At 35.0% G+C, this 136,339-nt stretch overlaps 5 protein-coding genes across 12 annotated transcripts; 3 read left to right on the forward strand and 2 right to left on the reverse strand.

Moving 5' to 3' along the window:
• Window positions 1-9,403: 9,403 nt before the first annotated feature.
• LOC123526159 (uncharacterized) lies at window positions 9,404-83,755 on the reverse strand. 8 transcript variants are annotated; one of them, XM_053522838.1, is made up of 7 exons: window positions 83,593-83,755; window positions 52,285-52,376; window positions 51,681-51,726; window positions 49,601-49,674; window positions 46,579-46,690; window positions 33,342-33,557; window positions 9,404-18,110 (listed from the first exon to the last, which is right to left on the reverse strand). In XM_053522838.1, exon 7 carries the CDS (start codon window positions 17,820-17,822, stop codon window positions 14,937-14,939), a length of 2,886 nt encoding a protein of 961 aa, XP_053378813.1. In that variant the 5' UTR covers window positions 17,823-18,110; window positions 33,342-33,557; window positions 46,579-46,690; window positions 49,601-49,674; window positions 51,681-51,726; window positions 52,285-52,376; window positions 83,593-83,755; the 3' UTR covers window positions 9,404-14,936. The 8 variants fall into 8 exon arrangements, with proteins under 8 accessions (XP_053378813.1, XP_053378811.1, XP_053378812.1 ...); XM_053522836.1 differs by lacking the exon at window positions 83,593-83,755 and adding an exon at window positions 70,647-70,721; XM_053522837.1 differs by lacking the exons at window positions 46,579-46,690; window positions 83,593-83,755 and adding an exon at window positions 70,647-70,721.
• Window positions 83,756-98,631: 14,876 nt separating this feature from the next.
• LOC128548619 (solute carrier family 49 member A3-like) lies at window positions 98,632-100,709 on the forward strand. The gene is made up of 5 exons (XM_053523984.1): window positions 98,632-98,961; window positions 99,116-99,274; window positions 99,591-99,807; window positions 100,147-100,274; window positions 100,602-100,709. Exons 1-5 carry the CDS (start codon window positions 98,632-98,634, stop codon window positions 100,707-100,709), a joined length of 942 nt encoding a protein of 313 aa, XP_053379959.1.
• A 1,905-nt stretch (window positions 100,710-102,614) lies between these two features.
• Window positions 102,615-106,959, forward strand: LOC123528116 (uncharacterized protein B0416.5-like). The gene is made up of 5 exons (XM_053523985.1): window positions 102,615-102,668; window positions 103,534-103,686; window positions 104,250-104,407; window positions 105,359-105,483; window positions 106,618-106,959. Exons 1-5 carry the CDS (start codon window positions 102,615-102,617, stop codon window positions 106,794-106,796), a joined length of 669 nt encoding a protein of 222 aa, XP_053379960.1. The 3' UTR covers window positions 106,797-106,959.
• A 7,081-nt stretch (window positions 106,960-114,040) lies between these two features.
• On the forward strand, window positions 114,041-119,483 carry LOC123528126 (uncharacterized). The gene is made up of 5 exons (XM_045307875.2): window positions 114,041-114,221; window positions 116,905-117,341; window positions 118,357-118,436; window positions 118,708-118,899; window positions 119,174-119,483. The coding sequence occupies exons 1-5, from the start codon at window positions 114,091-114,093 to the stop codon at window positions 119,306-119,308; spliced, it is 975 nt and encodes a 324-aa protein (XP_045163810.2). The 5' UTR covers window positions 114,041-114,090; the 3' UTR covers window positions 119,309-119,483.
• A 2,954-nt stretch (window positions 119,484-122,437) lies between these two features.
• LOC123533598 (uncharacterized) lies at window positions 122,438-132,743 on the reverse strand. The gene is made up of 2 exons (XM_053523986.1): window positions 132,570-132,743; window positions 122,438-124,582 (listed from the first exon to the last, which is right to left on the reverse strand). The coding sequence occupies exon 2, from the start codon at window positions 124,571-124,573 to the stop codon at window positions 122,438-122,440; it is 2,136 nt and encodes a 711-aa protein (XP_053379961.1). The 5' UTR covers window positions 124,574-124,582; window positions 132,570-132,743.
• Window positions 132,744-136,339: the final 3,596 nt, after the last annotated feature.

The following is a 136,339-nucleotide window of genomic DNA, read 5'->3' on the forward strand; positions in this document are numbered from 1 at the left end:
AATAGAAATTTAACCACCTAAGAGCACTCACAAATGAATTTGATAAGTTGTTACTGTACGACTCTCTACATCCATTTTGTTTCATTTATTTAAATTTTTATAGTAAAAAAAATGACTATAAATAAATAATGAAGAATAAATAATAAAAAAAAAATCAAATAAATTATTTTTCTGCTTGTGCTTTTCATCCTTATCACAGGCAACACTTGCTAACAGTAATTGAAAAACTGTACGAAAACGGGCACGGAATAGGGAGGCTAAGGAAAGACTTTACAATGAAAAAACAAACTTCAAAGGAAAAGCATAAAAAATACAATATTATGAAAATATATATGTCAATAAAAACATTTAGGATACCGACTAAATAGGGTAGTGCAGATACACACTGAAAATTTTTAAGTCTAAGGTGCCCGTCTATAAATGTGGCATTCAGTGTATGAACTATGATTCCTGGTTCCGTTAATTACTAATGAAAGGTTATGTAATAGATTGTGGCATTCAACATGTTTTGAACGTTTAATGCTTAACAAAATGATCTATTTAAACATGGTTGATACATTACGATTTTTTTGTCGTTCACCGTAATATGTGTTCCATCCAAACATGAACCATGCAGCAATGTAAGCGAACACATTTAAAAAGGTTTTCTTATGATAAACGCATCAAATTGTATAAATATGTCAAATTTTTCACTCAATCTTGTAAAAAAATTCACCAATTGAATGGTAATCAATGTGTTTCTATAAGGATGATTTATAGAACTGTGATCGCAAAAGCTTCTTCATGTCCGCTTCATATTAAATATGAAGTGGAATGAAATTGTATTAAATATTACATAATACAAACTCTAAACATTAATGACTATCGGGTATCTTGTTTTATTTAAATATCCGTCGTTGAAATGCATGACTTTAATTGTTATGATTGATTAAAAATCCTTTACATATTTTGACTTACAGCCCCATATTCTAATACGTAATTACTGCTTGACTCACTGTCGGTGTTTTGCTTTTTGTTGCAGAAGTTTTAATTTGCTTAAGGCAATCACTCCTGATTATGTGGACAGTTGTGGAATTGCTTTGCGACTCTCCTGTGCCATCCCATTCTCGCTGTTACATCATTCCCTAATTAAATGTAAAGGTTATGTAAAAATAAATAATGAAACTGAATAATGCATTTCATGTACATGTAAATATAAAAAAACAGATCAACTAAATCATGGTTTCTTGCTCTGTCTTTTCTACGTTATCCTATGTTTGCAAATTCTGTGCATTAGTAATTAAATAAATAAAGTACAAAATACTGGATACTGAGTAAAGGAGATAAGTAGATTGTTGTTCAATCAAGAATAAGAGAACAGAGACAAAACTATTAAAAATAACGAAATTTTGGGAAAATAGATCATGGACATTGACTTGGATTGCAAGACAAATTTATACCAGATACCAGGAAAAAAACCAATTTTTTTCAGTCTATTGTCCTGGTCCAGTAAAATTGGCTATTTTCATTGTTGTTTCATTATTTACTTTTTTGTCTCTTTTATATATTGAAAATTTCATGTACTGATGTGTGCCGAGCCAATTGTAGATTGTTAATCTATGGTAATACCAATTAAAACAAACAGCTGTCAATTATATAACAAGTGTTTTTGTACATTTCTCAAAATTTTTTTTGTTTTGTTGTAACAAAATTGGACTTTCCCTATTTCCTAATATGAAATTAAAGAACACAACTATCGGAAGATGGGTTGTATCTTTTTGAATAAAATGACATAGTTTTAATGTATTAATTAAGATAAATATGTTTCTTCTAAATCTAAAATAAATTCAAAATTAAATGATACTAGTAGTAGTATTCCCAATCAAGGGTTTGTCTGTTTGGAATTAACAAAAGGCATTGTACTGGTTGCCTGATATTTTGTCGAATTACGTGAAGTTTCACTAATAGTCATTTGACAAATTAAAGGTCACTACATGTTTTCCATCTCAATACATTATTAGGGTACATGTAAGTTCATTTCAAGTATCTGAAAACTTCTGTGTGGTTGAGTTAATTCCATAACTGCATTAAAAACTTCATGCAGCCTAGATCAGGATGGTAATTGTTAACATTAGTCTTAATGCAAGTAAGTTTAATGTAATTATCTGTCCCTTGGCATCGAGGTGATTGGTTTCTGTTTTCATATGCCTTAACATAGATACTTGGTTATCGTGTTGCTCAACTTCCTGATTCACAGTATTTGCAATATGTTAATGTCATTATCTTGCTTGAATACAATACTTCGCTGTTACAATGTATCTTTAATGTTATGTGAGGAAGGGTTACACTGACCAAATTGCATGTGAGAGATATTGGAACACTGGATGGATTAATGGCCATTTCTCATGTACATGTAAATTTACACAAAACAGAACTTAACAGGTTTTTGTCATTTTATAATTGGCTATGTACCTAATTTTCGCAAACTTCGTGGGTGCATAGCTATAAATAGAAATAAATGTAAAAATACTTTGATACTGATGTTTATGATGATGATAATATGTAGTTGCTTGGATGTCATCAGAGAATTAAACAGAGAACAGAGACAACCTTTTAAAATTCCACAAACTTGTTGTGGAACAGCATGAGGATCTTGGACATTGACCTTGGCATTTGCAAGGAAAATATCACCAAACCTGAGAAAAAAATTGACCCAATTTATCCGTTTCAGACCATTCCTGGTTAAACCCAGCTAATAATTCATTTATTTTTTTCCATCATAGTCTCGTTTCCAATTCAACTTATTTTTTTTTTGTTTGTTTGCATATATTTGAAAATTCTCATTAGCTGTAAGCTGTAGTGCCGGAGCCTTGTAGATTTTGGTGTATATGTGAAATGGCCGTAACTGACCACAGAATATAAAAAAAAACAGCCTGAGCATTAATACTCCACACCAAAGTGTCTTTTGACTTACTCAGTTGGACGGCCCTCAATAATTTTTATACTGATTTTTAAGTTGTTAACTATCATAAATTACTTTGCCACTTACTAATTCTCTAATATAACATTTAATCCACATATTTTACTATCAGCCAGAAGATAGCTTGGTATCTATGTTTGAGATAAAATGTACATTAGGTTTTTAATGTATTTAATTTTAAAGAGATTTAATGTTGAATTAAATCTTCATTATATATGCCTATATGAATTTCAATGGAACTTTAAATGATACGTAGATAGTACAACCATGGGGTTGTCTTGTTTTGGAATTAAGGCCAAAAGCATTGTACTGTTTGTTGTCCTGATCATTTTGTGAAATTTCCCACGTGCCAGTTTCCTTAATAGTTCTTTGACAAATTCAAAAGGGTCACTACAATGTTTTCCAGTCTCAATACACGTAGGTTAGGGTACCAGTACATTTCATTCTCAGGTATAGTGAAAATCTTTCTGTGGTGAGTTATTCCATAGGGATCTGCATACAAACTTTCAATGCAGACCTTGATCAGGATGTGTAAAACTGTGTAGACATTCAGTCTTAATGACAAAGTACACGTGTGTGTGTTTGAAATTATTCTGTTTTTGCTTCAGGTGATCTGGTTTCTGGTCTTCCATATGACCTTTAAACATATGATACCTTTGTGTATATGTGGCTCAAAACTTGCCAATCAGCAGTCTTTAGCAATTGTTAAATTTGTCATTATCTTGCTTGAAAATACAAATATACATTTCAGGTTAGGTTACAATATGTATCATTTAATGATACGGTATGTATTATGGGAGGGGGAGGGGTGGAGAGAGAGATAGAGAGAGAGAGAGAGAGAGAGAGAGAGAGAGAGAGAGAGAATTTTAACCATATTTCCTTCTCAAATTCAGAATTTTGCGCTATTTTCCGAGAACACCAAATATTCAGTTAGCCCGTAATATTAAGATGAAGCTCTTGATTTTTTTCATTATTTTTTTTAATCCCCCGCCACAAGTGGCGGAGGGATATAGGAATGCTCTCCATCCGTCCTTCCGTAACATTTTGTGTCCACTCTGTATCTCCTAAACCCGTTAAAGAATAATTGCGAAACTTGGGTCAAATGATCACCTCATCAAGACGATGTGCAGAACTAATGAGTCAGCCATGTCGGCTCAAGGTCAAGGTCACAACTCAACGTCAAAGTTTGAGCCTTCCATTTTGTGTCCGCACTGTATCTCTTGATAATCATGAAACTTTGATCAAATGATCACTGCATCAAGACGATGTGCAGAACCCATGAGTCAGCCATGGTAGCTCAAGGTCAATGTCACAACTCAAGGTCAAAGGTTTGAGTTACTAACCGTAAAACGGCGGGGGATATGGCTGTCTTTTAGACTGCCTTGTTAATATTAAGTCTGAAATAAGTTTTGGTTGAACTGGAGGAAACAAATTTGCTTTTTGGATATCCTAATGGAGCTGGCACTTAAAGTTAAATAGTAACGGTATGACATAGGCAAAATACTTTGTGACTAATATTTTTATGGTACAAGTGTTATCAACAATCTTGAGCTTTGTAGAGTTCATGTTGTTAATATCAATTTATTACTTTTTTACCTTATTTAATATTTTTACTACATAATTAGTATGTGATATAAATTGTTGTGTTTTTTGTGTGTTTCACAGAGATTTGCCAGATTCAAAGCCAGTACACATTGAAGATGTATTAAATGTTTTAATGTTTTAGTGGTTTTATTGAAACACTACAATTTCCATTATTTTAAGATTTCCCGGAATTTCATAATTTCTCTGATGCGAAATTACGTTAAGTCTTGTACTTTAGAAGAATATGAATTCAAATCAACTGAGTGGATTGAAATAAAATTTAGTTCTCGAAAAACTTCACGCCCGCTTAGCTCAATACGGAGAGCACAGACATGCGAATCGCGGAGTTGTGAGATCGATCCTCGGGTGGGACGTATGTTCTCCATGATGATATGATTAAAGACATTGTGTCTGAAATCATTCGTCCTCCACCTTTGAATAATGTGGGGAAGTTTGCAGTTACTTCCGGAGAATGGAATCCATGAACACTGTGTAAGTTAACTGCCTCCCATCATGTTTGAATGTCTTTGATAGTAGATGATGGCAACGAACCTACGCATAAATGTTATCCAAAATGTAATGTCTTTTGACTACATCGTTATTAGTGAACTTGCCAAAAAAAAAATGATATGACAGAAATTTGTTTACCGCCAAAGCATTTTCTCATTATTTAAAGGAGAAAATGTTTTAGCCAGGAGGGCTTTGACAATACAGAAAAAATCTACTGAGGCGATAATAATGTTAAATAGTACATTGGTCCAAATCTTACCAACTTTTTCAGATTATAGGAATGATAAACTTGCTTGATGACTGGTAACATCCTATCCCCAGGCTGCCAAATTATGATCTACTTGAGAAGTTTCAATACGAAACAAGATACATGTTTTGTATGTTACTTGTAGTCCATTTAAGCAGTGCCAATCGGGTGTAAAATCAATTTATCTTGTGAAAAATACCTTGAATTTCACAACTAGGCATATAGACATCATTTTAATGGATGAGAAATATGTCGCCAAAGCTTTATGTTGGAATTTTAGTTTCAATAATGCATTAAGAGTAGATCAATACATAGAAAAGTAAGATCAAAATGCTTTATTCTTTTTGACAACCCTGTGAAAAAGAAGTTTACTAGATTTAATGGGCTTACTCTTTTCTGTGAGGCTTGTTGTGTCTAGAATGGTATTACAGAGGCATGTCTTCAGAATTATGTTTTTTTTTTGGTTCTGATTTTTCGAAATAGAGAAAGTACTTGTATTTGTAAGTAACTGTAAATTAAAATCAAATACAAGTGACTCTGTTGAAACATTAGAGTGAAATGTGTCTGGTGTTTTCTTAGTGAAAAAGTTTATCAAATATATTTTTCACTGTTAAAAAACTATAAAATGGGTTAATTTAGTCAAAATATGAAGAAAAGACGAAAATTAGTTTGTTTTACAATCTTTCACTCATGAACACCACATTCGACAGTTGCGCTCATGGCTATGCCACTCATGAAAATATTGCATATGGTGTTCACTTGTGAAAGATATTTCAATCTTACACTGAAACAAACAAATATGTTATTTCATTAACATTTGTATTACTGTAGCAAGTGCCATGCCCATGCAGGTTTGCAACCTTTCGGTGAAGGCCTATCATCTAACAGTGACAGCAATCCTGTTTTGTTTTATGTTTGGAAGTTGACATTTACTTATGCTGAAATAACAAAAGGTGTGGTGTGTTACACATAAACATTCCCTGGTTGTGTATGGAATCACTGTTAAAAATACAGCCAAATTACAAGGGATTCAGAAACAAATAAATGAGTGTTAAACTGGTCTACCAGTTTGTTTTACTTTTTACCATAATTATATATATATTAAGTAAAACGTGTACTGCATGTCCAAGTAAAAAACTCTTATTTCTTGCTGACTCATGAAGATCTGTGGCCTTGGGCTGAAATTTCTCCTGATATTGTTAAACTAAAATGTCAAGACACCTAGCATAAATTTATCTATGTATAAGCCCAGGGACATAAGTTAGTCACTGAGAGGTCAGTTGAGGGCGAAATGTTTTGTCTTTTCCAGTTAGCTTGACAAGGGAGTGCCCACTGTGCTCGCTTGGGTGGAAGAGGTTAGGACTACCTGTCCACTGTGTTAGCTTGGGTGGAAGATGTGAAGGCTACCTATCCACTGTGTTAGCTTGGGTGGAAGATGTGAAGGCTACCTATCACTGTTACTTGGTGAAGGTAAGGGTACTATCACTGGTTAGCTGGTGGAAGATGTGAAGGCTACCTATCCTGGTACTGTGGAATTAGCCCTTCCACGTGTTAGCCTCGGAAGATGTGAAGGCTACCTATCCACTGTGTTAGCTTGGGTGGAAGATGTGAAGGCTACCTATCCACTGTTAGCTTGGGTGGAAGATGTGAAGGCTACCTATCCAGAGGTTCATAGTTTGATCCTTGGATGATCTCCGTTATTAAATTATTGAAGAACAGCTTAAATCTGCACACTCTGATTGATTATGAACACACATTTGAAATTGACCAATGGTAGGGCACCATTCTAAGACTGGTCTCATACTCAAGTTTTATAACTTCTGAAACTGACTTGCGTAATGAAAATACATAAGAATGCTTTCATTCTTCACCAATGCCTCATACTTGGTGATCACTAGCTAGTGTAGGGCCTGTATAGTCAATGCATCTTATAAATAGCTGAGTAAAGTCATAGCTGAAAGGTAGTCAAGTCCATGTTCCAGATTTTTAACTTTGGTGAATTAAAGGGCCCAGGCCAAAATGGTACTTAGTTTGAAAATTTTACTAAAATCTTCATGAAAAATGGAATTTAAATTAGATAAAAAAATCAACTGGACCAGGTGCCAGGACTGGAGTGCTATGTTAGCTATCTTTGGCCTAGTGGTTCAGTGGTCAGTGGAAAGGACAATTAAACAAGACCATAAAATTATTATGTTTTATTATACAAAAGTTGCAAGTTTAAACAAAGGCCCTGTGAACTGTGATTTATAAAAAATGCATTGGACCAACCATCCAAGCCATTCATCAAAATCATTCATGGTTTGAGGAGATGTGGTCTAGTGGATAAGTGTCGCCGCTAATCCAGGTTGTAAAGTTGAGCCCCACTGGTCACGACATGCTATCTCAATGAAAAACTACTAATTTTTCCAGAAGCGACTCAGAATGGTTCCAATCACTTGAAGCTATCACAATCAGACTTTAAACTAATTATATAAACTAAACAACTGTTTAGATGACGGACAACACTTATGAACGACAGATACACAATGTGAATCATAACTTACAGACAACTTCTCTCGGTAACAATAAAAAGTACTGCCCAAACTGAAGATGACCATCCAGTTTTAATGTTAATACTTTGAAGCTAACTACATGGATTTAAGAAGAAAATACCTCTATTTTCCCAACTTGTTTAACTATATATTAACTGAAATTACTGAAGTCTTATCCACAGGAAATATTATAAAGTTTGTCTATATGATAGAGGCAAAAGGATTTTCACATTTTAAGGCCTACACTTAATTCAGTTTTAATGGCCCAGACCTTTATCGAATCTGAACCAGCACTGACATACTGCTACATCAGAGAAGATTAAGGATAAACTCTTATAGATCAATAACATATTTATGCTCAGAGACCAATTTTTTCAAATACAACAAACTGAAATGTATGTAAAACTGATGTGCACATGTGAACCATTGGCATATGATAAGACATGCAAGCTGTTGTAACTGCTAACCAACCAGAAATACAATTGTTATGGCATCTAGTACTGTACAAGAATAATTTATTTTCACCAGAAACTAGATTTAATGCAAACAAATAGAATGTCTTTCTATTTGAAAAACAGCATCAGAGTAACTTCAGTCCCCATCGTCCTAAAATGGCAACTTTAAGATTCCAACTAAAACCATTTTTTCCATAAAAGAAGATCTGAAATGTCAAAATCACCTTACTATATCAATAGTATCTCTGACAGATGTTTATGATGTTAAAAAATTGCATTTTAAGATCTGAGAGTTCTGCAAAGAAATTCTATTTTACTATTTGATCCAAACAATCTGTAACATATATATTTCGAGTAAATTTTAGTATTACTTTGCAAGATATGATTATGAATTATACACTCATGAGTGGTAGTAGGAACACAGAGACAAATATATCTCTAATTATGTCAGTTACGATATGTTGACTAAGAGGACTTTTCCTTGTTTAAAATTCAGGCACATCAAAAGTTCAGAAAAAATATGAGCCGTGCCATGAGAAAACCAACATAGTGGGTTTGCGACCAGCATGGATCCAGAAACAGCAGGCATCCGCACAGTCTGGTCAGGATCCATGCTGTTCGCTAACGGTTTCTCTAATTGCAGTAGGCTCTGAAAGCGAACAAAAAAATGATACTAGTATTACATGAGGTGTGCTTGTGACCCCAGTGGCTCAAACCCACAACCCCTAGTTTACCAAGAAGCCTTACCGCTAGACATCTGCCTTATAGAAAAGCAAGAAAAAAATCTTGTACTGAAATTAGATCACAGTAGTGAAGATCTCAATGGTTGTAAAAATTGTTTTTACTCTGCATTCTATCTAGCAAAACAATGTAACATACACTTTCAAAACATGATATTGTAAAGACAAAGTGCACGTTTACAACAGAAGAAGAAAAAGGCCATTTCTATAATTTATCTCAGCAATAGATTATGACCAAAAATATACATAGCACTTAATTGTCATATTATATACATATCACACATGGCTTGGCGCTAGGATTATTTTGGTGACTTATCTATCAAAAAAAAAAAGGGAACAAAATCCGGTTTAAAAACAATAGTCGGACTATCTGAAGAGAGACGAGTTTTAATTTTTTTCTATTGGTATATAATCTCACTTCAATTGTCATTTAGAATAAAACCAATGGAAGACGAGGTGACAACACATAACATACTGGGTAGTTTGAATGATTTATTTAATTAAACGACTGGTTTCGGTCTTATAAAGACCTTCTTTAGGTTTATTTAGAATGTGAAATGTTACAATAAATAAGGGACAAGAAAGGGACCTTTAAGTTAAAAAAATCATAAGCCATTTTTGATCATAAAAATCTATTTAAAATATAATCGCTATACAGATTTTAGCTGAAGAAATTTGCCATTCTGCCACTGTAGCTTCTTGCCAATTCTGGTTGTTTACAGACATGTTTATTTAGCCAATAAGAAGTTGCTAAAAAGCTTAAACCTTTATACACATAGTACTTCATTTTGCTACTCAAATAATTAATAATGATAAAATGGCAGCATTGTAACAAAACTATATTTGAATAATTTCATAATAATTTAACCTACACGAAGAAATATTAGCCAACCCTGAACCTGCATGAAGAAAATTTTGCCAAACTTTTAACGTACATGAAGAAAAATTAGCCAAACTTTAACCTGCAGAAAGACAGATTAGCCAAACTGCATGAAAAAAACAAAACAAAAAAATTTGAACTACATGAGGCCTTCATTTCAGCAATACGAAAGTTGGAAAATAGTAAAGTTTAAAATATCTATATAGTGTATTTTTTCTCATGAACAAATGAAAAATAAATAACAATGACAAACACGTATTTAAATGAACATAATTTCTATAAAGCATCGTTTTTATGTACAACTACGGTATAAAGTACAACTGAATAACAACAAAATCAACAATCATCTTTTAAGATCAAAAACTATTTGAGCCGCACCATGAGAAAACCAACATAATGGGTTTGCGACCAGCATGGATCCAGACCAGCCTGTGCATCCGCGCAGTCTGGTCAGGATCCATGCTGTTCGCTTTAAAAGCCAATAGCAATTAGAGAAACTGTTAGCGAACAGCATTGATCCTGACCAGACTATGTGGATGCACAGGCTGGTCTGGATCCATGCTGGTCGCAAACCCACTATGTTGGTTTTCTCATGGCACGGCTCATTTTTAAAAGCTAAATGCCATAACTTTTGCTAGAAACTATCAAAAACAACTAGAAACTGACCAGATATAAATAGAATTCATTTAAATGCATTTTCAAAACTATACAGGTGTATATATAATGTATATATACTAAAACTATTTTCTATTTGGTATTCTTGCTATTCAATTTAATTCAACATAAAAGTAATGTTTTCAGATAAAAGTTGTAGCGGTGAGAGGGATTATGTATATTTAATTTCACGAAATAATGTGAACTTTTCAATAAACTTATGCCTTTGAAAACCTACTGCTAACTTTTTGGCAAATGACTCATTTATGAAATTTGCAAAACTGTTTTAAACTGACCACTTAAACGAAGTGTGAATACAGCAAATTAGTCTGAAATGCGAAAATGCGTGACTTTGCATACCAACCAACTGAAATGCTATTTGTAAAATGAGAAAAATGTGACAATAGATGAAAACGTCCACTTTTCTTCACAATACAATAAACCAAAGGACTCGAAAACAAAAGTTGGTCTAAATACATTTTGTTCTTAAACAATAGTTATAATTATTCTCATAATAAGGTAGAAAAATGCGAGAGAAAAAAGTGAAAACAAGCGCTGATTCATAGTCTTTGTACTTGTCTTTTTTATTCCTACAATGTTGACGATTAACGGCAACGTGCTCATTCACAATAGCACAAGTGACAGGTTGAATAATTAGTCCAATTAAATCATCGCTTGCTTGGCAATTACTCATCATAAGAAAACAAGTGACTATTTGTCTCTAATTCGGTTTATCGTCTTGTGTACTGACAATATATTGACAAGATATTGGCAGGCTGTATGCCGGTAGGTCCTAGTTTTTGTTGATGCAGCGTTTGTGATATGTTGCAAGAATATGGCAAAAAATTTAACTTTCATCAACAAATCAAAGTTGTAACACAAGTGAGTATAATAGGTGGAAAAAGTTACATAACAATATTAATGCTATTCAAAACTTTACACAAAACAGCTTAACATTTTTTTTTTTTGTCATCCGAGCTGAAAATGGCAGGTTAAATGATTTAGAAACAATTTATATTTCTAAAAGAATTCCATTAGCATTGTTCTTATAATCTTATTCTGTTTGCTTTCAATCTTTAAGCATTTTCATTAATTCCTGTGAAAGCCTACAATCGTGTTACTTGTTACTTTTTTTTCTAATTAAGGCGGTGAACCAGTAAAGACACCCAGCAATTGCCATGTGATCTCTGTATGCTATTTCCGCATCCTTTGGCCAATTTTTTTTCTTTCCCTTTCTAAACGGAAAAATGCCGAAATCACATACAGAATATACACAACAGAACGAAATGTCAATTGTCAGTGCCACTACACTACCTTAACGACAGAAAAAAATAACTCGCATAAATAAGTTTTGATTCCTTTTGCCTATGCTTTTTACCAACGTACATTTCACCTAAGTTAGATCTATTATCAAGATTTATTTCTGTGACATATGTGTAAAATGCTTGTAACAAATGTAAGCATTTTCCATGAAAATAGACAGCATCCATTCTTCTTTTGAAACTAAATAAAAGAAGAAGTGAAATAGTCTAAAATCATTCTTTCACACCCAAGAAATGATAAAGATTTTAAATTTAAGCATTAGAAAATGAGCAAAAAATATAACAAAGTTTTAAATTTCTCTTTAACTAGTTGAATATGAAACAGTTAGATTTTTAGGTATCATTAAATGGATGTCAAGATCCCAGACCAACTTCAAATGTTCCCAAAAAATAAGACTGATTTTCCATGTGACATATGTTATTTATGATAGCTTGAATGAAACATCGCCAGTTTGAGTGTGGTCTTAAATAGCACTTTTCTTTTCCTGATGAAGTACAGTATGGTATATATATATATACATAAATGTATATACACAGTACATACAATGTATATAATGATCATTCATATACGATGATGAATTACAAAGTTTTACAGCCTGGTGTAAAAATAGATGAAGATAAATGACATGTTTAAATTCCTGAGGTCAAAATGCTAAATAAATACGTCAAAAAATGTGCATGTATATGTTAAAAAAAAAAAAATGAATAAAATGGCAATAGCTTGGGAAAAAGAAGAAATAAAGTGTGTAATTTTTAGCTATACTAATTTACAGCTCACTAAAAACCTGTGTGTCACACTTAATTTAACATAAGGAAAGCTTCTTCTCAGTATTGCTGTAGAATCATGTATTTTTGTGCAACCAAAATTTTTTTGTATTGAAAGATTTTTCACCTTGAGAAATGTCAGCAAATCTTAATGTTGCTAGATAACAGAAAAGATATTTTTGTACAAAATTAGATGACAATGTATCGGTATTTCTGCAGGAGAACTTTGTAAACGAAAACTACGAAAATGTATTTTTCACAAAAATTACTTTATTCACGGTAGAATTTTTGTTTTTACTTCATTGAAAGCATTTTTTCTCATTGTTTGATTAATATAATGTAAATAGAATTTTGATAAAACATTTAATTGTTTAATTTGCCGCAGGAAACTAGGGTTAGTCATATAAAAATACATTAGAAATTTTTACACTCCTTTGATGTTTATAACGAAAGAATATTACAGAAAATTGACTACAATTTAATATCACGTTATTTGCATTGATCATTTAAAAAAAAAAAGAACTAAAAAATTATTTTTTTAGAATATTAATCAATGGTGAATGTTCTTCCATTTTATAAGTATAACTTACCTCCACCCACCCCCCACACCAAAAAAGTTAATAATTCTTTTAGAATTAAATTAGCAAATTACTAAAGTTCGTAAAATTTTGAGATTTATGGAAGTGTGTGCATCTTTTCTAAAACTTTAAATAACTGAAAAAGTTCTATCATATTGCACTTCATTTTTCCAAAATATGATGAGAGGTAATGCATGTATTTCTTTAAAAATTAGCCTACTGGCAGCAAGTGATTCCGCCTTTGCAGGCTTATCAATTTGGTCTGCACTGTTTGCTATTCTGCCAGTATTTTTCTGCTTCCTCTGAAAACAAACAGCGCTGCCCAAACTGAATCACTGAACAGTCCATTTTTGAAATTTAGCAGGATAAAGGTTATTAAGTATTGATAGTTAGGTAATAAACTCTAGTTTTCTTCTTGATTCCATGTTTACGTATAATAAAAATGTTAAATAAATCACAATATGGCAGAAACTGAATAGCCAAAATAAAATTTAAACACCTGTGACTCAAAAAAACATCGAACTGAATGAGGAAAAATACTAGCAAGATTGGTATATTTAAATATATAGCTTTTACATAAATCTTATTTTGTGACTTTAATTTTAGGTAATAAAAGTTTATACAAAACCTTGACATATCCCGTTGAAAAAAAAAGTAGAGCTTAATTTGGTATGAGCAAGAAATTGCAGAGCAATTTATTAACTTTTTAAAGAGACATTATGCAATTACTGTTTCCTTCATATATTATATTACTTTTCTCTTACAAAAAAAGTGATTGAAAGGCTGATTCAGGTCGAATAGTGGTGGAAAAATTGATCCAATTATTTTACAAATATAAATTTATACTATATTTCTTACTTAGGTATTGCTCAAGCATGTAATTTTCATGACTTTGCTAACATCAGACAGTGCCTGTAAAATCTGTATATAACAAAAAAAATCCATTTTTCTCTTTGAAATTTACAAATATTTACCACCACATACATACAATGTGACTTGCATGGTCTTGTGTCTGTACTATTGAACAGCTAGTTGCATATTTTAGCAGTGTTACATACATTCAGTAAGAATTTCACTAATATATTTCTTTTATTCAATTTTCTTGAATTTACAGAGTTAATTAGTTCATATAAAAAAAAATACCCAAATAACTCCATAAATTGTGTAGGCCATACTGTTGTTTTAATAAAGGTGACGCAAAAGATGTCCAAAAATGCTAACCGAAACAAAATCACCGATATATCAGACAGTAAATAAAATCTGAAAACCAGGTCCCTTTTCATGGAAAGTTTAGCACTAGTATAAAATTAAATACCAGAGAAGAATGTGTGCAGACCTATTTCATGCTTAAGACCTAAAAAAAAAAGACTTACTTATTCCATAAAAAGTTCTAACAAGCTTTAGTGGTGTGGTATCTTTATACAAATCAAATAACCTGTAAATAATAACTATTCCACAACTATAATAAATATAAAATAAATATTAAAGTTTAGACAAGTACCCTGGGCAAACTAACCTGCTTTAAAATTGTGTTATAAGGTGATGCTGACAAATCTGTAAGACGTAATCAAACTAAATGGACTGATATTTATTTAATTGTTCTGAAAATTGCGAAAGTTTCTAAGAAAAAAAAAACAACAACAGAAAATGATGGAGAAAAAAGACAGAACTTCTCAATCAAGTATGTTATAACAAAATATTATGTAAGTTTTTAAACTAGGGTTGATAATTTTGAATCTCCACCACTACTCCCACTATCAAGTCTAGTTCTAGAGCCACTTTGTCTTTGATTCGATGAATTCGAATGAAATGAAAGGTTGCCATCTGAGTTTGTTTCATTCTTTGGCACATTCCTTGCCTGATTCATCACAGCTGCATTTTTACGCGATACGATGGCCATTCGGTTTTCAACAGAGTTTCTGAATTGTTGATTACGCATGGTTGCACTAGTTGATTGAGCGCGTGGGCGCATGTCATCAGGGCTGGATGGGTTCGTATTCACCTGATGACGATAGGACAGCGGCATTGCATGAAAACTATGCCTCTGCGTTCCAGGACTATTAATTGAATCAAATGATTGATCCTGTGTCGAGAAAAGCTTTTTAATATCCCGCGAACTTGCAAATACTGGCCTTTTTCTTAAGCTCTCCATTGACACATATTGTCCTTTCCTTAACTTTTCTTCATACTCAACCTGTGCTAAGCAATACTGAGGCAAATCACCCATATTTATGTACTCTGCCTCTTGTTCATATTCAAAGGAACTACTTTTTTCGTCATTTACAGGAGATTTTTCAACAGTCACTGGTAATAATTTCTTCTGCTTATTCTTATTGTTTTTGGAATCCTTTACATCATCAGCATGCTTCTTACCTGAAGGTTTAAACATGTTAGGTAAAATCTGAAAGAATTTACTTTTAGATCCACTTGATTCTTTTTCCTTTTCTTTTCCTGATTTCTGACTCTTTAGAGTGGAGGATTTGGTGGTATTGCCATTTTTGTCTTTTGAATCTCTCAAAATTCCCTGAATGTTTGATCCCTGACTTGAATTTGGATCCTGACCCTGTGCTAGGGCAGGTTCAGATCCATAGTTTTGAGGTCTATAGTAATTGTCTTGACCATACATGGTGTTTATTTTCTTTTCCTGAAAGTAGTTCACTTTAGAATCAGTTCTACTATATTTTTCAACTTGTTCATCAAACCCGTAATAATTGCGATAATTTAAGTCCATATCGCTCCATTTTTCCAAGAAACCATCACTTAACACTTCTAATGGTGATCTTGGAGCATTCTCCAACTCTGGCACATTTTCAGTCACTTCACTAACTTCATTCACTGGTTGAAAGCTTGATACACTAGTGCTTCTGCTGCTCCTGTTTAATGAATAAAAACCTTCATCCCCACTAGGACTAACATAGATTTTACCACTACCGCTTACTGTGCGGTACTTCTGTTCCGCGCCACCACGGAGAAGAAATGGTCCACTATTTAAACTATCCGAAGCACTAATTTCACTTTCTTCATCCCAGTTATTTACACCTCTTTGATCAGGAAAACTGTCCCGATTTCCAGTTTGAGACACAAAAACATCATCCGAGTTACTGGTAAAGCCAGATAGATGATGTTTTGAATTGTGATGAGGTGGCACGCGGGCAGCTGTTGTATTAATCTCATTTGGTGTTTGTGGTAACACTCTTTCTCGCCTCCGTTCTGAGTTTACATGACCATTTTTATCACTGTCCATCACATACAACTGCCTATTAATCCTTCGGAGGTCATTTGGAGAAACATTGACAAACGGAGGTTCCGAGTCAGATTCGTGCCTAACATACGAGTCATGAGAAGTTTGTAAGTTTCCATTCTTAAGCACTGATTTTTCACTTGGTTTTGAATTTCTCCTCCCCACAACGTTCATCCCATAACTATTTTTATCCTTATCTGTAACACACCTCTGTGAATTTGCTGACCCTTCCTCTTCAATAATTGTTAATTCTCTTAACTGATCCTGAACAGTGTTGTCGGATGCTTCAATCATTCTTTGTTTTCTTTTCACTGCCCAGCTTTCTCGAACTGAGTTCGGTTTTATTGCACCATTTGGTAAAATCACTTTCTTACAATTCCCATTGTAAGAATTTTCAAAATCAGTTGACCCGAAACTTGACGAAAATGGCGAGGACACGGTGCCAGAACTTGAATTTGTTCCGTAACCATCATCTGGGCTGTCATTGGGACTGCCATGGTTACTGTTTGTTTTACTATCAGCACTTTCTGGCGATGAACCTGTATTATTGTGATCAGTCCGAATATGTAGAGGAACAACTTTACTATAGATAACTTCATCTTTTTCACCTATAGGACCATTTGTTACCTCATTTTCTAAACCTTTAGTATCGGCAAAATGTATGTGAAGATTTTTCTTTGTTTGAATACTTGCTTTAGATCTGTTTGTGTCCAGACATTCATTTTTAGTTTTTAGCGAAGTGTATTTTTTCAGACTGTGATCTATTCGTTCTTTGTTTTTTAACTCCTCTTCAGTTGTCATCATAATCATTGTGTCTGCTGATGAATCGCTATGTTCACTTGTTGAATCAATACAATCTAAAGGATCAAAGTTTCTTAACATTTCTTCTGTCGTTTGTGGAGTTATGTATTTAAGCGGTGGAGACAAAACTCCTTTAGGACCTGTGTGTTCATTATCCGTTTCTTTTTGCCAAAGTTTGTCATGACTAGTAACATTTATTCGAGTTAAAGGTTTTGGTTCTGGGGTGGTAAATTCATGAGGTGTTTGTGGCAAATGACGCTTCTTGTCTCTGTGCATTAAACCGTTTTCCAACTGTTTATGAGGCAGTATACCATTTTCCATTCGCAACTGAGGCGGAGCACCATTTTCCTTTTGTTTTGGTGCTCTGCTAGGTCGTGGAGGGGGTGGTCGGGGTGGTGGAGACGTATTGTCTATGTCAGCAAAACGTGTTTGCTTTTGTCTTACGGAACTTCTCTGACCAGTATCATTGGTGGAAGTTTTCCGAAATCTGTCTTGTTCATTTCCAAAGTAAACTGGCCTGGCGTAAAATGTATTAGGATTAGCTGAAGCCATCATTACCGTTATATTTCCAGCTGTATATTAAATATCATACTTTTCTATCCGGCACTAAATGATATTTTTTTTGGAAATGATATATCTAATCCTATTTCGAAAATTCACTACTTCTGAACTTAGATTTTCCCAAACTGGGACACAAATTACTATTTAGATAATTATTTTCAACTTCAATATTTATTCATTTAATCCACGGAATATGTAAATTTCTGGTATCCAGGCTTCTTGACTGCCTACACTGCCAGAGTAACGCATCTGTTGTCATGGTGAATAGTTCTGCTCATAGACCTGAAAATAAATGAAAACAGTCAAAATATTTTTTCCATAATTATGACAAAAAACTCAACATATATTTCTGAACTTCACTGTAGAACAGCAAAAGGATAATTATGATGCCCCTGAAGTTGCTATCAACTTTTGGAAGGAGGTGACACAACCTACTCTTAAGCTTAATCTAAAACTAAAATTTCTTGCATTATGTAATTCATATGTTCTGAAACCAGCTAACTAAATAAAAACAGCTTACTTTTACCTACTACTGGCAGTTTAATACTTAAAATCTCTGTTTGAAGTGTGCTAAAATATTTGCTAGTTGCAAAATCAATAAGGTGAGTGATATTTTGCTTATGCCAATCAAATCATCAGGGCCTTCAAAATATATTCTTTACATAATTTTTAAAGGACCTGAACTGCTTACATCTTTTGGATAAATAGGGCCTTAATTACCTATCCTTTACATATTAACAGTCTTAATTACTTATTCTTTACATATTTACAGTGTCTTAATTACTTATGTTTTACTTATTCACAGTGCCTTAATTACTTATGTTTTACATATTTACAGGGCCTTAATTACTTACGTTTTACATATTTACAGTGCCTTAATTACTTATGTTTTACATATTTACAGGGCCTTAATTGCCAAGTGGATGGTTAGAATGTGTTGTTCAGCCACCACAAGGAATTTAAAATTCCTCATGAAATTAGCCCTGTCTAATTAAGCCCACATTTCATTCTTTATTCATTTAAAGTATGAAATGCTTGACATGTATTCCGGCATTATAATAATGTTCTTTGATTAAATATTTATCATCAAAATTCTTTTCGCTACTTTGAAGTAATTTAATAATAATATGTATGATTGTACCTAGGGGCCTAAATTAGATGAATCAGTCAAACTATAAAGGGAAATTAACAATAAAAAAGGTAAATAATTTTAGCAAAAATGTTCCTAGATGACTAAACAGAAGTAATGCAGGCAAAATCCACTTTTCTGTCTACCTGTATACCTTTTCTGGCGAGTTTTCATGTTAAAATGGACCATTTTGCAATGATATTTAGATTGATGTTTGCAATTTAGTAGCATTGTTATTTTGTGTAAACATTTGATAATGTTGCTTTCATATTTGTAAATTCACAGATCATACTTAGTAATAATTATATATGCATTTTCTATGTGAAACGGGAGAAATTTTTTTCATGAAACAATACATAAAAAGAGCATATTTTCAAGACATTCAACCACAAGGTCATTTTTAACAGAATATCCCATATTTATAAAAAAAAAATACATCAATACATATCATCACATGGTAACTATCCAGTTTTCAAACAAGCACTGAGAAAAAAGTGCACTGCCATAGAAACAGTAAATCTTCTCCAAAGTTGTATACATCTGCAGACCAATTAATGCAACATGCAACAAAATCATAATTAATTTTAGAAAAGTATTCCTTTGAAAAGTGTCCGATAGAGAAAAAATTGAAAGTATCGAGTAGAATCAATACCCTCTGCACAGTGAAATTTGCATCACTCTTTCAAGATTTTCCTCTTTTAATCATTGTAGTCTAACCGTGGTAATATAACAAACATTTTGGTATACAATTTAGAATCAGAAAATCACACCAATTTTCCCTTCCTTGCATAAAACACAGCCTTGGTGAATCACAAAAACGCATTCTCACAAATTGTATAATGAGACCGTTTAATTCATCACATAAACTGGTTATATTGCATTTTTGTCAAAACAGCCTTAAAAACTACAGATCAGCCAACAAAAAAATAACTGTGAAGATCAATGGTTTAATAATCGGCCAGTTTTTCAACTCATTATTCATGTAAATTTTTTATATCACAATTTGATCTTAAATTAAAATTTGGCAAGATTGTATGTACTTGGTGACGCCAGGTTTTTATACTCAAAAACTGTCATTACAAAGGGTAATGAGAGAATAATTTTCATATTTGCGACTGAAATGGGAATGGTCTGAAAAGTGTAAAAAGTTCAATTTTAAAACTGTTTGATAAATGAATATTACATCTGAAGGAATTCACAGAAAGTCATTTTGGTGGCAGTATAGATATGGTAATATTGAAAGCTTGGGTCTATTTGTAAGGATTTGAGGTTGTCCGTTAAATATATGAATTCCATTGTAAAGAGAAATAAGGCCTAGATTTCACAGTGAGGTAAAGCATTCAATGATTGTATGGTAAAGTGACTGACCAAAGATAAAATTCTAATCAGCAAAATACATTTGTTCAATTCTAAACAACAAATGCGTGGAAAGAATATTGCTTACTTCTTTAACCTTTATCCTGCTAAATTTCTGAAATGGACTGGTCCATCATTCAATTTGGGCAATACAATTTATTATTCAAAGGGGCGTTCACTGAAAATTTACTGACTGTATAACAAACAGTGCAGACCAGACGATCAGACTGCAAAGGCAGAATCACTTGCCGCCAGCAGGCTAATGGTTAAGAAAGAAAACAAATAACAAACAGAAATTATAGTTTTTGTTATATCTTTGTAAATCAGTTTGGAGACTAATTTATTATTCTAATAAAGCTTGATTACTTTGTCTCTTAAAACAAAGAAGGAAGGCTGGCAGTGTACATTCCAGATTAACGATGGGTCTGAAAAGGCAGACTGATGAGACGTCCAGTTTTTTCCACAAGATGTCAGGCTGACCAATGTTTTAAATGTAAATCTGTGGATTTTTGTTATTTTTTTATCAGCATTTAGTGTGAAAATCATCAAGGCAGTCTTGTAGTTTATCTGCTATACCACAGACCATTATTCAGACGCTCCTTGTAGTTAAATTCCTGTATGAGTTATTCTTATGCGACAGGTACTTCAACAATAACACATACGTAAGTTTTGTGAAAAGTACTTTAAATATTGCATCAACATTTCTGCTAACACCTTCATCAGGATAATTCGCATAAAAATATAAACAATGGACGTTTTTTTGTTTTTGTTTTTTCTTTGGGTTATTCTAATTAATATCCAGACATTTTTGACTCCGCGAGTTGAACATTTCAAGAAAACAAAGCCATCATCATGGTTACTATACAATTTACAGTAATATGCCATGTTGACCAGTGATTCTTACAAAAACATCACATTTACATAATACACAATTTAACTAAACAAATCACAGTCACTGCTTTAACATTAACTTTCTGATAAATTCATTAAAACTGCATATTATAATTTTTGTTTTTAAAAATGTAAAAAAAAATCATTTGTCGAGACCATTATGTTAATTATATCTTGTTCTTTTCTATTTAAAAAAAGAGAAAATATTATAACAATATTTACATTCTATTTAATACAGTCCAGTGCTCTTATTATTTCTTGATGTCATAATTTCATATGTTTCTTACATATCAAACTCTATTTACATAAAAAATTTCAAAATTTGTGAACATGTTGCGTTAACAGTCTGAACATGTTACGTTAACAGAGCATGCTTGAAAAACAAACTTAAATGATTCAAAGTGTAACATTTACTATGCATTTAAAGACTACTTTGTCATTTTGGTGAAAACAGGTAGTTATTTAAGGTCTATCAAACTACATTAGAAATGTTGTACTATGATATCAGGTTGTTTGGCGCAAGTTTGTTAAAGTTTCTCGTAATTTTCCCACACATTAACTCAAACTGTTACCGCCACTTCACACCTGGTTTTTCCTCCTATCTCACAAGATTTACATTTATAAATGTTTTGTATAGTAAACAGGACGAGGGTAACATATTGCAGATATAATAAGATTTATGACAGCTTGTAGATATATCGTGTATCTTATTATCTATTTCCCACATCTTTAGTGAAATGAAAGAACATACAGTGAAAGTGTGAGTGACATATATTTTAATGTACGTACAGTAAAAACAAAAAAAAACAATGTTTTGACCATAGCAAATTGCATGTTCGAACTGGAAACGACCTACATTTTTACTGAATGACCTAGTTTTGATATTTGCGAGTAATGCAATGAATAACAAATTTGTTCAGTTTGTCAAAGCCTTCAAAAGGATGACACTGCCTCAAACCCAGAAGCTGTGGGCTCTACCTAGATACCAATTGGAACAAAATTCTGCACTGTTCAATCTACCAAAGGTGGACGAAATCCTCCACCCCTTTCATTGGAAATTTGTTGAATAAAAAATTAAAATGAAAGAAAACGATTAACAGAAATTAAGAAATAAAAATTTTCAAAATGATAATCATCAGTTTTTAGGCAGAATAAAGTGAACATTTCAATATAATTGAAAATCAAAAAGGGGATAATGTTCACCTTGGTCAAACTGAGCAATGGTGATTTTGTCCTGAGAGGGTACCGTATTCTGTTTGAATAATATGTCTAAACTGATGTAATATTTATGAAAACGTTCAGCTTTCAACCCCTGAATTGGGTGCCCTAGATCTAGCTCGGCAAAGAATTAAAGAGGAGCTTTATTGTAATCGGACAACAATGTAGTCTATAAAGTTTTCTGTACCAATTGTAGATACTGGCATGTTAACAGAGAAAGCAGAGGATTGTTAGAAAAAAAGATGTATGAATTTTTAATTAAAACTGAAAGCGCAAAAATGGAGTTGCTCTTTCTAAATGAGAATTATTGATCCTGTTGAGCATAATATAGTTAGTGTAATTAGGACAGACTTGGGGACTCTAGAGGAATTGTCAAAGCAGAGTAAATTCCTATAGAAATAACAGATTTAACTTCTCTCTGGCACATAATATAGCATACCACATTGTAGTACATTTTAGTCATTTTCACAAATTTAACTCAGAAATGGCTTGAAAGCATTTTTTTACTTTCTAAATCGAGATAGGAGTTCATTTTACTTTTGACCACTTTTAAATACAACTTTTTTGTAAATAACAGTACAGAAAATGCCAAAGCAAAAAAGTATAACATTTCTTTGATATATACATGTAAAATACTCCTAACAAAAACGCTACACACAGTAAACTTAAAACTAAATCCAGCTTATATGAAGTATAAATTGTGATAAATGTAAGACCGGATTTTGTACGAGCAAATTCCACCATAAAAACTCTGGGTGTCAATGATCGCACATATTTCACGGGTATTATATCACAACATATAAACATTATTAAGCAAACACTTATATAAGACACACAGACCAAAATAACATTTTCACCTTATGACTGAAGACGTGCTAATAGCCTATTCAACCAAATAAGAAAATATTTTACCTATAAATATTGTGTAATATTAAAGAAATAAATCCTAAAATATGTCCATACTACACTCCTACCCATCCTAAGATAAACAAATTAGCACTCAGTATTTTCACGACATAAATCCGATTATGAAAAATCCTGGTGTAATCAATCAATAGACGACATGGAAATACACAATTCCGGCATTAAATATCGGTAATATTCAATTAACGTCCAATAAACATCAATACCTTCTATTCAGAATGTCCACATGTTATTCATTCAAACTGAAACATAAAACTTTACCAATGTTACATCTTCACATTCCTCAAATAGTTTAAAACGCAGTAGCCGAGTTTCGAATTTTTCAGTTTATCGTACAATATACGTGTAGCTGATAGATACAAACAATGAAAGTACCTGATAACCAATGATAATTTTCCCAATCAGGATGCTGTTAAATTATGTAACAATACTTGTAACAGTATAATCAATAGTTTGTAAGCCATCATGTCTAAATAAGGATCTGTTAGAAATTTGTCTCTTCGCAGGTTTTGAGAAAATATGCTAATTTTAAAAATGCATTAAATAATAACAGTTCCACTACAACAACTTTATTGACTGTTAAAGATTTTACTGAATTATTGAATAAGAGAAACGAAATAGGCTTTCAAGTGAAAGTTAACTCAAGTGATAAATCTGAAATAAAAATAGTTCCTATAAAAAGATCCCAATCATTTTAAGCTAAGAGTTTACTACAGATCAGATATTTTTCCATTGCGATTTAAAAAAAAAGGCCATATCTATGACTTGTAACAATTTTTTGCAGTATGTATCTATAGTCGAACCTTTGCAAAGCAGCCATCCAATGGAGCACCATCCTCTGCTTTTTAAGGCAGGTGGCTACTTAAGACAAAATTTTAATTGTTCTTTTAAAGATAGTGCAGTCAAAAAGACTTTTTTATGTTTGTTTGTTTGTTTCAACTTCAATACCATTTTTCAACGGTATTTCAGTTATGTAACCATGAGCAGTTATCCTAACCAGTGTTCCTGGATTCAGTACCAGTACAAACCTGTTTCTCACACGTAGCTGCCAACTTCCACATACTTGATTCTGAGGTGGAGGATGAATGATTTCAGACACAATGTCCTTTATCAAATCAGCACAGAGAACATACACCTTGCCAGGGGACTGAACTCACGACCCAGTGATACATAGATCTGTGCTTTCACTATTGAATTAAGAGGGCATTTTTTAAATCTGAATGTTGCTCTGTTCACAAATGATAACAAGAAAACAAATTATCAACCCTTACCTTGCTAAATTTCTATAATGAACATGTCCATCTTTCATACTGGACAGTACCATTAACTGTTAAAAGGGGTGTTTACCAAAAAGATACTGACTGAATGGCGAACAGTGCAGAACCATGATCAGACTGCTTGGATGTGCAGGCTGATCTTGGTCTGCACTGGTCGCAAAGGAAGAATCACTTGCCGCCAGTAGGCTGAAGGTTAAACAACAACAAATATTACCTCAACTGCTGTAGCTATTACCATTCTTCTTTATCAAAAAAAAATATACACATATATTATGCATTTTCTATGGGAAATACTTGCATCTTGGATCATATACTACTGGCTTTGTTTTTTTTGTTTCAACATTTTGTTGACTATGCAATACTATGTATGTAAGAACCAGCCATTTAAGGTTACCTCCTTTAAACATTACGTAACCGCCATTTCATATGTTTTTCGTTGAAAAAGGCATATAGCACTGAAACATCAATAAAATAAATAGTAAAACTATCACTAATATCCTTCTGTTGTTGATCTTTCGAGTATCATACCTCGTTACAGTATATTTAAAAAGATGAAAAATGGGATTTTTATGTTGCAGATACAAATGATAGCATAATCTAGATTTTTTCTTTGATTATCATACGTGTTTGTAATCCATATAGATCATAATCTTAAATATCTATATAAATCATGCCTTAAGTATATTGATAAATTGTATCAGTGTATCTATATAAATTATTTAAATTGATAACCATAGATTATGGGATTTCTACTGAGAAACATGCACACGTTTTGCACAGTCAGAGATAATTGCGTGACTTCAGGAGCACAATGTTACTCCATCATGCATGTATGAGAACATATTTCTGGATGCAAAGCTAATTATCTCCTCATACCATAAGTATTTACACTTACAAATGTTAATATAAATTTCATTCCATAGCCAATGCAAAAAAACATTAGAAAAACAATTGGTGTAAATATATTTTTACAAATGAAATTTACATATCAATATGGAAAATTATTATGTGAAAACACTTTTAGTATATATCTCTGAAGCCCATTAATCAAATCTACCTTATATTTATTCTCATAAACTTTACCTCATTATCATCATATTAAAAACACCACTACCACTTTTTCATCATCTTAAAACACCTTTTTCATTTTTTACCATCATCTTATGTTCAACTAGAGGCGCTTTTGAGAAAAGCACATGTCTCCCACAACTGCCTAATCATCTGAATAGTTTACTCAGTTTTGGAGTAAGTGTTGGAGTAAACGGCCTACTGGATAAGTGTTGGAGTAAGCGAAGCGGTCTATCGATAACTGAAGTGTCATAATTCTGAAGTACTAGGCCGATCTGGTTAGTTATAGAACTTGGTCGAGGACTTATTGGCAAACACTTTTTGTTCAAGTTTAATGAAGATCGGATAAGAAATGTTCGACCTAGAGTGCGGACAAGATTTGTTAAAGACGGACAGACAGACAAACAGGAGTAAATCAATATATCTCCCTCCACATGGTGGTGTAGGAGACATAATTCTTATCATCATCTTCTTTAACAACATGACCCTATTTTATCATTAAGTTCTTAAAAACAACGTGATCCCGTTTTATCATTTTTTTCTTAAAAACCACATGTTTTCTTTTTATCATTAACTGCTTAAAACAACAATGTTCTCTTTTTATCATTAACTTCTAGAAAACATTATGTTCCCTTTTTTAATCATTAACTTCTTAAAAACTACAAGTTTAATTTTCATAATTATTTTCTTTAAAACATGTTTCCTTTTTTATCATTAACTTCTTAAAAACAGTCTTAAGCACAAAACACTTCCTTTTAATCAACACTCAAAGGCATTAATTTACATAATCATGTTTTCATTTTCAAGTTTCCTTCTACAATATGACTGTATTTAACTTCAACAGAAAAAAAAAGATTTACATGAGTATATACCTTAAAGTATTTTCAGCAGCAATAAAAATCTATCTGATTTGCAGCCTTTAATTTCACATAACTTTAATTAATACATGTATCATAATCAGGAAGAACATATAAACACTGTAATTGTTATGCTATCTAGAAAAATTTTATATTTGTATAATGTGGCGAGGACAGCTGTAATTTCACTCACCGTAATTTATTACCTTAACGTGTCTTTTTTTATATCGAGATGTGCTTGATGTTCGGAATAAATTAGGGCAGATAAAGATCGTTTAAGATATGAATAAAATTTAGGTCAGTTTGAACAAAAACTTCCAAATATACTAGAAAGATTTATTCGTTTTACTTCTGACTAATACTTTTCTAATGAAATGTTTAAGTTGTTAAACATGTGTTTGACTTTGCTAGGTTTTATGCCGTTTTTCAACAGTTATGTCAGTAAATATATTGGCCAGTTTGTGATTCACCACAAGCACAGTTCCTTAGATTGTGTACTATTAAAGTTTTCGACAACTTCCCCACACCAAGCTGAGGTGGGGTAAGACTGAATTCAGATTTTTTGTTGTCTGTCATTTGATAACAGAAATTATTTTTAACATTAAACATGATCGTTACACTGGCTTACTAACTAACAGCATCACAAACCAATCATGTCTAGGCGGTCCACGATGTTATCATCAATGTAACACTTGATTCTTTATCAATTTTGTGCTTCTTAAACAGCTATAATAAGCTAAATCTAGAATTATATAACTGTCTGACTGAAAAATGCACAAGTACAATATTTCACAAAGAACGAAATACTTGAGTTTATAAATCATTAACAAAAATTATAAAAATTATATGCTTGGAATTTTGCTACAAGAGATATCTCTGAGTCTATAAACAACTGATATAAGCTGCAATCAGGTTATTATGTGCGGATTAATCAACTTGGACATTTTGTTTGATTCCCATAAAGGAAGCTTCCCATCACCAGTAGTTATCCAAAATAAGAAGCTGAAAATATTTATGTGGTATGACAAAAATCTTGTATAGCTCCTGTATACTATACTTTATCCTGAACACTGCCGCTTGTAATTTGTAATCTAAACCTTGCGAAAAATTTCAAATATGGACCAAGTCAACCCCCCTGCTCTTGACCCTATTCAAATTACACGTTTATCCCCTTTTATTCAAGTTTTTATCCCTTTTATCAGACTCACAAAACCCGTAATAATCCTGTTTTTTAAACACCTTTCTTACAAACCGCCAGGCAACACTTACTTTTTTAGTTGCTAATAGAATAAAAAGTCTTACGTTGAACGATTCAGGAAAAGAATTCTTTGATGTTTTAATTCTTTTGTGGTTCACAATGGACTTGATGGTTTGGACAATTTCGTACTACTAATGGTAGACTACTTAAGCTAATGAAAGTGTCATTTATTCGCCCCTCTGAACCATGGTACTTTTAAATACAAGACACTTGTCCTACATGAACAAATTTTAAATATTTAGATCGGAATCTGAATCATTCAGGTATTTCTCATAACCAGTCCTTCAGAATAAATTGAGGTATTTTTGTTTTCACACACAAATACTGCATTTGTTATGCAAGAACAATGTGTTTGAATTCCCAAGTTTTCACACACACAAATTTATTTTAACCCTACTGCAGCTATTTTTTTTTTGAAAATAATTTAAATGTGCAGAAGTACACATTATATAACCTCTAATGCTAGCAGAAGAGTAAATTTGAGCTATAATGTTAAAATGGCCCCATCTTCTTACAAAAGATCCATGTATACAATGCATAAGAATACTAAATAACATTCCAGATCCTAAGAAAGCTCTTACTTACACATAACAGTTTAGATCCTTAAACAGGATATGTTATATTTTCAAAAAAACAGCAGACAGTAAAATTTTGTGGGGTTCATTTTAACATAACGACTCAAACATAATTTCATCACATTGTTTTAAAGGTCCATTCCAGCAGTACATTAACATCCATTCTAGCAGAGTGTGCATAATTATCACAAAAAAAAAGCTATCAGCACAACCAAACAAAATTTCATTAATATTAACAATCCGCAGGTTATTTCACTTTTCGTGTTACATAATCATAATAACAACTAACAATAACAACACCAGCACACCTTATTCCAATAAAATCCTTATAAATCTGTGAACCACATCGCCATTTTCAGATATTGCCGAAAAAACGCAACACAATATTGAGGCGAAACGAAAAAATAACAATATGGCATTCCCATATGGCACAATTTCGCACCCACAATATCTAGTTTTGCTCAATGCAGGCTTGACAGATTAATCCTCCAGATAATCCTTTTAAATTTGGCATTCCAACCTGGCTTAATCCTAATATCTACAAATACATATACAATACATTTATACTGTTTTCCGATAAATTAGGCTGCATTAAAATCTTCTCTGTGCTGCTACTATTAATGTATATAAATGAAGGTTAAGGTATGAAAATAACTTGAAAATTCCTTTCTCTTGGCATTTTTTCACTGCAAAACTATATCCTGTTATGGTTTTTGAATTTATAAACATACTCGCGTTAAAATTTGCAAATCTCTTTCTTGAATTATGGGTAATTTGCTATAATTATTATAATAATTGTCAATTTTCAAAGGCTATTACACAGTCGTACTGCCTATTTTTTTGTTGGTTTTTATGTTGCACCGACACAATAATAGGTTATATGGTGGAGAGATTATTTCATCAAGAGTGGGCTCCTTGGTAGAACCACCGACCTTCCGTAAGCCAGCTGGATGGCTTCCTCACTTAAAGAATTCAACTTGGGGGGAAAAGAAATGGCCTTGAATATAAAGATTGATTTCAACTGAAACCCTACTGATTATAGTAAAGGACAAAGCAATAATCAAAAGAAGCCCTTTTTGGGGAAATGAGGCACCCTAACACAAGGAATTGAGAAAAAAAATGTGATAACTGTTCTAAAATGAATGAAATAACTCTTATACATTTATTTGTTTTAATCATCAATTACTGTGAAATCACTGATATTTGTGGAGGACTTATTTTTGTACATTTCATGGTCGAGTCAATCCAGGAAATTAATTCCCAGCAAACAAATAAAAATTCCCATTCATCTTATCCCTTATCATGCTGCAACCAGTGTAGATCTTGACCAGCCTGCACATCTGTGCAGTCTGATCAAGGTCTGCATCTTTGCACTATTCTGGAACAGTTATCTGGAATAACATACCTAAATATATACGTTCTTCAGACACCCTGGAGAAATTTAAAAGATCGTACCTTCAGTGGCAATACTCTGACAGTACAATAAGTCATAACTGCAATTAAATGTCAGGAAATACTGTCTCTACCATCTCTCTCCATTTTCATTGTAAATAGTTACTTCAGTTATTAAATACAGTGTCCTGTATTGTATATAATCTTTCATTCTCATATTATTTTTCTGATAACATATAACTTTGTGTGTTTTATTTTGTCATAATTTTCTCCATGTTTGTATATAGTCATGTATATGTGGACCATATTGTAAATTGGCTTAGCCAAATATGTTATCCACTATAAATAAAGTCGTTATTATTATTATTATTATTATTATTATTATACTGTTCGCCATTCAGTCAGTATCTTTTTGGTAAGCACCACTTTTAACAGTTAATGGTACAGCCCAAATTGAAAGATGGACAAGTTCATTATAGAAATTTAGTAGGGTAAGGGTTAACTTCTAATGCTGAAATCAACAAATTGATATCCATATAAAGTAGAGACTATGGGAGAAACCACAAAATTTTGTGCTCACGAAATTAAATGGCTTCACGGTACCTTTTATTTACTTAAACAGTACAGTATTTACCTAGAGAATTTGATAGACTCCTTCAATATTGTGCCCAGTGTATAATCCAATAGTAGAATTCCTTATCCCAACTATAAACACTTAATGACTATAGACAAAATTTTATCGATAAATTATTACGAATATCAAAAATAAGCTACAAATTCAATGATCTGAGTTTGTATGTTTAAAATTGGCTATTATGATCAATTGAATGGCAGATGACCTTTTGAAGGATTTAAAGTTATATCAAAGTTCTATAATGCCTGCACGGCAATTAAATAAAAAAAATATCTTATTCAAAAGTACATTAAAGAAATTATGTTCAACTTTTTAAGGTACTGTTAATTACATTTTAGCACTTTTTCTGATCATATGATAAGGCGATACGATTTTTCAAGTCTTTAAAAGTAAAATTCTGCTCTAAAATGGTTAGAAAAAACGTGGCTTCTGATAAATATACTGTTGTCAATGCGAAGCAATATCCAGTGCAAAACGTTAAGCGCGATTAAATGAATATGAACTTCTATGTAAGATTTGTGTACAAAAGAGGAAAATTTGAAATTATTTAACACAGGGATTGTCTGATGTGTAATGCCACTGTTAATTCACAATTCTTTTAAAATTAGAAAATAAAGGTAAACTTTAAGGTGCTTTAAGAATGTACAATACAATAAATATCAGACTATAGATATGGTAACTCAGTAACTCTCTCTTGAAAATCATAATTATTTCATGTTTTTCTCTCTTTCTAAGAGGACCGTACCTGAAATTTTTATGGGTGAAAAAATGTCAAGCTCTTATATTCAATTATACCCTATTTCTGCCCCTGCAGTGTGACAGCAGCAAATTAAAAACATATTCTATGTAACTTAGCAATTAAGTCTTTGTTTAAAATAAGTCTATTAATATTCTTTTTTTAACCCAACTTTATTTACATGATAACAAAATATATTTAGCATTACTTGTATAATATTGATATATGTTAAAAATTGCTGTATACATTAATGGATCTGTGTCATATCAAAACGATCTTAAATTCACATGTAAAACATTTGGTTCCATATCTGAGAGGTGTCACATTAAAACGTACCATCTTGCACTTTAGTGATGATTTTTTTAACAAAATGTCATCATCCGTTTATAGTTCCATAACAACTATTTTTTTTTTATTGTTTTAATGTACTTCAATTTTACTGCCATTGACAATAACATAGAATATAGGTATATGTCTTCTTAAAAAACTTTATACTCTATATTTATTTTACTAAGATCCCATATGTAAAAGGTGTTTATAATATTAACTAATAACAGATATCTAGTACAGTAACTGTATTCCATCTAAATATACCATATCTACAAAATACCCCTGATCAATGTACTAAAACATTTGACTGAAAAATCACTAAAAAAAGTTTCCATTAAAAAGGCTGTATAAGGCAAAAATATATAAATCAAGCATTTCCAAACTGAAAAATTTACAATGATTTTACAACTTGATTTACAGATACAAATTCAAAATTATCTGCCTGAACTTTTCTTTTCTATCATTAAAATTTTCAAGACATTAATTAACAATGACATAAACGTGTAAGATCTATCAAAAATATAGATATACCAAAACTGCTTGTCGGTAAAATCCATCTGCTATATAAAATTAAACGTCAAAAATTCCACTTTGTGAATTCAATTCCTTCAAAATTACAAGATCACAGGTAACACAAACTCAGTTTAACTTCTAAATCCACACTGAATATATTACACCATTCTAACAAAACAATATTGTTTTGTATTTCATAAACATTTAGATGTAACTTTTAACTCAACAAACTGGGTTAATTTCCTTTTTTTCTGTGACCACGAAAAACATATCCTGGTTGAAGGACAATCCTTCGAAAAAAAATTTCACAAACAAATCTTATGCGACACGTTAAAGTCGTCAGTTCATCCTATACGAAAAAACTATTACAAAAGAATACGCTACTGCCTACGATAATACATACCTATAGGGCCATTATAATACCTGGCCGCAAAACTATCGGAGAGGTAAAATATGTTATCACTACTGTTTGTTTGATTAATGTTGTAACCCACAATTCTTCTATAGCCGTAAATGGTCGCTAAATTTTTGGGATAACTGGGGCAATGCAAAGTAAACATATTTGAGCCGCGCCATGAGAAAACCAACATAGTGGCTTTGCGACCAGCATGGATCCAGACCAGCCTGCGCATCCGCGCAGTCTGGTCAGGATCCATGCTGTTCGCTAACAGTTTCTCCAATTCCAATAGGCTTTAAAAGCGAACAGCATGGAGCCTGACCAGACTGCGCTGATGCGCAGGCTGGTCTGGATCCATGCTGGTCGCACACCCACTATGCTGGTTTTCCCATGGCACGGCTCATTTTACTGATTTCAGTCATTGTAATTTTGCTCAACTATGTTGAATAAGCTCATAGTATTTGACTAATTTATGTCCTGAATCTGAATATCCTAAAGAGGTTAAAAACAAAATTAAATATTATTTAAACTACAAATGTATGTTTTAAATATTTATAGAGGAGGACTGGTATAGTCAATATAGTGATATTCACCTTACACTGGACTTTAGTATCATAAAAAAATGTGTAAAAATCATACAGTAATGCAATATAGATTATTGTGACACCAAGTCACTTGATATGGGAAATTGCCAGTTCCAAAAATTTAAAATTAATCTTTTCTTGTGTTTTCATATCTGTTTTAAATACACAAACAGAAAAGTGCAACTTAATGCTAAAAGAATTACATGGTCACTGGCTGGCTATATTAAGTAAAAAGGTTCATGACAAAAGATTAGCAGGTTTGCTAAAGCTTACCCTATAATTTGTTCTATCATTTGCCCACCAACTCAATACAGACAGACATCAACCATGTATTATCTATTCCTTATATTTTGGATATTTTGTTTCAAGAATACCTTTTAAACTTATCACCCAAAGAGCCTGTTCTTTTACTTGGAACACAACAGCTTTATTTCTTTGCCTGACTATCCACTTCAATTACTGTCAACGACCCACTGTACACCACTGTTGTCATTCAATGAACCACTATATCACTGCTGTCCATATACTGGTCTTTCCTTACTTGATATTGTTTTGGTCATCACAAACTCTTTCCACTGCTTATTGCCTCTCTGTAATCAAGAAAAAAGGATAAGTATACAAATTTCATATCTGTTGCTGCTAAAATGGTAATAAAAACGACAAATTGATAAAACTAATGTAGGTATGATCAACAATGATCTTCAAAGTTCATTTGAGCCGCGCCATGAGAAAGCCAACATAGTGGCTTTGCGACCAGCATGGATCCAGACCAGCCTGCGCATCCGCGCAGTCTGGTCAGGATCCATGCTGTTCCCTTTTAAAGCCTATTGGAACTGGAGAAACTGTTAGCGAATAGCATAGATCCTGACCAGACTGCGTGGATGCGCAGGTTGGTCTGGATCCATGCTGGTTGCAAAACCATTATGTTGATTTTCCCATGGCATGGCTCATTTTGTATCAATCAACAGTTTAATAGCAATTCAAACAAGGCAGTCTGAAAGACAGCTATGTACCCCACCACTGTTATGGATAGTGAAAGGGTTGATGGTATTGCCATTAAACATTCGAGTTGTGACCTTGACCTTAAGCTGGCAGGGGTGAATTTTGAATTCTGTATATTGTCTTGATAAGGGGAATATTACAGCCAAGTCATATCAAAATCCTTCAAGGGGTTTAGGAGATACAGAGAAGACATAAAATGGAAGGCTCAAACATTTGACCTTGAGTGTGACCTGACCTTGAGCCAACATGACTGAGTTCTGAATATTGTCTTGATGAGGTGATCAACTGACCAAAGTTTCATGAAAATCGTTCAAGGGGTTTAGGAGATACAGAGTGGACACAAAATGGAAGGCTTAAACATAAGACCCAGAGTTTTGACCTTGACCTTAAGCCAACATGGCTTCCTCACATTGTCTTAATGAGGTGATCATTTGTCCCAAGTTTCATGAAAATCCTTCAAGGGGTTTAGGAGATACAGAGCAGAAATAAAATTGAAGGCTCAAACCTTTGACCTAAAGTTGTGCCCTTGACCTTGAGCCAACATGGCTGACTCTGCACATTGTCCTGATAAGGTTATCATTTAACCCAAGCTTCATGATTATCCTTCAAGGAGTTTAGGAGATAGAGCGGACACAAAATGGAAGGCTCAAAAGTTCAAGGTCACCTCTAGTTGTGATGCTGACCTTGAGCCAACATCACTTACTTATAGGTTCTGCATATCGTCTTGATGAGGTGATCATTTGATCTAAGTTTCATGAAAATCCTTCAAGGGATTTTGGAGATATAAAATGGACACAAAATGGAAGGCTCAAACCTTTGACCTCAAGCTGTGACATTGACCTTGAGCTGACATGGCTGACTCATGGGTTCTGCACATTGTCTTGATTAGGTTGACCAAAGTTTAATGAAAATCCTTCAAGGGTTTAAGAGATACAGAGCAGACACTAAATAGAAGGCTCAAACCTTTGACCTTGATTTGTGACCTTGAGCTAACATTGCTGACTCATGGGTTCTGCACATCGTCATTTGTCCCAAGTTTCATGATTATCCTTCAAGGGGTTTAGGAGATACAGAGCAGACACAAAATGTTACAGATGGATGGACAGATGGAGACCATTCATATAACACCCCCACCACTCATGGCTGGGATTAATAAACTGCTTGAAGCTTTCCTAAGTTTGCTGGTATTTGTCCCAAAGGTTGTTAATCTCAGTCTGGATACAGGCTGCAGTATCTGACAAACTGGAAATTGACCCATAAGAAAAATATATAAGATAAGAAAGTAATGAACAAGTCATATTCCATGCCTGTGGATGTCTTTTAGAATCACAATCAAAAAAGTACAAAATTCATTTTCCTTATGCCTTCATTAAGCAATGACTAGGACAACTCTGACACCCTCAACTACATTTATAAAACACAAACCAGAAATTGTCAATGTAAACTTTAAAAATATAATAAATGGTCTTAATGGAGACTTACTAATCTTTAAGGTTTGGTCAAAACATTTCCCTGTGAAGTATGTATTATATAACTTAAGCCTATTTAAGCTAATATTACTCTCATTTATTTACTTTAAGTATTTACTTTATCTATCTAACAATTCAGAGTACTAAAATCAAACTGCAAATAAACACTGGTCAGTTTGGGAAATTTCATTCAAGTTTTCTTTTATATACACTAGTCAACATGTTTTTACTTTTATCATTTGAAAGATTTTTATCATTTTAACGTTTTATACTAATTACTGCGATATAAATTTATTTTACAATAAATTACCATTACTTTATTTTGCCATCAAGTACCATTACTGCAACATAACTTTATTTTGCAGTAAATTACTATAATCACCATTACTACAACAATTCTTCATTTTGCAATCAAGTACCATTAATGCAACGTTACTTTTTCTTGCAATTAATGTACCATTACTGCATTATCAGCTTTTGCAAAAAAAAGGTGCCAAACTACAATATTTAGTTATAATTTTGCAATACATTACCATTACTGTAGTACCACATAGAAATGAAAAGAAAAAAACTTTTAATTCTATTCAATACAATGTTTATAGTAGAAAAGGCCACTGGCCCATACCCCTGCATACATATCAAGCTATGATAATTCATGCTAACACAAAACTGACTTAATTATATGCATTTCATTTCTACCAATTCCTCAGTCAATTAACACTATGTGATGAAAATATTGTTTTAAGCACTGCCCTTCAATTTTTCAAAGCCTAATTATGACTTAAAGTAGACTGTAGTGGTGCATGCAGTCTGCAGTTTTGCAGTCCCATTTCAATTCTCAGTCTGGGATGAAGCATCGACTGACTTGTGACTTGTGCTGGGTTTTTTACTAAACTAATACTGTTTCTAGCTGTGATGGCCAAGTCAGGATGCTGAGGGGGTATTAGTATGACATATCTGAAAATAAGTTGTTCCATCCATTTTGGGTGGGGACTTTCGTCAACTACCGATACTAAATAAGAAACCTTTACAAATATATGACACAATTTCAAGTAAGATATGGCACTTCTATATAAGACATGAGTTATACTGGGAAGCGTCTGATACTTTCTGGCTTTGTGCTTTCAACAGAATACTTTCAGTAGTGTTATAATGACCAGTTAAACTAACTGGTATTCTTTGAGTCCCTACCAGCACTTGTCCTCTAGAAGTAACTGACAACTTCCACCGTGCAGGAAGACCCACTTTAGCCATACCGTTTTGTGTCAAATGTCCATGACACACCGGGTTTCAGACTCTGTAAAATCACAGTATCATGCACTATCCACTGAGTTAATTGTTCACAGGGTATATTTCAGATAGAAAAATCTTTTTTTTGAATGATTAAGGGTGTTTCATTTCCTCTGACTTCATATTTCCCCCCTCCCTCCTGTTCCCACCAACCCCTAAAAAATATTCTTTTATGAAACAGCCTCTTTAATTAAAGAACGCACTTTACACTTTAAAGTCATTAAGCTTAATGACTTAAAAGGCAACATTTTAGATGACTCTTTGAGACAAAGGATAAAACAGATAAAACAATGTAACTGGCTCTCTCACTTTCCCATACCAAAAAATTGAGTTTAATCAAGCGAAAGATTATTTTTTTTCAATTTCTCCTACACTGTTAAAGAAGAAATTTGGAATCCTTAGACTAGCCTTCTTGATTTTATTTAATTGTTATAAAATCTCAAATGTTACATTGCTCCAGTTTAAGATTATCAGTATTATTTGAGAAGGTCTGATTTATCACACAGTTTATGAATAGAATAGTTATACAATAACATCTAGCGTACCTACTATACCTTTCTATTATATTTATGTGAATCGTAAAGCCTTCAGCATTCAAAACAAAGAGGGGCATTGTGGGATTTTTGCATATCTCACAGTCAGTCATCTGTTACGAAAGTCACGTCTATACCATGTATCGCAACTTTCTACCTCCTAAGCATTGCGAGGCGACCCAATTCTTGAAATTAGAGAGCCTGTAATACGGCGTGTATCGTATTTCCAAACATTGTCGCTGAAGTAACTTGAGAAAACTTAATTACTCAATAATTGTTGATAATAATCACATACAATAAATACAGTTATTTTGTACAACACTGTGGTTTATTTCACCTCTGCGGTCCCTCATCAAATTAGGTTATCTCTCGTCAAATCCATAATTTATATTCGTATAAAATCACCTAAGGCATATGACAGTGGCATGCAGATCTTCTTCTTTCGTGAAAATTGATCGAAAATTATGTACGACATCGAGACATTGAGAGAAATCACCACGACAGGTCGCCGAGATGAATACGAAATCTACCGAAAGGTTACCAACGTTAACATATTCAGAAACTTGTAAATTCGAAATGTAAATTGGCCCACTTGACAAGTTTTTCATTGATGGCATAGGGAGATAACAAAATTATTCAACACTTATTTAACAATTTAAGAATTTGTACAAATAAACTTTCCACCAGGACAATTACACCAATACAAAGTCAAACTGTACTAAAACCTTCACTTTCAACCTTAAAAGAATATAATAAAAAATTCAAAGCTGAAAATTTTTAAAAAATTAAACATTTTTGCTTTACTGAGTAACAAAATCCATATTTTCAACTCTTATATAAGCAATTTATGCTGTGAAAAAGAGAAAATGGTATCATAAAAAAATACCTTTAAAATGCTGTTTAAGGTGTTTCAATAAACTTCAGATAAAAAACGTTTAAATTTCTAAAATTTGAAAATTCTAATGGGAAATTTGATTTGTAAAAATGGATCATAGCAGGAACTGAATGAATTTAGGTATTTACATAAAAAAGCAGAGAGTTTAAATCAACAGGATACAGTTTAATTGCATCTCTAGCTGATTTTGAATTTGAGTTCAGTCACTGACTGGTACATATAGTAACTAGAGTGAAATAGTGTGTTGCATTTCCTGCCTTTGATTTTTGTCCCCAGACATTTTCTTTATGTTTTCTATTTTTAGATCCCTCCAAACCCAGGATAACACGACCATTTTGCTCATCCCCTTCAAACTTGAGCAAACGGCATTTACTACACCATTAAAGATAGCATAGTTTATTAGTAAACTTTTGGAAATGGTTTTAACAGGTGATATAAACCTTTGTTGTAATTGCACAACTATCCAAAAAACTCAACAGTTGCAAGTGACAGTACAAAAAAAAAACACCAAAAAACAAATTTAGATGAAAAATACAGCAAAGTTTTCGTTACTACCACCCAAAAAGTTATCAGTAACTATATTTTACTTTTATCTTCACAAAAAAACAACCTTAAACATCTATGAGTAATTTTACTCTGTTACCATAAGTAATTTTTGGTGTAAATTTCGAAAGGACACAATCAACAAAAAAATGCCTACAACGTAAATTCTTTCACAAACAGTAGACCGTAAGCGGAGACATTTATTAATCAAAATGACGATAACAACGAAATGAACAAATTCTAGTTTTGTGGTTCATTAATTCAAACATGAACCTTTTTATATGTACTGTGACTCATATTGTTTGATGTACAAATACAGAAAAAGCAAAATCAACAAATAAATGTAAAGAATTTAGTGAAGCCGAACAATGAAAAGGAGTGTTTAAACTTTTTATCTTTTTTTAACCCGTATGTAATGGCTCTATCAAACTATTTTTTTGAGATTAAAATCAAATGAAATTAAATCTTTGTGAATAGTGATCAAACTTCGGCAATTTTAAATATGTTGTTTTTTCATTGGTTTTTTTTAGCAAATATAATAACAAGAGCTGTCAGTGGACAGCGCGTTCGACTATTCTCAGTGCTTGATAGTATAATATAAGCAATGAGTAAAACTTTAACATTACAATAAGCATATTCTAAGTCAAAAAGGGGCCATAATTCAGTCAAAATGCTTGATAGTTGCCTCCGCCATTTTACAGACTGGGGTCATGATGGTAAACCATAATTCAGTCAAAATGCTTGACAGAGTTGCCTCCTCCTTTTTACAGACTGGGGTCATGATGGTAAACAAGTATGCAAAATATGAAAGCAATATCTCAATGGACTTTGAAAATATTTGGGGTGGTACGCAAACTTTAACATTTATTCTAAGTCGAAAAGGGGCCATAATTCAGTCAAAATACTTGATAGAGTTGCCTCCTCTTTTTTACAGACTGGGGTCATGATGGTAAACAAGTATGCAAAATATGAAAGCAATATCTCAGTGGACTTTGAAAATATTTGGGGTGGTACGCAAACTTTAACATTTGTTCTATGTTGAAAAGGGGCCATAATTCAGTCAAAATGCTTGACAGAGTTGCCTCCTCCTTTTTACAGACTGGGGTCATGATGGTAAACAAGTATGCAAAATATGAAAGCAATATCTCAATGGACTTTGAAAATATTTGGGGTGGTACGCAAACTTTAACATTTGTGTGACGCTCACGCTAACTCTCACGCTCACGCCGACGCCTGGGCGAGTAGGATAGCTCCCCTATTCTTCGAATAGTCAAGTTAAAAACGTCAGAAACTTTATAACTGCAAAGGTTTGAAATCACACCAACAATGAAGGCAATAGGTTGATTTTCAGCCTGTTACCTAAGACCAGGCAGAAGTTTGAGTCGTTTGTAAAGAACCCCTTGTATTCTACTAGATGGCAATGTTTACCTAAATAACACCAAAGTGTTTCAACCACAATATACTGCTAAGGGACAAAATAAGCTTCCCTGAAAAGACAGAGGAACATTTCTTTTTTTTATTTTTCATTTCAGGCAATTATCACCTTTTCCACCATAGTATTCAGACATAGCCTTTGCTCAAACACACTGGTATCATCACTGTTAAAAGAGAGACAGAAGAGCGACTGGCTTGAGCAGAAATTACAAAATCAATATTGCACTGATTTCAACATCAGAAAATCCAGTTTTTCTGCTTATATTACCCACTAATTTATATCTTGTTCCACCCACTGACATGTGCTATAGCACGTCTCACAAACCTTTTAAAACTGTTTAGGGCGGAACTGTGACTATTTTCCATAACTGGCTCGTAATTTCTAAGCTCCAGGGATCATTTTTGATAAAATGTTTGAATTACAGGATTTTCAAACTCGAGCAAAATTTAAAATATGTTAAACCAGAGTATCAATTTTCCGTCAACAAAAGTTTTAAATGCTGAAGAATTTCGGAATGTGAAAGATGCTTAATAAAATCCGCGATGTTTAGAGAAGTATACAATGTATCGGAATGCACGTTAGTTCAAATGTTGACACAAACAAGTCAAACAGTCATTCATAATCTTCAAGTGATTAACTACCACCCTTAAGATGGCTACAGTAAACACTGGCCTTCATCTATACAGGGATTATAGACGTCCTAAAGGACACTACATGATTATATGTGTCCTAAAGGGCACTAGACATGGACTTGTTGACCATATAAAATGCTTGAATTATAATAAAGTGTGGGGATTTTTCTAAAACATATGTAAGATTTGAATTAATTCAGTTATTCAGATATGGAGATTTACTGACCATGTTTTAATAAGCCTCCACTGACACTGATGTCAAGCAAGGCCCCTTGAAAATACTGCCCTGGTGACTAAACAATGTTTTTAAATGATGTTAGGGTATACTAACGATTTAACTTTGCTGAATGCTGTGAGCTCTAAAAACACAAAAAGCTTAAATGAACCTATAAATGAACCTATAAATCTGGTATAATAATAATAATAACTTGCCTAAGCAGCAAACTGTATTAAACAACAATTTGCCTTAAGTAACAAGTCATCTAATTTCCTAAACTGGCTTCCATTTCTAATTACTTGTCTTAAGCAGCCAGGTTGCTAAATACAGGTTTGACAGTGTCCGGTAGATACACTGATGACAAAGTCATGCACAATTGAAATATTTTGTGTTATCAAAAATAAAGTTCTGCCTCATACAAATATTAACAAGCAAATTCGATGAATTGGTATCCCCTGCCGAAAGGGCTTGAGGTGAGGAATGGCAAAAAAATATTTCTGGCAAAAAGTTTAGTTTAATGTTACTAAGAAGCAAATAACTACATTAGTCAAAAAAAATCATTTTAACAGAAAATTAATGTTTTTTGGGTTTTTTTTGTGGGGCAGTGGCGAGAGGGGTAGTGGTGGTGACCGGGTGAGGGTACAAAATTTCACCTGTTGATTATAAATATTGATGGAAAATTAAAAATGAAAAAAAAAAAAAAAAAAAAAAAACTGGGTGGGGGATGGGGACGCATGATCGGGGTGGTGGGCAAGATGGAGTGGACAGTGAGGGCGGGGTGGTGAGAGGGGGGGATGGGACCAAGGCAAGGTGGTGACCAGGTGTGAGTACAAAACTTCACATGTTTATACTAAATGATCATGGAAAATATGAGAAGAAGTTTAATGAAATTCTACCAATGGGTTGGTTTGTCATGTACAAATCTGTAGATTTTTAAACAATTAAAGGGCAATAACTCTAAGGAAAATTGACCAATTGAAAAATAAAATGACCGGCATCATCGAAGTATGTTGGATCATATTTATTTCAAGTTTCATGAAATTCTACCTGCTTGTTACTGAGAAATGGCTGCAGATATAGATTTTTCATTAAATCAAGGGCAATAACTCTAAGGGAAATTGATCAATCCTACAAAAAATTTGATGGGCATCATCGCAGTACGATGGTGCATGTTTATGTCAAGTTTTATAAAATTCTACCTGATAGTTACTGAGAAATGGCTGCAGACAGACATTTTTCATTAAATCAAGGGCAATAACTCTAAGGGAAATTGACCAATCAAAAAAAAACTTGACGGGCATCATCGCAGTATGTTGGTTCATGTTTATTTCAAGTTTCATGAAATTCTACCTGCTAGTTACCGAGAAATGGCTGCCGACGGATGGACACACGGACGGACTGACAGACGGACAACGCCATCTCAATACCCCACTCCCGATTTCATCGGCGGGGGATAATAATAATGAACATGGACTCAAGAAAAGGCTATGAAATATTATTCTAGTTAAGTATCCAGTTACATTTACACCTATTCAGATAATTATCAGAGAACTAATGCCTTACAAGGTATTCAAACCAATCATCTCCAGTCGGTTAGTCTTGTGCTCTATCTTATTGACCTTACTGAGAGGGCAAAGCAAATGCTGCAGTGGCCATGCAGAAAGGTGCACTGGTCATGAAGGTGCAATGGCCCATTAAGGTGCATTTAGCATGAAGGTGCAGTGGTCAGGAAAGCACTGTTACAATTGATTCAGAAAGTGCACTGACCAGTACAGTGCAGTGGTCAGTAACTTCTTAGGAGCAGTGGCCTGGCTAGGGTATTATGGTCAGGATGGTACAATGGCAAGAAGCCTTAAATAGGAAGGTCGGAACAAAAAGTAACGACAAATTTTTAAACTTGAAAAGTTACTTTAAAAATATGTCTATAATGCTCCATTATCCAGAGGTGGTCAATTTAACTCTTGCAGGAGAGCAAAAAAAAACAAAAAACTCAGCTATTTCACATATTTTCTTTTGAAATACTATTTTGAAATTTATATTTTGTGCTTTAATGCTACTTAAAGTCAGATAAAATGAAATGACAGTATTTATAACAGTAATTATTCTATTCTTAACATCTTTAATGCATAATTATGTCACAATATTATAGTATCACAATGTATGATAAAACTGCATTAAGGTAACATAAAAATGCAGAAGCCATAATAAAAAATTCTCAAATGATTGTAAGATATAGGTTTATAACTCTTTCGATGATGATGACTCAACATGTTAAACACTGCAAGCGGTGCATACTGGTTTTGGTTCACTCACCTGGGTATTAAATGTTAGTCCTGACAGTTTAACAGTTATGCACCTATGAAGATCTGCCAGATGTAACTGGGCATGTAATAGTAGAGTGTAGTACAAGACCACTCCCAGATAAATACCCTCCCACTGATTTTTGAACCCCTCCTATGAGCTTTTAAAGGACAATCATGAAATTAAGAAAATATTTGTTGATGCTAAAATATATGTTCTATAACAAATACAACCTTTACAAAAATTCTTTAAAAAATTGTGGTTATTCTAATAAATGTATGGGGGGAAGGTGTTTTGTATACCTTGTGAAATATCAGCAGGGTATTGTTTAGAAGCAGACTTGTGTGGGAGGGGTTTTGTCCATGTCCTATAATTATCAGTCTCAGGTATGCTATAACCTTGAGGTGTTATGTACTGACCATTATGATATTCATGCTACAAAGCTTAATAATCAATGGCCAAGTGGTCTTCAGCTATATATCTGCAAATTATTGTGACCTTCACTGAACACCTCCTGACCCAAAGAACCATACTGACCAAACAACATAATGCTAAAAATTTGATGGTCTTAGACCCGAATTTCCAGGAAAGAAAGCTTTAGCTGTATTGGTGCTATACATCTGGCAAGTTAAAAGAACCAGACTGTCTGGGGTGTTTCTCTAAAAAACTGCCATAATGACCTTCATTGGAAAGGGATAAGCGAGGTGTCTAAACTCTAACCCTAAGGTCAGGGGTTCATATTCAGAGGCAACAGTAAAATATCAGCCTGGTCTCCACAACCCTCTGTTGACCTCTCTTCATCACTGTATATCATACACAGGTGAGCCAAACTTTACTCCAAATACTATGATAATGAAATTCAATATGCAGATGTTTTGAAATATTTTCATTTGCAATTGAAAATGCAAACAAAGAATATGGTTCTAGTTGTTAACTTCTTCTAGAAAAAGCTTTGTAGTACGATAAGGTTATTAAGTCCATATTGATGTGGCACGTAACATTACAATCCGGATGTGAATTTATCAGTCCCCCACACTAAATTTCAATATACGAATAAGAATTAAAATGACAGCAAAGTACACATATTTTGCCATAACATTATTGTGTGTACAGGTTACAGTAAACTTTCTTATTCCAGAAGCAAGATACAGCAGACAATCTAATTCCAGAAGTAAGATACAGCTAGCAGACACTCTAATTCCAGAAGTAAGATATAGCAGACACCCTAATTCCAGAAGTAAGATATAGCAGACCCTCTTATTCCAGAAGTAAGATATAGCAGACACCCTAATTCCAGAAGTAATGATACAGCAGACCCTCTTATTCCAGAAGTAAGATACAGTAGACCCTCTTATTTCAGAAGTAAGATACAGTAGACCCTCTTATTCCAGAAGTAAGATACAGCTAGCAGACAATCTAATTCCAGAAGTAAGATACAGTAGATCTTCTTATTCCTGAAGTAAGATACAGTAGACCCTCTTATTTCAGAAGTAAGATACAGTAGACCCTCTTATTCCAGAAGTAAGATACAGCTAGCAGACACTCTAATTCCAGAAGTAAGATACAGCAGACCCTCTTATTCCAGAAGTAAGATACAGCAGACACCCTAATTCCAGAAGTAAGAAACAGCAGACCCTCTTATTCCAGAAGTAAGATACAGCAGACCCTATTATTCCAGAAGTAAGAAACAGCAGACACTCTTATTCCAGAAGTAAGATACAGCAGACCCTCTTATTCCAGAAGTAAGATACAGCAGACCCTCTTATTTCAGAACTTAGATACAGTAGACCCTCTTATTCCAGAAGTAAGATACAGCGGACCCTCTTATTCCAGAAGTAAGAAACAGCAGACACTCTTATTCCAGAAGTAAGATACAGCAGACCCTCTTATTCCAGAAGTAAGATACAGCAGACCCTCTTATTCCAGAAGTAAGATACAGTAGACCCTCTTATTCCAGAAGTAAGATACAGTAGACCCTCTTATTCCAGAAGTTAGATACAGCTAGCAGACACTCTAATTCCAGAAGTAAGATACAGCAGACCCTCTTATTCCAGAAGTAAGATACAGCAGACACTCTAATTCCAGAAGTAAGATACAGCAGACCCTCTTATTCCAGAAGTAAGATACAGCAGACACTTTTATTCCAGAAGTAAGATACAGCAGACCCTCTTATTTCAGAAGTAAGATACAGTAGACCCTCTTATTCCAGAAGTAAGATACAGCAGACCCTCTTATTCCAGAACTTAGATACAGTAGACCCTCTTATTCCAGAAGATACAGCAGACCCTATTATTCCAGAAGTAAGATACAGCAGACCCTCTTATTCCAGAAGATACAGCAGACCCTATTATTCCAGAAGTAAGAAACAGCAGACCCTCTTATTTCAGAAGTAAGATACAGCAGACACTCTTATTCCAGAACTTAGATACAGTAGACCCTCTTATTCCAGAAGATACAGCAGACCCTATTATTCCAGAAGTAAGATACAGCAGACCCTCTTATTCCAGAAGATACAGCAGACCCTATTATTCCAGAAGTAAGAAACAGCAGACACTCTTATTCCAGAAGTAAGATACAGCAGACCCTCTTATTCCAGAAGTAAGATACAGCAGACCCTCTTATTTCAGAAGTAAGATACAGTAGACCCTCTTATTCCAGAAGTAAGATACAGCGGACCCTCTTATTCCAGAAGTAAGAAACAGTAGACCCTCTTATTCCAGAAGTAAGATACAGCAGACACTCTAATTCCAGAAGTAAGATACAGCAGACACTCTTATTCCAGAAGTAAGATACAGCAGACCCTCTTATGCCAGAAGTAAGATACAGTAGACCCTCTAATTCCAGAAGTAAGATACAGCAGACCCTCTTATTCCAGAAGTAAGATACAGCAGACACTCTTATTCCAGAAGTAAGATACAGCAGACCCTCTTATTCCAGAAATAAGATACAGCAGACCCTCTTATTCCAGAAGTAGGATACAGCAGACCCTCTTATTCCAGAAGTAAGATTCAGCAGACACTCTTATTCCAGAAGTAAGATTCAGCAGACACTCTTATTCCAGGAGTAAGATACAGCAGACCCTCTTATTCCAGAAGTAAGATACAGCAGACCCTCTTATTCCAGAAGTAAGATTCAGCAGACACTCTTATTCCAGGAGTATTGGTAAAGCTATTGGAACTATGCACATGTTTTATACTGATGATGTTGAAATGTAGACATTGGTAAAGCTATTGGAACTATGCACATGTTTATATTGATGATGCAGTCTATTTGAGGACAAGATGACAAACAAACCTTAACACATAGTTATCCCTCACTTTAAATTCTGCTAACTAAATTCCATAAATGCTGCTGACTTAATATCTGTCATTTTCAGTTCAGGCTGACTTCTTTAACAGCTTTAGTTCTGAAAAAAATATTTTCTTCCTTACAACCTGGAGCAACGATCTTCTTCCCAGTTACAACTGATAAAAATCCTGCAAAGACTTTGGGTATGTAAATTCCAACAAACTATAATTTCACATAATATGCCAACTATTCTACAAAATGCACAAACATGTACAATAATATGTCCAAACTACAGCAATGCAATAAAGAGGCTATATCAATCTGGTCAGTAGGACACAATTTGACAGGCGGTGTGACATATGGCAAGGACCTCCAGGGGGCCTGCGTGCTTACTACTGTAGGTAACACTTCAGTCTAGCCAATTACCTGTAGGGTACTTGTACCGTGTAACACAAGTATGTAATTATGCAATTATGTCATTTCCCCTTTATGATTGCGCAATCTACAGATAATACTAATTGATCCTGCATGTTCAAACGAGGTCACCTGCTCATATGATATATATACATGTACCATAAAATCATACAAGGGGCATAATGTATTGTTAAATTCAAATTAAATTGTAGGATCATGTTTGTTGATCAAATATGAGATACTGTCAAATCACAAATTTTCATTGAACACTTATTCTCATGACAATTGTATATCATGTCATAATATCAACAAATTCTATTTCCAATGTTTTTTTTCATTTTGACTTTTAAAAATTCAAACTGTCCCAACATAGCCATTTTGGTAAAGTCAGCGAAGGTGTCTTTTGTGGTCGTTTGAAAGTGGCACCCTTCCATTTTTTCAATATTTATAAAATATGTTCATTTCACAGCAATTGTGAGTAAAATGTTTTTATCATTTCAAACATCTTAAGGATAACATGGTGTAATAGCCATTTTTCATATCTTTTAACTGGATGGTAATATTTAAAAGAAATCTGGTCACTTTAAAGACATTCAAAATTAAAAACTTTTCACCGAGAAACTTTTCAAATTTTATCATTTCTGGGGAATATAATCGCTATTGAAGTGAACATTGCCTATGGGAAATATATAATTTCTTTGATTATGAGAATCTGAACTTAAGATTTGAGAAAATTTTGCGGTAGATAGCTGCATTATATGATTCTGATACAAATATCAACAAGAGGGCCATGATGGCCCTATATCGCTCACCTGTTATCATTGCACTTGAGGACAAGAAGGTCCTCAGAAAAAATATCTAAGTCCAAATGACAGTAACAACAAAGGGAAGAAATTTAACCAAAAAGAAAAAAAAATTCTTACAAGGTACAGATATGTCAAAATACACCTACAAATTGGAGGTACCATCCATGTTGTACCACACAAAAGTGGTCTCGGTTTTTCCCTACGGCCAATAATAAGAAAGTTACTAAAAATAAGCTATTTATAGTAACGTAAAAGGGAAGTAATTAAAAAGAAAATAAAAAAAATTTATTGTAAGTGAAGAAAAGAAGGATCTGCCAAATAAATCTGTTGACATAAATGAAATTTCAGATCAGTATCTTCATTTAGTTAAGGAGATATACCCATTTTAATTTGAAATAAAGGGAGGTAATTTGACATAAAATCAGTCCATAGTTATCTACCCTGATTGGCTCAGTCCAACTAATGACAATAATGAAATTTCAAATAAATACTGTAAGTACTTACTGATATAAATCCATTTTGATTACAATCAGGGGAGGTAATCAGATATAACTCTGAACCTACGCTTGGATCTGATTTGTCATGGAATCCAAGAATTATTATTGTTGAAGTGTTTTTGGAAGTTTGTATCAAATAAAACCATAAATGAAGTCTCTATATGGCTGCAAAAGCCAAAATAGCCAATTTTGGACAATTAAGGGGCCATAACTCTGGAACCCATGAAGAAATCTGGCCAGTTCAAGAAAGGAACCAAGATCTTGTGGTGATACAAGTTGTGTGCAAGTTTGGTTAAAATCGATTCATAAATGAAGCTGCTATTGTGCAGACAAGGTCAAAATAGCTAATTTTGGCCCTTTCAGGGGCCATAACTCTGGAACCCATAATGGGATCTGGCCAGTTCCAGAAAGGAACCAAGATCTTATGGTGATACAAGTTGTGTGCCAGTTTGGTAAAAATCAAATCATAAATAAAGCTGCTACTGTGCAGACAAGGTCAAAATAGCTAATTCTGGCCCTTTCAGGGGCCATAACTCTGGAACCCATAATGGAATCTCGCCAGTTCAAGAAAGGAACCAAGATCTTATGATGATACAAGTTGTATGCCAGTTTGGTTAAAATCAAATCATAAATGAAGCTGCTACTGTGCAGACAAGGTCAAAATAGCTAATTCTGGCCCTTTCAGGGGCCATAACACTGGAACCCATAATGGGATCTGGCCAATTCAAGAAAGAAACTGAGATCTTATGGTGATACAAGTTGTGTGCAAGTTTGGTTAAAATAAAATCATAAATGAAACCTCTATCGTGCAGACAAGAAATTGTGGACGGACAACGGACGGACGAAGGGCGATCACAAAAGCTCACCCTGTCACTACGTCACAGGTGAGCTAAAAAGAAATCTAAAATTCCCCATTGGGGGAAAGGAGAAAATTATTTTTTCTAGTTTTCAGGGGAGATAACTCACCAAAATTATCAGGGGAGGTAATTAAATCTAAAGAAAATTTTTGATAACTTTTGTCACTATTATAACTTGTCAATATGCACCTTATTTCTATCGTTTGACATTTTTAAAGCTAAAATTATTAAGTTGTATGTAAGCTTTTGGTGAAATTGATGCCTTTTACACCATGTTATCCTTAAGAATGAACTGTGACATATATAAAGAAGCATACCCTTTAAAATCTGGTACATACTGAACTAAATACCTTGGTTTCAAAGGTCAGTCAATAGTATTTTTATCTGGATATTTGAGTGCTAATCACATGTTCATAAAACATTTGAAGGTATTTATTTTACCATACATACACACCTTGAGCTTTTACATCTATTTCCTACACTCAACAAATGAATAAAATTTCTGGTACAAGCACTGCGTGTCCCATTCTGAAACAATACATATATACATTGTCATTCTGGATTTTTCAAATTCTGTTTGAAACAGAATTAATACAATGAAGTATGACCAAGTATTATTTTGATCTTTATTTTGATTGTGGCCAACCGAAAATATGTATCAATAGCTTGTGTAGGAGGGAAACCACAATAAAACATTAAACTGATCCAAGGCAATTTAATGTAAAATGGAATTAATAACATGTATTGACAAAATATTGCCTGTTTGGCAAGTCACCCATATTTTATCACATAATTTACACCTTCCGATATGGTACTTAATGAAGAAAATACTACAAATGTTTTTAAAGTTACAGAAATGACCTGCAATACACATGATACATTTACTCTAACACTGTAATGTTAACAATGAAAAAAAATTGATAATGCTATCAAATTATCTAATTACTAGTTTTAAAAATTTATCGATGACTAAAAATATACATATATTCCGCGTCATATCATTAAAATGATGACAATTTATTATGATTCATACATTTATCACCTGATTTTATATTTATTTTATTGATTTGCAATATTCCAAAAATGATAAACAACACTTATTATCATAAAACCATGCATATATATCAATGGCCGAGTGTCTGATGTTTGTATCATCTAATAAATCTCATACAAGATAGGACTGTTTCGAACTTAGCCCTTGATACATTATTCTTTGCCGCAAAATTTCTATTACTCATTCAGAATTTTACCACAAAGTATCAGTTTATGCCAAATTTTCAGAATATGTATGACTCCCGACCAAAAACAGCTCTACAGTTACGTAATGATACCCACTTGATGTGACTGTTATCAAAAGGTGTTCTGATTACATTACAAAAACTTTGGTGTCAAAAGATTATTCAAGTATAGTATCGCACTAAAATTTGTACAATACTATATTTAGCTCAGCATTTCCTGTTCTTCAAAAGAGACTGGAGGGTCAAGAGTCATGTGTTTATCTTCTCTGAACCTGACTGACTTCCAGTCCCGTTTACAGACATATAGCTTTGTTAAAAAATGTTTGTGACAGTTGAAAATTTTGTGTGTTGCTCAGTTTGCAATATCAGCAAAAGTGAAATACTAGTAATCACAAATATAACCAAATCTATACCTCTGCAAGCCATGGTGTACAAAGGGTGTGCCCGTGTGGCGGATACGATCCTGGTAAGCCCTGTACTTAGGAACACTTAATGTTTCAAATTTGTACTAAAAGACTATAACCCTTACCCTGCTAAATATCTATAATGAACTAATATTCGTCTTTTAATTTGGACAATACCATTAACTGTTAAAAGGGGTGTTTACCAAAAACATAACAAATGAATAGCAAACACTGTGCAGATCTTGATCAAACTGCATGGATGTGCAGGCTGAACATGATCTACATTGGTCGCAAAGGCAGACTCAGTCGTGTCCAGCATGCTAAGGGTTAAAATGCTTTATATTTAATTGGCTCTATTTTAATTTAATGAATATGATGTTTCATAAAGATTTTCTTGAAGATAGTTGCTGTCATTACAAACTCAAAAATAAAATTTTATCAGTGGTGTTGAAAGTTTAAAGATAGTTTTTGCAATTTGAATTCTAAGTTTAAACATGTTTTATTTCAGCAATTCATGAAACATTCTAAACTGAGCTATTGAATTTCCAGAGATTTTACCCTAAATATCAGATTTAACAATTAGAATGTATATGACCTAGGTTACAACAGTTTCAGGTGTGGTTCAAACCTCACAGCAGTACAGGTTACAAAATTTACAAGTGCTGTAAAGGCAGCCTAAAACTGATCCACTGTGCCAATTAGGTGTAACGCTGTTATATAATTTTGAGTATGAAATGTCTTTTATATAGAACAGTAGATCAACTATCGTAGCATTCTTTCCCAATGCCTGTATGGTATTAAATAATATTGCATTGTGACATCAGTACTGTCATGTTTTAATGAAAATTAGCAGTCAAATTATCCATATACTTGCCTGCAAATTTAGACTTACCAGTATACCATCACCATCTTTTGCCAAACACTGCAATCTCTGTTACCTAAAATGTACAAACAAAACACTCACTGTCAGTACTGAACACATGGATAAAAACATTACATAAATTTTCCAGCAATGTAATGTTTTTCACCCTTTAATCTCCAGAAAATGGAAAATATAAAATCTCAGTAAAAATGTCCACTAATTTTCACAGTTACAGTAGTCTAGACCACTGACTGCCAAAGGTGACAAAATGCTAGAATCATCCAAGGTTTTGAGGGAAACCATTGGTGACAACAAGGACTGCTTAAGCAAGCCCATACACTACAGTAGTTGATGCTCAATGCGGGCAGTTTTTTACTGAATGCAAACAGGAAATGAAGTGATCCATCTATCCGTTTTGATTATTTTCTGAGTCAGTGGTTCTGTCAAGGTGCCCGCATGTTCCTCTAATAACGTCACTAGGGGTACCTCAGTTCTTCACCATCAAAAGCTTGAAATTTATCATACCCCGGTACTCTCACTCAAATACACCAAATATACAAACATTTCATGTTATAATTATGGTCTTCATTATTTCAGTTGTAACATGTGAACAAGATTTGAACAAATAACCTACGTAATCCTACAGCCTGTTTCTATTTTCATCCAGAGATACTGCAACACATTAGGTAGCTTCAGATCAGAGGCACTTTACATCAAACCATCACACTGGAAATAAACGTAATTATTATAATTAAATAATTAGTATCAGTTTGGAAATAGAAGCTATAATTGTAAAACAAGTCCTACTGCCCCCTATGACAGCAAGCCTGAGGAAACTTGGTACGTAATGTTGTATGCTGTGCCATAACTCTGGAACCCATAATGGGATCTGGCCAGTTCCAGAAAGGAACCAAGATCTTATGGAGACACGTCAAGTTTTGTGCAAGTCTGATTAAATTCAAATCAAATCTGTTATTGTGCAGACAAGATCAAAATAGCTAATTCTGGCCCTTTCAGGGGCCATCACTCTGGAACCCATTATGGAATCTGGCCAGTTCAAGAAAGGAACCAAAATTTCATGGTGATACAAGTTGTGTGCAAGTTTGGTAAAAATCAAATCATAAATAAAGCTGCTATTGTACAGACAAGGCTAATTTTCAAAAAAGGAACAGAGATCTTATGATGATACAAGTTTTGTGCAAGTTTTGTTAAAATAAAATCATAAATGAAACCTCTATTGTGCAGACAAGAAATTGTAAACGAACGCACAGACGCACAAACTGACTGCGACGGATGAAGGATGATCACAAAAGCTCATCTTGTCACTATGTGACAGGTGAGCTTAAAGCCAGAGCTCGGCCAAGTAGGGCAATATATGCCCGAAGGGTTATATCAGAGGATGGCAGCAAAATTTAAAGAACTTGACTGTTGAAGCCCAAAGGACAGGAACAACAAAGGGAAGAAATTCCAAAAAAAGTCCACAAAAGAAAATCTGAAGTCCACAAAAAAAATCCTTACCAGGTACAGATATGTCAAAATACAACTAAAAATTGGAGGTACCATCCATGTTGTACCACAGAAAAGTGGTTTCAGTTTTTCCCTTCGGCCAATAATAAAAAAGTTACAAAATAGGCTATTTATAGTAACATAAAAAGAAAGTAATTAAACAAAATTTATTGAAGTGAACAAAAAAAAGGGATCTGCCAAATAAAAACAAGAACATCATAATGCAGAGCAATATACACACAAAACAAAGTCATATGACCTTTGACCCTTAAGACCTTTTTTGACCTTGATGCAAGCCATCCGAACATGCGCTATGCACATCGTCTTGATGTGTTGTTCATTTGTGACAAGTTTCTTTGAAATCCTATAAGCAGTTCAACAGTAAGTGAGCGGACACGAAAAAAAATTCATATGACCTTTAACCCACCCCCCAAGTGTGACCTTGACTTTGAAGCAAGCCATCCAAGACATGAGCTCTGCACATTCTCTTGATGTGGTAAACATTTGCATGAAGTTTCTTCGAAATCTTTCAAGGAATTCAAGAGTTACAGAGCAGACGGACAGATGGACACCGGGGGTTTAACATAATACGTCCCTTTGGGCGTATAAAAATCAAGCCATGCTCCATAAATAAAACAATGCTGACACCAAAAATCAAACCATCATCCTGAAACCAATTCATCACCTGGAAACTAAACTATTATCTGTAAATCAAACTCAAAACATAAAATCAGATGTAGACAGAAGCTCCAGCCACAGATGAAATCTGGAAAGCATTATTCTGAAACGATTTTCCAGCTTACACCAAATGTACTATTTACAAAAGTTAAAAAATTAGACAATCTAAATAGCCTTGGTAATTTTTATGCAATACTATAATAACACATATTCAATGAAAAACTGGTATCATCATGGACATGCTCAGATTTGTTGGTGATCTTAGGTTGATAACATATTGAATACATTTTAATAATTTCAAAATGAAATACACAAACTTTAACTGCCCATCCATTATTGTACAGTAAATCATAAGGTCAAAGTTACTGATGTATTGAGTGAGATATGAGATAATATGATGTAATATTGGACCAGACAATGACTATTGATGTATGCATACACCTGTGTAGATTATCTCTATCTTATCTCACATTCCTATCTAATTTTCAAAGTATTTTGTCCAAAAATTTGTCGAAAAATGAAAACCAAACAATGGTCTGCAAAAATTAACAATTCGGCAAAATCATAGAATATGATAATAAAATATTATCCAATTTAACAGCTGTAAGACTGCATGGGGCAAGAAAAAAATACAATATTATACTGAAGTATAATCAATTAAAATAATAAGTGAGAATTTTTTTTGCATTCAAACCTTTTAAAAGAACAAGAGGGTCATGATGACCCTATATCGCTCACCTGTTAAACTTGGAATCATCAAGATTCTGATTAAGTTTCTTGAAGATAAGGTCATAAACATGGCCTCTAGAGTGATAACAAGCTTTTATTTAGATTTTAGTGGGTGACCTAGTTCTTAACCCCGCATGACCTAGTTTCAAAACTGGCCTTGGAATCATCAAGATAAACATTCTGACCAAGTTTCATGATGATAGGATCATAAATATGGCCTATAGAGTGTTAACAAGCTTTCCCTTTGATTTTAGTGGGTGACCCAGTTTCGAACTTGGCCTAGGAATCATCAAGAAAAACATTCTTATCAAGTTTCATGAAGATAGGGTCATAAATGTGGCCTCAAGAGTATTAACAAGCTTTTCCTTTGATTTGACCTGGTGACCTAGATTTTGACCCTATATGACCCAGTTGTTATCTTGGCCTAGAGATCATCAAGATAATCATTCTGTGCAAGTTTGTATCCAATCAATGAAACCTCTATATGGCTAAAAGTGCCAAAAATAGAAAAATTTGCCACTTTCAGGGGCAATAACTCTAGAAAACATGATGGAATCTAGCCGGTTTTCGAAAAAGAACTAAGATATAATTTTGACTTAAGTTGTACGTAAGTGTGGTTAAAATCAAATGTAAAATATCACTTCTATCATGTTCACAAGGTAAAAATTAACATGGCTCTTTCAGGGGTCAATTAGGGGCCATAACTCCGGAACCTATGATTGGATCTGAAGGATTCATCATGGGATCCAAGATCTATTGTTAAAAATATCCTGCAAGTTTGTAGCAAATACAACCATAAATGAAGTCTCTACATGGCTGTAGAAGCCAAAATAGCAAATTTTGGCCCTTTAAGGGGCAATGACTCTGCAACCCATGAAGGGATCTGGCCAGTTTTCGAAAGGAATTGAGATATTATGCCAATACAAGTTGTGTGCAAGTTTGATTAAAATCAATTGCAAAATGTGGTCTCTATCTTGTTCACAAGCCAAAAATAGCAAAAGTTTGCCCTTTAAGGGGCTATAATTCTGGAACCCATGATGGGATCAGGCCAGTGTTCGAACTGAACCGAGATATTACGCCAATACAAGTTGTGTGCAAGTTTGATTAAAATCGGTTGCAAAATGTGGTCTCTATTGTGTACACAAGAAATTGTGAACGGACAGATGACGGACGGACAGACGAAGGGCGATCACAAAAGCTCATCCTGTCACTATGTGGCAGGTGAGCTTAAAATAAAATATATCAAACTTTAAAAGGAAGTCATTATTGATCTTTTAAACTTTTACTCACATGAACAAAAGTCACCAAGTATTATTAATTAATAGCTGTAAGACATTAAAACATAATATCTCCCATTTTTATGGTAATAGCGACTAATATACAATTCAATTTAATGTAGATCATAATAAATTACATTAATTTGTGTTTGTAATTTACATAGCATGGCATTAAAAAATGAACTATTATTACACGATGAAATATTTTAAGTTGTAATTTTCATTGACAGTTATTTCTCACATTTGAGTTAAAATATATATATAGGTCTCCCGAAATGCAGATTTTCAAAAGAATGGCAAATAAAAAATTTGGTGACAGCATTCATCATATTCTTTAATAACATGCCTAATACACAATTATAGAAACCCGTGAAAACCAACCTTTATATAGAGTACCGAAGCAATTACTTCTATCATATAATTATATCAGTGGGTAGCTGTATTTAAAACTTCGTACGCGGTAACTGTCCTCGCTTATAGACAGAGATCACTATGTCACACTGGAATTTGTTTGATATTTTTCAATCCTGAAAAATTACGATATACTACGACAAAAGAAATGGCCTGAAACACTGGCCTTGTAGCACTAAATGCCCCTCTGTGGGTTTTGTGGTTCAAACCCCCTTTTGATGTAAAACTGTAAATAAAGTGAAAGCTACAAGTCAGGTAGCATGTGAAGAATTAACTGTCTCAGATAAATGCCATGAGGGTCAGGGTCTTTCTTTACTTTCGTGACTGTTATAATTTGATTTCTTTAAAGACATCATTATTATAATAATTTGACAAGAGGAAACATTTTAGTGTACTTGGTAACAAGGATACAAAGGATCCTCCCATCCTAGTACTGCAGCTATTTGTTTAAAGTCATTCAGTTGTTGATGATCACTAAGGTCCATGTTTTGAAACACCAAATCATGGAAAGAAAGTTGTTTTATATGAAAACTGAGCAGCATATTACTATATAAAAAGATTGTAAATTTACTGATACATGCAGCCAGTTCCAGAAAAGGACTGCATAAAGGGGCCACCCTTTCCGACAGTTAAAATTTCAATCTTTTAAAACTAACCATTTTCAACTGTTCTATATCATTGTTTTGATGCATTTGAAATAATGTCTTGATCAGTTTACTATGTTAATTTAAACATATTTTTCATCAACTACTTATTTTCATTTTTTTACAAACAGCATTTTATTAAAGGGGGACAACTTTTGGAGAATATCTTAAGTATCCAGTCATACAACATGTAGAACATACATTGTTGGTAAAGACCTTGTCTGTTTATCAAATATTCTGTGGCTTGATCATATATTGCTAAACCCCTTTAAATCCTTTATCATTTGGCAAAAGAAATACATTTACTTATACAGTGGAACCTCTCCAAACAGAACACCATATTATTATGGACCAAGGTAAATCCTCTGACAGTTCAAAGGTTTTTTTTGTCAGCTAGTGTATTAAAGAAATATGCAATTTTTTTTTTCCTGTAAATAAATTTCATTCATTTAGCGTTCAAGCATGGCCACTTCCCATGGAATGATTTTGGGATGGGTCAGACTTTAATTCATGCCTAATCATTGATTGGGAATGTGCCAATTAAGGGTAACATTGTTCTGTTGTATGATTTTGATTCTAAAATGTTTTTATCAAATATGGTAGCACTAGCTAGCTCTTTCCTGGTGCCTGTAGGATGGAGCCACATTAAGTGTGAAGTAACATGAATATCACCATGTTTTAATGAAAATAAACATCAGACTTTTTCATGTAAGAATAATTCTTAAACAGCAGATCTTTTTTAATTTGTAGACATTTTTTATCAATTTTTGTTTTTGTTAACTTATGTATCAAATTTTCCTTCTTTTCTACAGTTCCCTTAAGGGAACTGTCATTGATCTGTTTTTAAAATTCAGATCCTTGAGTCACACTGGTCAAGTTAACTGATGGCCATTGCATCACTAGAATACTAGTTATCAAAACAAAATAAATAACTGAGGACAAAAAAAAGCCGCATACCCTTATGGGCTTGTTTGATTATAAATTCCACTCCCATGGATGTTTCAGATACTTTGTATATCAATCACTGAACAGTATTGGTGATTGATTATTGATTGCTAGAAAACTGATCATTATAGGTGACACATCAAACCTTACAGCCATAATGTTACTGCGTTGTTACAGTTTACTGTGGGTGCGGAAATGGTTTATGTATTTTGTAATGTCTTGTGGTCAGTAGTCATTTATTGTCCACTTGTAGTGAGATTTGTGATCTCTTGTTTACCCCTTGCATCATTTTTATTGTACTTTCCTCATGGAATATGGACAAAATCCACCCCTCCATGCTTCAAAGCCCCACCCACTGCTCAATATGAGACCAAGGGAGACAAAATCACGCCTTTGATTTTTTTCAATTATATCTAAATTTTCATTCCATTTAAAGATTGATTATCATCATATCAAAAATTGTATTTAATATATCTAATTCTTTAGTTTTGATTCAAAATCAAGGGGAGATTTTTCCGCCTTGGTCAAATTGAGTGTGGGGGATTTTTGTCTGTGGGAGATTATATCCTGCATTCTTTCCTCACACATTTTAAAATCTGCTGAACATCAAATTACTTTTTTTATAAAAATCTAAAAAGTTCTTTCTTCTTATTGACATTCAGTACTTTACTTCCCTTCATGTTATGTTGATAGTGCACAAAGTTTGTATTCCACAACAGGCACCGTTTTATTACCTATATCTAAAACCTGTCACAACTCATGAGTTTTTGATCAGGGAGGGCTTGTGTCAGAACATTTCAGTCATTAAAAAGATTATCTTAAAACTGGAAGCTCCCGAATGCCTAGGGCGCATGGTAGCCTAGTAATGACAGCTATGCAATATCATATATATCATAATTTTATCTCCACAATATAAATGGTGAACAAATGGGAAAATTGTTGTTCTGTCAATAAAGAAACAGTGACTGACACTGAATATGTATATAACACCTACATAATCTTAATGTGTATGCTTAAAAATGATGATTTAATTCATCGATGCTATCACATAAGATAAATAGTAAACCTTGGTACTAGAATAGCAAACAACAAATCTTGAGATACTTGCCAGTAATCGTAGTCTAAGGTTGAAGACTGCCGGAGAATTTATCATAGATCTTGTTATATTAAAGTTATCTTATGTCTATCTTTCATTAAAGAAATAATGTATAGAAAAATAGTGTTTTAACTTTAGCATACATGGAAACAAGGTTACATGTCCGCAGAATTATTTCATGAGGGCATATAGCCTTGGTCACCACAAAAACATTGACATCATCGCCTGTTAATGTGACATCATTTTTAGCTTGAGCATGTTTTAACAGAAACACCATATTAAAATAAATATTTCATTTCTAAATATTAACTTTAAATGTATAAAATCCTCATCAAATGTATTCAACTTTATTAAAAAGGTAAACTATGTTATGTGCAGCTACATTTATAATTAAATGGTAAGTTGTAACATTCATTTTTGAACCCTAACCCTGCTAAATTTCTATATTAAATTTACCTACCCATCTTTCATTTTGCACTGTACCATATAATATAAACTGTTGCATACCAAAAAGATACTGACTGAATGGCGAACAGTGAAGATCATTATCAGACTGCATGGATGTGCAGTCTGATAATGATCTACACTGGCCGCAATGTTAGTATCAGTCGTGCCCAGTATGCTTCTAGATTTTTAAGTGTAGTACAAATTTATGCTTTTTTAGCTTATATACACATAAACTTGTTAATGTAATGTTTACAAATACTGTATGTAGTAACTGTCCTTATAATTCTCAAAATATGAAATTTGGGTCTAGTACACCTTTGAAGGAGACTGGTTATGTATGTACATGTATTTGAGTATGGTGAGCTGAACCTTTACCCCACTTTGTTGAGTTGAAGCTTTACCCCGCTTTGGTGAGCTGAACCTTTACCCCACTTTGTTGAGTTGAAGCTTTACCCCGCTTTGGTGAGCTGAACCTTTACCCCACTTTGTTGAGTTGAAGCTTTACCCCGCTTTGGTAAGCTGAACCTTTACCCCGCTATATTTCTAAAATCGACTGGTCCGTCATTCAATTTGGGCAGTACCACTTATTAATCAAAGGGGTGTTCACTGAAAATTTACTCACTGAATAGCAGGCTGATCTAGGTCTGCACTGGCTGCAAAGGTAAAATCACTTGCCCCCAGCAGGTAAAAGATTTAAGATTAACAATGAAAGATTATTAAGCAACAAAAAATTCACCTAACTTTTTTCATGGCTCAATGAAATGAAGACAACCTTTTTTATGGCTCAATGAAATGAAGACAACCTTTTTTATGGCTCAATGAAATGAAGACAACCTTTTTTATGGCTCAATGAAATGAAGACAACCTTTTTCATGGCTAATTGAATTGAAGACAATCTTAGTATAGACAGTATTATTTCGGAAAGCCTACACTAGTATATGGTAGGACGAAACATTTTTCATCATAAAGCACTTATGTATGTATGAACTTTCATTATCAAGAATGACAAAACTTACAGCAGTTACCATTTATCAAGTAATTGACAGGTGATGACAAGGTTTTTCTTAATGTCAACCACCTGTCATACGAGGTGACAATTTCACTATCTTATTACATACTTCATACTCTCGCCATCATCTGACCCTAATGCAATTCGACCAGGTGAAATAAACGTATACAGGTGTGGGTCACAATATCCCTGCCATTCGCCCCCCTCATAAATTCAACGCTGAAAATAAAAGTGGGACATCCATATAATTATCTTTAAACTTTCCTGAAAAAAATGTGGCACAACTGCGTTCATGTAATATAATTATCTGTTACCCTTTAAAATTAAATGCATCAATGCATGCATTTATTTAAAAGTTTTTGAAAGAAAGGGCATATCATATTTTGAATGAAATAACTCTGCATATTTTTCTAGGCTTCAGGAGTTCCTGACAATAAACAGTTACCTCCCTTGAATTAATAAATAAGTGGCCATCATGTTTTGCTTCAGTATTTGTACAAAAAAATGTAAAAGTAAGGGTCCATTGGGTTTATTAGATCAATATAAGAAATGAGATTTCTATTGTAAGTATTAACAATGTAAACAACAGCAATTCTGGCAAATTAAAGGGACTTAACTGTTGTGTTATCAAAGTTATCATGCCCAATGTCACACTTTGGCCTCTTAAACAAATATAACACATCAACTTCAAAACTTCAAAAAGCAAAACTTCAAATTCATTACTGCCCTCTAATGCATTGATTCTGATGAAACTTTAAAGAGAAAATATAAGTATTATCTGATTCATATTTCTACAAATGGCATACATGATATCTACACAAACTTAGACTGATCATGCTATGAAAAATCTTCAAAACTGCGTGAATGGAAAAACAAGAGAGCCAAGATGGCCCTAGGTCGCTCACCTGTGTAACACACCATATCAGTGTAAACATTTCTTACCTAGTGATTACATGGAAACAAATATTCTGACCAAAACATTGGACCAAAAAATGTGGCATCTTGAGTGTAAACAAGCATTTTCTTTGATTTGACGTAGTGACCTAGTTTTTTATCCCCACATGACCCAGATACAAACTTGTCCAAGACTTCATGATAACAAACATTCTGACGAAAGTTTATGAAGTTAGAACCAAAAATGTGCACCCTAGGGTGTAAACAAGCTTATTCTTTGCTTTGTCCTGGTGACCTAGTTTTTGACCCCACATGACCCAGACAAAAACTCATACGACATTTCATGCAGACAAACATTCTGACCCACTTTCATGCACATCAAATGAACAAGAGTGTTAACACACTTTTCCTTTGATTGGACCAGGGGTGACCTAGTTTCTGAACGCATATGACCCAGTTTTAAACCTGGCCTAGGAACCATCAAGATAAACATTCTGACCAAGTTTCATGAAGATAGGGTCATAAATGGGGCCTCTAGGTTGTTTACAAGCTGTTCCTTTTATTTCACCTGATGACCTAGTTTTTGACCCGACATGGCCTAGTATCGATCCAGGCCTAGAGATCAAATAGAAAATACAGTCGAGACTGCCTTAACGACCCCCTGAATTTAGCGACTCCCTGTCATATGCGACCCTATTTTATGCTCCGGACGCAATTTACTATTAAAAGAGTCTGAATTAAGCAACCCCCTGCCTTACGCGACAAGCGACTGTGAAATCAGGCTCCCGAATCGATATTTAGACCGTTTTCAGCGACTTTGAGACGCTCCCTCGCAAGATTTTACACGATAGAGTTACCGTTCTTCATCTCGCGTGAAGTTGTTTGAGACGAGAACTTATTTGTTTACAAAAAATGGCTGATGAAAAACATAAAAAAGAACTGTTTTGACATTAGAACAGCGTGTTAAGGCACTTGAATTGCTCGATTAGGGAAAACCAGCGTATGAAGTCACTGAAGAATTCGGAGTCGGTGCATAAATTAACTTTATTCCTGGTGAAACAAAAATATGGCGGTATTTAACAGGAAACGACGAAGTAAACACAGATTAAAGATGCAGTCAATAATCGAATAAATGTCAATGAACAATTAGTACACAAAAATATAAATATCATAAACCTCAGTGTGTAAATAGTTCAAATGGAACATTTATATTTTACTGCTCCCCTTTATTTTCTTGCCAGATCATGAGCTTAAATTTGTTTTATCAACATCATACGAATGATGCAAATTATTTGAAATTTATATTTTATCAATATGTAAATAAAGAAACAGTATTTAATCATTTTCCACTCCTACCTTAAAAGAGGCCAATATATAAGTATCCGATATTCATGTACTTTAATTGGAAAAATATATGAAACCAGCGTCATCCTGTTAAGTGAGACTGTTTTAAGAGACTCCCTGTCATATGTGACCTTTTTCGCTGCTTCCCAAAGTCGGTCTCTTAAAACAGTCTCGACTGTATAAAGTTTTGCCCCTTTCAGGGGCAGTAACTCTAAAACCCATGATGGAATCTAGCCGGTTTTCGAAAGGAACCAAGATCTTATTGTGACTTCTGTTGTGTGCAAGTGTGGTTAAAATCAAATATAAAATGTCACTTCAATCGTGTTCACAAGGTAAAAATTACCAAATTTTGGCTCTTTCAGGGGTCAATCAGAGGCTGTAATTCCGGAACTTATAATTGGATCTGACAGATTCATCATGGAATTCAAGATTTATTGTTGTTGAAGATATTTTGCAAGCTTGTATCAAATCAAACCATGAATGAACTCTGGAACCCATGATGGTATCTGGCCAGTTTTCGAATGGAACCTTGTGTGCAAGTTTGATTAAAGTTGATTGCAAAATGTTGTCTCTATCGTGTTCACAGCCAAAAATAGCAAATTTTGACCCTTTAAGGGGCCATAACTCTGGAACCCATGATGGGATCTAGCCAGTTTTCGACGAATGGAACCAAGATATTATGCCAATACAGGTTGTGTGCAAGTTTTATTAAAACTGATTGCAAAATGTGGTCTCTATCACGTTCACAAGCCAAAAATGGCAAATTTTGGCCTTTTAAGGGACCATAACTCTGGAACCCATGATGGGATCTGGCCAGCTTTTGAAAGGAAGTGAGATATTATGCCCATACAAGTTGTGTGCAAGTTTGATTAAAATCAAATACAAAATGTAGTCTTTATCACTGTTCACAAGGAAATTGTGAACGGATGGACGGACGACAAGATACAAGAAACTTTATTTAACGTTGGATACTATATATAACAAAAACATTAGCTTAAAGCTATTTCCCGACAAACATAAGTAAAAAAAATAACAATTAAAAATGGCTGTAAAAGAAAATCACATGGTTAAAGCACAGCATAAAAAAGATAAGCATATTATATTGTTACATGCAAGTAAAGATACAAGTCTATGGACATAAATAAGAAAGTAGTAGTTGACAGTCGGGTAATGTGACAAGACTAAGTGTGAGACAAAAAACCTAATTCCCCAAGTAAAGTACTTATATCCCAACCTACCGAAAGAAAGATGTAGAGAGGGAAAAAGGGCTTGAGAGGGTCATACACAGTGCCACACGGACGAATGGAAGGGCGATCACAAAAGCTCACCCTCTCACTACATGACAGGTGAGCTAACAATGTAAGGGTTACATGATATTTCTGCAAAGTTTGAGAGTATATGTGGTATCTGTCAGTACACAAACTCCAGGACTCCGGCAAAAACATTTAGTCTTCAAAACTGCACAAATAAAAATGTCTTTCCTTCAAAATATAAAGACAGACATGCTGTGTATTTTGCACAGATATTGCAAAGAATTTCAAGTGTATATAACTGTTGAGCACTGATAAGTTTTCAAATAAAGATAAATTTCAAGAGCTGTTGTTGAGTCAGCTGCCAAGAATTTGAATTTATTACCAATTGAAAATAGCTACAATGACTTGAACACTTAAGTTTTTATTTAGGTGGTAATAAATTACGATAAAACACAACAACATTAATGCCCTATTTAATATTATAATGCTGTATAAATGTGTGTACATGTATTCCTGTAATAAACATAAACGTGGTTCCAATGGAAAAAAAATCTTAATGCCCTACATTCTGTATGTAAACAGGTTTTTAAAATTTAATGCCTTTTTTATCTGGAAGAATATGTACTGTTTGAAGAAGAGAATTTATTATCTTTTTACTAAACTAACTCCATAAAACCTAAATTAATGAAGTTTGTCCAAGACAGACAGACAGACAGTGATCTCAATGTTCTTTACATTTTCTACCCAAGTTAGTTGAATCTCTTGTAACTATAATTCGGGGGTTCTAGCCAGGTTTTTTATATAGCTGGGCTCTGCATAATTATAGCCAGGTACATGATCTTTTAGCAGTTTATAGCAATAAGCATATTATTCTTTTAAGTAAATTGAGATGATAAATTATAAGAATGGTGTGAAACAGCTTGTGAAAATCTAAAAAAATATATATTTATCTAAGGTAGCTTAAGTAAATACATCAGTAAGAAATCAATCATTTCTTAATTTTTTTCTACTACTACATTTGTTTTTGAAGTTGGGTATAAAAGAAAGCATGTATTTTGAATTTTTCTTGCATTAATAATATATTAGCCATTTTGCGAGGAAACCGAATATCAGTCAATTTGATCCTTACAGTGTCCTTACACAATCTACCTTTCAAACCTATCAATAATTTTGTGTTTCATGTTTTAGTTGAATCTACAGGACATGTCATGGAAGAATACTTAGGTAAAAGTTATTTAATGGACAGTTGCAGCTTTCTACCTACTCAATGACACTGTGTATTGACTTATCCGAATGTATGTCTTCCGAAATACCCTACAGTTTTGGATACTTTTTTTTGCCGAATTTTGCCAATAGCGGCTGTAATTTTGTAAGTTTTGCAAGTATTATAATCGAAATAGCCCACCATTACATGCTGGATATGGAAAAGACAGAAACCAAATAACAATCCGACAGTAACGGCAGTAAAATGAGCAGTTTGCTTATGTAACACTGTCCGTGACAACGTTCCACGACTTTAATATTATGGATTTTGCCTCCGGGCATGACAAAAACAGGTAATTATCAGCTATGATATTTAAGCCGGGCACAGTGACTGGCTGAAAGCGCCTATGGGATAACCCGGCCTGGTAACTGATTAAAAATGAACTGTCCTATAACAAAACAAGTTTTCTTTTGACCTTCAGTTCAGACTCTGACCTTGGGCTAGGACAACTGAAACATAAAACTCTGCATGACATCTTGACAAGTGAAAGATTCAACCAATATTCTAAAATTATACTGAGTTATAGACTGGATACAAAATCTAAGGCTCAAGCCTTTGACCTTCAGTATTGACCTTGACCTTAGACTGTCAAGACTGGAACATGTGCTTTGCATATCTGTATGAGAGGAACAGAATCTGACTTTAGTTTCATAAATATCCTTCAAGGGGTTAAGAAGATAAGGGTTGAACACAAAACAGTTGTCTATGAGCGAAGACAGATGTGGTGAACATTTGTGCCAAGTTTCTTCAAATCCTTCAAGCAGTTCAAGAGTTACAGAGTGGACATGAAACAAAGTCATATGACCTTTGACCCCTAAATGTGACCTTGACCTTGAAGAGAGCCATCCAGAACATGCACTCTAAATGTTGTCTCGATGTGGCGAACATTTGTGTCAAGCTTCTTCAAAATCATTCGAGGGGTTCAGGTGTGACCTTTGACCCCTAAGTGTGACCTTGACCTTAAAGTGAGCCATCTGAAACATGCAAACTGCATGTCGTCTTGATGTGGTGAACATTTGTGCTAAGTTTTTTTTAAAATCCTTCAAGCAGTTCAAGAGTAACAGAGCGGACACGAAACAATGTCATAGTGTATTTGACCCCGAAGTGTGACCTTGACCTTGAAGCGAGCCATCCAGAACATGCTCTTTGCACATAGTCTCGGTGTCAAGGGTTCAAGAGTTATAAACCGGACACGAAATTGCTAATGGAAGGAGGGACGAGCCAACATTTAGGGATTAGGAGCTATCTAACGGTACAGAGAACAAAAGAAAACATTCTTTCATTCCTTAACAAAAGGTTTAGGGGCTAGTAGCCCATAAGTAAACAAAAGAAATAACAAATGAAATATCCCATAAACCTAAAATGTTGGAATGGATAGACGAATGGACGGACACCGGCATCTTACATAATATGTCCCTTTGGGCATATAAAAAGTGGTCTTAGAGTGTTAACTAAGTTTTTCTATCATTTTACCTAATGACCTAGTTTCTTACCTCAGATGACCCAGTTTCAAAAGCATTCAAGATTTTACAGAGGGAAACACTGAAGTTTCAATAACAATGGGCCAAAATTTTATCCTATAAAATCATTGATGATGGGTGGTCTGCACTGGGGTGAGCTTCAAATAAGGTTATATAGCAGTAATTCTATCAAAAACGTGCTTCAGTCGAAAACATTCCCTAATAAAGAGATCCTAATTTTTCCATTTTTAGCCTATCTGCGGATAAATCAGGGGCCAAATGGGCATTAATACACCCCTGGAATGATTTTTACATAAAATAAGACACTTTTCATGCTTATATTCACATGTTTTCTAGTTGTTACCTTGAAAACGAAATTAGGGGGTTTATTCTGGGGACCGCTTTCTGAAATGCGGCAATATGTAGGTACCTGACTTCAGCTGACTTGCATTTCACTGCATACTTTTCAACACCTCTTTTTCTTTTTGATATATGGATATCTTGCAGGAAATAGGTCTTTCTAAAATCCAGAAACTGTATTAAAACTGATCTGAAGTAGCTGAATTTAATATAAAACAAAGAACAATTTCCTTTATTATAATAGAAGGATCTGCCATTTTAATGCAGGAAGCAATTATTACAAGTGATTTGTGTTTAATGACTTACACAGTTACAAGCAACTACCAATTACTGAATTGCATGGAGAAAACACTGATATAATAGGCTGATAACAATAATTATTACAGCTTGCAAAATTTGTAAGAAATCAATTACATTTATAAATATTTAATTCTTTAATCTAACTGATGATTGAACAAGATAATCACCCTGCATGCATACAGGAAATTGATCAATACAGTATACCCTGTATCAACGGTACCTCCAGAAAGGCATCTCCTTCCCATTTAAACCTTTTCCTGCTAAATTTCTATAATGAACTTTTCCATCTTTTAATCTGGACAGTACCATTAACTGTTTAAAGAGGTGAATTCCAAAAAAATATACTGACTGAACGGCAAACAGCAAAGATCATGATCAGACTGCATGGATGTGCAGGCTGATCATGATCTACACTGGTCGCAAGGCAGAATGAATCGTGTCCAGCATGATTAGGGTTAAAACAAGAGATCACAGAGTGATCTTGGCGCCCACCAATGTGCCATTTTTGAGTGTTCCAAATTTCAAGACTTACTGACTAGCTCAAGGTCAAATTTCATTTCCGTACACAACACAAATCTATGCAAGTAGTCTGAATTTGAAGGCTGTAGCTTGAGAAATGTAAAAGTAGGTCACTAGGTCAAAATCAAGGTCAAATTTTACTTCGGAATACAAAACTATGCATGTGGTCCAAATTTGAAGCCTGTACCTTCAAAAATGTGAAAGTAGGTCACTAGGTCAATGTAAAGGTCAAAGTTTGTTTCGGTACACAAAACTATGCATGTGGTCCAAATCTGAAGGCTGTAGCTTGAGAAATGTAAAAGTAGGTCACTAGGTCAAAATCAAGGTCAAATTTTATTTCGGAATACAAAACTATGCATGTGGTCCAAATTTGAAGCCTGTACCTTAAAAATGTGAAAGTAGGTCACTAGGTCAATGTAAAGGTCAAAGGTCATTTCAGTACACAAAACTATGCAAGTGGTCCAAATTTGAAGGCTGTAGCTTGAGAAATGTAAAAGTAGGTCACTAGGTCAAAATCAAGGTCAAATTTTATTTCAGAATACAAAACTATGCATGTGGTCCAAATTTGAAGCCTGTACCTTCAAAAATGTGAAAGTGGGTCACTAGGTCAATGTCAAGGTCAAAGTTTTTTTCGGTACCACAAAACTATGCATGGAGTCCAAATTTGAAGGCTGTAGCTTGAGAAATGTGAAAGTAGGTCACTAGGTCAAAATCAATGTCAAATTTCATTTTGAAACAGGAAACTATGCATATGGTCCAAATTTGATGCCTGTACCTTCAAAAATGTGAAAGTAGGTCACTAGGTCAAAATAAAGGTCAAAGTTTTTTCCAGTGCACAAAATTATGCATGTGGTCCAAATTTGAAGGCTGTAGCTACAGAAATGTGAAAGTAGGTCACTAGGTCAAAATCAAGGTCAACTCATGTCAAGGTTCATCTTGCCACTCAAAAATATACATGTGGTCCAAGTTTGAATGTTGTAGTTACTGACAAGAACATTTTAAAAGCTTTTCCCTATATAAGTCTATATGAACCATGTGACCCCCGGGGCGGGGCCATATTTAACCCTAGGAGGATAATTTGAACAAACTTGGTAGAGAACCACTAGATGATGCTACATTACAAGTATCAAAGCCCTAGGCTTTGTGGTTTGGAAAAGAAGATTTTCAAAGTTTTTCCCTATATAAGTCTATGTAAACCATATGACCCCCAGGGCGGGACCATATTTGACCCTAGGGGTATAATTTGAACAATCTTAGTTGAAGACCACTAGATGATGTCACATACAAAATATCAAAGCCCTAGGCCCTGTGGTTTTGGACAAGAGGTTATTCAAAGTTTTTCCCTATATAAGTCTATATAAACCATGTGACCCCCAGGGCGGGGCCATATTTGACCCCAGAGAAATAATTTGAATCATCTTGGTAGAGGACCACTAGATGATGCTTCATACCAAATATCAAAGCCCTAGGCTCTGTGGTTTTGGACAAGAAGGTTTTCAAAGTTTTTCCCTATATAAATCTATATAAATTATAGAAATAAACAAAGGGCCATAACTCACTCATAAATTGTTTAACCAGTCTGATTTTCAGGGGGACACAACTAGGGTACCAATACATCATTCTGACAAAGTTTGGTCAAAATCCCCCCAGTAGTTTCTGAGGAGATGCGATAACGAGAAATTGTTAACGGACGGACGGACGGACGGACGGACGGACGGAATGACGGACGGACGGACCACGGACGCAGAGTGATTTTAATAGCCCACCATCATCATGATGGTGGGCTAAAAAGTCTTTCAAAAAATTGTAAATTACCCTCAATAAAACAAACACATTCTAAGAGAGGTTCAGTGTATATCTTTATCTCAATGCCCCAGAATGATTCAAATATGATAAGATTGTTGTTCAAGAGTTTTCATTTTATATATAATTAAATTGTTATAGAACTTTTTTTTAAACAAGAAAGCCCTGAAGGCCCTGTATCACTCACTGGGTATCTAATCTGACCTAGGTTTTGTTAAAAAAATTAAATGGTTTGACCATGTTTATGTAAATCAGGTAGATCATTAACTTTGTGTTGAGGTTTCCTTGGAAATGCCAATATAGGTGTTTCTTTAGGTGCATAGTGATGACCCCAATAACTTGTGGCTGAGCTATTACCTGGGACCCTCTTAGCAACTGTAACACCTTCATTTTCATTATGTAGGTTTAGACATCATCTTATAGTAGACTATGATGCCCATGAGCATAAAATTAAGGTTTAGAATTACGCCTTGAGAAACAAAAATCAAACAACACCAAATCATAGAAAGAAAGAGTTGTTTGACATGAAAATTGAACTGCAGACATTGTATATTACTTTATGAAACAAGTGTCAGTATACTGATATAAACATTGAATTCCGGAAAAGGACTGCCTAAAGGGGCCCCACTTCCCAACAGTAAAACACCTTCAAAAACTCACCATTTTCAAAGAACTGTTACACATGTTCCTTTTGATGCATTTGCAAAAGCGTGCGAATGGTGAAATTTCACATAACAAGGTGGAACACAGTTTTCAGCAATTGTTTAATATCTTTATTTCTTTACAAATGGTATTCATTTTCAAAGGGAGACAACTTTTTCTGAATATTTTGAGTACAAATGGCATTCATTTTCAAAGGGAGACAACTTTTTTCAAATATTTTAAGTATTCATCGAGAATAAGTTGTCTCCCTTTGAAAATGAATGCCATTTGTTTTACATGCTGTTCAATTTTCGTGTTAAACAACTGTTTCTTTCTACGATTTGGTGTTGTTTGATTTTTGCTTCTCAAAGCATATTTCTAAGTCTTAAGCACAATGTAAAACAAACATAGACACCTGCAACAACTGCCCAGGAGTAATTCAGTTCAAGTTTCAGTTCAGATTTACTTCCCTTTACTTTTTACTTGAGGACTCCTGCAAAAAATAAAATTACAAAAACACCTGCTTGATGCAGAAAGGGGCATTTTTGAAGCTATAATCTTTACATGTATTATAAATTATGCACAAACTTATACATCAAAGCAATAAACTAGCCCCTAATTGGACCATTTACAGTGCTAAAAATTTCACTTCCCCACCCTGTTACATTATAGTGTGACTCCTGCAAAAATATGAATAAAATTATACAACAAAAGGAGCTATATGTAAATCTATAAAGAACGCATTTGATTCCTTTTTGCATAATTTCTTTTGAAGCATCACACAATAGTCATGTTCCCTTTTGAAAAATGTGGTTATTTATTGTACAGTGAAGCTATATATTAGTCTCTAAATTGGCTCATTACACAACTGAAAATTACACTATAATCTAAAAACACAGAACTAATCTAGTCAATTTTGATGATTTATCACAAACTTTACACCATAAATTATTGAACAATGGTCTGAATATTAAAGGTAGTTAAATCAGATTTTGCAATTGAAACTAAAAGAAACAGTCCCTTTTTAAAAAAATTACTTTCATATTACCTACATTACAACAACAAAAACACATTCCTTGTATGAAACTTACTAAATTACAGGCATTTTTTTGAAAATGTCATCCGAAAACATAAAAATTTGCACAAAAATCTGAAAAAAAAAAGAACCCGAAAATTTTATTTTCTATGTCAAATTCATGTTATCATTTTCATTTTCATAAATTTAATATAAAAAAAAATATTTTTTTAAATATGGAAACTTTCTCTTACCTTTTATCTTAAAGTGTTTCCAATTTTATTGGCACCAACCGATTTTTATCCCAATAACACAAATGAATTTTAATTACAGGAAACCAATTTGTTATGTCCTTAGGCATCAACAAATGAACAATTTATTTTATTTGCTTCAAGAGTTTATAAAGCAAATACAAAATTTATTACAAGTACTCCTCCTCCAACATATAATGAACTTTTAATTACCACAGACCTATATTCTGTAAAGCAATGATAGATATGAATCTATTTCATTAATAATTCCTTCCTAGAACCCTGACACTATTATAATGGCATTTATTCCAGGCAGAGATCCTGATTTTGGCAAATTATACTCTCAGAGCTAAGGCCAATAGAAAAAAATAATAAGTTTCTCTGATGTGCCTTTCTAATATTGGGCCAGTTAAGCCAGTTCTATATAACAGTACTATTAAAATATATCAAATATTGATGCCTGTTGAATTTTAGAGTTATCTGAAAGTCTATTGTCTTAACTGAAAAAAGAAAAATATATAATATACATGACAAAAATATGTTTTAGAAAATATTTTTCTTTACTTTATAGTTTTCAATGATCTTCAACAGAAACCCAGTTTTAACAGTGTAAGATTTATCATTTCGCAGTCAAAAACATGACTGAAATGATTCTTGCATATTATTTATGGTATGTCAATCTTATTTACTAATTATTGTAGCAAACACACCTCTTTCAAATGATACCGAAAAAACATGGGAGAATTTACTTATTTGTGGATCTGAGTATTTAAGATGATGTTAGAATTTGTCTTCAATCATGACAATCAAGTCCTGTCCAGAATCATTAGTATTTGCTTACAAATTAGACTAGCTCCTAGACTATGATATATTATTTATTTCAATTTTTGTTTATAAAATAGTGAATGTGGCCAGTCTATATCCTATGTCCAATATCATTTGATATAAAAATCAGTTCTCTTAGAAAATCTCTAAAATAGAGTGGCAATTGTCACTTTTTTGTAAAAAAAAGAAAGTTACAAAAGTTGAAATTTTGTAACAAGGACTTTATAATCAGTCTAGTGGCTAGTCTCTACAAATAAATCAACTTTCTCCTGGAGGTCAGTTGGTAGAGCACAATACTATTGAGTCTAGAGGTCATGGGCTCAATACCCAGGGGCCATGGAGTCCAATATTCTTGGTGACGGGTAGTTATTGTTTCATGTTTGGAAGTTGTCAGTTTTTTTGTAAAGAAATGATTAACTGGGAATCTGTAAAAGCAGGAAAATGTGACCTTTATTTGATAAAAAGTATTTCTGGTGTGAAGCATAAATCAAATATAAACTCAGTTTATTAACTGTTACAAAATTTCTAATTTTAAACTATAACTAAAAGTCCTTACTCTCTGCAACTTAATGACAACTTCTCCACAAAAATAAGAGGTAGAGGATGTGGAAGAGAACTGTACCGGAAAAGTCATTTCCCTTTACCATGGATAAATATCTTCCTCTTCTAACTACAATCAAGTTGATAACAGATGGCAAAATTATATGATTTACCCTGGACAGGAGGCCATAAACTTCATGCAAAAAACAGCACTGGAAACATGTTTTTCCTATCATTTTCTGACCATCTGAAAATTTGGCGTTAACAAACAATAAGTTTTTTTTTCTCTCCAACAACTTACTGTCAAACATTCTGTAACCTAAGAAACCAACATTCTGAAAGCATACCCAGAATGCACCACACAGGAGACTGCAAAATTCTCTGAGACAATACAGCTGTTAATGGCACTGTTATTGGAGAAAAATGCAAGTGCATGCCTGATGCATTTTCTTACAGTGCCCTCTAACTGACCAGATCATAAATAGCATGCTCAATCAATACTGCTTGAACAGCAGGAATTTCAGAGACAAAGGAATGAAATACTCATCTTATAAAGTTAATTCTGGTGAATGGTGCAGCTACTGGTGAACTCTGACATTTCTATAGTTGCTTAATTAAAGCAGTCTAATGAGGGAAAAGTTACTTCGGCTTTCATTGGCAAGACACTTTTACCATTATGTTTCACCAATATACAGATAAAAAATTACTTCCTTTAACTAATATATTGAGACTTTAAGTTTTATTAAGTTAAATTTAGTGGCAAATACATATACTTGCTGTTATAATAATGTGAATTAATTTTATGAATTAACTAAGGAATGTTTGTAGGCCAGTTGGCAATGCCACAAAATAAAGTAAAATATTTCAAATTTTCTTTACCTACTGAGATTTCAAGCATTTGTGTTGGAAATCCACGTATGTCTAAAATATAAACAGAACCAAGATCTAGTATAACAAGAGCTGTCCAAAAGACAGCATGCTCTATTTTTCTCAGTGCTTGACTCTAAATTAGAGCTGTGCCAGTAAAAACTTTATAAAACTTAAAAACTGAACAATTCTAAGTTAAAAAGGGACATAACTCTGTAAAATTCAAACAGAGTTATGGGGGGTGTTTCTTCTGGTGTAGACTTTGATAGTAAATAACTATTTTAAGTTTCAAGTCAAAAGGAGATATCTGACTTTATCAAAACTTTAACCAAAATATTGTAAGTTAAAAAGGAACAAAACTCTGTCAAAATTCAAGATTGTTTCTCCTGGTGCAGACTTTGATAGTAAAATTTAATAACTATTTTAAGTTTCAAGTCAATAGGTTTGACAGTAACATAGATATAATAATTAACTTAATTTATTCATTTATTTGGGTTTTACGGCCCACCAACACAGTATATGTTATATGGCGCCAAACAGGATTACAAATTTTGGTTCCACACTCCAATTACATCAAAATAAAAACATGAGGTATGTAATCAAAATTTGCATACCAGCTGGAATCACAGTTACTGCAAAACAAAGTGTTAAGACCCTAATAGTCCCCTCTTATTGATCATGCAAGGGTAAGGCAGTGGTTTCAATTCTTTTCATACACAGATCGTCCCAGAACCACATGGAGCGACTTTATCAAAAACTTTAACCAAAAAAAAAAAAAAAAAAAAAAAAATCTAAGTTAAAAAGGGGCATAACTCTGTCAATATTCAAACCAGAGTTATGTGGATTGTTTCTCAGGATGTAGACTTTGACAGTTAATAACTGTGTTAAGTTTCAGGTCAAAAGCTTTGATACTAGAGATATCTGACTTATCAAAAACTTCAACCAAGGGCGATGACGAAGCCAGGGCAAGTGCAATAGCTATAGTCTTCTTCTCCAAAAAGTTGAGCTAAAAATAAAGATAAGGAGATCATTCAAAAACTATTGAAGCTAGAGGTATGGTACTTCTGTTTTGCCTGTCACCTATCACTGTATCAAATTTCCATGAATTCAGTTCTGTCGAATATCTTAATGTTTCAGAACAAGATGACAGTCAGACGGGGGCAGGGTAGGGGGTTGGGTTGTGGTGGGGGGATAAGACAAAGTGATATCCCACATATTTTTAACAAGATGTAATATTCCAGTCCTCAGCAACTTGCTTTCATAATAAAGCTGTAACATCTTAACATCAAAACCCATTAACATTAATATCAGACCAATATATCTGTAATCGTTTACCCTAAAATATTCTTTGAACTGTTTAACCATCATGCGTACTGTACCCATCTTCACAGCAGGTAAGCTATAACATAATATGTTCTTGGAAATTAGTATCTACAAACATCAAAACATTATTTCATTTGAGTTTGAAGTGTATTTTTAAAACTTGTAGTGTAGTGACTGGACAGACAAATTTCTTAAAGACAATTAATCGCGATGAATAATAAGACTTTACAGTACTTCAATCATTTTGTGCAGCACAATTTTGAAATCGGCATCCAGAGGAGTCTTAAAAATTCCTACAAAAAAAAAAAAAAAACATATGGTAATCTTTAACATCAATAACTGTGGCTCAGTCATCAATCAATGAGATAATTTTCCAGTAAGATAATGATAAAAGTTCTTCACAGGTGTATTCAGTTTCTTATACTGGTCTCTAAAATTTACCTTTTTCTCTATAATATTATTATTACTCATAGATTACCTATATAGATATCTTTTTGTGTTTGTTTAAACATCTGGCATTTGAACATTATTCTCCTGTTTTCAGAAATGTTTTACCTACACAGGCCTAGATTCTGTCTTCTCTTTTGGGTGGACTATTTGTTACTAACATCAATATAAGAACTTCAAACTATGTTACAGCACTAATACTTGTGATGAGAAAAATGATTATTTCTTGAATTACATGTAGATAAAAAACCTGGCCTTATAACTCTTAGTGCCAAGGAACAGTACGAAAATATTAATAAAAGATCCTTTGGAAGCATAGAATGCAACCTAACAGAAAAATAGCAGACTTGGCTTGATTGAGTCTGTTCATGAGATGTAATGAAATGTGCAACACCTCTCACATACCCTAGCACCGGCGGAACTACTGAATGGACCCCATGATCCCAAAGGTAAACTGGAATCTGATGGCCTAAGGAATTTGATCCTCCTTCAAGACAAATCAGATGAGATTTTTGCGACTTCAGACATATTTTCTGGTACTGAATCCAGAAACACTTGTTTTGTTAGCTGACCATCATTACATCACCACAATACTTGGAAAAATGTTGGATGCAAAAAAATATTTTCAGTCAAACAATTACACAGCATAATTAGCTAAAAAGCGATACCCGAAATAATGTATTAGTGGTGTATGACCTAAATTTTGATGACTCAATTTCTATACTGCAATATTTGCATCATGTAAGGGGCTACCACACTATCAGGCATAGACCTATGACCTTATGACCATGTGACATTTTTGTTATAATTTAATTATACAGCATTAATTTTTTAACCCTTAACCTGCTATATTTCTATAATGGGCTGGTCCATCTTTCAATTTGGACAGTACCACTTATTACTCAAAGGGGTTTTCACTGAAAATTTACTGACTGAATAGCGAACAGTGCAGACCATGATCAGACTGCACGGATGTGCAGGCTGATCTTGGTCTGCACTGGTCGCAAAGGCAGAATCATCTGCCGCCAGCAGGCTAAGAGATAAGAGAAATGTCACTCTAAAGAGCAAAAAAATCCTGAGAACTCTTTGAATCTGACATTATGCAATTTTACATGATTTTTCTCTGTACCATTACTTTATTCTATAAACAGTAAGATTGATACTGAGAGAATACTAATCAAATAATATCAAACAGCCTCGATAGCCTAGTGGTAGAGTGTCCGACTCAAGTGTGGGAGGTCGTGGGTTCGATCCCCAGCCACTTAATACCAAAAACGCGAAAGATGGTACCAATAGCTCCCTTGCTTCGCTATCAGTATTAAAAGGAAAACTGTCTTCTCTTCTCTCATACTCTCATGCAATGGATTCCATCAAGAATGAGGTGTCGAGAGTGATTACTGGTACTGATGATAAACCCGAACAGAAAATGAGTTTTTTTACCTGTAACTTTTTTATTTCTGCAATTTGTAATCAATGGTTGGTATCAAAATAAAGCTTAACATTTGCTGAAAACTTTACATAATTCAAATTTATATTTAGTTAGCAAACTCACACGAAGTGAGGCCCTGAAAGGGGTTAGTAAAATGGGGACTGTAAGCAGGTTGACTGATGATAAATTCGAACACTTTGTCATTTACAAAATTTTCTTGGTAGTATTATATTGAAACTTTCCCCAAAAAGCTGCAACAGTCATTCCTGATCAAGTAATGAAAAGTGACCCAATGTCAGGCCTTCATGTGGCGACAGTGAGCATGCGCAAAAAAACACCCTCTTCCCCAGTAATTTTGGATAAATATTTTTTATACAGATAAATGTAAGTCATTTATTTATACAGAATATTTACCAATTTTGTTTTTATTTACACCAGTTGGTGTTGTAAATGGAAACTATTAGATGGTGTATTCAATTTTATAAATAACTGATTGCAATAAAATATTTCCAAGGTGGTCGACTTTATCATCTGTCCGGGTTTATCATCAGTACCAGTAATATAAGTTTTAGAACTTGCTTAAATAATCAACCTAAAATAAATTAGTATAAACTAAATCATATTCTTCAAATTCATTTATTTACTCTATTTTTTAAATTCTGTTTAGATTTTAAAGGTTTAAATGAAACATTATAATGTTCAAATTTGTCAAGAACTACTGTGAAATCATTAATATTCGTGGGGGACTAATTTTCGTGGATTTCGTGGTTAAGTCATTCCAGGAAATTTAATCCCAACAATCAAGTAAAATTCCCATTCATTTTTAATAATAATGTTCAAGTAATAATAATGTTGACATCCACGAATTCATATCCGCACGAAATTGCGAATTTGACCAAAACCACAAAATTTAATGCTCACAAAATTAAATCATTTTACAGAATACAGTTTTGTAAGAACTCTGAACAGATGAATCATGAAACAGGCGAAGTTCAAGACGGTAAAAGTAAACAATATGCAGGAAATGCATCATACGCCTAATTATACAAAAATGTAAAATTTCAAATACAAATTAAAATTAGACGATCAAGCTCGCATTATAGCATGGCTGAATTTTTTTAACTTCCTCAAAAAAGATCTGAAATGTGTCAGCTGTATAGTCTAATGGCTGTAAAAGTTCACTGAAAATACACTGACAATAACATGGGTCATAAAACATAGATTTTAAGTGACAAAACATGAAAACCTACCCCTCTCAGTTTCAAAGATAAAACACAACTTTGTAAGATGATGTTACACCCTGTATTGTTCCAAGTATGTAACAATTGTTACAAGTGTTTCTTCTTTGAAGCCACTGACACATGTCAACTACCAGCAAACTTTTTCAACAAAATTTTTGAGCACAACTACAACCATGATAAACATTCTGACCATGTTTTATTTTGTTAAGATAGAAAATTGTTGCCTCTAGAATGTTTAAACCCGGCTGTCAAATTCCAGAAGTTTCCATGGAATGTCTTTGAATTTCCATGGAAGTCCGGACTCTGGAGTATTCGGACAAACTTTCCGGAGCTTGATATGGAATACTGCGGAAAACTGCGGAAAAATGTCCAGGGATTTCTGGAGAACTTTCCATGGACAATTTTCCGGAGTGAATCCATGGACGTCTGTGAACAGTTTTCCGGAGTTATTCCGCAGTCGTCCAGGAAGTTCTGCTGACAGTATTATTCAATAGCAATAAATGTGATTTATAGACTTTTTTGCAGTACATGTATAGTGAGCAATAACACTTCAGTACAAGCAATATGATTTTATTGCATGTGATCACTTTTGCAGTTTCAAACACTATATGATATATTATATGAACAAGGAAAATGAATCTTTGCAAGTTTAAAGTAACTGATTAGAATAGTTTTTAAGCATATACATAGTTTCGAACAAAGATTAGTTACACTTAAATAATGATGAAATCATTCAAAGAAAGTACCTAAAGATATCTGTTTTCATATATGCATATTATTTATAAAATCTTTGTGAAGCCTTTGGTTATACTTTAGCATTCATTGTTTTATGCTATAGAATGACTGATGTACAAATCATATTTGTGTTAATTAGCATAATTACAAGCATATGTATCGTTTCATTGGTCAATTATGTAAACAAACTTACTTGAGCAATTTCTAGAATCCTCAATATTAACTTAGAACTGAATTACCTCACATAATAAAGTTTCACTAATTTTTACACAACTTGTTAACATCAGACTTCCAGTTACACATTTTGAAAATTCCTCTGTAAGATCAGTTCATCTAATTGGCTGAGCTTGATCACATGGTATTCCCAGTCTGATGCTAATTGTTTTCTGATGTGTTTAAAATCCCTTAGAAAATGACAGAGTTATTTTCCAGAGTTAAATGACCAGAATTTTTTCAAAGTGCTACATTTCCGCAGTGTCGGTGAATATATCATGAACATTTTGATAGATGTCCAGAGTAATTTCCAGAGATGTCCATGGAAAACATTAAATTTTGCAATCACTCTGGACATGTTATATAACAGGTGACTTTTCTGGACTATTCCATGGAAAGTACCTACTTTCCATGGAAGTTTTGCATTTGTCTGCAATTTTTCCACAGTTACTCTGGAATATGTACAGCTGGGTACGGTAATAAGGTGTTTCTTAAATCTGACCTTTTGACCCAGTTGCTGACTCTTTCCTAATTTCTAACTGGACCTATAAATTTTCTTAAAGGCAAACATTCTAACCAAGTTTCATGAAGATCAAGTAGAAACAAGGGTTTTCTACTATTTGACACAATGGACCTACTTTTTATCTCTGATTATCCAGTTTTGACCTTGACCTAAATATTTTTAGTATACCGATCAAATAGCAAATGCTGCCTATGGAGTGTTAACAATGTTGTCCCTTATCTGACCTGGTGACCCTTGTTTTTGATAATCCTAGACTAAGAACTAGTTCTAAACTTGAAGTATACTTTACTGAGCCTCACCTTCTGACCAAGTTTCATTTCTTCTTTTGACCCAGTTTTTAATCTCATTTGACCCAGTTTTGATTATGACTTAAATTTTAAGACAAACATTCTAACAGAATTTCATAAAGATCTGGTAGAAAATGTGGCATCTAGAGCCATAACAAGGATTTTCTATTATTTGTTCTACCAACCTGGATTTTACAGACTGAAATACACTGACCAGATTTCATAAAGGGTGGGCCAAAATTGTGACTCAAAATTGTGACTCTAGCTTGTGTAAATAAGAACTGTCAGACATTCTACTGTTGCTACGAGACACAGCGTCACAGAACTTGACAGAGATGAAAGTGATGTCAGGAATAACAACTTTTCGAAAGAGATTGGATTGGAAGTTTATCAAATTTTGAATGGTCCATTGTGAAATCCTGCATCAAACAGAATTAACAAGGCAGACTACCTTTAAATTTGCTGCATTCCATTTAGATTTTTCACCCTAATTTTGTTATGATTAAATAAAGATGTCTCACCAGCATAAATGGGTTTCTAATATGAAAAACATAAAACCTCATCCACCTTTTGATCCTGCCCTAAACTCCATTTTAAACTCTAATAAAATCATATTTATTTGAAACGAATTCAATAGGGCAAAACTTAGTAACTGATTAACAACAAAAGGCATTTTTTGTGAAGAATGATAATTAGCCAGCCCATTAAAGCAAATTTATAGATCAACAACAATTTTTATTAATATTTATTGGACCACAAAACCTTTTGTGAAGAAAGAAATACATCACAATGACTTAGCTCAATGCGGCTTTTCTTCTTGGCTTTATATAGTTAAAATTCATCAGTGAAAAGTGATAAATCTCGTATGAATTATTTGATTCTTTTATTGGTTTAATATTTTAGTTACACAAGAAAACAGTATTATATTCCCTAACAATACAAACATGTAATATTATGGCATTTTCGTTTTCAAAGCCATTTTTTTTGTATATACAAACAATCGTTAGCTTCCTACTTTAAAACAAAATATACAAGAAGTTTGATCAGTACCTATACAGCTTGTCGGCTCAGCGGGATGAGTAGAAGGAAATGGGATCATCCCTATGATGCTTATAAGGATCATGTATCCCTGGAAAAAAGTCTTCAACATTTTATTTGTGTCTTTTTTGCATTACACTTACTTTTCTCTAGTTCAGATTATTCTTTAATTCATTTTTCACAATGTACTTTTTTAAATTTAATATAAAAACTTAGCATTTATCTTTACTGGCAATGCTTTTTATTCCCCACAGAATACCAAGGCATACAGATTTAGTTGTCTTTCTGTCCGTCCATTTGTCCGTCCGTCCATTAGAACATCTATCCGTTAGAAATTGAAAATGCTTATAACAGAGAAAGTAAAATCATCAAGCCTAAAATAATTACTAACTAGCTCATGACATTTGTTCACATATAGTACTATCCCCCTTGATCCAGTCAAAACAAATTTATCCCATTGATTTGGTAAAAAAAAAAAAAGACTGTTTTTAAGTTACCTGATGCTGGATCTTAGTGAAATTTTTACACAAATGTAGACCAACATGTGCTAGTTAGTAATTATGATTATAAGGATCTTACATACTTGCCTAAGCAAGACCCGCGGGACAGTGTGGAATGGAAAACCCAAGCAATAGCATTTTTTTTATCCAAGCTGTCCAGAGGGTTGGGAAAACAAAAATGGTAACAATTGGACAAAGATTATCACACTGGACGAAGGAAGACCACACCAGTATGATCACAATAGTAAGTAAATAATGATCAGACTGGTCAACTTGATCAAACTGAATTATGTAGAATCTCACTGTTGTGGTCACAACAGTTGGTCTAATTAACAAACCTTGATCTCCCTAGATTAATGAAGACACAGGGTCAGAAATGATAAAAAATACTGTTAAAAAAGGATTGTATTTAATCTTCATCATAAGGGTTTGTTGGGTAGGTCTGGTATGTAATATATGAGGGCCATTACCAGACTATTTTACCCAGATAATGGGTTTTCAAGTGCTATCCAATATCAGGGTATAAGGGTAGATCAATGGAAAACAAACCACAGATGTTGACATATCTAACCACAGAGCTGTAAATCAACAACACAGTCAAAAGATATAATAAATAGTCTTCTTGTTTTATATATCAAAATTAAATCCGAGTACAGTCAAACCTACATAATAAGACCACACAGGGTAGGGCCATGAAATGGTCAGTATTTACAGGTATTCCTTATCCACAGGTTGAAATACACAGCAGATACTTCAACTGAAAATCAAGCTAGTGACTTTTTACTTTTATTTTATTGTTGTATTTAACCCTTTAATATCATGCTTGACATGATTGATTGTACCTTGAAAGCTTTGCAACCAGTGGAGATCATGATCTGCCTAAACATCCATGCAGTCTGATCAAGATCTGCACTGTTCGCCATTCAGTCACTGTATCTTTTTTATGCACCCCTTTTAACAACTGATGGTACTGTCCCAATTGAAATATGGACAAGTTCATTACAGAAATTATACATCATACGGCAACTTACAGTTTTCGTTGTGGAGCAAGGCCCCAGGTGCCACTCTAAAACATTGATTCAGGTGAGATAGGCACATTGGTATAACCATCAACCTTCAACAAGTCAACTAGATGGCTTCCTCACAAGAAAGAAGTCGGCACCAAAAGAAAAGGTTTCAAACTCTCAGCAGTAAGAGGTAAGTGGTTCAAAGACAGCGACCTACCATTCAGCTAAGAAGGCCCCCTTAGAAGTGGGTTATTTAAGCCAGTCTGGAGGCATCTGTTCATAGGTAGAGTTTAGCACTGGTTTCACTGTAAGTTTTCCTATTTGAAAGTCATTAACCATTCTAGGATAGCATTTTCTTGTCCAGATATCATTACTGTTTTATCCTTTACACACATGCAATGACTGTGTGACTGTGTTTCTTAATTTTAAAATTGTATAACTGGGTTTATACTAATTCATTTTAGCTCTAATGTGATAAAAGCTTAAAGTTTATTTGAACCATTCCCAAGTCCACTTCCTTGAAAAACCAGTACTTGTGTCATATGAGAAGGTGTGGATGTGACATCAAGTGGGCTCGAACCAATGACCCCCCTGGTTGATCTGCCAACATAACCACTAGAACATCACTCATCTTTAAATTTTGTAACTTACATAATAACTGCTTGTAACTGTGTACATGCTTACATTCATGATATCACATTATAATACCATTGTAAGCCAATAAAGACATCATACATAATAAAGGTAACATTAACTGGTAAGCTCAGTGACTGCCCATGAAGAGTTTACCTGATTAATACCTCCCCTCACCACATCCCCTGCATCCATCACACAAAACACATCTTAATGCATTTGTACTCCCTCCCACTCTTTTGAATAATGAGGGGAAGTTGTCAAATTCCTTCCTTCACAGTTTATATATTTATATATTTAAAACACAACAAGAATAACTTACCCCAGTCTTAGAATAAATAAACCACTGTCCCTTTGAACTCTGAAACATTTAGAGTAACTTTCAGCTTACAACAAATGTAAACTGCAATATACATCATTTATAAACTCCTTACTTTCTAGACATTTATAGCTATAATGTATGAAATGAAATATTACCAATACATACTTAAGAATTAGCAACAAGATCCTTCAATTTTCTGAATGCAAACAGGGTATATCCAGTGAAATTCTAAAAGTACAGCTATCACCTTCTCTATTAAATCACCTGGCAAACTACTTTCTGTTTTCCATGTCAAATGTTTTTTTTTTCTACCCTACTACTCCACTTCACCAGTGTTATGTTTTGTAAAGAAATAAATGAAAATTCCAGGTAATATTTGCAGCCAGTACTCCAGCTGATAACTATCTAACAATTCTCCAATTCTAGCTACACCCAGCTTTATGCATTTTCATTACCTTGTATTACATGTGAAGGTAAAAGTAGATTTCCTGCAGGTTTTTGAATCCTGCTTCAAAAGTACTGTCTGCAAGGCCAAACAAATGTATGATAATGTATCAGACAATGCTTTCATTTACCAAGAGGGTCAACAGGAAGCCCAGGGCTGTAAGGGCATGGTGTTAGAGCCCTGTCCTGAAAGCCAGAGGTCTGAGTCCTTTTTGGTGCATTAGCATTGGTCCAGACAGAAGTGATCAAGAGTAAGAACCTGGAAAATAATCTAAATTAATTTAACACTCTAAGAGATTCTAGAATCCAGATCAGAATCATCAGATATTCTGTCTAGTTTATGTTTTTCCTCTCATTTTTACGAGGAGAGGGATAGAAAACAAAGAATGAACTTGTCTGGCTTAGTTACTTACCATGTTTAACCGCCTGACCCTTTAAATCCATATAAATGCCAAAAGTGTCCATTATTCTAATCTGTGTGGTCATCCTAGAAGTACAAAAAGATGAATCTTAAACTTTACACATTGTCTACATCAAACAAAAGTCACATAATTAATGAAACTTTCCAATATACTCGCATATGACATAAATTGCATTACCTTTAAAGTATAACGAAAGATGTGAAAAATATCATGTATAATATACATGCATAATATAATATCAATACCCAATGTAGCAATATGACTCTGCAGTCTTTTACAGCACTGAGATAGATATTTTTAAGATAGCTGGCATTTTCATCTTTACAGCTGTGAACTTTGTGCTGCTTTAAGTTTTTACAATATCTGAATCTTTACATAGAATCATCAAGTTTCACTCTCATTCATCAGTTACCAGGAATTGAAATGGAATTTTTAATTTGGCCTAAAATCTGAAAACCTAATATACTCGTTTTTTTGGCCTTAAACATTGATTTTACTTGATAATTCCAAACAGGAAATGAGAAATTTGAATCTGCACACCATTATCAACAGACTTAATTAATTATTATGCAATTACAAGCAACTACATTAATGAATTCTGTATTAACTGCTAGATGACTCATTTACATATTTCTCTCCAAAGATCATGAAAAAAATAATCTGCAAATATTGATATTAAGAAGTTGAGATATATCTTTATATGGTGTGTAAGAGAAATAAAGTGTAATGCTTTTTTTCAGCATACACATTTTTACATGATTTCCGCTGAAAACAATATTTAGCCATTTTAGTTTGACAAACATTTCTAACAATAGTTTTGTAAATAAATGGATGGAACCCGAGTCAGCTTTAAAGAAATTAAATCATAACTGTTTTATTCAAATGAATTTGTACAAATTACAGAAATATCAATAAGAGAGGTGCTGGACTATTTCCATGCTGGATAATGAAACAGACTGGCATCACTCGTTAGAGTCCTTTAAAATAAACATCTCTGCCATAAAGTCCTCTTTTCTAAAAAATATTTACAATGATCCTAACATCTGTTGAGATAAGCCACAGTAAAGGTGGGGGTGGGGGTCAAAGAAAGAGGAAAAGAGGACTTCTAATGAGCCCATTGACTGACATAATTGTTCTTAAATAGAATGGGACTTTGTAAGTCTAAATGAAACTGGGCATACCTGAGGAAGCTGGAGCTGTCTCTGGAGTGTTTAATGACTTCAAAGTGGATGAAAATATTGGACAATAGCTTTAATCTGTGTCAAATGTATCAAAACATTAAATAAGCATAAAAGAGATGTTATTCATGAATTATTTCTGCAAGAGTAATGCATTATGGCTAATAAATCTGGAATGATTATGTTAAGCTTGAATCAAAGCTATTTACCTAGTAATAACTGAGATAGAGCAAAAGTGCATCACAACTAGAAACTGGAATTCTAAGTATAAAGGGGCATAACATATTGGTGCCAGCATTATGGACCTTGTGACATATGATGTTGTCTTGAACAATCATTTTAAGTTTGAATCAAATCCATATAGTAACAAATAGACTAGCTCCTAGACTATGATATATCTTTTTACATTTTTACGATTAAATGTAGTGAACTGAGCCAGTCTTTATCCTATGTCCAATATCATGATAATTTCAACATCATTCCTCTGTGAAAATCTCTAAAATAGACTGGCTTTTGTCTCTATGAAATTGAATTCATCAAAAAAAGGGAAAATGTAGAAATATATTTATTATCAGTCTAGTGGCTAGTCTAAGTAACAAGTTGAACAGAGATATGGTGAAAAAGCATCCAAACTGAACTGATATTCTAAGTAAAAGGGGGCTTAGTTCAAGAAATATTGGTGCAAGAGTTATGGCTCTTGTGGGATATTATGTGGGCGATGATGTGAAACAACTATTTTAACTTTGCATCAAATCCATTTGGAAATAACAGAGACATAGTGAAAGTGTATCAAAATTTTAACCTGAAATTTTAAGTAAGAAGGGGAATAATGCATAAAATAACAATCATGACAGTTATTATTATTATTATTATAATACCAGATTTATATAGCGCCCTTTTCATGATCAATTTCACGTGCAAAGGCGCTTTACATGTTATGTCCCTTGTGTCAAATGATATGGGTGATAATGTGGAACAACAATAATTATTATTTTAAGTCAAAACCCTTCTGTAGTAACAGAGATATAGTGAAAATTCATCAAAATCAACCTAAATTTTTTAAGTAAAAATAGGGCATAATTCAAGAAGTATTGGTGCTAGTTCGAACAGGGTTCAACGCTTGTGCAATATGAAATGGGTGATGATGATGAATTAATATTTTAAGTTTGGAGTAAATCTGTCCAGTAATTACAAAGACAAGTGCATCAAAACTTTATCCATTGTGCAGAGGTGGAAGGACACCGACGCCAGGCCGAGTAGGATAGCTCTCCATTTAGTTCGTATAGTCAAGCTAAACATCAGCCTCTTGCATATATTCACCATCATACAGCTAACCAAATATACTGGTTTTACAATGTGCACATCTTTTTATATAAGAAAATTAACTCCTAATTTTGCTGAACATTCAGCAAAGGAAGAGTGATTTCCCTTGCCATATTTGTAAAACTAATGCAGTTTCTGAAAATATTTCCAATTTCAATTCACATTTTTTTGTTTTTCAAATTATCAACATGATGGAAAAGTCTACTAGCATTAGGATAGTCTGGCTACCAACTAGATAATCTTTTCTATTTTTTAACAATATTTTTCTAAACTTCTACTCTCTTGCTATATCAACAAATTCACTCCTATATCTGATTATCTAGTCTGGTAAAGAGGTGGCGGATATTACTTTTGAGCTGTCCTGACAAAATTGTGCCGGAATGAGAATGTGCATCAGTTGTTATCATGTCAATGACCCAATAACAAAAATTGGCCCAGCCCATATCAACAGACTAGTTTTCACATCAGTGCCACACTATTTTTCTACAATTTTTGAAAAATCACACTTACTTTCCCAAAAGTCACAGGCACAGTTTTCCAGTTTCTGTTAAAAAAAGCTCTGATATAAACTCCATGAAGTAAACCGTTATCATTATTATTTATATATCAAGGGAAAGTTCTTAGCATTTCAGTCAGTTAAGTTTAATTCTAAGGAAATTTTCTCACTATCATCCATACTTTTCTTAAACTATTATAGTTGAATAGATAAAAAGTGCCAACATTTCCTTTAATGACTGGAGTAAAGACAATCATTTCCACTGATGACAGAGGTAAGAAAACAACTTGAGATAGATTTTGATAATGATTTCACTTTGCCATACCAGAGTTATGGTCCTTGACTTACTTAGTCTTAGTTCCATGGAGTCCATTAAACATAATGTGTAATAGAGTTCCACTTAAGCTGGTGCTTAGGGGGCATGAGAGGTGTTGCACAATTCATTACCTCTCATGAACAGACTCAATCAAACCGAGTCTGCTAATATTCTTCTTGGTTGCATTCTTTGCTTTCAAATGATCTATGACATCCCCTGTGAAATATTTAGTCATTCTTCATGAAGTATTCATGAAGTACTCATGAACCATTCATAAAGGTACTTCATGAGGAAAAACGTGAATAGAAAATGAGACTTATTGATAAAAAGTGCACTGAACACAGTTCATGAAGTATTCATGAAATGGTATATGCATGAATTATTCATGATATCATGCACAGTTCATGTTCATGAAGAGTTCATGATGTCTGAAACAGGCAACTTATGAATTTTTCATGAAGTGATAATATCCAGTATTTATTCATGAAAGAAATTGTTCACAGTTCTTGTTCATGAAGAGTTCATGACCAAAATTCATGATTTTTTGTTCATTATTTTAATGTCTCATTTTCTGTTCATGAATATTTCATTCATGAATAATGCATAAAGAAAAATGCTTGTAAGTTAATGGCCAAAGTTATGAGCATTTTTTTAATATTTCATGAAGAATAATTTGACCCAAGAACTGCCTGATATTCACATTCATCTGAGATTTCGCAGCCATGGCAAAAATGATGGTCAGAGTCCAAGCTTCAATTTGCTTGTAGATACAGGTATTGATTAGAGAAGTGATGACTGTCACAAAAGTGAGGAAATACTAGCTTTGTGAGTTACAATACCTATCTATTTGTAATGTAACATGATACCAAGATCGTAAAAACTGATGACAATTGTGTCATCATAAAACTATTGCCATTAATTAATATCGAAATAGGAGAGATCGCCGTGACATCACACATTAACACCTGTTTATCTAGTGGTGGGCAAAAAAATTGTTTTTACATTGTTTGTGTATGGGATCGGAATTTTTAATTCTTAATAACTTTTTTGCTCATTTGTAAATTTTAATAATTCAAAAAGTTTTGAAATGCTTACGATTTTCATATTTTCTCATTTAAATATCTTTTTAAAATGAATAACTGTTTTAAATGACATATGATTTTAATAGAGGCGTAGCATTGCTCCAAACTTTTAGAAAAAACACTGTAACTTAAGCGTTCATAAGTAATCCATTTTATTTCAAAATAACAATTAAAGTAATCAATAAATTGCTTGTTTTATATCCTTTCCATTGATCAAAACATTATTGATATCATTTGTGTTTTAAGAAAGTTTAAGCCATTAGAAAAACTGTACATCACTGTTTACAAAAAAAACATGACGCTCAGCATCTGCCCACCCGATCTTTGTCTTATCAGTTCTAAAAATAGAAAATACAATGGATTTGTATACAAACATGATCTCTCCTATATAGATAAAAAAAGCAACTTGGCACTACACTATATTATTCGTTTCTATAGCATTTCAATGAGAAGAAATACACATTGCATCTACAAATAATTATGAACAACAAAAAATAAAGACTTTTTGCTGCCAACATTAAATTGCCCCTGTTGGATGTACTCACATATGGAGTGTAATTATATACTGACTAACGTTTCGGTTAGGTTAAACATAGGTTTAATAGTGTACATTCAATGTGTGCATACACTCAATGTGGGAGATTTAATGCCAACCCACTTGTTGTGCCCAAACTAGATCTAGTGCATTGTGAAAAAAAAAAAACACATTGTGAAAATTACTGACTTCACTTTCTTCATGAATAGTTCATGAGTATTTTAAGAACATTACATCAAAAAAATATTCGTGTTTTATTCTTTGAACATTTCATAAATATTTCAAGATTATTTTTAATCCTTCAATAATTCTTCATATCTTCATGAAGTGGGATACACCTAACTTCATGAATAAAACTTCATAAAGTGAGCTCTAAGAATTTATCAAGAACAGTTCATGAACAATTTTTGAAAGTATGAAAAATGCATGACTTTCATTTTGCAGGGTTTTTTTTACAGATTTTATTAGTAAAAAATACATATAAAACATTTAAAGTTTGTACTGCTCTCAGAAAAAAAATGCTCATAGAATTATGAATATGTTTATCAAATGACAATTAAATGATAATAATTAAATAAATTTACATCATTTACAGCCTCTGAACAACTCAATTAAACAACTCAGAAAGGAAAAATGATTTAATTTCTTTTACGGTCTCATATTCTACCAAAAAAATCCTAAAAATGCTGGTTGTTAAAATCGTTTTTATGCACACACTTGCAGTGTGGAAAATCTGCACCCCCCCCCCCACCCATCTACACCCAAAATGTCCGTGTAACACTAACCAGGCTGGTAACATTGCCCGATCGGGCTTTCGAAGTAAAAACAAATATTTCTTTAAAAATAATGAAGCTATTTCCGTCAAACTTGGTCCATTTATTAAGGATAACACATGATGCTTATTAAGATAGAAATAACTTTGTTGCCTTCTGTTTTGTTAGAATTACTTCCCTTTTTCAGATTTTAAGATGCATAATTTTTGAAGTCCAAAAAAATATGTTTTAAGGGTTCAATGGCTTTCTATTGCTCCAAACTTGTGCGCCAATACCTTTATTCTATATATTTAGGGTAAATACTTTGTTTCTAGTGCAGATGTATGAACAGTGTTTTTAAAACTAACATTTTTCTATAATGTTCATTGTTGTAAGTGAAAGCACAGTAAAATGTATACATTCATGTACAAGCGCAATGATTTAGAGCACTAGAAAGCCATTGAATCCTCTTTTGTTTTAAACTTAGCATTAGAACATATTGTTTTGGACTTCAAAAATTATGCGTCATAAAAATCTGAAAAGGGGAAATAACTCTACCAAAACTGAAGGCAACCAAGTTATTTTTATTCTAATTTGTATCATTTGTTATGCTTAATAAATGGACCAAGTTCGAAAGAAATATCTCCATTATTTTTCAAGAAATATTAGTTTTTATGTCGTAAGCCCCATTGGGCAATGTTAGTTGTTACCAGCCTGCTAACAGTGTGTTATCAAATCTTCTGGGTTTGTAACTGAGAATGAAACTTGGCATGTCAGCGCTTTTTTTAAATTTATGTTAATTTTGCGTACAATACAAGTTAAGTCATATTTCAGTTCAATTAAAAGAATAGTTACTTTTGATTCAAGAAACTGTGGGCAGCATCGGCATACAAATGGCGTATCATTAACAAAGGGGAGTAACTCAGACTATTGTGTAACTTATTCGTGATGCATGCTTGTTTCCGTAGTTATAATTATATATTGCTCGTTTTATTCCAAATCTGAAACGATTATGCTAATCTGTTCTCCTCAAACCTTGTTTTAAGGGATACGCGTTTTTAGCACTTTGTTAGTCTGTAGACACATTTAGGTCCGTTTTTCTCTTTCAGTTTCTTAACCTTATATGCTTTATATTGTGTGCTTTTTCTTGCAGCTCTTTTATTTGTTCATTGAATATATGTTATAGCAGTCTGTTATAAAGCTCTTCTCGAGCTTATGTTTCATGTTATGATGTCTTGCCAACTTTAAATAAAATGATTTGTATTGTATTGTATTGTATTGTATTGTATTGTGAGTTCAACGTAAACACTGTGTGTATACCTAAATGGATGACTGGCGGTTTGGGGATATTTTTACATATTTTACAGACTTACACATATGACTGAATCACTTTATTATACTCTTTCCTTTCCAGCATTGGAGTGAAACGTGATTAGTACCAAGCAGAAGACAAGTTTACTGATTCGAAAATTACAGGAAACAAAAGACTTTATGTCAAAGATAAGAAGTGCACAGTCTGGGTGGCGACGCTGCTAGATATGTCTCAAACGTGAGTTTTATTAAAACATAATTATGCTTGTAAAAATCATAAGTCAAATACTATCCATATATGAAAGCTGCTCTGTAAAGTAATTGATACTGTAGGGATAACGCATGTTTTTTCGTGTTATAACGTCTGCAGAATCCCGAGGGATTGGTTGGTGCCCGAGCCCGTAGGGCGAGGGTACCAACGTATCCCGAGGGATTCGAAATGAACATGCGCTAACGCTATTCTAGCATAAAACGCGGAAAAATACTAATAAATGAATACATCCTACCTCAACGTCATTAAATTTCCATGAAATGCGCGGGAATGTCTGAGTTGTTTTCCAGCTGGGGCCATACGAGTGTTTTTATGCTTGTGATTTTAACTTTTCTGCGTGCACTTCGATGTTACGTCTTAGAAAACCCAATGTTCGATTTGTTTTTTGGTGATGTTGTCAATGTGGCCATTCCATGTAAGGTTGTGTGATATAGTTATGCCAAGGTATTTTGCAGATGGTACTGTTTGTAAGATGGTATTGTGTAAAAGGCACTGTGTTGGTATAGGTGTTTTACGCATAGTGATCTGTAATACTTGGCATTTAGATGGATTGAACTTCATGTCCTATTTTGTTTCCCAGAGTTCCAGTTGCTGTAAGTCTTGTTGTAGTAGGCTTGAATGGGAAGAGACAGTCAGAGAACGGTAGATTGCCGTGTCATCGGCAAAGAGTCGAACTTTAGAGTGTTTAACAAAGCCAGGTAGATCGTTAATATAGATAAGAAACAAGAGGCCCGAGGACCGAACCCTGGGGAACACCTGAGGAGACTGGTATGGTGCCTGATGTGGACCCATTAACTTCCACTGACAGTAATCTGTTATCAAGGAAAGCTTTAATCCATTTAAGAGTTTGACCTCTTACATCATAGAAATGCAGCTTTAGTTTTTCATGGTTGAGCATATCGAACGCCTTTGAAAAGTCAAGGAGTATGAGCCTCAGGTCAACTTGACTTTTCAGGTTCAAGAATTGAAGGATATCTTCTACTAACATTAGTTACTGAGTTTGACAAGACCTCTTTTCTAGGAAACCATGCTGCAATACATAGAACATATCGTTCTTTGTGAAGTGTTTTGTTATGCCAGAGGATACAATGTGTTCCAGGGTTTTACACAAGATACAGATAAGAGAGATTGAGCGATAGTTGGCTGGGTCTGACCTAGAGCCTTTCTTACAGATGGGAGCGACATTCGCCATTTTCCACATGTCTGGCAGAAAACTGGACTGCAGGTGTTTTTGGAAGAGTTTTGTAAGGATAGGGGATATCTCTTGGCAAATATTCTTAAGTACGACCGGTCTTATTTGGTCGGACCCTGCAGCTTTACGGAGATTAAGGTTGCTAAGAAGTTATTTCTTTGTTTCTTTTTTCTAAGAACCATTTTTTCTTCACCACTCTCTATATAGAAGCTATTGCTTTGAAAATAGATAGGCCTACACACTTCTTTATCGCCATCAGTAAGTTAGTATTGCCTATTCTAGCATAAAACTGCTGTTCTTGTCACATTTCGGGGGTGTTTTAACAGGAAAGAAAATGTGTGTTAACAGAGAGATTCTCGCGCTCGCGTGCTGTTATAACACCTTTTTATATATGCGAGTTCCGTGGCAAAGCGTAAACGTCATTCGACCCCAAAACGGATAACTCAAAACAAAATGACGTCTGATGTGGTTTTTAAACCTCTATAATATACCGTAATTAGATTATGCTTCTTTATTCCGTATAACTTTTTGAACAATATATATTTTCTAGAAGAAAAATTGACAGGTATAGCTACAAAATAAATATTAGAGAGTTTGAGATTTCAAACTTCGCCTTCCCCTTCAACGTCTCTCATATATATTTTGGGTAAAACGTCACCGACATGCGTGTATTTTATTTATATCACACGTTGCTACTAAAGTTTTCCATAAGCCTAAGACTTCTCTTTATTACTATGCGAAATAAAAAGCTTAGTTTCAGAATTTCTGCTTATTAAGTTATTTGATTATCCATATATATAATTAGACTAAATTTGATGCGAAACACTATCAATAGGTATAAGAATAATGAAGTTTTGTATGGTTAATGATTTTAACTAAATACATTGAATTTAACTGGAAGTATGAAGTTATCAACTGATTTTGAGAAACTTTGAGATTTTGTTCAAACTTTAACTTCTACGGCATATTTGTGTCCCCAGGCGGTATCGATTATACGAGATGGGCCTTTTTGTCGTATGAAGTGAAGTTTTGAACGTCCGAAGATGTGATATCACGAAAGTCGAAACTTCATTCTTTTTACATCTGCTCTGTCCGCATACTTGGCATCAAAGACTGAAATCTGGATGGAGGCACATGGCATGACAGTCATTTTACTTGAAAAATAAATAATTACGCGCGATTATCATTTGGTGGAACATTTTTATTTTCACATCCAAATAAAATCAATCTGTTTCTGTCGGACACTTAATACGACAATTGCGTTTTAATTATAAACATAAAATGGTATTAGTAAGACGGAAAATTCTTTCGAAGTATCAGACAATTTCAGATCTATGATATCATGATGAGAGACATTTCCTGTTAGCCGTATGGGATAACTTCATTCTTTAAATGCACGGAACCAGAGCCTGGCAGAGGGACATTGCGGGTTAATTACCCCTTTGATTCTTACATTTTACAAAGAAAGTCGGTCTTGAAACTCGGTGTGACCCTACCCTACCCCCCCCCCCCCCCCCCCCCCCCCCCCCACCCCGAAATGTGTGACTCCCTCTTTAATGTTGGTGTCCCTCTAACCAAAAGTCCTGGATCCGCAGATGCTTTACTTATAAAATAGTATATTAAAATCATATTGTGCTGTCTGAGAGTTTGGCATTATACAGAGTCATACAGAGTGTCATTATCACTTTGATATGATCATTATAGGTTATTAACTTTGTATGTGGATATATGCACGAGTTCTGCAGCGGTAATATTGCTCGACTTTAGGAGCGCAATATTGTCCGCGAAAGAACGAGTGCATGTATCCACATACAAAGTTGATAACCTTTTTATTACATATCCACTATCAAATGATTAATCTATATCTAAATTATCGTTCTGTCACGAAAGACAGGAAAAAATACGGAAAAAATTATCCGAAAACGCAATAAACAAATCAAACTGACGCGCATTAATATTTTCCGCGAAAATGACGTCAGCTTGTTGTCGCAACGTGCGCGTGGACGCCATGGACGTCACGCGATTCTTTCCATTACAACGTTAAGAAAACATTCCACGTCCTATATCAGTCCAACTCATGACGTAATTATAACTTCCATTTCATTTCAGTCTGATAAATTACTACGTGCCAGTATCTAATAGGTCAGATTAATAGAAGTGTAAAAGTAAACAAAATGTTGCATATATTACAAATTAAACAAACACGCAATAGCAACAAAAATCTAAAGAAACGAGATTCGCAATGGACGGACCGTCAGGGGAGGTAACTAGAGTCACGGATTGGGACTAGTCCGATATGAAAGCGTTCAACGTCATGATATGGAAAAATATTGCACGATCGCGGTCCATTGAAACCCCATGGAAAATAATTTTTGGTATGTTATAATCATTTTTATTTCCTCTCGTGTATGATTTACAATCGTGCATTGTATACTGACTATACTGACATAATTTTATATAAAACCTAAATTTTTTGAGCAACACTAACGAGTTTTTACATTGTTCACATTGTTTTATCGTTTTTTTTTTTGTTTTTTTTTTTGTTTTTTTTTTTGTTGTTTTTTTTTGTAGGTAATCGCTCTAATATCCATGCGATGATTATATTAATTGAAATGTTTTCATTTTTTTCATTTTTAAAACCTCTTGTAAAATTCCTGCCCTTTCGGACAATTGGTATCAAAATGCACGAAAAAAAAAAAAACGATCATAATTACGGATAAATTGAATGGGCGGATTAAATGAAGTAAGGTTCATTCTAATGTGTGAAATCTCAAGGAATTTTAATCGAACTTCAACTTCATACGTTAACTTCGCAAGAGACGTTGAAGGGGAAGGCGAAGGTTGAAATCTCAAACTCTCTATTAACTTTATCAAACCTTACGATATTTGTAAACAACCTATTAAAGCATATGTAATTTTAGGGATATACTGTGGTATACTGCTTTGGGACAACCGTATTCGAAGACAGCATTGACATGGTCGGCAAAGCCATTTACCAAGCATATGAATTGCAAACAGCTCAATATTTAGTAAAAACAAACATAGATCTGGTTGAAGGAAGTGGTACCATGTATCATTCTGATTTTTTAAAAAAAGGCAAAAGGTTGCATTTTAGTGTTGAGTTTATAGAATAAAGTTATTGGTATGATTTTGTAAATACGAAACAAAAATATATATTTGAATCACAAGATTTCAAAAAATAGATCGTGATGGAATATTGTGCACCTCCCTCTGTAATTTTGATTTTTGATCTGCCAACTACCCGCCGCTCCCCTGTTCAACTTCTGCTCCCTATCTTTGCTCCTTACTTACTACTTAATCCTCTTCACTCCAGTCGGAGCATAGGGCCTTCACCACAGCTCTCCACCCAGTTCGGTCCATAGCCCGGGCTTTGGCCTCTCCCCATGATAACTTCGTTTTTCGGAGCTCAATATCCAGCGTTCTGCGCCAAGAATTTGTGGGCATTCCTCTTCTCCTTGTGCCTTGAGGATTCCAGTCCAGGGCTTGTCTTGCTATGTTGGGCTGGGCCCTACGCAGCGTATGTCCGATCCACCGCAATTTCTTCTGCAGTATGGAGTCAGTGACCGGTTGCTGTTGTGTTCTTGCCCAAAGTTCCTGGTTGGAGATCTTCTCAGGCCACCGTATCTGCAAGATTTGTCTCAAGCAGTTGTTGATGAATACTTGCAGACTCTGGTCCAGGCGTTTCGTCCTTCTCCAGGTTTCAGCGCCGTAAGGAGGACTGTCTTCACGTTGGTGTTGAAGAGTCTGATCTTGGTTTTCAGGTGGATGTTGTGATTTTACCGCACTGGTCTCAGTGTTGCAAACGCATGGCGGGCTTTTCCTATTCTGGCCTTGATGTCTTCCTCTGTACCCCCTGTCTTGCTGACAATGCTGCCCAGATATGTGAAGGTGTCAACATCTTCAATGGCTTCTATGTGGATGCCTTGCATGCTGCCTGGGTTGATCCTGAGGCATTTAGTTTTGTTGACGTTGACCTCTAGCCCTGTTGATCTGGCTACTTCTTGCAGTTTCTCGGTTTTCTGCTGTATGTGGGCACAAGTATGGGACAGTAGACCAATGTCATCAGCATAATCGAGGTCTTCCAGCTGTCTTTGTAGGGTCCACTGTATCCCTCTTGGTCTATCCAGTGTCTTCTTCATTACCCAGTCAATAACTATCGAGAAGATCATTGGAGAGAGAAGGCAGCCTTGTCTGACAACGGTGCGCACTTGGAAGGGTTCGGAGAGGTCCATGTCGTGGATGACCTGGCAGAGGTTGTTGCTGTATAGGCTCCGAATTATGTTTACAATCTTGCCTGGGATGCCGTAGTGCATCAGTATCTTCCATATTGTGTCTCTGTCCACTGTGTCAAACGCCTTTTCGAAGTCAATGAAGTTGACATATAGTGGACAGTTCCATTCAATGGATTGCTCGATGATAATTCGAAGCGTTGCTATCTGGTCTGCGCACATCTCATGATCTTCCTGCTCTGAATCCCGCTTGCTCTTCTCTGAGGAGTCTGTTGACTTCGGTTCTCATTCTCTCCAATATAATTCTTGCTAGCACCTTGCTGGGCATGGACAGAAGCTGAATGCCTCGCCAGTTGTTGCAGTCACTCAGGTCGCCTTTCTCCGGTAGTTTGACAAGGTACCCTGTCTGCCACTCTACAGGAACTTCTTCTGTGTCCCAAATGTGTTGGATGAGGTCAAGCATGATGTCTGCACTGACGTCTGCTTCTGCTTTCATCGCTTCTGGTGGGATTCTGTCAGGTCTTGGAGCTTTCCCATTCTTGATCTTATTGATGGCCTGTGTAATTTCCTGTTCGGTTATTGGTCCTGTGTTAATTGCCAAGTCTGGTCCCTCTTCTATGATAGAGGGGTGGAAGACTGATGTGCCATTCAGGAGTTCACCAAAATGTTCCTGCCACCTTTTCAGCTGGTCTTCTGGCTTGGACAGGATCATTCCATCGCGGTCTTTCACAGGCTTGTTGGGATTGCTTCGACGCCCTGCTAGTTGACGGGTGATCTGATACAGGGTGCTCATATCATTCTGTTGTGCTGCTGTTTCTGCTTTTGCTGCCAGGTGGTTGATAATGGTCCGTTTGTCTTGCCTGCAGCTCTTTTTCACCTCCTTTTGAAGGGCGCTGCGCTGTTCTCTGGTCTTTGCTTGGAGAAGTCTTTGTCGAACTGTTCTTTTGGTCTCTATCTTCTGAATGGTGTTGTCTGAGATCCAGGTCTTGTAGGTTCGAGTCCGGAAGCCAAGCCTTTCTTCGCAGACTGATGTGAAGGTATTACGTGATCCCATTTCTTCTACAATGAGTCATCATCTGTGTCTGTCAGCGCTTCGAATCATCTTTGCTCCTACCTACTCTGAAAGGTTTGGTATATATAAAGGGACATAATCAAACGTTCACGTCAATAGAGGTTATCAAATGTGAATGAGCGTAACGCACTGAGATGATCTACATTGATGTAACATAGCAAAATGTTTGGTTGCCCAAAGTTTGAATAAAGTGTGACCAAAATCATGAAAATCATACTAAAACACAAATTAGGCAATATTAAGTAGTCGTAAAAAGGTACATTACCGTGACCATGGTAACAATATTGTGAATTTTAACATTAAATATAATCGAGATCATATCGTTTCTTGCATGGTCGCGCTCGTCTCACTCGTATACTTAACACTATTATTACTTAAATACTATTGATCTATCATAAAAGTGTTGATTCAAAGCTGTATCTAAATTATACGGACCGCAAAATACTGTGGAGCATATATTGGACTTGGAAATAATTGATCCTGATTTCGTAACGTTCATCTAAATGAACCACTTGCTGGAACAGAATATGGATTCCAGACAAACATTAAGTCAAAGATAGATGGTTACGGATAATGGAACAAGTGCACTGAAACATCACAGCATTAACGACAGAAAGAAGAGAGTTTCGTCAGAAAAGACAGATCCTAGACTTGAACACGACGTCGAAAAGAATGGAAATCCTACACGGAAACTGATAAAAACTGAAAACAAACAGGAGGTGTTCTTGTCAGAAAACATACATTACAGACTTGAAAACGACGTTATAGAAAACGGACATCCTACAATGGCGCACATTACTACTGAAGAAAAGAAAGGAACATACAAGGTGTACCCCTCCAGATGGATTATGCTGTTCATTGCTAGTAGCCTGAACCTATCAACTTCAATGGTGGGTATCCTTCAAGCGTTAATTAAATATCTAATTTTCATCTATTCAAAGCTTTCAATAGTCTTGAACTGGGTATAATGCGGGTATTTTGTCATCACAAGAAGGGTTTTTGTTGAATTATTTACATTATTAACGTTTTTCTTATATTATTTAGAACTGGATCACGTTTGCTGCGGCAGCCGATACTTCTGTAGAATTTTATAATATTTCCACTCTTCAACTGAATATACTGTCTATGTGCTTCGTACTTGTAACTATACCTGTTGGTCTGACGGCTGCCTGGGTAACGGACACATTCGGACTCCGAGCAACTGTAAGTCATTTCGTATGTTCTAGATATATACAGGCTAACTGTAACAAGCTTGTAGATTTTTTTTCTATGGTATTTGTGATCATTTCACTTTTTTTTTCGTATGTGTATCAGTTTTGTATCAGCACTTATGGTAATACAATGTACACATAGAAGCCCTGGTTGCAGTTCGAACACAAAATAATCTGATGCTATTTTTAATGAAATATCTAAGCTTTTACCGATATGCATTTGAAAAAGAGTGTATCAATAAAAATGTTAAAGATGTCAAAACCCGTTTGAAAAAAAAAAATCAAAATTAATATTTTGCCATCAACAGTTTATGATTGCGGCGTGGTCAAATGGTGTCGGGTCTCTCCTAAGGAATGTCAGCGCAATGGACATAGTTCCACTCAGTTCTAAATATAGCGTGGTTCTGATTGGTCAGATTTTAATTGCATGCGGCGAGAAGTTTGTTATGATGATTCCAACAAAACTTGCGGCGCTCTGGTTTCCAGAAAACAGAAGAGCCCTTGCAAATATGATCGGAGGAATTAGTAAGACTTGCTTTTAAAATATCATGTATGCAGATTCATTACTTTCAACTAGACTTGTATCAAAAAAGATAAATACTAGGGGTGACTTATTTGCATCACTCTGCACATTCGCAGATTGTTGGAGATTTAGGACAGAAATAACGAATTTCGAGATAAAAGTGCAAAAGGGCAGATATACTCCTAGAAAGCTTACAAATCACACCAGCTTAGAAATCAATTAACTTTACCTACAATAACATTATTATATTGTACTGATAGAAATTGTTTCAGTCTGGTTTGTGCACAATAATTATTATGATTACTTAGTATTAGAACTAAAGAAGAACTGATCATTTATAGTCATGCTTGGTCTACTATTGCTTGGTTTTCACATGATCTCTCTCCTTGCAGCTGATGCTGTTGGTAATATGGTTGCCTTTATCGTTGTCCCTGTGATGGTAGATGTCAAATCAGATATTCCATCAATGGTAAGTTCTTATCTCGTCCATTGTCAAAATCAACTGCTCGTCACCTTCATTGTGACAGTCTCCGACATCATTTTGTGGAATTTCTGTATATATTAACTCAAAATGAGTAGATGTAAAACTGTTTAAGTCATGTAATACATTTCTTCCCATGAATTGCGGTTTTATTTTGCAAGATCCAGATCTTACCTCTACAGTATTCTAAAGGTCTCCAAGAGTGGTAGTAAGATCTTTCTGATTTTCAGAATTATCCTTTATAACTAAACTGTATTTTTCAATTAATAAACTTTACGTTGGTAATGACATAACATCTGGTTCTGATTCTTTCAGTTGTGGGTAATGTCAGTTACTGGAATGGGTAACTTGACACCACCAGCGAAACATTCAGTCCCATTTTCAGATGGGTATTGTCACTACTTGCGTGACGTTTCAAACTAAGGAAATGTTAGCACCTTGCTTATTACATTTTACACTAAGATAATGTGTGACTTTTTAAATTTTTAGTTACCTGTATAGAAAATATTGTACCTATGTTGCTTCTTATATTTTGTGTAAAAGTAATGTCAGCATCTGCGTGACTTCTAAATGTTCAATTACCAGCATTGAAAATTTCACCCCCTGCTTAGCTCCTTACATTTTCTATAAAGTAATATCAACGCCTGAGCAACTTTCTTAAATTTCAGTAACCAGTATAGTCAATGTTGTCATGTGCATAACCATTTTTTATTTCCAGTTATGGGTTATGTCTGCACCTGCGTTATTTCTTATTTTGGCAACAACGTTCTGTGTTCGAAGATCGGTGCCACCCACTCCACCCTCTGGAAGTGCTGCTAAAATAAATAAATCGTTTTTCCCAGGATTAAAGACGGTAAGACGAGCAAAACGTTTTTAAATATTTGTCACGTTTTAAATATTTTGGTGTTTCAACATCGATTTCTTTACTCTAGCTTTACGACAAAATTTCATTTTGCCTTTGATTGACATAAAATGGCATTGCCTGTAAAGCCGTGTAATGGTTTTCTAACTCATAGATCTATTGCAGTTCAGCACAAAATGAAATAGCTTACACTATGTATTTGTCTTTCTGTTACATGTTCTGTGCTGTAAGCTACCCTCTCTCACCCTCATCGCCCAACCAAATGCTCCCATAAGAATTGGAAAAAAACTCAGTCAAAAGTATAAAATGTTGTTATAATACCGTTTAACCTACTTTGGACACACCTTGATAGTGTTAAACATGATATACACTTGATGAATGGCTCGCCGGTCAAAAGTCGAAACTATTGTCCAATGTCCATAGGACCGAGGACCAATAGAATCAACTAATGAGTCATTCAGTATGTGTTTTATTACATGATATCAGAAATATATTGCATTTTTGCCACCCTCCCTCACATTTCTTAGAGCGAGGTGGGGCGGGGAGGGGCTCAGAGTTGCCATTGTCTGCCCGTCTGTCCGTTCGTGCGTGCGTCTGTCCGAATTTGTGTCTTGTATATCTCAAAACATTTACCTTGAGGTATCAAACCTTTCAGGATTTTTATTCAACATGTGAAGTTGTGCAAGTGGTGTTCACTTTGGGATTTCACTCCGCCAGACCAGATTTGTGGTGCTTGGCTTACTGAAAAAAGCACTTGAACTGTTTCGTCTAGAGACATGAAATTGGGAACAGTGACAGGAAGTTGGAACACCGGTGTCCTGTGGACACACATCTGGTTACTTTAAGTTTTAATTTAAAGCCGACAAAATTTAGTGTTGAACTATATACCGGTTAATAACACAAACTGTGGACCTGTAATTTATTTATACACATTAATTTTTATATTTTCAGTTATTTAAAAATAAGAACTACCTAATTTTGAATTTGACATTCGGTGCCGGGTTTGGAGTTTATGTTTCACATCTCGTTATGCTTGAGCAATCTCTTTGTCCTCGAGGATATTCCGATGTAAGTATACCATTTCCTATCATTCCTTTCAAGGTTCAAATGTGTCATCATGAGTAATGATTTGATATAATAAAGATTTAACTTCTAAACAGTAACTCCATGGTATGAAAGATGGTTAATGTATGATTAAAAAAATCAGAAACAAGACGGTAAATAGTAAAATTAAAAAGTTCTTTAAAGCATAAGTACCAATACGAGGAAAATAAAAAATATATGTAGGTCTGTATGGTGAATGTATTGCACTTAAAAGAACGCTAAAACATTTTAGTCTGTCTGACACTTCAGTGTAATATTTGATGAAAACGAGTTAAGTATAGGTTTAAGGACATTAAACCGTGATACAAAAATGACCTAGATAACCCACATATTGAAACTCGCCCCGTATTGATTGCAACTGGATGGGCAACCGAAGTGAGAAAAGTATTTCAGTTCCGGCTTTCTCTATGAAGCCGGTATATTAGATTCTTATGCACAAAAATGCTCATCCACCGGAAAACCTTATACACTAACTGAGCAACTATGGACGCCTTTCAGATAGCTTTTTTCTGTCATTTTACTCAGCAGTGAGCAAGGGCGTACTGTCTACATACAAGGCGTAGATGTGCTGAAGGTGTATACTCCGCACAAATTTATAAACATTTTTTTTTTCAGAACATACGTGAAAGATCGTCACCGATGTAAAGTGTCGATCAATAGTAAAGCCCACTCATAACAAAGGGTTTACTAGCTATTATTACTGTATTTGGCTGTTATGACAGTACGCATGTTGTTAACTGGCTATTACTCCAGTCTGCATGCTGGCTATTAGTATAGTATGCATGTTGTAAACTGGCTATTACTCCAGTCTGCATGCTGGCTATTAGTACAGTATGCATGTTGTAAACTGGCTATTACTCCAGTCTGCATGCTGGCTATTAGTACAGTATGCATGTTGTAAACTGGCTATTACTCCAGTCTGCATGCTGGCTATTAGTACAGTATGCATGTTGTTAAATGGCTATTATTAGAATATGGATGTTGTGTTGACTAGCTATTATTACAGTAACCATGTTATTTACCATCTGTTATTACAGAATACATGTTGTCTACTGGCTATTATGACAGTGTACATGTTGTCAAGTGGCTATTATTACAGTATGCATGTTGTTTACTGGTTATTATTTAGAATGCATGTTGCGAACTCCATGTGTTTTGAAGATATAATGACTTTATAGATAGATAAAACAGTAACTTCACCTTTGCTAGTTGCAAGATATGTATCTTAAATTTAGTTTACCTGTTTAAATTTATACAGTGAAAATATCGTGCTCATTGCAGGAGTTTGCGGGACTATGCGGGGCTTTGATGATTGTTACGGGGACCGTGTTTGCGGCGCTGGGTTCTGTCTATGTTGACAGGACAAAGAAATTTGACGAAGTTCTTAAAATGTCTTTCGGCCTTGCTTGTCTGGCATTAATTGCTTTTACACAGGTACATAAACTGATCTGAAATCATAGTAGGCAACTAGAATTTATATCATGTATTTGCTTGCTCTTGCGCAAAAATAATCCCTTTCTGTACCTTGCTACTAACAAATATTACCGTAATACCGAAGATACCCTGAGAAAAAGAGAAATTTGAGGAGCACAATAAGCAATTATTGATTTAGTTTGGCAGGTCGAAGGATAAAATTCTAATGAAATTTTCCGACATGGCCGGTTGGTAAGCCGTTATCACTGATGCGTGGCATTAAAGAATGTAGTTCGGATAGAGCAAAGGTGTCTCGTAAGTTAAAATGATGAGTCCTTTCTAAGAACATGTATTCAATATAATATTTTAAACATATTTTGAGCCGATTTCGACCAATTAAATGGTAACTTTTGTATTATATTTACAGATACATAATGCTAAAGCGACCATTCCTTCAGTTCGTTTATATTTTTGGTTGTCAGGCATTCAAAAACGTAGGCAGTGATATAGATACTGCAAATACAACAATTTAGTAGAGACATTTGCATCATGCAATGTTAAAGGTCAATTATTATATTTTCTAGGTTACACGAATTAGGGACCAGCATGTATGGGTTGCTGTAACTTCTGCGATGTTTGGAGGTTTTTCGCTTGTTATATATCCGGTCAGTCTAGAGTTAGCTGTTGAGATAACGTTTCCTGTGGCTGCGGCAACCAGTTCAGGACTCTGCATCATAAGTGGGTTAGTTTGTATCGAAATATTTAAAAAGTATTTCAATCCTTTTTTGCCCAAAGCTGATAACACTGAGTTAGCTTGGCTGGTTTAGTGTTAGGTTTGAATACCTTTCCTATGTCAATGCCAGTTAAAAATCCATAAACATCCTTGAATGAATAATTAACAAATTTTATTTTTTATTTCAAAAGACAGTTATGAACAGACTACTACAAAAAAATTTCGCGCAGGATTTACTCAGCGATTTCATGGACAGAAGCATATTCACCATCATCACAAAGAATTCGCGAAAAAGATATGCTGCATTTGTTTGGTATTATTCGCGAGAGGTACCATTCGCGAGAGGTGTTATTCGCGAGTGGTATTATTCGCGAGGGGTATCATTCGCGAATATTAGCGAAGCTAATACCATCGCAAATACTATTCAGTCTGCGTTATTGCAAAATCTTAATCTTGATTCACAAAATTTAACACATTCTACCAGCACAAAATATTTGATTATTCAAGCAGGATACTAATATACTTGTATAATCAAAATTCCTCATATCTTGGCATACATCAAATTTTGTCTATGAGAAATTCAATATCACACAAACCAATAAGTATGTGTTATGATAGGAGTCTGTGCGAAATCAAAATATTTGATGTAATGATAGTAATGTAAAGAAACTATTCTACATGAAACTTTTCACAGTTGTTCATTTTCTAACATGTGTCGTATTGTCTTTTGTAGTTTATATATATTGCTTATGTTGAGATATTCGCCCATGATTGAAGAAAATCAAAAATGTCAATCGTTTAAGGCATTATTTCAAACAATTAACATGTACACCTTTTTCATATAATTTTTTCTTCAGGTGGAAACTTCGCGGTGGGCAGTTTTCAAAGCCCATTGCCACTGATCTTCTTTGTCACTTGTCTACTGGTATGTTACATTAATTATCTTTTCTACTGTTTCAGATCTACTCAAGGAATCGCCATAATGTTTGCAATGCAGTTTTTGGCACGGCCTTTGCCTGAATGGGAGCGCAGTTTGGAATCTGGCTGTCTACAGGATGGCACTTTTAACCCGCAAGATTTTACATGTGACTAAGTTTTGTTATCTTTTCTTTAGAGTTATTTCTTAAACGTATATAAATTAAATATTTGTTCTATTTCCGGAAAAATATAAAACGCCAAGTTAACTCAAAAAATTACACCATTTAAAACGGCCTCCTTGGAATGTATATTTTTCCTTTTCCCATAAGGTCATTCTGATTTTGTCTTTTATCTTTCATAATAGAATAGTATTTGATAGTGTATGATACAATAAAAGTATATCATAATCCTCAGCGGAATCAACTGACCTTAGAAATTAATTTATACAACGACTAAGTGCTAGAGTGACAGATGAATCAAGTATGCAACGCAACCAAAACAAAAACAATCTTGAAACAAAAGCTGTCGGACGGTAGCAACGCCCGACTATTCAACAGCCTGGTCAGTTTGAAGAAATATAAGTCGAAAAAAGGGCAAAATTTTGTAAAAATGCAAAACCAGAGTTATGGATCCTGTACAATGCATGTCAGATTATCACAATGGACAGATGCCATTCCCATCAGTGGGAACTGAGATACCAGCTTACATACAAAAACTTTACAAAAAAATTGCTATGTCAAAAAAAAGGGCATAATTTTGTGAAATAGCAAAACAGGGTAATGGAACCTGCGCATTGTACATGTGAGTCAGTCCTTCACAGTTAATAAGTGAGTCAAGTTTCAATCCATTTACACTGGTGGTAACTGAGATACCAGCTTACATACCTAAAACTTAACTTAATCGGGACGCTAGCACCGACGCCGACGAATGGGTGAGTCCTATAGCTCTCTATTCTTCAAATAGTCAAGTAAGAACTAATTAATCATGCGTCTGTGTTAACACCTATAGACATGTGTCGGGACGCCGGTGCAGACGCCGACGAACGTTTGAGTCCTACAGCTCTATATTCTTCAAATAGTCAAGTAAGAACTAAATAACCATGCGTCTGTGTTTACACCTATGGACATGTATGGAAGGAATTTTGAACAGAGTTAATAATGAACATAGTTATAGATATAAAGACTTCAAATAGAATACATTTATTTACTATTAAATTCAATACATAAAAGAATCAATTGATTTTGCAAAGGTTTTTTTTATTTATTTTTTTTATTATTATTTTTATTTATTTATTTTTGCAGATTCGTACCTGTGGATGTCTAATTGTGTGGTAGTTGCAGCATTTGTGGTACTTGTACTGTTTTTCAGACCAAAATATAAACGTTTGATGGAGGAGAGAAAGGTGAAGTCACAAACTAGTGTATACGTTATAAACAATGAGAATACTGAGAAAAATCACATCCAGATTACAAAACTGTGATCTCAAAATCTGAAATTTTACAACGAATAATACCAACATGAAGCATAATTCATTGTATATATAAATGTCAGTAGGCCATAAAATTTGTCCAGCTTCCTCATTTAACATTTGTATTCAAGCTGATGATTACATTTTAGTATCGGCGTGAAGTTGGCAGTACAGTAGTAGCAGCAGTAGGAGCAGTTAACTAGCAGCAGTTAACTGATGTAACTGCTGGCAGTAGGAGCAGTTAACTAAATCAATTATTCACTAATTTCATGTTCCTAACTACAAAAACAACAAACACAAATATAGGATACAGGTCTTAGTATTTGACAGCATTCCAATCGGATACAGGTATTAGTATTTGACAGCATTCCAATGTACAAAAAATACGAATATATTTGTCTTGCAAATGTCAGACGGTACGATGTTGTGCGATGTGTTGATGGTCGACCAGTAGAAGTGGGGTAAATGTGGTTATCTTTATCTTTGTACACCACTCAGCCTGAAAACATACTATCAAACTTTAAGGCAAACATACAATCAGATGTACATGAAAATCTAAACTGTAAAAATGTGCTTTCTATTAGGCCCCGAATGAACCAAATGTAATAACTTGAACCCATCTTATCTACAATAATTAAACAGCATATAAGATGGAAATTCTGGTCTCTCTCAGCTTCGTTTAATAACCACAAAATTAGAAAAATGTGCAGTGTGTAAAACATAACATTCTTTCAAGGTAAAATCAAAAATAAAATGAAAACTAGCTCAGAAGAAGATAACGGCAATTTCCATTTGATAACGAAAGAATAACATTGCATGGGAAAAAACAGCATAAAATATATAGATACAGAATTAAATGCGTATTGGCGAATGTTACTTTTCTAAATGTAGATATAAATGTAGATACCGAGTCTGGCGGCATGAAGAATTCAAATGTTCTCATATAATGTTAAATGTATATCTGCCTTTAAAGTTCTAGTAATACATGAGTACTCAACAGTAATAATTATCAAGGAACTGTTCATGTCTAAAGACCCTTGAAATATAAGGTGCGTAACTGTGAACCTTATTTTCTATCAGAACATAAAGGAGACGTAATGTCTGACCTGAGGAATCTCTCTAGAACTAAATGAATCACAGTCAAAAAGTCAAATCTGCCTTTGATATTCGAATTAGTTACAAGCCATCAGCAATAACTATTAAGAAGTTTTGAAATGTCTGTTAGCGTGGGTGGGAGGGAATAAACAAATAATCAAAATACTTGTTATGCTGTCAAATATTCAACCTCGAGTGAAGAATACCAATTAACAATCACTTATATAGTGCACTGAAAACATGAGAAAATCGTGAATTGCAAGCAGAAAACACGGTAAAATAACAACCGGGAACTGGAGACAAAATAGTTAGCAGACGATGAAAAACGTGAATAATTTTATTTACTCACTCTGTGTCGTGAGTAAATCAATTATTCACTAATTTCATGTTCCTAACTACAAAAACAACAAACACAAATATAGGATACAGGTCTTAGTATTTGACAGCATTCCAATCGAGCTAAACAAAGAAGGTAATTGTAGTGTAATAAATTCAAAAGATTTATTTAGAAATATCCAAAGTTTTCAGAACGCTAGCCAAAGTAAACGCAGCACGGCCTAATATTTATGTATCATAGACAAAGCATTCAAAGGACAGTCAACGCAATAATGCACGACTAAAATTTACAGCCCATGCTTTCTCAGCACAGCCAAAGCAAAATATCACTTTTTACAGCAAACGCTTTCACAACACGACCAAACGGTCACATTTTCGATACAGCGTACGCTTCAACAGCACTACCAAAGTAAAACGGTCATTTTTTTTTTCCAAACACCCACCGCTTTCACAGAACAGCTGAAGTAAAATAGACACATAGCTTGATACTCAAAAAGTATACTTATCTTTCATTGCAGTTCTCACCAAGTTTTATATGAATTACATATCCATCTTACTATCTACATTAAGCTACAACTTGCACACCATCTGAAAATATTAATTCACATATTAAATATTTCATTTTGAAAGAACTCGGCAAAAAATAAATTACAGACAACATTTCAAAGTTTAGCAGAAATGAAACAGCTAATGTTTTCGCATCACGGACTCGAAATATAAAAAAAACAACATTATGTCTTGTTATCAAAGTTTCGCTAAAACGATATACGTTAAACTATTCACAACATCTAAAAGTAACACTTACTGCAGAGTTTGATATGAACACTTGTTTGGCTAGTCAGCTCTTTTGCGTTATAACCAGTCAAAACAGTAAAACCTTTTACAGTACAGTTAAAGCAAAACGGACATAACTTCCTTAGCAAATTGAGCTTGAACAGGTAACACTTAGCCGTACAAGCACAATGTAAAAAATCGGTGCTTTCGCGTATCCTTTTAAATTAAGTTTGAAGCGACTTCCTATATTACAAATGTATACTTATCTATTCATTGTTGTTCTTAGCTCAACAGAAATAAATATCCACCAAACAAGGTAACACTGATCACTACATCTGAAAAGAACATAATAAGATTAACGATTGATCTAGATAAAATAAATAAATAAATAAATAAATATATATATATATATATATATATATATATCACAGCACAATTAACGTAATTGAATATGTCAAAAATGAAAAGACAAAATCACTGTCGTTTTTAAAACAACTTCATTTATCAAAATACAATAATCATTCATTAATGCAGTACCCAATGCTGTAGCTAATGACTTCACAACACAGAAATTAAACGGTCAACAAAATGATACACGACAAAAATAAAACAGCCAACACTTCCATAGCACAGCCGACGTAAATTACAATACCTAACGTTTTCACAACACTAATAATAAGAAAATCAACGCAATTATGCACGACTAGAAACAAAGCATCCCACACTTTCAAAATTTGGCAAAAGTAAAAGTGTCATAGCTAATGTTTTCACAACACTGACTATAAGGCAGTCAACGTAATAATGTACGGTTAAAATAAACAGCCAACGCTTTCTCAGCACGGCCACAGTAAAATGTTCCTTTTTCACCAAGAAACGCAAATGCTTTCCCAGCACGACCAAAGTAAAACGGTCACTATTTCCGCATTATAGCCAAATACTTATCTTCCGTCGCAGTTTTCACATATTTTTAATTAAAATATCTAAACAGTATATCAATCAAACAATCTCTTCGTTAAGCTAATAACTACAGTTTGAAAACGTCTGAAATTTATGTCAGCCAAACAATGTTACGGTTATCACATCTAAAATAATTAATGGATTAATGATTATATTTTGGTGTAAAAGCCAAGGTAAAACGGACAGTAGCCTCATATTCGAAAAATTACAAGAACAAACACCATCACAGCACGGTCGTAAAACAACTGAATATATCAAAACATAATAATCCGTCATTGAAAAGAACATTATATATTAGATATTTCATATTTTCATAGCAGTTTTTCGTACATCGTAAATTTTTGTTAGCCTTACAACTTCTAAAATAAATATCATCTACCAAGCAACGTTTTCCTAATCATGACATCTGAAACAACAATCAACAGATTGAAGATTGATCTGCATGTTAAACTCTCATAGTATAACAAAAATAAAACGGTCAGTGGTCTCAAAGTACGGAAAAAATGTAAAAAACAAATGCATCATAGCACGGTCGTTCTTTAAAACAGCTCAATATACCAAAACAATATCTTTCACAGATGTACTTATTTTTGAAGTTGAATTTATCACACAACTGCAGTAAGACAGTCAACACAATAATGCATGACTTAATGGCAGAAAACGTACTAATGCACGAAAGGCTAAAAGCAACATAGCTAACTCAGTAATAAATTGTCTCAACAATCCATAAAAGTACTCTGAAATGACTAGTGGTACAAACTTATAGGCATAAGAGTTTTGCAAGATACTTTTGTAAATAACCAAATATATTGTGCAGAAAGTATAAAACAGTTGGAACGCTTTTGAAATAATGCACACATTTTACATTATTCTTGCATTTTTCCCAATATCTAACTTTTATTTTCACCCACTTCATTTTTCAGTGTCATATGCAAAACATGGCAGAAATGAACATATTGAAAATTTTCACCTACACTATGACCGAGTAGTCTTAAAAACCAAATTTATCTAAAACATATACTTATCTTTTCACTGCAATTTTATTCTTGAAAACATATTCACCACGTGGTCTACAATTAACCAAATCAAAGCTTCTGTGCTAAACACAACATCACACAATTCAAAATCAATCAGCAACTTTCTATTGTTGTTTTCTCTGATTATGCTAAAAGCCAATAGCAACATCTGAAGAAAGAATAATTAACATATCTTATATTAAATCGAATTGTAAACGCTTTAAATACGACGAGATGTAACTACTGAATCATTTACGCCCGTTAAATTAAAGTACGAATACGTATGTTTCGCTTCGCTTCTACTTACTGATACAATATGCACACCTTTTATGTACTATTTCATAAATCTCGTCCCAGAAGTATATACATGTAATATTTACTTTCCTTCAATAGCAGGTTTTTTCATCGTGAATTTATATTAAATAACATTAACAATAAAATAACACATTAAGCAAGAAAACATCTGCAAAGTCACAGAGAAAAACAAATAAACGCATCTATATATGTTATACAAACCTTGTGCACATGTACCATAAAACTAACTGAAAATATACAAAACAGATAACAAATTTTAATATGCACGTTTTCTTTATTTGAACATTTTGACCAGACGGAGTAATTTGTTGCACAATTTGCACGAAACATTTCGTGATCCGAAAACCTTCTCTGCGGTTATTAAAACCGAATAACAAAGGATTATGAAGTTCGTCACTTACAAATTTGCTATAAAGGTAACATATCCGCCGCTTAAAATATTCAAAATGTATACAGATAAACTGTTTCAAATTTCTACAGCCAACATTACCACTAATTCAAGTACACAGTAGGCCGAAATTAAAACAAGATATTTTGTAAATCCGTATTAGCATATATCCCTTAGCGTTGATGAACTTTACCATGTCAATAATCTTTGAAAAAGATATTCTAGCAAAATCAAAACTTTAAGCAATATGAAATGTCTCATTTTGTGGAAACAGTATGTTGATAAATTCTAGGACATTCCCCTTACACGTGTCAAATTTTCAAAATAAAAATATTCATTTTGACAAAACACTACGGAACATACAAAAAAGTAATAAATCTTTACCTTTCCGAAATTGCTACCTTTTTCGCTGAGTATTACGTTGAGTGTTCATTTCCAGATGCAAATGATGTCAAAAAACTGAAAATTCGTCTCAGAAGGGTTTGTCAAGTTTTCTTACGAGAATAAACAAATAATCAAAATACTTGTTATGCTGTCAAATATTCAACCTCAAGTGAAGAATACCAATTAACAATCACTTATATAGTGCACTGAAAACATGAGAAAATCGTGAATTGCAAGCAGAAAACGCGGTAAAATAACAACCGGGAACTGGAGACAAAATAGTTAGCAGACGATGAAAAACGTGAATAATTTTATATAACTATTAATTAACGGTAATTATGCGTCATGACCTCCCCTCCCTGCACTACTCCGCCCTGTCTTCCTTTCCCTCCACCAAAAAGAATTTGAGAAAACAGGACAGTTCGACTACGCATATGCACTAAAGGTACATTTCCTTAAAAACTGGAAATTATTATAATATCTCGATGTAGATAATAATCATCGTGTTATAATCGAAATAACATATCCCCGACAGTGACTCTCTCGTGAATAAAATCATTGTTTGTAGATCAGGTGCGTATTATATCACGATGGCATATCTGAACGAACTGTTTGGTATGTATTTTTTTAAATTATTTTCTAGGAAAATAAAGGTAAGTCTACTAAGGGTTATCACTGTGTTTTTTTTCTAAATGGCCATTTTAAAAATAAAAAGTGTTTGCGGTTTGTTGCATTCTATGATATGCATCACATTCTATCTGGGTATAAATGTCAATAGAAAAAGTTGGAAAACGACAGGTCGTGCAACACGACATTAATGAAAATGTTGCAGGCTCGGTTAAACCTGAACTTGTTCATGGACGGTAGTGGAGCTCTAGCCTCGGGTTGATCAGAACTCAACATTTACACGTGTTATAAGTACCAAAATATGATTTAGAGACACCCACAGATGTATTCATACGGCAGTGCACATGGAACCTTCAATGGTACACAGAGTGCAATGCCATGAAAAGTGACGTATGGGCCCCCGTTAAAATAATTGGTTTGCACTTCACGAGAAAGAAAGGCAGAACTAAACAAACTGGAATTTAGAAAAGAGATCTGAGGTTATGGAGCCTGTATATCACAGAAATTGCCAAAGGACAAAATTGAAAAGCAGGCACCATATCCAATGGGTGAGAAAACAATGGGCAGAACTAAACAAACTGAAATTTAGAGAAAGGATTTGAGGTTATGGAGCCTGCATATCAAACACGTGTTTAGACATTTTATGCTGTAAAATGATTTCAGTACAAAATCAACACTTTGCCCTGAGGTTGGAATAAATGTTTGAGTCTCCGTGGTCGTGCATATCTAATTTGGGACTACATAGTGCTACTGAACATTCTGGGCCATCTTTAACAAAACTATAATAAAGACCTTCGGGTCTTATTACAGGACTTGGACCATTTTATTTCCATGAGCCGAAATTAAAGTAGTTAATAGTTATAAGGTCGGGGTAAAGGCCGAACGCATGGCACCATTAGACCTATTAACGATTCGCATCGGAAAATCCCGATATGCAAATAGCAATGACTGTAGCAGGATTACTTCAATGAACTTTCTCTTTCTGTTTCCTTTAATCAATAATATTTATATTTTCAATACATATTTAAATATGTTCGTGACATATTCCTAGACATTGAACGCGCGGTACTTTTTTGTACAGACCTATTCTAGAGGTAAGAGGTTTCATATACATTACAATGCCTTGGCTTAGACTTTCTGTTAGATATTACATTCCAGCGCAAGCATCAGGAAGAGTAAATCTAGCGCTTATTTTATTGAGCTATTAAACTTATACATGTCAACAGTGCTTGTTTCGTGATTCTTTTCCGGAACGATCCTATCCCATTTCAAGCTGTACATTTCACCACTTTTAATTTGTAACGTGTACGCAAAACATCTTTAATTTATGTCAGATAAAGATTGCTGAGGCTCTTATCTCATTCGAAACAAAAATTGTCACAGCTATTAAACCGTGTTTTCAAAACAAAGAAATATGCTATTCAATTTATGTTTCGTCTTCTTTATTCTCTGTATGTGTGATAAGGGTTTTGTGGCTGGAGCAACAGGGAATGATGACCACCACAGAATGATGGAAAGACTGGAAGTCTTAGAGAAACAACACCAGTAAGTAAAATTAACAGGAAACGTTCTTCACTGCAGCAGAAAAGAAACCATTTGTCCTAGAGTGGTGTAAAATCAATATCAGTGAGTGAAGTTAACTGGACACCGTCTTCATCACAGCAGTGAATAAAATCAACAGGAATCTTCCACTAAAGCAGTAAGTAAAATCAATTGGAAACCGTCTTCATTACAGCGGTAAGTAAAATCAACAGGAATTCTTCACTAAAGCAAGAAAGAAACAGCCGGAAACCGTCTTCGCTACATCCTTAAGTAAACTCAACAGGAATCATTCACTAAAGCAGTAAGTAAAATCAACAGGAAACCGTCTCCCCTAAAGACATAAGTAAAATCAGCAGGGAACTTTCTTCACTACAGCGGTAAGTAAAATCAACCGGAAACCGTCTTCACTACAGCAGTAACTGAAATCAACAGGAATTCTTCACTAAAGCAGTAAGTAAACTCAACAGGAAACCGTCTTCACTGTAGTGGTACGTAAAATCAACTGGAAACCGTCTTCACGGAGCAGTAAATAAAATCAACAGGAATCCTCGAAACCTTCTTCACTGCAGCAGTAAGTAAAATCAACTGGAATCCTCCACTACAGCAGTAAGTTAAATTAACAGGAAACCTTCTTCACTGTAGCGGTAAGTAAAATAAACAGGAAACCTTCTTCACTACAGCAGTAAGTAAAATCAACTGGAATCCTTTACTACAGCAGTAAGTAAAACCAACAGGAAACCTACTTCACTGTAGCGGTAAGTAAAATACATGTAAACAGGAACCCTTCTTCACTACAGAGGCAAGTTAAATCAACTGGAAACCTTCTTCACTGTAGCAGCAAGTAAAATCTACAGGAAGCCGTCTTCACAAAACCAGTAAGTACAATCAACTTGAAACCTTCTTCACTAAAGCAGTAAGTAAAATCAACAGGAATCCTTAACTAAAGCAGTAAGTAAAATCAAACGGAAACCGTCTTCACTACTCTGCAGCAGGTTAATAAAATCAAAAGGAAACCTTCTTCACTGCAGTTGTATTTAAAATCAACTTGAAACCGTTTTCACTACAGCTGTTATTAGAATCAACAGGAGTCCTTCAGTACAGCGGTAAGTAAAATAAATTGGAAACCGTCTTTACCTCTGCAGTAAGTAAAATCAACTGGAAACATTCACTAAAGCTGTAAGTAAAACAAACAGAAAAACTTCACTACAGCGGCACGTAAAGTCAATTGGAAATCGTCTTTACCTCTGCAGTAAGTAAAATCAGCTGGAAACCGTCTTTACGTCTGCAGTAAGAAAAATCAGCTGGAAACCGTCCTTACCACTGCAGTAAGTAAAATCATTTGGAAACCGTTACTAAAGCAGTAAGTGAATTCAACAGGAAACCTTAACAGGAAAACGTCACTACTGCAGTAAGTAAAATCAACAGGAAACCTTCTTCACTAAAGCAGTCAGTAAACTCAACAGGAAACCTTCACAAAAGCAGTAAGTAAAATCAACAGGAATCCTCGAAACCTTCTTCACTACAGCAGTAAGTAAAACCAACAGGAATCCTTCACTACATCACATAGTTACTAAAGCAGTAAGTGAATTCAACAGGAAACCTTATTCACTATAGTGGTAAGTACAATCAACAAGAAACCTTCACTGAAGCAGTAAGTAAATTCAACAGGAATCCTTCACTAAAGCAGTAAGTAAACTCTACAGAAATCCTTCACTAAAGCAGTTAGTAAAATGAACAGGAAAATCTCACTACATCAGTACGTAAATTCAACTGGAAACCTTCACTAAGGCAGTAAGTAAACTCTACAGAAATCCTTCACTAAAGCAGTTAGTAAAATGAACAGGAAAATCTCACAACATCAGTAAGTAAATCCAACTGGAAACCTTCACTAAAGCAGTAAGTAAACTCTACAGAAATCCTTCACTAAAGCAGTTAGTAAAATGAACAGGAAAACTTCACTACATCAGTAAGTAAATTCAACTGGTAACATTCACTAAAGCAGTAAGTGAATTCAACAGGAAACCTTATTCACTATAGTGGTAAGTACAGTCAACAAGAAACCTTCACTGAAGCAGTAAGTAAATTCAACAGGAATCCTTCACTAAAGCAGTAAGTAAACTCTACAGAAATCCTTCACTAAAGCAGTTAGTAAAATGAACAGGAAAATCTCACTACATCAGTACGTAAATTCAACTGGAAACCTTCACTAAGGCAGTAAGTAAACTCTACAGAAATCCTTCACTAAAGCAGTTAGTAAAGTGAACAGGAAAATCTCACAACATCAGTAAGTAAATCCAACTGGAAACCTTCACTAAAGCTGTAAGTAAACTCTACAGAAATCCTTCACTAAAGCAGTTAGTAAAATGGACAGGAAAATCTCACTACATCAGTCAGTAAATTCAACTGGAAACTTTCACTAAAGCTGTAAGTAAAATCAACAGGAAACAGTCTTCTCTAAAGCAGTAAGTAAAATAAAGAGGAAACCTTCTTCACAACAGCAGTAAGTAAAATCATAAGGAAACCTTCGCTACTGTATAATTATAGAGAACCATCAAAATTCGACACGCGTAAGAAAATTATTTTTAGGCTAATCATCCATAGTTTGATGACATGTACACTAAGTAGTAAGTCAGCTGATAAAAAAATATGTAAAATATGTTAACGGCTTCAGAATGACATCTTTCAGGGATAGTCAGTCAAAAATAGAAAGTTTGGAGCGCACAGTAAGATCACAGGCCGAGCAGATTACAGCACAAGCACGTGCCATCAAGGGTTTTGACTTTATAGTGCACAAGCACAGGGCACGTGTACAAGAGGCCTACAGAACGTCTCGACTAAACAGCAGAAAAATAATTGTGTTGCAAAATGTTTTAGTGAACACTGGTTTAATAAAGAAAGAGAATGTTGGAGACAAAGAATCTCAACATGAAACAGATGAGGAACATAAACTTATACATAAGAAGGTACTCAGCGTCGAATCAAACCTACCAGAAGCAATGAATACTGAAAGTAAATTGTATCATCGGGAGCCGACTGACAGTGGAACCAAACATCAAAGACAAACGCGGATTATGAGAAGAAACGTTACAGCAAATGAAAGGCTGGCTAGTGGAAAACGTCAAGGTAAATTAACTGATTTAACTGATTTCTACAAGGATCTTACATGCCTGCCTGTGTAAAACTGGTTTTTCCCTACCCGAGGGACAGTGTGGAATGAAAAACCGAGCGTCAGCGAGGTTTTTTATTCAAGCTGTGCCGAGGGTCGGGAAAATAGCTGTCTTACACAGACAGACATGTTGGATAATTTTTCTTGCCTATCACGTTCAAAATAGATTGTAATGACATTATTTATTTGGCATTATTTATACAGTTTATGACGTCATATTAGTGCCAGTACTATGAGACGTCATCGGAGTGCACGCTATTTTAGACAAGGCTTTTTCCCTAGGGAAAGACAGGAATATCTATCCCAGGCGCGTGCTCGGACAAATGTATACTTTCACCACTGGGTACTCGCAAGAAAATTTAAGCATACGAAACTTAGTGACGACCTGCAACCGACTGGTCATTATGCAATTCTTGGACGGTTATAGTGCAATGGCGAGAAGCAACCAGAAATTAACTGCATTCATATAGAACAACGTCCGACGTCCAAAACGTTCTGCAGCGTTGTTATCTGTCACATATTTGCATAAACGAGACTCGACATTTTTCTAGTATAGATTAGTGCGCAGGAAAATACATGTATATAAAAATAGATAAAAAGAAGGATTTTATTGGACATGTATGTTTTTAAAATTTTAAAATTTTAGATCTAACTAGATCTTGAACAATTCACTTATTGAATACGAACTGATTTCAGAAAACGTTCAAGAACTTTCATATATCACTAATGTCAATTGCTGAATTCGTATCTTGCATCTTAATGTGTGCATTCGAGGAATGTAAATAAACGGGTTCACCTGACGTCGTTCGGTCTCTGTCTGGTAGTATAATTCAACGTCAATAAGTGAGACGTGACTTATCCGTTATCCGCGGCGTTTACCGCAGTATTGTTATGGGCTTAAAGTGCAGACACGCCTCGATGCATAAAGTTGATCTGTTGATTATTTCATAAAGTATTGCTTATCTTGTTCAGGATCTGAGGGAATAGCATTTTCCGTGTATTTGGATCATGACGTTGACCTTGGAGCTCACCAAACCGTTAAGTTCAGTCAGGTACAAATTCTTTATTAAACAGTAAATGGCTGCTTATTTTGTTTTTATTTTGCATTAATATCTTTGCTACACAGACAAGTTTTTAAGCAATCTGATTCTGCGATATATTAAAATTTTTGTTCTCATAAAAACTGTGGCATTCCAGCAGTATTGAATTTGAAAAGCTGTTTTATTGACTTCTTATATATTTTAAAGTTTAAAGTAGATCACGAATAGGAGAGTTTGTGCAATTGTGCGTTATGTATGATACTGCTTCACTTCATTTCATCAGATTATAACAAACGAGAGAAACGGTTACAGTCCGCATTCGGGTGTGTTCACGTGCCCAGAGGGTGGCATGTACATGTTCTCTTTTTTCATAGGTGAAAGAGATTCCAGGGGCATGTTTGCTGAATTGATGGTTAATAGTAAAAATGTTCTCGATGCCATTGTGGATTCTACCAGCCCAAATCAGGATCTTACGGTGAATATTGTTATTCAGTTGGTTGATTTTCATTAGGACATATAATTTCTTAAGTATGAAATATATATTATATTTCTGAGCAAAAACTTATAAGGTAATCGGTTATTGTTAAACTTAAGACAGTATTTTATATTTCACAACACCAGTGTTTTAGTCATTGTTGTTCAGCACTAATTTCTAGAAATGAAAGCCGCGTGGACATATGATATAGACTGTCCGAACACTTTTACTTTGTCATTTCAAAAAACACCACATTGCCTTTTCTTGTATTTAGGGCGGTAATGTAGCAGTGATTCGCTTGAACCAGGGTGATGCCGTTTGGGTGGAGTCGCATAACACCGGTGATCATGCAGAAGGAAGCGCTGCTGTTAAACTTACATCATTCTCTGGTGTATATCTGTTTCCTTGATTCTCGTTTCCCTGTAAAAATTATATAGTTTTGCGCTTTTGGATACAAATTGAAACTAATGAAATGATACAAATATTGTTCATTATATTTGACTATAAAAAAGGTCTCAGTTTAAAATTGCGCAGGTAAGATTCCCGAGAGATATAGACTTGGAGTCATTGATTATAACTGCGCACCTTTCAAGGTCTCCGATCACTTGTGATTCTACGGAAACAGATGTAGCACGAAAGCTTTTCTTTGCTATATGATTATCAGCAAAACCGTAGACTGATATGGATTTTGGAATGACATCAAAAAGAGTTCCAGCATAGGTGAGATACAGCAAAGGACCAAGGCAACTGCCCTGGGGCACACTGCATTCAAGATTGCGGTCTGATGAATATACATTGTTGATATTAATCTTAGAAGTACGAGGCCTTAAATAGGAGTCTACCCATTGAAGAGCTGTATCACAGACACCATATTTTGCTTTTAGGACATCCAGAAGAATATCGTGGTCGACAGTGTCAAATGCCGCACTTAAGTCAATCGCAATAAGGGCCGTTACTTCCTTTTTCTCCATACCACTTAGAAGATAACTGACTAACCGAAGTAGATTCAGAGGAATGGTATTTCCTATATGCAGACTGGTTCTTAGACAAAAGACTGTTTTGATTTACATGTTTGTTTAGTTCAAGACCGGCTTTTTAGCAGAGGTCTAACAACTGTTTGTTTGTATTTCACAGGGAAAATACCTTGTGAGAGATTCACCAATTTAGTGATACTAGAGAGAAGTTCATCTACATGTGATTTCAGAATACGTGTTGGCAAAATATCTAACTCTGAATGTTACTTGGGGTTCAACGTTTTGGTATTCAGTTTATAGATTTTTGCCATGAAAAAAGTCAGCAAAGTTTTCAGCCAGTGAATTATTAGACTCCTTGGGGCAGTGGGTTTTCAGATTTAGTACCAGTTAGCATAGATACCAATCCATACAGTCTTAGAATCACCTTTAGCGTTCGCCATCTTTTCACTGAGTGTGTTTCTCTTTTGATTTGTTTGTTTGTTTGTTTTGGGTTTAACGCCGTTTTTCAACAGTATTTCAGTCATGTAACGGCGGGCAGTTAACCTAACCAGTGTTCCTGGGTTCTGTACCAGTACAAACCTGTTCTCCGCAAGTAACTGCCAACTTCCCCACATGAATTATCAGAGGTGGAGGACTAATGATTTCAGACACAATGTCGTTTATCAAATAGTCACGGAGAACATACGCCCCGCCCGAGGATCGAACTCGCGACCCCGCGATCGTTTCTCTTTTGACGTTTAATTTCAAAATTGTATTCGTTTCTTACTTGTTTATACGTTTTAAACTGATCTGTTTTACCATAACGTCTCCATCTACGCTCAGACTTTCTAACTTGTTGCATTAGATGTTGCAATTTTTTATTGAACCAAGGTTTGGTTGCTCTCTGCATTATAGTTTTTTTTCTTTTAGGGGAGCGTGCTTATTCAGGACATCCTCTATTTCCCGGCCTTAATCTCCGATTCAAACTCTTTCACAAACTTGTCTATATTCTGTGAATCAACGTTATTGCACTTAGGTCGTTGGAAAATTCTGGTTCGTTTAAAATTTTAAAGTCTCTAAATGTCACGCTCCTACTAGTAATACTCTCTTTTTTAACATCTAAGAGAACCGTAACAACACAGTGATCAGATAAAAATGGTCCAGACTCACATTTCTCTACATGAACACCATTAAGTGCCTCAGTTATGACTAGATCCAAGAAATGTCCTCCTGTATGAGTACTGAAATCAACGTGTTGTTCCAGGCCCGTTGCTACTAGGGAATCCTTGAAGTTTGTAATGGAACTGTTGTCTTCGCTTATATGCAAGATGAAATCAAATAATTCAGCAACGAACTGGTTACAACTCGATAGAGCTGGGGGTCTATACACACCCACTACGTGTATGGTTAAATTTTTGAAAACGAGCTTCCAAATACCAGATTCAAAGCTTCGAATAGTGCCGTGAGTTACCCTTCGCATATTGTTCGTGTTTCTACATGTGATCGTAACACCACCGCCTTTTTTTATTTTTTTTTCTATTAGTTACGCTTAATTTATATCTATTCTGGTTCAAGTCGGAAGTTTCAAACTGATGCTGTTTCTCGTCCGAATACCAAGTTTCAGTCAAAAGAGCGAAATCTATTCTCTCATCCCTGAGGTATTGGCTCACACAATCATCTTTCTTCACAACAGATCTACAATTCAGCGTAATGCAAGTATTGTAAACCTTGTTTTCTCTGCCTAACAAAACGGGATAAGAGTGGGTTATACTTAGCAATTGGTTGTTTGCTCCTCTAGCTGTGCACTTCTGCTCTGTTGGGCGATCAGCTGTTCAACTGAAGTTCCGTACGCAGTTACCGCCAAAAGTTACCCCTACACCGGCTAAACTTCCGGAGGTATAACACCACTAAATACCGATGGTGTCCGCTAGATGGAGTACCGTCACAACACTCCCCCCAACTTTATAAGGAAGGGCTCAGTCAAGTATGGGAGAAATGCTGTCAATGGGACTGAAAGTACCCATGATCTCTTCGATCTATTGGAGGTGGACTGAAAGTCCTCTGTAGTGGTCAGTGTTGCATCACACTATTTTTGTGATTTCCCAGTCAGGCTGGAAGCTCTGTGGAACCCTTGGTACTGATGTTGGATGCTTTGAAATATGAATACCCTTGGCAAGTTAGAACAGCTGGCTAAAAGCACTACTGTCAAACTTCTTATTTAATTCTAGGCTTTATTATTCAGTATCTTTGACGTGCTGAAAGCTACGTCTCTGTCTGCTGAAGCGTCTTACTGGAACTGGTCGTGGTACAAACATTGTGCGTTTGCTACTGTGATTTCCAGGATTCGTTCTGGTGTTGTTCCTCGGTGTTGAGCCACATTCATGGCAGCAGCGTAGAGCTGGCTTGGAGACGATACATTGGTTCCCATCGTCTTGAAGTATGGAGCGTCAGATTCCAGGAGCAACCTGTTTTCTTCAATGGCGCATAAAGCAGCAACTTGCTCTGGATCGAACGACTGGACCATGTTGGTGAAACCAATGTATGTTCGTGGAAACACCTCTAACCATCTTTTCAACACATACTGATTACCTGCGAAGCAGTGGAGATGAATGGGATGATTGGTGCGGACTAACTTCTTCAAAAAGTGCAGTAGAAGTAGAAAAGCTTCTGTTCCGCAGTCCGCCTCTCATTCCACGGCAGTGTACAATCAATACATGCTGATCCTGGAGCTCTGGCAAGATCTTTTCCAGTAAATCCACTTGGTAGGACCAATCTTTTCTAGGCTCAGTGTGGTCTATGCCTATTTCTCCAAATGCCGAGACCTTAGGATGACGCAAGAGCCTCAACATGTTTTTAATGTCCTCATTCAGTCTGCGATGGCTACTGCTGGCATGTTTTGGATGAAATCCAATTGCCACAGACATATCCTCTGGTAATGAAGATAAAGTTCGCTCGGAAGGATACGATGCTGGGTCACAGTAGACGGCTACAGTGCCAACTAGTTTGACACGTTTGTCATTGTCCACAGAGACTTTGTTGAAAATATCCTCCAAAGTACCATCGGACAGATGCAACTTTCGCAGAGTTCTATCCAAGTGGAAATGGCTATCGAAGGCCTCTGGTAGTTTTACTTCTGGCTCGACCCTTTGTACCTTTTCTACGCCTTCCGGGGCTGGGTAGTTGTCCTGCCAATAGCGTCTTTCGTCCTCTTGTAAAGTGGCAGCTATTAACAAAACAGCTCTCCAATGTATCAGAACAGCGGGGGAATTTGCTGGTTCCAGTGTAAATTGATCAGGAACATGGACCCGAAGAAAGGTACACATATGCTTCATGGCTTCCTTCTGTACTTCTGAGATGCGGGTGTTATCTGCGGCGCTCAGAACTTTCTGGATAACCACGAAGGAGACTAGTTCGTCCAATGTTGCTGGTCTGCCCAGAAGCCATCTAGCCGCTTGATTCAAGGCATTTCGTCTACTTCGAAGGACTCTTTCATCGTCAGGTTTGAGTCTTTCGTCAAAGACCTCTGGAATATGATGTTCAAATGCATGAACTTTCGGGTATGTTGATGGTTCCAAACAACCCGGAATCCAACACTCGAACTTCCTTCTTTCCCTTGTCTTTCGACCTTCATCAACGGTTTTACGCACCTGACGCAGTAGGTCATCGGTCTTCGTTTTCTTCAAAACAGGTACTGATATTGTTATAGGAGGCAGTTCTGTGGCACTTCTTTTTCCCACCTTGGGTTGGGGTGCTTGCACAGACTTTCCCTTTTCTACTGTCACAGTACGTTTGAGCTCTGGGACCGATGAAGCCGGCAGTGCTGTCTCATGTTTCCTTTCCTTCTTGGAGCTGGAAGCATCAAGAGGAACCCTGGAATCTGGTGTTTTTCCTGTGGTTTCAGCCACAGTGGCAGCACTGGGAGCTTTTTCATTCCTACTAGTCCTTGGATCTGTGGAATGCCTTCTTTGCCTAGAATCGCCGTGTGTCTTTCTCTTGTAAAGTCCAGTTGCCTGGGCTTTCTTCCCTGCGATTGTGGAAACCTCTGCTGCGGTCTTTTTAGACTTTGTTGGTTCGTCCAAAGGTGTCTTGATAGGAGAGATTTTCACCTTTCCCTTGTTTAATCTTGGTGACCTTCTTGGACTTGGTGCCAACTTAACCGTAGCTTCTGGATCGACTTCCATGTTGGATGCTTCCTGTCGACCGCCTGATGTTTTTGACTTTGGCGTATCCAACAAATACAACAAGTCTTCCTCTAGATCCAGACTAATCTCGCCCATACTTTCCTCTCCCTCTTCTTTTTCAAGACATTTGTCTTCTGACGGGGCTTCACTGGTTGGTTTCATATACCGAATGTCTTTTCTACCCCGTTCAGGATCATAATCATGGGAGACGACTACTGGGCGGGCTTTTAGTTTCCACACGTGTTCGGAAATCCAGTCCCTATTAGCCACACAATAGGTTTCCATAGCCTGGGCTGCTGATTTTAACCACTGGTCATGTGACTTCTGGTTACGGAGGACTGCCCTTTTCTCTTTAACCAAGTTGACCATTTTCAGCATGGCATCAAGCAACTTTGCTGATCTGTCAGGCCCTCCGATGTATCTCGGGCAAAGAGAAAGTTCTTTTACGAACACTTCTCCAGGTTTGAACACACGTCTTTCAGCCAGGTATTCATCCACTACTTCTTGAAAATCCTTGGTCGAGTTCAATTTCTCAGCCATGACTATAATCTGAAATAGAAAACAAAGAATATATTTTCCGTACATAACTGTCATTGTCACCGTCTTTTGTCTTTGCATGTTTTGCATCTGTACTTGTCAATGTCAAGCGCATCTGTAGCGGTGATGTTGATGCAAGATCCATGGAACCATTCTTCACAGAAGTCGCATTGAATCATGAATCTTCCTTGCCAAGGCTTTCTGCAAACGCAATAGACCTCGTCGTCTTCTTGGTCATCATGTACGGTAGTATCTGTTTCTGCGGGAGACTCCTTGTATTTCGTTATCCATGCAGGGAGCTTTCTGTCCTTGCAAGGCATCATCCGGTCATGGTTGGTAACGAATACTGCATTTCGCAATTTCACCCGGTACAGATAAGCTGTTATCTTCTTTGTCACTATGGCTGGACCTTTCCACGGAGAGCATAACTTGCGAGATTTCCCCTTGTGGGACGCTGTATCTAGAAGATAAACAATGTCCCCTTCAGAGTACGGTCTAAGCAGGATCCTCAAGTCATAGTCCCGCTTCATACGCTTCAATGAAGTCTTTATGGTTTCTCTCGCTTTGTTGTGTGCATTCTGTATGGTCTGGAGAAGATTGGCTACATATTCTCCATACTTTCTGGATTCTCTGCCCTTGCATTAGGAAACATCAGCTGGGCTGGGAGTATTCACTTCTCTACCCAACATTAACTTGTTTGGTGTGAAACCAGTACTTCTGTTAACACTCGCCCTCATTGCCATTGCAATTTGTTGAATATTTCTATCCCAGTTTTCTTGTGATTTGCCTATAAAGCATCTTACGGCATCCATTAAACTGCGGTTAAAACGTTCAACCTGACCATTGCTGGCTGGCCTGTAAGGCGTTGTTCTGGATTTGTGAATGTGTAATGCTTTGCATACAGCTGCAAACAACTGACTTTCAAAGTTTCGCCCTTGGTCTGTGAAGATCTGGAAGGGAAAACCGAAACGTGAGAAGAAGTTGTCGATAGCGGCTTTCGCTGTCACTTCTGCCTTCTGCGAAGGTAGGGGTACACATTCAACCCATTTCGTAAATTGGTCCACCATCATCAAACAATATTCGTTCCCATGTGTTGTTTTTGGCAGAGGTCCCATGAAATCTATATGCACGCGTTCCATGGGTGCTCCAGCGTGAAACTGTCAATGGAACTCGACCGTATCTTTTGTGCTTCTTGTTTTTGTTGCACACATCACAGGATAAGACATATGCCTCGACATCTCTAGACAGACGTACCCAGAAAAACTTTTCCTTCATCTTAGCTTTGGTTCTTGCTATTCCTTGGTGCCCTGCTGCTGGAAGATCGTGGTGCCATAGTAAAGCCTGTTCTTTCAAACTATCGGGTATGACAAGCTGGAGATCTTCATCTTCGGCTTTTGGACTTTTTCTGAATAGCACGCCATCAATCATTTGGAATATCTCTTTATTCAGCCAGTAATACTTTGTGTCTGGGCTGGAAAGGAACAAACTTCCTTCATCTGGTTCTCGTCTGTTCTTGAGCCAGTCAAGTATGAACTGTAAGTCTTTGTCCTTACCCTGTTCTCGTTCCAGGTCTTCGAAAGTGAATCCCCAACAAGAAGATTTTTCTGCACTAGCTTCATTTGCTGTTATCACTGAACAAACACTAATGAAACTGGCTTCCCCATTGCACGGTGTAACAATATCAAAATGCGATTCACTCCCTTGCAGGCCTGTTACGTCTACGGAAAGTATACTGTCTGCAAGACTAGTATCTTCCCCTTCTGGAGAACTGTATGGAATACTTGTTCTCTTCTTCTGGAACTCGGTAGATCTTGGTTCACTCAGTGTCTCACTGGTAGGACCTTCATCCTTAACACTGGATACACTTTCTAGGTTTGACTTGTTCTCATCTGCAGTTGCCCCAATTGAAACTTTATGTCCATCAGTGGCTGTCTTACCTGTCTGTACACCTAGACCAACTGCTTCATCTACATCATTTGTAAACTTGATCCAATCTCGATCCGCTCTAGTACAGTAATGACAACCCTTGCATGGCAAATCTGCAGGCTTTATCCCGGATACATAAGCTGAACATGGCGTCAGAGTTTCTGGTCTTCTGGACAACGCGTCCGCATTACCATGTTTAGCTCCAGGTCTGTGCTTTACAATCATGTTGTATTGGGAAAGCTCTTCAATCCAACGAGCAAGCTGACCTTGTGGTTCCTTAACTTCAACAACCAAGTCAAACTGGAATGATCTGTTCTCACTGTGAACATTCGTCCTAGAAGGTAATGTCGGAAATGTCTTGTGAACCGTACTATTGCTAGGAGTTCCTTTCTTGTAGTGCAGTAATTCTTTTGCTCTGGAGTCAAAGTGAAGCTGCTGTAAGCGACTACCTTTTCTTCTCCATTCTGCACTTGAATAAGCTCTGCACCTATAGCCAAATGAGAAGCATCGACATCCAGGATAAATGGATCCTTTGTGTTTGGTAGAGTTAACACAGGTGGTGATGTTAGAGCTCTTTTCAATGCTTCAAAAGCTTTCTGTTCTTTGTCGCCCCACTTGAATTCGTGTTTGCCTGTCAAATTGTAGAGCGTCTGGGCCATTTCCGCGAAATTCTTGATAAACACCCTGTGGTAGTTAGCTAGGCCTAAAAATCTTTCTACGTCTTTTGAAGATTGTGGCACCGGCCAGGAAGCTACCGTGTCAGTGTCATGCGAAGCCATTGCCAGCTGGTTACTGCTGACTATTCTTCCTAAGAATTCCACTTCTTTCTTAAAAAGAACACATTTTCTTGGCTTCAGCTTCATGCCATACTTCCGGAAACGACTTAAAGCTTCGGCTATATTGTTCAAATGTTCCTCAAAACTATTTCCCATTACCAAAATATCATCGAGAAAGGCCAATACTGTTTTCCACGTCAAACCTCTCAGGATCAAGTTGACCACACGTGAAAAAGTTGCTGGAGCATTGGTAAGACCGAAACCCATTCTGACATGCTCGAATAAGCCGTACTTTGTCAGAAAAGCCGTCTTCTTTCGATCTTCCTCCCTAACTCGAACTTGCCAATATGCTGAATTAGCATCTAGTTTGGAAAACCAGACACTTCCGGAAAGCGTATCTAGGCAATCTTCAACCAATGGTAACGGAAATGTATCTTTAACCGTGACGTCATTCAAGGCCCTGTAATCGACACACCATCTGACTGTATTGTCACGTTTTCTTATCAGAACAGGTGAGGATGCCCACTCTGATGTAGACTCCTGAATGACACCGGCATCTAACATCTTCTTCAGATGTTCCTCTTCCTCCCCTACAAAGCAAGCTGGAGTACGCCGCATACGTTGCTTTATTGGTTTGGCATCCCCGGTATCAATTTCATGCTCAATCGCCGTAAAGTTTCCCAAGTCAAAATCTTCTTTGGCGAACACATCTGAAAATTCAGAAAGAAGTTCTGCTAACCTCTCGCTTTGCTCCCTGTCTAAATGCGTAGTAGAAGCTTTATACAACTCTTTAAGGTGATCTGGTATATTTGGTTCATTTGGTGCTTTTGGTGTAGCCTTCTGGCTAGAAGAGCTGAAAGCATCTTTTGCAGAAGACTGTTCACTTTGTTTTACAGCATGGCAGGTAAATACATCAGTTTCCTTCTGTAAACTCTTCTCTTCCAAGATAGATTGCACTTCGTATGCTGTAGCAATAACCTTCCCCTTCTTGAACGTCCTGTAGAAGTTTGTAGGGTTGACTAAACACACCACGGGCTGTGTATTCGAAGATCGGACTGTTCTTGGAATAAGAACACCAGAATTTGTTACGGTGTCATTTGGCTCAATGAAGTAGTCTTCAAGTTGATTGTCGATCTTACATGTTATGCGAACAGCTGTATTTGGTGGTACTACAGTACGTTTAGTCACTGTGATTCTTGCTACAACTGGATTGCCTTCTTTGAACCTGGTATTCATGGGTATTCGCTCCCCGTTCAAAATAAGTGTGTCAGAATGCATGTCTAACAATACTCCTAAATGATGGAGGAAATCGTGTCCCAACAGCATTTCATCACTTATGGGTGCTACATAAACTCTTTCCTTGAATACTTGGGAACCCAACTGTAGATGTAAAGGTGTTGTACTAAAACCCTTCAAAACAGTCTCTTTATCTGCCATCTGCATAACAACCTCTTTAACTTTAGCAGGCTTGGTCCTCAAATTGTTATAGACTTTTGTAGACAAGATGGTAATTTCTGCACCAGAGTCTATACGAGCCTTGACCTCTTGATCAGCTACTTTCAGGTATACATACGATGAACCTGCTTGAACTTGATGTACACTGATCGTTTCTTCCTCTTGAACCTCTTTAACTGATTCAGGATTGGGACTTGTTTTGTCTGTAACTTCCTGTGAACTGAAAGCATCACAGTTGATTTGTTTATTGCCTTCGCTAGACTGGTTAGTTAGTGCAGTTTCTGATTTAGCCGCAGTCTTAATTGCATGTTCAGAGCTGGAAGCTTCTGTAACATGAATTTGCTCTGAGCTGGAAGTTCTTGTTAACTGATGGAGGATTGTTGTTCACTTCAACATCTTTTGTGTAATGGCCACCTACTTCTTTTCCTTTGGGCTGTAATGTTTGGCCTTTGCATCCAGCCTTCCTTGTTTAAATCCGATTCTGCTCTTCTATTTTTCGATTGCAGCCACTCTTTGTACTTTCTACATTTTCTTCTTAGATGCCCTTTAGCTTTACAGAAGTAGCATTCTATCTCGGATAGACCTGAAGTTGGTGGTTTGTCTTGAACTTCCGGTTTCTTTAACTGCTCACCTAACTTTCTAATTGCTTTGGCAATCATGTCTTCTACCCTGGTTTCTGACAATGAACCGATTGCATTGACTGAAACATCATCTTTTGCTTTTCGGCTTGGTCGTCTGCTGTCTACAGCTTGCGAAATGTACTGGTGATGTTTAACGGCATTCAGTGCTGCTGACATACTCTTCGGCCGTTCAAAACAGGCGTGTTTTGCAGCTTCTCTATCAGTACACCCTTGGCAGAACTTCGAAATAGCTTCCTGCATACGATGGTATTCTGGTAAATCTCGAAAAGCAGTTGTTGCGAGGGTAAGACATCTATCTGCCCAGTCTTCAAGAGATTCTTCAGTTTTTTGTGAAGCCTGCTGAAATTTTGCTCTGGCTGTTTCCGTTAATTCTTTTGAACCAAATCTAGTTTCTAGCTTCTTCATAATCTGACTGAAGGAGTACTGTTCTCCCATTCTGGTTGTGATTGTGAAAAAGTCTAGCGCTTTGCCCTCTAAGCTCCAATTCAAATAATCTCGGCATTCTTCTTCAGACCAATTTAGAACAACCATATAACTTTCAAACTTCTGTTTAAATGACAGCCAACTGGAAGTCCCATCATACTTCAAATTTTTCGGAAGCCTTTTTGGATCGCCCCTTCTTTCTATAGAATAGCGTCTGTAAGATCTGCTATGTCTATAGTCATCTTCGTCGTCGCTGTCGAAGAAGTATCTCTGGTGACGGTATGCTTCATAATAACTGTCACGTCTGTTTGGCGACCTTGACCTTGAACGTCGACTGTGTCTATCTCTAGAAGTTGAAACATCTCTATAATATCTAGACCCTGATGATCTTGAATCGTCTCTTGCCTGAAAGGCTGTAGACGAATAGTGACGTTGCCTTGAACTTGACCTTGACCTATCTCTATAAGCTCTTGGGTCTATTCTAATATGGCGTTCAGTGGAGCGGTATCTGTTTCTATCACCCGATCTGCTTCTACTTCTTGAATATCTTGAATGTCTTGATCTTTCAGATGACCTTTGTGTGTAACGTGACCTCTGGTTATCATCATATGACCTTGACCGATGACGTGGAGAATGTCTTGACCGTTGACTATGTCTCGTATCCGAAACCGGTGAAACTGGTTCTGGAACATGTTCTGGAGATGTAGTCGTGTCATGTTTTTTCGGTTTTGCAGCATCGTCTTGCCTTTCATCGTATCTATAATGTTGATGATTTCCAGTTGTCCCCGTGTCATACAACCGAGAAGTTGATTTAGTGTCATCTGACCTATATTGATATCGGTTCATGTGTGTTGACCTATTTCTGGACGTTGACCTTGATGCTGACCTTCTATGGTAATGTCCATTTTTCAGTATACTATATCGTTCACGTGACCTGGACCGTCTATCTCTTGACCTTTTGTATGGAGACAAAGACTCTCTTCTGTAAGTATCACGTGATTTTGGGCTGTAATGTTGATACGTAGACCTTCGTTCACTCCTTGGTGATCTGGAAGTCATGCGTCTTGGCGGAGATCTGAAAGACCTATGCCTTGACGGAGACCTATGTCTGTAATGCCTATCATCTGGGTAATAGTCAGACCTATCAACATCATAGTACCTGTCGTAAGATGAATCACGTGACCTTGTATGATGTGATTTGCCATTTCGTGGTGAACTGCTTCTATTTGTAGTATCTTCCGTATGGTTATGACCTGTGATGCTATTCCTTTTTAAATTGCCTGTTTCTTTCTGCTGAGTTAATCTATTTCTGAAAGAACTAGATTGATCTCCCCTGTTCCTAACAGTATCTTGTTTAACCCCTGACGGCTGTAGTTTAACAGAACTCTTTGGTCTTGCACCTGTATCTGTTGATGTGTTTACAGCAGCTGTTTCAATTGTTGATAACGAGGCAATTAAATTTTCTATATCTTTATTACCTATACCTTGACTATAGCGTAAAAGATAATCAAGTGCACCTGTTAGGTCATGAACATTACTGCTTGAAGGTAACTGTACACCTTGGGCACTGCCTTGTGTTGACACCCTTGGCCTGGTATTAACAATGGTATTGACTGTTGTTGTTGTTATTAAGGGGGTTTTATTTACTGTTGTTGTCATAACTACAGATGTAGTTTGGGTGTTATTTCCTAATTTTGTTATGGGTGTGGAAAATAAAGGAGCTTGAATTGACCCAGTGGTACTGAAAGTAACCACAGGTGACATTTCTTGTGCACCTCTCCCCCTTCTTGAAAGTTCTTCAGGTGACATGAAGTTAATAGAGTCTAAGACATCTTTTGGTACTTCTCCTGGGAATGCCAAACAGAAGATGTCCTTTGTTATACACCCATATGTGTGTCTATAATTTAACAAATTGGCAGCTCTTCTAGGCCCAATGCATGGTATTGACCTCAGTTCTTCTTCAGAAGCTTGATTTATGAAAATCATGGTCAATGTCTATGTCAATCAATGTCGGTCAACAATAATTAATTTTGTGTATGAAATACTCAAAATTATCTCAATTTATTTGAACCGAAATATTATGTATGTGGTCAAACCCAAATATTTTTCAGACTAACTGCAGTTGGTTCGAATGTAGCAGATACACTACTAATTCAAATATTTAGACCGGCCACCCAGACGCTTCAATAAATATTTGATTTATCACGGTAGTGTATAGGTTACACTGGTTCGAATGCGGCACTGGCCCCTTGAGAATCCAGTTTTCAAAAATAAAAAGCACTAACCTGCAGTGTCTTTCAATATGTATAGGTGGGTCCTGTAGACGTCCACTCTATCTTGTTATACCTGTAAAGGGCTTTATTGAGTATGGGAGACTTTCGCAGAGACAGAGGTTTCCTTACCCAGAAAGTAATAAATTACTTGTCAGAAACCTACAGCTAGATATATCTTAGCTTGGTAGAACCAATGGTAGAACCCCTTGTTGATGTACAGAGAGTACTTTAGACTGAAAGTCGTGAAAGCCTCTTTCTGTTCAATATCAACTTTATTTCAGGCAGAGCTGGATTAGTGTTTAGAAAACACTGTAATATTAATGTAGTAAGGCTGTTCTTGAATTTTTCCCTAAGTAGAAAATTCCACGCGAAAAAATCCTAAGGTGAATTTAGCAGCCTTCTACCAAATAAAATTCTGCCAGCGTAATCCAGTTTATATCCTCGTCGCCATTATTGTAAACCTTGTTTTCTCTGCCTAACAAAACGGGATAAGAGTGGGTTATACTTAGCAATTGGTTGTTTGCTCCTCTAGCTGTGCACTTCTGCTCTGTTGGGCGATCAGCTGTTCAACTGAAGTTCCGTGCGCAGTTACCGCCAAAAGTTACCCCTACACCGGCTAAACTTCCGGAGGTATAACACCACTAAATACCGATGGTGTCCGCTAGATGGAGTACCGTCACAACACAAGATACATGTTCGCATATATTTTATACTGATTGTATTTCTTAGGGTATATCAAATTTTTAAAGTTGACACCATTTTGCTTAGGAAGTATTTTACTTTTACCACCTCGTTTACTTCTCTGCGTTTTCTTTCAAGTTACAGGATAAATTGTGTAAGTTATAATCCTATATGCCGCAGAGTCTAGTTTTCCTAATCCGCTATTGTTCGATACCGTAGATCCAATATCCAATAATTGATCTCTAGTGTAGGTATACTTACAGGTGAACGACAGGTAATGTCTGATGTAAATTCATGAAAAAAAATATCGAAAATTTCACTGGATGCAATCCACTGAATCACTGAAGCTACTGCAACATAGAAACACATACAGATACAAAGTACATTCATATCCATTATATCCAATTTTCAGCACAATCTCAACACAAATGACAGAGTTATTATGGTTAGATTCAAGAGCAAAGAAAACACGTCTGCCACATACGGCGACAGTGTAAAAATCCGATCATGTAACAACACTGGTCCCTTGTCTATAAAATATAACAATACTGAGTAACATTGAGTCACGTGACCTACAGTACAAGATCTCTTTTTTTCCACGTAATAACGAAATCTTAAAAAAACGAATATCATTTCCTGACAGAAACATCAAAATAAGATACGTTTTCTTTTCTTTCTGACATCTTTATCATATTTTATTCTTATAATTAGTTTTCAGTATAATAGAACAGGTAAATTTTCTTTAGCTCATATTTTCTTTGATTAATTATTGACCGGTTCAGTCGACGATTATGTTTCATGTCTTGGTTTCGGATCGAGAACTTTCACGTTTATGATGCATCTTTTGTAAACGAGCCTGCAGATGGGGTCCTTTTTGCTTGAAATAGGCATCTGTATGAACCATTGTTGCATCGATGAAAAGATAGTATAGATTCAAACAAGAACAGTGATAATCAAACATACCCAGAAATCTAAGCCAATTTGCTGGCTTATTGGCGAAATTGTCTCCCTTGAAAACAGGTTATCGGGTGTATCGATTAGCCATTATCGGTCAATTTACGCCTATTGAAATATAGAAGGAGAAAAACTTTAACACATCAAATGACATCAAAAACATCATCTGACAATATTTATTAAGTTATTGAAGTAATCTGCAATATTTGCACTTTCTTTCAATATAATTTTTAATAAAATAAAATATGATCTTCTTGCTTCCCTAAGCGTTTGAAATAAGTAACTAATTTTGATCCCGAGTCCCATTGATTTCTGTAGGAAATGACAGACTTTAAGCTTTACATGGTCTTTTAGAATGATTTATTCACATATTTATACTCATCTCACAACATTTATTAAGTTATTGAAGTAAACTAGAAAAGTTAATCTTTCTTTCAATGAGTTTATTTTTAAATTATTTTTATGTCTTCTTGCTTCCCTAAACGTTTGAATATCACTGATTTTACTAATTTGGAACATTTTGCCCGTCACAGTACACGTGTACTGATGACACCGGATAACCTGAATTAGATAGACATGTGTGTCAATCTAATTCCGTGTTTAATGTCATTACTTTGTCAGATTAAATAAAAATAAAGTTATCATTCAAAATCACCAATTTGAGGAATACACTGCAAATTGCCTCGGGCAAGGTATAAACTCCGCTGGTGTAAAACGTTTCACAATGTTGTCGCAATACCCCTAATTAACAAAACCAGTGTAAGGTCAAGATTATCAAGATAAGAAAGATTAACAAAAGTCGATACTCGCGTTAAGATGGTATAAAGGGAAACAACCAAATTTAACCGATCTGGCTTAATAATCAAGGGACAATACTCTTCAAAACACGGTCTCATTTCTGGACATGACATTTAAGTCAATTAAGTGCGTTCATTGTTTTCTGGATTCAATATTTTGTTTGATACTTAAAATATTGAACTTTCAGCAATTCGGTCTATCAATCCAGTGGCATCTTCTCTTTGCTGAATATTATCTTTACTTTCGTCATGTTAGAAAACCTGCAGTGTTTAGCACGGCAAGCAATTGGGATCGACATTTTTACATGATCTAAAATCTCGAATAAAGAGGAAATACGTTATCAAGTTAAGTGTATCGTACACACTTCCGTAAGGATTTTGCGCAAGCTACCAACTAATTTTAGCTGCCTCTCAACGGTAAAGTCTTCACGTTAAATAATGAGGCAGCTTCTAATTTACATAGAGAATAAGGTTGCTGACCGAGATAATTACTATATTCTCGTGGTTGGTTACATTTTACATATTACAGTTTAACTGTTATTTGTATAGCAATGTTGTCTGGGCTGCAAGTTTTGTAAGATTTTTAAACAAAATGAAACGGATCGTTGAAGTGGTCCTTAGTTGCTAACTACATGTTTATGTCATAGAATTGAGAATACAATTTCCTCTTTTTACAAGGACTTTCTATTAATTGATCTAGAACCGAGACAAAGTGAAGGCAAATCGTGACACAAAAACTGATATCGACCTTGTTACATTTACATACTCGCCATACAACCTTGATACCTCAGATTTTCAGACAAATTATCGAATTTGATAACTATTTTTGCCTTCAGTTTATATTTAACACCGTTAAGTAAGTATTGTTCCACCGTAATGTATAGGTCAATACCACAGCAAGCAATATCTTTACCTAGTATTGCCGCGGCGGCCCAGGTCCAATCCCCGACTCGAACATGTTTTTTTCTTGATTCTGCATTTTCAAGATAGTTTAGAAACAAAAACTCGTGTTATAATATCCATAATATGACTAAACTACAATTTTAAAGAAAGATCATTATTAGCAAAGTCAAGGTCAGTGCCTTAACCGACTCTGGTGTATACACAGAATAGATAAGCAGCTATGAAAATGGTGTTATAGTACAAATAGGGGTAACTTCGTGTGAAACACGCACCAAAACGGTTTATACACGATGCTTATTGTAACTGCTTTGATAGTCAGTCATACGATTACATCATAACTAATTGTTACTGACTGGCAATAGTGATACAGAGCTTATAGAGTTTGTAATTACGGTCGATTTGATCATAAAAGAACTCACTAATTTGAGTCCCATATGGTTCATGGACAACTTGTGTATGAAAAGAATCTGAACCAGCGTGTAGCCGTCTTACCTTCGCATGATTACAGGATCCGAACTCGTAGTTTTGCTGTATCTTTAAGAATTCAGCAGGTACAAATGTTTTCATATCTCATATGTGTTGGGGTTTTTTTCCAATATAAATGAAATGTGAAACCAAACTTAGTCCTGTTTGGTGCTACTTTACTATGTTTGTGCGCACTAAAATCAAATCAACAGCTAAACTGAGTCACAAGCCGGTTTGCGTATTTTCATGTGAAGATTTAAATGTCATGCGCTTGAAACGAACAACACGTCTTCCTTGGCTTTTACTGTTGAATTTTTCGATTTTTTTCCTATTTTACGCGCTAATCGTCAATCCTCTGAGCGGTATAAAAAACCATCGAAGCGTAATACGATCAATATCTGGTTGTGTGAAGTATGTTTAACGGGCATGAGTAGAGCTAAAAATAAAACTGGATTATTATACACATCAGCTGTAT

The sequence above is a fragment of the Mercenaria mercenaria genome, chromosome 14 (genome assembly GCF_021730395.1).
Source record: "Mercenaria mercenaria strain notata chromosome 14, MADL_Memer_1, whole genome shotgun sequence".
NCBI lineage: Eukaryota > Metazoa > Mollusca > Bivalvia > Venerida > Veneridae > Mercenaria > Mercenaria mercenaria.

Coding starts and splice junctions, on each gene's coding strand:
- LOC123526159 (XM_053522838.1), bottom strand. CDS start 17,822: ATGATGGCTTCAGCTAATCCTAATACATTTTACGCCAGGCCAGTTTAC.
- LOC128548619 (XM_053523984.1), top strand. CDS start 98,632: ATGGTTACGGATAATGGAACAAGTGCACTGAAACATCACAGCATTAAC. Junction 99,275..99,590: donor CATTCGGACTCCGAGCAACT/GTAAGTCATTTC, acceptor TGCCATCAACAG/TTTATGATTGCGGCGTGGTC. Junction 100,275..100,601: donor AATCAGATATTCCATCAATG/GTAAGTTCTTAT, acceptor TGATTCTTTCAG/TTGTGGGTAATGTCAGTTAC.
- LOC123528116 (XM_053523985.1), top strand. CDS start 102,615: ATGGGCAACCGAAGTGAGAAAAGTATTTCAGTTCCGGCTTTCTCTATG. Junction 103,687..104,249: donor CATTAATTGCTTTTACACAG/GTACATAAACTG, acceptor TATATTTTCTAG/GTTACACGAATTAGGGACCA. Junction 104,408..105,358: donor GGACTCTGCATCATAAGTGG/GTTAGTTTGTAT, acceptor CTACTGTTTCAG/ATCTACTCAAGGAATCGCCA.
- LOC123528126 (XM_045307875.2), top strand. CDS start 114,091: ATGCTATTCAATTTATGTTTCGTCTTCTTTATTCTCTGTATGTGTGAT. Junction 114,222..116,904: donor GTCTTAGAGAAACAACACCA/GTAAGTAAAATT, acceptor GACATCTTTCAG/GGATAGTCAGTCAAAAATAG. Junction 118,900..119,173: donor GCCCAAATCAGGATCTTACG/GTGAATATTGTT, acceptor TCTTGTATTTAG/GGCGGTAATGTAGCAGTGAT.
- LOC123533598 (XM_053523986.1), bottom strand. CDS start 124,573: ATGGCTGAGAAATTGAACTCGACCAAGGATTTTCAAGAAGTAGTGGAT.